This window comes from Chelonus insularis, unplaced genomic scaffold (genome assembly GCF_013357705.1).
Source record: "Chelonus insularis isolate UGA/USDA-ARS -01 unplaced genomic scaffold, ASM1335770v1 contig_23_pilon, whole genome shotgun sequence".
Taxonomy (NCBI): Eukaryota; Metazoa; Arthropoda; class Insecta; order Hymenoptera; family Braconidae; genus Chelonus; species Chelonus insularis.
Window position 1 is genome coordinate 440,989 of NW_023276443.1, and position 121,896 is coordinate 562,884.

General features: G+C 33.7%; 7 protein-coding genes and 1 pseudogene across 7 annotated transcripts; 3 read left to right on the plus strand and 5 right to left on the minus strand.

Moving 5' to 3' along the window:
• Positions 1 to 38,889: 38,889 nt before the first annotated feature.
• LOC118064559 (uncharacterized) lies at positions 38,890 to 41,454 on the minus strand. Its single transcript, XM_035079242.1, has one exon. The coding sequence runs from the start codon at positions 41,452 to 41,454 to the stop codon at positions 38,890 to 38,892; it is 2,565 nt and encodes an 854-aa protein (XP_034935133.1).
• Positions 41,455 to 70,738: 29,284 nt separating this feature from the next.
• On the plus strand, positions 70,739 to 75,577 carry LOC118064560 (mRNA-capping enzyme-like; annotated as a pseudogene).
• Positions 75,578 to 78,546: 2,969 nt separating this feature from the next.
• On the plus strand, positions 78,547 to 80,161 carry LOC118064535 (uncharacterized). Its single transcript, XM_035079214.1, has 4 exons — positions 78,547 to 78,683; positions 78,917 to 79,191; positions 79,271 to 79,410; positions 79,558 to 80,161. The coding sequence occupies exons 3-4, from the start codon at positions 79,294 to 79,296 to the stop codon at positions 80,023 to 80,025; spliced, it is 585 nt and encodes a 194-aa protein (XP_034935105.1). The 5' UTR covers positions 78,547 to 78,683; positions 78,917 to 79,191; positions 79,271 to 79,293; the 3' UTR covers positions 80,026 to 80,161.
• Positions 80,162 to 80,593: 432 nt separating this feature from the next.
• Positions 80,594 to 82,510, minus strand: LOC118064599 (putative nuclease HARBI1). The gene is made up of 5 exons (XM_035079299.1): positions 82,375 to 82,510; positions 82,005 to 82,211; positions 81,633 to 81,919; positions 80,978 to 81,521; positions 80,594 to 80,784 (listed from the first exon to the last, which is right to left on the minus strand). Exons 2-5 carry the CDS (start codon positions 82,205 to 82,207, stop codon positions 80,775 to 80,777), a joined length of 1,044 nt encoding a protein of 347 aa, XP_034935190.1. The 5' UTR covers positions 82,208 to 82,211; positions 82,375 to 82,510; the 3' UTR covers positions 80,594 to 80,774.
• A 2,689-nt stretch (positions 82,511 to 85,199) lies between these two features.
• LOC118064534 (uncharacterized) lies at positions 85,200 to 87,569 on the minus strand. The gene is made up of 2 exons (XM_035079213.1): positions 85,770 to 87,569; positions 85,200 to 85,693 (listed from the first exon to the last, which is right to left on the minus strand). The coding sequence occupies exons 1-2, from the start codon at positions 86,871 to 86,873 to the stop codon at positions 85,409 to 85,411; spliced, it is 1,389 nt and encodes a 462-aa protein (XP_034935104.1). The 5' UTR covers positions 86,874 to 87,569; the 3' UTR covers positions 85,200 to 85,408.
• Positions 87,570 to 92,865: 5,296 nt separating this feature from the next.
• LOC118064561 (kinase D-interacting substrate of 220 kDa-like) lies at positions 92,866 to 94,927 on the plus strand. The gene is made up of 6 exons (XM_035079244.1): positions 92,866 to 93,029; positions 93,105 to 93,270; positions 93,350 to 93,822; positions 93,886 to 94,116; positions 94,196 to 94,320; positions 94,666 to 94,927. The coding sequence occupies exons 1-6, from the start codon at positions 92,873 to 92,875 to the stop codon at positions 94,678 to 94,680; spliced, it is 1,167 nt and encodes a 388-aa protein (XP_034935135.1). The 5' UTR covers positions 92,866 to 92,872; the 3' UTR covers positions 94,681 to 94,927.
• Positions 94,928 to 99,963: 5,036 nt separating this feature from the next.
• LOC118064562 (kinase D-interacting substrate of 220 kDa-like) lies at positions 99,964 to 102,025 on the minus strand. The gene is made up of 6 exons (XM_035079245.1): positions 101,862 to 102,025; positions 101,621 to 101,786; positions 101,069 to 101,541; positions 100,775 to 101,005; positions 100,571 to 100,695; positions 99,964 to 100,225 (listed from the first exon to the last, which is right to left on the minus strand). The coding sequence occupies exons 1-6, from the start codon at positions 102,016 to 102,018 to the stop codon at positions 100,211 to 100,213; spliced, it is 1,167 nt and encodes a 388-aa protein (XP_034935136.1). The 5' UTR covers positions 102,019 to 102,025; the 3' UTR covers positions 99,964 to 100,210.
• Positions 102,026 to 108,410: 6,385 nt separating this feature from the next.
• Positions 108,411 to 109,217, minus strand: LOC118064584 (uncharacterized). The gene is made up of 2 exons (XM_035079270.1): positions 109,120 to 109,217; positions 108,411 to 109,034 (listed from the first exon to the last, which is right to left on the minus strand). The coding sequence occupies exons 1-2, from the start codon at positions 109,194 to 109,196 to the stop codon at positions 108,692 to 108,694; spliced, it is 420 nt and encodes a 139-aa protein (XP_034935161.1). The 5' UTR covers positions 109,197 to 109,217; the 3' UTR covers positions 108,411 to 108,691.
• Positions 109,218 to 121,896: the final 12,679 nt, after the last annotated feature.

Consider the following 121,896-nt stretch of genomic DNA (forward strand, 5'->3'; position numbering starts at 1 on the left):
CAGTTTGAACATAATCTTTTAAATTTTTTGGCATCGATGGACAGTTTATTTTGCGCCATTGACGCATTTTTGATGGAACAGTTTTATATAGTAATGAAATGCCACCACAAGGATACCTAAAATAAATGTAAAATGTTACATGCATATAATGTTGATGAAAATGATGTATGTAATAACAGATATATTATATACATATGATATGTACATAATAATTGAATAATATTCTAAGTGTATAATGTTCATGACAAACATGATGACACGTAAGCTCAAATCTCCTTCAACAGCTTCTTTCAACGCTTTCAGAAATTCTCGTTTTATGAGGCAATTCCCATCTCTATCATGGTTGTGCTCATGTGTTATTTTATAGTTGTTATTCATAACAATTGCACGCCCTGGACATTTTTTTCCGATTTTCTTCACATATTAGATACCTGTAAAAAGACCGATCATTATAGAAGTTTTTATCTTGTAAAATTATATATAAAATTATGCACATAAAATTTTTCTGGCTTCAAATACATCTGAGTGATGTATATTTGTTATAAATTTCAAATTATCTTACATTTTGGCACCTTGTATTCTTTGACACCAATAATAATATCCTTTATAAAATCTTTTCATCGAAATGCGGTTGGATTTTGTTTTTCGTTCCAACATTTTGTGATTCTTTTTCTTTTTCGTTCCAACAAAAGTGATTCTTTTTTATTTTTAGCTATTTGCGTTGTAAGGAGCGTAAGAATAAGCAATGTCAGGCTACTGCAAAATTAGATAGAAATGGAAATTGCACACTAATTCGTAATCATAATCATCGAAGGAATAATCGTATAGGAGGCTTGAATATTTTCAAACGATCACTATATGAATCCACGATTCGACAATTACGACCATTGAAAGACATTTATGATGATATGAAAATTATGTGAGCATTTAAAAATCAAAACTTTTGATTAAGATAATTTTCATTTGCAGACATCCGGAAGCAGCTTCTATATTTTCATTGAAAAAAATTAAACGATCGATGTTGCGATGGAGAGAAAAAGTCGATTTTCCATTTGTCCAATGTTATGAAGATATGGCTCGAGTTCTATATTCAGAAGAATGGGAATTTTTGAGAAATTATGGAAAAAGGTTGTCTGAATCTCGCTCTTTAGAAGTACAGTGCCTCTGTAGTGATCTGATTGCCTTTGATGATCCTGATTTCATAAATTGTCTGGACCTAGAAGCCCTATACATAAGTACATCGACACAAGTCTTGCCGAAAATTAATCAAACAAAATACTTGACTTTTGTAATTGGAAAACATCGCAATTATGTAAGTAACAAGAAGTTTCAATGAATAAATTGAATTTAAGCTATGCAATACGTTGCTGGACAATTGTTAAACAATAATGTTGAATAACTTGAATTTTTGTTTCTAAGAGAGTATGTAATTATTACTGCTATTTTCATTCTAGGCTTTTCCAATAATATGGTTTCTTTCAAAAACTCGTAAATTTTCTATATGTCAAGAAATCATTAAACATATTTCAAGTCGCATAATTCGTAGAGAAGACCTCACAAACATTTATTGTGATTCTGAATACAATATTATCAGTCAATTGAAACAACAGTTTACAAATTGTAACATATATGGCTCACTGGAAAATCATTGTCATGTAAGTAGTATAATTGACATTGAAAAAACTTTGTTTTCAAAGAATTAATTTTCGTATTGTAATTCTTAACAAATAATGATAATTCGATAATATGGAATTAACTTGTGCAATATCTTTCAGATTTTATTAAACGCAGCTCCAGATTATGAAGTAAATATTGATGAAATTGAATCCCAGAATGTTTTGAGAAAAATTATTTCATTCATAATGTTACCTCATGACCATATCGAGTCTGTTCTGGAGAAGTTGATAGATAGATTGTTTGACATTATGCAAATTAAATTTTTTTCTCTTTTCAATCATTATAGAACAAGGTGGATTGCTCGAATCAAACCGATCGATTACAGAATGTTTAATAATATAGATATAGCTAATATTGTACAGACTTTGCATCGTCGAAGAATTTTGAATAGAATGGGCAATAAACCCGATGCTATTTCATTTATGCGTAAGTATATTGTATATTGTAGGTAAAAAATTAAAAAACTAATTGTGATAAGTCTATCTTTTGTAACAAATTTTGATATTTCCTCAGTTATTCTGCTCCTTTTAGATTCTTGAAGAACAGAACTCATTATATTATATGGTTCTTAACCGTATATCCGACATTTATCGTATTTTTCTGTTACTTTTCTTTTTTTTAAAGATTTCAAAATTATTTTGGAAGTTTGATCACTGTCACCAAACTTCCATAATCGTTGTAGGGAAGTTTGGTGACAGTCACCAAAATTCCAATTCGTCACCAAACTTCCACTTTGGTCGCACAAAATGTTACCAAACGTCCGCTTGCATGTATATATATATATATATATATATACCCACTTTTTTAAATTCTTTCAACAGTTCCATATATTATAGTTCGTACATAAGAACATTTGAAACTGAATTGGGCAGACTTTAAAGACAAAATTGGGCCAAGTTCCATAGTTTTTTGGTTTTGAAGATTTTTTTTTTTTGTACTTCAAAATTAACTGAAATTTTATAAGTCAATAGTACATTGCTAGTTCGAAAAAATTATGAAAAAAGACGCAGCTAACTTGGCGTTTTACTTGATTTCACATGTTTTTTTGATCTTACCTTTTTTCCATTTATACTAATTTTACTTGAATGTGGACTTGGCGCCAGTTTTTACAGGCATTCCTAGATGCCTGTTTTGTGCGGTACAACACGCGAGAAACATTTTTCATTATTCAGAACATAGATGTCTCTTGGTTAGGCAAGAGAGAAGGAAATATTACGAGGTTAACGTGAAAGAGAGTGATAACAATACGTAACGCAAGAAAGAGGGCACTGTAGGGAGCCCAATGTGAAAGAAAGTGACACAAGACACATTCAGTAAGAGAGAACACATGATAGAGCGCTCGATTAAGTGAAGTGAAACAGCGAGCGAAAAAATCTTGAATAGCAGAAATATCGCTGTTAGGGGCGTGGCTTATTTATAACTCCGTTAATAATTAATAAAAAATTCTCGTTTAACGTTTAATTGGAAGCTCATGATATAAGATAACTACCTATTAAATATGAAATCATAATATGTAGCAATTATAAAGATATTTGCATATAAAGATGCGTTGATGACGTCACACAAAATTTTTCGTGTATAGAGTAGTCGGTAGCCTCGGCGCTCATGGGGGAAAGAGCGCGCTAGTGAGAAAGAGAGAGAGAGAGAGGGAAAAGGTAAATGTGCACTTGGCGCCGAGTATCTACCGCTACTCTAGATAATTTAACATATGGTCATTCTTTTTTTTGAAAAAATTATATTCATTCATATAACTTTATTATAGGTCAATTATTTCTTATTATGGCGGATTCATACGAAGACTTTAAAAACTCAATGATAATGTGCGGATTACTGTAACACCTATGATTAATAACTTAATTAATAAGGATCTTTTCAATTGGTTATGGAATTTATGGAACACAGAAGAAATCGAAGATCTTCAATTGTTAAAAAGATTAGTAGCCATAGCAGACGAGTTTTTAAATCATTTGTTTTTTGAAAAACACATACTTCCACGAGAGTGCATTTACGACTTACACATGCATATGCTTGTAGACGAAGATAATAATGGTTAATTCTACATAAAAATTTTTGTAATCATCTTACATCATTTTAATTTTTTAATATTTTACGATTGGTGATTTTTAACAAGCTCTACCAGCTGTGATGTGGATGGATGTGATGTGGATAGAGCTCCATATCTCGAATATGATCATGATAACTTACATCAATATTTAAATGAACACATACATAAAATTATAATATACATATTTACATAAAATAAATATACAATTAATAAATCTTATTTACTATACTTTGAAATAGTTAATCTTAAGTTTGCAGCAATATTTGGTCTTTTTTTAGGTTTAGCAATAGAAACATCCATGGAACGGGCTCTTCAAAACGAAATGATTAATTCTCATGGTAAACTTTAATAATTACAATTTCAAGTCCATTTTCTGATTGGTAATGACTGAATTTTACATTTTTATTACTTCGAGGAAATGACGTTTACGATTACAAATGTCAAAAAAATTATATTTCTCATATTTTTGAACCGTGCAACCATGCACTGTTTTGTAAAACATGTGCTAATACGTATAGAACAGATAATTCTGGACAAAATTGTCCGGTTTGTGAAAAAATTGTGCTTAGTATGAATCACATCTTTTTGCCAAGAGATTACTCAGAAGGTACGTATAAAAGAAACAAACGTGCATGTACAGATATTTTTTAACCTTAAGTAACAATAGATCTAACTTGAATTCTATTGGATGAGACAGATGCACGATTTTATGATTTAAATTGTCAAGTATGCGGCTCGTTACCAGTTTCAACTATCTGGAAACCATGTTATCATGCTCAAACGTGTGGAAGATGTGCTGCGGGTGTGATAGCTGCAGCGGCAGAGGAAACGAATGTAAAATGTCCAATTTGTAACGAAGGAGAAGCACGCATGGAAAGTTTTTTCTTACCAAAAAAACAAGTTAACTCTCAAGTTTAAGAAAGAATTAACAAGAAAATACTATACTATTTATTATTTATTAAGTATTTAAAAAAATTTTTTAAACTGATGTCGATTCATGATTACTTTTCATAAATCATTTTAATACTTACAAATAAACAAAAATAATTTACTATTATTTTATGCTTCTGATTTTTCGGTTTTTTAGTGGAAAAATAAGATACAAAAGCACTTACTTGAGAAAATTTGGTGTGATTATGCAGAAAAATTGTTAACTCCTTTGCAATTTTTAGAATGTGCTAGCCAAACAATTCACGTGTTAGATAATGACACTTGCGATGTTTAATGCTTCTGGTTTTCTTTCAATCTGTAACGAACTTACTGTACATTTTTTCAACTGGAAAAAATAAAACTAGATTTCTGAACTATTTGAGTTTTTTTATTCTAATAATTAATATAAAAATAAAGATAATCTACGATAATAAATGTACTGAAGGATTCGTGCATACAATTTCATCAAAATGCGTACATACTTAGATTTGAATTAAAAAAAACTTTTTATTGCTGTAGTTAATCTAATAAATTTCTTTATTACCGACCGCTGCACATAAATTTATTTTTCGGATTAGTGACCAAAAAGGGTTTTGACTATTCAGAATAATGTCCAATCGGCTTAATGTCGTTTCTATAATTTGACCATTCGGGTTTACATTTTTTTCGGAATTTAGCGTTTCGGTCAAATGACTCATTCGCTAGATGCGCCGTAAGACAAACTCCTGTAACCCCTCGATGTACACGGTACAAGAGACGCATGTGAACTCACGAGAACTGGTATTTTCAGCATGATATGGTCGTTGTCAATAATATTGAAAAAAATTCCCTTCATAAACGACTAGAATATATTTAATTTCTATCTTAGTCGGGTCAAATAAGAGAAATGGAATAATTTTGAACTGCGAAGGCAAAACTATTGATTTATACATTACTGGTTCAAAAATTTCGATATTTTATATTGTATAAATTATTAGGAAGATATGAAAAAGTTTCAAATAAAAAGCTGCTCAAAACTGAAAACCGGGCTGATCTATGTGTCCAGTTTCTTATGATGAATGACATTTAATGTGTCGCTATTGGAAAACAATGTCTTTTACTGTCCTATAATCTAAAGACGGCAATTTTGATTTTTTATATGTAAAAATTATTTTCTAATCTTATTAAAAGAGACCGCTTGATCATATATGTGAACTTCTCACTTTTTGCACTTACATTTAGTGAAAAATTTTTTCTGTGTATGAGTACATACGGCTTAGCAATTTTGATAATTGAATGATGCATACTTGTGGTTTCTAAAATTTTGCAGTAAAAAAGTTGTACGATATGAAATGTTGCAATAACAAGGGGAAGGCACGGTGTAGAAAATTTACATCGGGATGAGACTCCGTGTGGTAGTAGTTTCCCATAAGGGTATGTAAATCCTGAAGGATTATTCCACAATGGCCAATAGTTTTGAAGATTTTTTGTTAAAATTATTTTTGGTTTTTTTTAAATTAACTATTTCAATAATTTAATGAATTCAATCGACAAAAACGTTGTTAAGTATTATATCAATTTTAATTTACATTAACTATTATACTTTCTAAATTGTAAAACAGCTAATAATTATGGTAGGATCTTATAAATAATCAACACAACAAGTAAAAGGTTTCAATTGTATTTTCTTTATTATTACAAAATATTTTTTTTTCTACAAACAAGAACCCGAATGATAGTTATCGTAAAAACATACAAAACAATATTTTCTTTACATCTCGCACAGTTCATGAACGAAGAATTATTACAAGAACAACGTTTTTTAAATAGTTCCTTTAGAAAGCGGACATTATTCACATTAAAAAATATTTCTCCTTCTTCAGAAAGTTTTGCAGCATACTAAGCATATTTTATCATTTTATAAAAAATTGGCAATGATAATTGATGATGTACGATAGATTGAATTTTTATACAGTCTTCCCGTGAGTTGATTTCTCTATTATTTTCTACCAGATATACCACGTTTTGTAAATTTTAATGAGATTTTCAACCTGTCTATAAAAATAAACATTGCAAGGTTGAACAGTAGGTGTACATTTCGGAGGAATAATTTTAACCGTACAAATAGGCAATTTATTATCATCTTGAAAAATTTCATCATAAATTTCAGGTTTTATTTGATCTTTCGAAGAGTCTATGAGAAGAAAAAAATTTTCTCTTCCTACGTAAGATTTTAAACAATTTTGAAAAAGTCAATACATGATCCCGTTGTTACTTTACCGGATTTTTAACATGTTACTAGCACATTTTCACATTTTTCTGTGTATTCATCAACCATTTTTTGAACTCTAGGACCAAATTCACTAGTTGGTTCTTAGAGACATAGAAATACTTAAGGCAATAATTCCCCAGATAACGTCAGAGCATATTATGCTGTCTATGAATGTGTTACTTTATTCATATCTTGTCGCTTTACAAATACTGTTTTGCTTCCTTTTTTTGAAAGAGTTCTAAAAGTGGATTGGTACTGGCATCTTGGAAAAAATATCATCAGTTATATGATTCAAATAAGTAAACAGTAATAATTAAATACAATCTGAAAACTTGCTTTATGGACCTACCTGTTTGATTAGTGTTAATGGTGAACTTTTTGTCAAATTTAGATATTAATTGTAATGTCTGTATCCGAAATGTTTCCGCAAAGTTTAAAATTTTTTCTAAAGTTGCTGTTGCCTTTCGTAACACGTATTTGGTTATATTTCTTTGTCGAATTCCATAGATAGGGAATCAACTGTTTCAAGCACTACTTCTTCACATACTTCATTATGATGTATAAGGTCTTCTTCAGTTACCACTTTTGTCATCCAACATGCAGATAGTAAATTTATAGATATCCTTACCCATTAACATAGCTTCACAGGAAATAGAACTCGAAAATTGTGACGTTGTTAAATTTCCTTTTTGAAGCGAGAATTTGTTATAAACAATGATTAATTGTGTTCTGACTTCGAGTCGGCCGGACGAGCAAACAGAAAAAACTAGTGGACTGTAAGAATTAAGAGCAGAATAAGAACAAAGGTTGGATGCTAGAAGGTTCCAAAAAAATAGTTTATTAACACCGAACTGCTTGGGTTTTATAGATTTTATTCAACAATAACACTTAACATACTCAATAGAACTTAATAATCACTACATATAATTGAGTTGACTGTACCGTAATTGTTTGTACACGTATGAGTTGTCTAATGGTTATTTTTTCACCAAAAAAAACATAGTCTCAAAAAACAGTGAATAGCAACATTCACAGTATACACCAGAGTTGTTCGGGGGTGCGATGTATAGGTGAATGTCCGTGAGGCACTATGGCGTCGACACCAGTTCAGCTTCGCGCCCAAAGACACTACAACTGAATATACTGGACCACTGGCACTGATGAGAGTAATTTGATGATTCACGTATGTTCGTGAGAGTTGTCTGAGTCTATTTGACCGTACTTTTTTGTACAAAGAGTGAGCTGACTGCAAAAATCTGCGATTTGACTGCGAACGATTGTTCAGAGATGACCGCGTGATTTGCCTGGAGCTAACTGACGCCACAAGTGCTCGACCGCGTGCTTGTTGGCGTCACTAGGGCCGTAGAGTTGTCTTCTGGGCCATGAGGGAAATACTTCCCGATGATTGGTCCAGTGAGTTGACTGACGCGCTGGTGGACAAGTCCGGCATTAACAATTTTTGAATATTTCTGACTAACTGACTTGGGCCCCTCCAAGTCAGAACAAATTGTCTGAAGTGATATGAAGTTATTAACAACCACATTATATTGACCTTAGTCGTAAATTGATGTTAATTATCCAATAAGTAGAATCTATTTCAACTTATTTTACCTCTTTTTTTTATAAAGAAAAAAAACAGCCTCAACGATTTTGTTCAAATTCTTTTAAATTTTCAGAACGTAATGTTTTTGCACTACTTCCCGATATTTCAGGTGCGATCGACAATGTTTGGTGGCCTTTAGTCCTTGAGGGTCTAAAGTCACGAAACTGCCCCCAAAATATTTTAAAAATAATGAAAGATTACGTTACAAACCGGACAGTTTACTTATCATGGGGAACTGACTCGGTTACAAAAATAGCCACTCTTGGATGCTCTTAAGGATCCGTGATTGGCCGACTTTGCTTAAATATTATGTTTAATGACCAACTATAATTTAAAAAATAATAATATAATAAAATAATTTTCATGAATAACGAGTGACGTTTTGTTGACGACCTAATGTCGAAACGGAGTATCAAGTCTCGCCTGAGGTAAAACATTAGGCTTCTTGACGAAACTTTGATGCTCTTGCAAAACATCAAAGTTCTCTACCAAAGTTTAGTGATCCAGCTGACAAAGCTGTAGTTTTGATTATTCGGGACCTAGATACCACTCGCGAGTCGCGAAATATTAACGAATATTTCACAATTTAATTTTTGCAACTCGAGGTGCAAACGATGCACCATCGTTTTGATTTTCTAAGACACCCTGACAACGTGGATCAAGTTCGGGCTTTATTTAAGGAAATATGAGCTCTGATCGAGGCTTTTTGTCAACGACCGTAGACTCGTCAAGACGGCCCGCATACTAAGCGTCGAGTGAATATTTAACTAATCAGTCTTAAACCTGATATAGTTGCGTTAAAACGTATTTTTTTCCTTTAATCCATAAATTAGTAAGATCGATCAAGTATTGTGTAAGTTAGAATTAATTTGGATAATAATTAGGAGTTAAATACTAGGATAACGTTAAACTGTCAAGTCATACTATTATACTAAAATCAACAAACTATCGAATTATCTCTATAATAAGCGCAAATTTTATAAAGAACAAGCTATTAACTCAAAGTTCCTTGTGAGTTGAATTTTTCGAATTTAATAAACAATTTAATGAAAATATCTACGTCTTTCTCTTTGGTGTGTGTGTAAACCGATTAACCCCTAATCAGTAATTGACAGGAAGTCACAATAGTTAAATCGAGAGGAGAGGAATAAAAATTCCGGAGATTTACTACTGTAATTATCCAGATTAAAGTGATTGATCATTTAGGATAACGTCATCTGAACCAGGTCAGATAAATAAATTCTATAACCTTCAAAATTGAGAAGTCTAATGCAGGCTAAGGGTTAAAAGGACAGAGCCCTTTTAAACGTTCCCAAAAACAAATAAAATCCAAGTAAAGGACATAAGTTCTTTACAAAAATTAGCTCATGTCCGCACCTTCGAGACCACTACTAAATTATGTAAATTAAAATTAAATAAATAAATATAACATAAACGCGGAGATAACACAATGAATTTTTGGCAATGAATTATTAATTCGTTTATTGATCACTAGGTTGCTTAAATTATTAGAGTCACCGGCGCATGCAGACGACAAGAACTGTGCGATATTGCAATTGAGAATATTGTAGATAAAGGTGATATGATCTTGGTGAATGTACTAGTCATCAAGAACGACAAGCCGATATCGTTTGTTGTGCAAGAATCTTTCTATGATATTTATCAAGAATATGTTAACTTCCGTCTATTAAATGTAAAAACGTCAAGATTTTTTCTAAATTATCGAAAAGGCACATCCCAAGTAATTGGTATAAATACATTCCGAAGTATGGCAAAAACAGTCGCAAGTTATTCAAAATTAAAAAATCCAGAGCTATATACCGGACATACGTTCCGTAGAACGTCTGTAACAATTTTAGCAGAGTCAGGAGCTGACATAACTACATTGAAGTGACATGGAGGATAGAAATCCAACTCTATAGCAGGAAGTTCCATAAAAGATTCGATTTAAAACAAAAAAACAATCAACCAACAGATAATGAGTTCCATAATGAATCAACCAGAATCATCAACATCTACCGCGACAACCACACAGGAGTTAGATAAACCGGGTCTGTCAACTTCAACCTGTCATTTTACAACAACAAATAAAGCAGAAGAAATTTGCGATATTGAGGGCCAAGAGAGAATAAATTTAAATGATCTCATGAATCCAAAAAATATACAAATTATACAATAAATATTTATGTTAGGGATAAAGCATAAAGATGAAAATAAAATGATTAATATTTAATTAAACTAAATTTGGATGTTTTTTTGTTTCAGCCCCCCCCCCTTTCTTGCTTCTGCTTCTCTGCCGCATTTGTGGCAAAAAATAGTATGTGTCACTCGGGCGGTAGCTGATTACACACTTAGGCGGCTGAACGCACTCGCTTCGCCCGTGCATCCATATGCCGCTTTCGCGTGTACACCATGTTTTCCTGTCCTGAGAAGGACATTTTGTTTGAGTACCTCACCTTATAGGGCATAACTCTGGAGATGACTCTACTTCTAGTGACGGCGTTACTTGGGACGTGATATTCTTGCGCCTTTATAAAGGCACGAGAATACACGCATCTAGCCCAAGGGATTACAACATACCACTACGAGTCCAACCTCAATTGACCGAAAACACCCGGCTGTCTGCATATCGTTTTTCGACTTTGACAGAAAATGTTAAAAATAGAAACCGAGAAATCAAGTAATTATTCAATTGAAAGAAGCGAAATTTTGAGGGAAAAAACACGTCTTAACCACATTTTAGATGAGAAGGCTAAGGAAGCTATATGAGACATAACAGACCTATATCAGGATGTATACGACCTACCAGGGGATTTCTTACCAGACACTGATTTAGGGGACCACCCTCTCGAAACGATAGACGAAATTCCGGTCTTTTTGAAACAATATCGATATCCACCGGGTCAACTGGAAGAAATTCTGAGACAAGTAAAAGAAATGAAAGAAAAAGGTTTAATTGAGGATTCAGACTCTCCATACAATTCACCACTGTGGATCGTTCCAAAAAAAGTGATGCATCGGGAAAACAGAAGTGGCGGGTTATAGTAGACTATCAAAAATTAAACGACAAAACTCGTGCAGATGCTTATTCTATACCAAATATAGAAGAAATTCTGGATCAACCGGGCAATGCTCGCTACTTTTCAGCCTTCGATTTATCCAGCGGGTTTCACCAATTCCCAATGAAGAAGGAACATCGACATAAGACGGCCTTTAGCACTCTTCAAGGCCATTATCACTTCGTCAGAATGCCTTTTGGGTTGAAAAACAGTCCCACAACCTTTCAGAGAATTATGGACGAGGCCCTGAGAGGATTAATCAGGAAAATATACTTTGTTTATCTGGACGATGTCATCATATATGGATCAACATTAGAGGAACACAATAATAAATTGCGTATTTTTCTACAGAGAATGAGGAAGGTTAACCTCAAACTACACTCTGATAAGGGTCAATATTTGAAACCTGAATTACAGTTCCTGGGTCATGTTATTACGAAAGATGGTGTGAAGCCCAACCCTGAAAAATGTAAAAGTATCCGAGAATTCCTTCGTCCAAAAAATACAAAAAATGTCGAACAATTTTTGGGACTCTCGGGCTCTTACAGGAAGTTTATTGAAGACTACAGTAGAAAAGCAAAACCATTAACACAACTATTGAAGAAAGGTGTACCCTGGGTATGGGGAGCTGACCAAGAAAAGGCATTCACGATTCTCAAGGAAGAATTAAGCAGTAGTCCAATCCTGGCATACCCAGATTTTGCAAAAGAGTTTACCCTAACGACTGATGCATCTAGTGTTGCAATAGGTGGAATACTGTCACAAGAAAAAGGTGGAAAAGAACATCCAATATCCTATACCAGTCGAGTATTGAATGCAGCTGAACAACGCTATTCAACGATTGAAAAGGAATTACTAGCAGTAGTATGGTGTGTAAAACATTTTCGCCCATATTTGTATGGTCGCAAGTTCAAGATAATAACCAATCACAGGCCACTAGTTTGGTTAATAAATCTAAAAGATCCCCATTCACGCTTAGCTCGATGGAGAATCATGCTAGAAGATTATGACTACGAAATTGTCTACAAGAAAGGCATTCTAAACACGAATGCAGATGCACTATCGAGGAACCCAGTACTAGCATACCGAAAGAAAAAGAATACAAATTTAGCCAACAAAAAAAGAGAAGAAATAGAAAGAGAAGAATCATAGAATCAAGTTAAGAAACGAAAGAAGCTGAGTGAACCTCAAGCAGTAAATGAAGGGAGGAAAGTAGAAGATAAAAAATAAGAAAAGAATACAGAAAATGTTCTACAACCGGAATTAGCCTCGCGAGCGAAGCTAGGAAAACATATTATCTTGACGAATGATCCAATACCTGAGGGTAGTGTTGATGTATTATTCATTCGAAGAGAAAATTCCTAACCCACAGAAGTCTACTCTGAAGAGGACAACCAAGAATATCACATTATTATTAGAATTAATGCAGGAGGAAATGTTGAAGAATTGAAAAAAAAAATTCAAGAAATAAAACCAATAACAATGAACGAGGAACTTAAAGAAATCCACGTTGATCACGATAGATACGTTCAGTTAAGTGGTTTTCCAAGCAAAATATTGGAGAAAATCTGGATAAAATAATTCCGAAAAAGTAAAACTACAATTTATCTCCATGATAAACATAGAATGATCCCAACAGAAGAAGAGATACCGAAAATACTGGAAGAAAACCATGATAGCCTCACGGGAGGACATAGGGGAATCAAGAAAACCTATTATAGAATCGCAGAGAATTATTTTTGGGAATCGTTGAGGAAGGAAGTCGAAAATTACGTGAAAAATTGTATAACCTGTCAATGAAACAAAATCAATCGAAACCCAACCAAAATGCCAATGGTGATCACTGATACACCAAATAAATTCAATACCGAAATCGCAATGGATATTTGCGGACCTTTACCTTTGACAACGAAAGAAAATAGATTCGTACTAACTATACAAGATCAATTAACAAAATATTTCGTCGCAATACTTCGAAAAAATTTTACAGCCGCTACAGTTATCAACGAATTCTTAAAACATTGAGTCAGTTATTTTGAAGTACCACAAAATATCTTGACAGATAAAAGAACAAACTTTACCAGTGAACTTATGAAGAATTACGAAAAACTCTTGGGGATAGAATAGATAACTACAACTAGTTTTCACCCTTAAAGTAACAGAGTCATCAAGTATTAAAAGATTTTCTACGACATTTTTGTGATGAAAATGCCAAAAATTGGGATAAAGTCATCCATTGTGCAACATTGTACTATAACACATCGAAACATGAAGGAACTAAGTTTACACCCTGTGAATTAGTATTTGGCCAAAACGCAACAGATGTATCATCAGTTAAGAAGCGTCATAATATACCATAGACCGAGTATCTCAATGAATAAAAATGCAAGTTATCAAAGAACCTTGATGAGTGTAAGAAAATGATATCTGAAAGTAAACAACGAGCCAAAGATAGGTATGATAGAATGAATAATCCTCAAGAATTTAAACCTAGCGATTTGATCTGGTTACGGAAAGAAAGTGTAGCTAATAATAAATCGCATGCACTCAACCTACCATGTAGATGTTAACTATGAAATAATAAAAGATAATAAGAAAATTATTGTTCATGCAAACAGATTAAAATATGCTAGTATAAGTTTGTTTCAGAATTTTCCTGATTAAATTTTCCGATGGTAGCAAAGAAATTTACAGGGAAACAGATTTTCCCGTATTGCCAAACATGTACATGGAGTACTTGGAAGATGTGAGATTCTTTCACGAGACCATAACGTAGCATCATATTTCAACCTAGATGAATTAACGTTCCAAGAATCAGAAAAGGACTCAACATGATCAACACATTTTGTAACAATAACTGTATCGAGGCGAATTTGATTAAAAGAATACGTAATCAATTTGAAACGCTTAGACAAGATAAGTATAAATTATTTTCTGCCATAGAAGTTCCAAACTTAATTAGAGAAAAAAGGGGTATATCTAATTTTGTCGGACAAATTTCTAAAATTTTATTCGGGACTATGAGTTCAGGTAATGCAACTTATTACAATACTGAGATAGATGCTGCTCATAGAGATAATAAAAGGATAAGTGAATTATTCCGAAATCAAACATACATATTACAATTAACGATCCATAAAACTGAAAGTCTTTTCAGAGAATACAGCGAAAAATTTGATAAAATAAACGTAAATTTTTAAAATATTGACCAAACCTTTCAGAAAATTTTAGAAACAGAAAATGTTATCCAAAAGGATACTATTATAATTGACCTCCGTCTAGAAGCTGAGTTAGCCTTAATAGAATTCAATAGAAATGTTAACATGATAGTTCAATCCATTAGTTTTGCAAAAATTGGTCAAATAAATTTTCAATTATTAACACCAGATTTACTTATGAGTTCAGTAAAATTAATAAGAGATGAGAGAGGAGCTAATGAAATGCCAATCGCTATACATGAAGGTAACTTTTTTGAATACTTAGAGATAAGTGACGTAGCAATAAGTGTAATAGGATATAGATTTGTTTATGTAATCAAAATACCAATCTTAGAAATACGAAATTTTAAGGCATACAAAGGCATACTATTTCTGCTCCTAAATTAATAAGAAATTATTTATTAGCGTATATATCAAATCCTAACGACTACATAATTACTAATAACGAAAATTATTATACACACCTAGTGATAAATACTTCTTAGAAACTTGTTAGGTACACAACTCACTTTATTTCTGTAAAACAATACATTCAAAATATTTTATTCAGAATCAAGACACCTGTATGAGCAAAATTGTTAATGAACTGATTAATATAAGCGAAAATGATTGCGAAATCAAAGTAATTAATGTAAAAAACTCTATTTAGATACAATTCAAGAGTAACGACAAATGGTTATATTCAGCGCCAAAACCTGAGACTATCGAAATTATTTGCGATAACACAATAATAGATAAAATTGTCAATGGGGCAAAAATATTGTGGATTACACCTGGATGTAGTGTTGTCTCTTATAATGTTATATTAAACTCTTATGAAAGTGTAAATTTCAATAATAATCAAACCTTTATTCCATTAGTTTACTAAAGCTTTAACGAACATTTTCAAACGATCAACAATTCAACTATGAACCCAAGTCTACTTAAAATCCATTCAATAGAAACACCAGATGTAAAAATTGAAGATTTAACCAAATATGGAAATAAATTGGACGAAATTAAAAGAGAAGCAATTGAAATAGGAAATCATGAACGAACAAAAACTACTTACGAAAAAAGAATTTTTTGGTTTACTTATACTATGTCTTCCTTAGGCGTGCTAGTTCTACTATATGTAGCTTACAAATTAAGAATTTTTCGATTATTTAAGTGCATAGTAAATAAGTTCTTTTCATCATACAATCGTTTAATCGATTATTGTGCTTTACATTCTACTTCTCAAATTGATAATGACGAAAATTTTCCCCATGAAATTCTAATGAAAACAATATGCTATGCAAATTCCATTTCCTCGGACCTAAATAGTGTTTCAGAAAATTATAAGCCAAATCACCATTCTAATCAAAGAAGTAAATTGAATAAATCAAAACTACGGTTATCAAAATTCGAAGACTTATTCTAATATTGTTAGAAAAATCTCCCTTTTCGGAGATTTTTTAATCTAAGGGTGGGGGTGTTACGCTGCGATGACCTCACATCATCCTTGTATTGGAATTATGCTGACGGTGATGTCCTTACGCCTGTGTGTCGAGACTCAGAGCAGCTATTTCAATTCTTTTTCTCAAACGCAGTAACACCTTCACGATGCATTACTTTTATATTTGATAATTCTTTCATATTTTTTTTAATCAGTAGAAAGGAAGCCTTGATCGAAGTAGAAACAAAAAATATTAGAATCAGTAGAAGGATGAGAAATAAAATATAATCAATAAGATAATAGTATTCAATTATAAATAGAAATAATTGTTCACCTATAATATTAGTGTAAACCACTTAAGTGTAATTAAGTTTAAGTGAATTAATAAATTTGTGATCTCTTAAAATAAAATCTATGTTTACAAATTCATTAAAATCCTGAAAAAGTTAGCTCTTTGAAGTATTTTTAAGCCAAACAATAACAATTTCATTTAAAAATTTAGTCAATATTGACAAAATATTGTAAAATAAGACCAAATAACAACTTCGGAAAATTAATAAATAAAGAAAAATGTTTATTAAAGATTGACAGCAATTAATTAAATCGAAAGAATACGTGCGGTCTACTCAAGTCTCAGTCAAAAACTGGAGATAAATAAACTCTCCTCTCGTCGCTATAAACAATCTAATCGTCGAGCAATTGTCGTTGACTAATAAACTGTCGTTAGTCTAATAGTCATTAGATGGCAAATATTTTACAATATACATTGTAACCATTAGTGATAAAATATATTGTAAATTTTAGTAATAAATAATATTGTAACCATTAGAAATCTAAGTGGATAAACTTAAGCAAACTAAAAAGTGTTGTGTGAGTTTTGGGGTTATTAAAGGCTTCCTAACTCCCTGGATCTCCTCCTGAAGGGCGTTTGACTCGCCGTCGAAGCTCACTACTCAACGAATGTGCACTGGTCTCAAAATTGACCATCTTGATATCGACAAGGAGAAAGGTAAGTTCATTATATTCAATCAACCTTATACTCTAACTGGGAATCATCAGTAGCAAAAGGAGAGAAGAGCGCAAGCCCTTCTAACGTCCCCTAAAAATTGAATTTACGTTTCAAGGAGGGAAAGAAGTCTTTTCTCTCCCTCTTAGAAAAACTACCTATTCCTGTCCGACACCTCCAAACCTTCATGCGCTACCCGTTCTCCTTTACACCAATATATGAACACCTTCATTTTATTGGAAAGAAATAAAACTAATTTATCGAGTCGGACATAACAAAATAGTTACTTCTTTTTTTATAGGGTTAAAGTATGGTCAATGTTCTGAGATTTGTGGAATAAATCATAGATTTATACCAATTGTTTTAGAAATAGTTAATTTAGATTATTTTTTAAAATGATTAATGTTAAATTAAATTTATTAGTTATCTTAATAAAAGATTTAATTTTTTAAGTTAAATATAATATTTTTAATATATTACTAATAATAATTTTTCAATTATATAATATTTCAATTAGTTGATTTATAATATTAAAATGTCATTTTAAAGTAATTTTAATTTAGAGTATTTTTTTTTTAATAAAAGATAAATTAAATTTTATATTTATAAATTTATTTAGTGTTTTTGATCCTGTAACATTTATTTTTTCTTTTATCTATATTTTCATTTTTCCTCAACTATATTGATTTAAAATAGGTCGTCCAATTTATTTAATTAATTATATTAATATTATATTATTAAATGAATTTAAATTAATTTTATATAATTATTTTAATATAAAAAATTTAATTTTTTTAATAACTTTATTTTTTTATATTGTTTTAAATAATTTTATAGGTTTATTTCCATATATTTTTACTGCTTCAAGACATATATTAGATTAGATTTATTGCTAGAAAAGTACAATATTTTGAACGAATATCTTTGTACAATGACTTTTCACCTTCGTGAAATAACAGACTGCACGTTTTTCGTTTCCTACACATATACATACCCCCAAACTCATCCATACATATCAGAATATTGCTAACTGTCAATTCTAATGTCCACTACTCTTTTCTCTGACTGCTTTTTCGAAGCTTTTGTACAGTACACAAATGGCTTCAATTGGTGAACCTCTGAGTGCCTGCACTAATAGCCAGTACAGCTCTATCTAGCCACTTGTCAATTTTACTGTTAAACTTTTTGTCAATTAACTCTCTTGCCTCCCTACATGCAAGAATATGCTCAATTTTCTCATAGTTATTTCCGCACATTCTGCATAGCCAAGATTCATACCCACTCTTTTCATAAATGCTGCAACAATTGCACCGAAGTCGTGACCATGTCTCCTTAACCCATGAGCTCATATCTTTGTCCATCCAGTATTCTCCAGGTAAATGAGCATTTACAACCAATTTGTAGATCCTGCTAAACCTCGAGTTGACAATCTTGTCTTTGTCTCCTTTCAATTCACCTGCTCTTAACCATTTAATTTCCGCTTTGAAACGTTTTCTTATTTCCGATGTTTGAACTCCATTCTAGATCATCTCCAAGATTTTTTCACACTTCATTTTCTTAAGTGTGTCCATTATTTCGATACTGCATTCCAGCAGCGCACTGTTAAGTGTCTGTCTGATTTCTGTTCTCAAACACACTTTAGGCCATCTGTCGTCTTCCATATCGAGTATATTTCCTTATTGACCTGACGTATGAGCTCTTCACTCCAGCTTCCGTTCTCCAAATATATTCGGATGTGTTGATGCTCACACCTATTGCCATCTTGCAGCATTTTCCAAACGAGGTCCTTATTTTTGTTCTCTATTTCCATCCCCAGATCTCCACTCCGTACAGCCCTCCTGCCTTAACCAAAGAGTCATATAGGTATAACCTTTTTCTCAGCGTGATTCTTTATGCTCTTGTGATAAGACCCCACGTAGTATTCATAGCACAAGCCATCCTGCCACTAACCCACTCGACATGTCTCTGTAAGCTGTTTCTTTTTGTGAACCAAAAGCCCAAGTACTTAAATTCATTCACTTCTTCTATCTTGTCACTATTATTCTTCTACACCATTCTTTTTTTGCACCTTCTGCTCCCAAACACCATAATTTTTGTTTTTCTTGTATTAATCACAATTTCATTCCTACATGTATATCTCTCAAGTTCGCTTAGTATATTTTTCAATGATATTGGATCATCAGCAACTATCGCAGCGTCATCTGCATATTTTAACACATAAATTCTGCTTTTTTCCACATACCACACCACCAATGTTGTTCTCTACTCATCCATCTTCCATATCATTGATGTATAAATTAAATAACAGGGAGCTCAAAGCACAACCTTGTCTCACTCTGGTATTGCGACTAAAAAACCTGGTGGTCTTTTCTCCGTACTTTACTTTAACTGTTGTATCTTTATGAATTCTTTTTATTATGTCGAACGTTGTACCTTTTATTCTTATGCCATCTAACTTATTAAGGAGGAGTTGTCTGTTCATCTTGTCGAAAGCTGCTCTGAAGTCCACAAAGGCTGCATACAATTTCTTCCCCTTCTTTCTCTTAATATCATTGATAAGCACATTTAGTATAAAAAGGTGATCTCTAGTGCCTTGGTTGCATCTATAGCCTGCCTGGCTTTTTCTGAACACTTTATTTTTCTCGAGCTACAAACTTAATCTGTTCGCCATCATATAAGTTAGTATTTTATAACCGGAATTTAGTAAAAATATACCTCTATAGTTATCTACCACGCTCTTATCTCCATCTTTATATATGGGCACTACTGTAATCTTACTAAATCAGCTTGATCCATTAAACTTGACAACTAAAGCTAATGTGATGCATTGACCTGCAGGTGCATTATCTTAAGTTGCTATGAAATCGAGAGAAATGCCCCGTGGGAAACATCGATTGAAAAAAATATCTTGCCCGTGGAAAGCATCGGTTAAAAAACAAAAAATTCTTACTAGGGAATTAACGGAAACTGAAAAAATAAGCTTCACCTTAGCGGTACATAGGCATACAGCTACATGCCCTCAATTCAACATTAAGCAAGTTTCTTTGATAATTTATTAGAGAAAGGCATGCAGCTACATTTCCTCAATTCAACATTAAGCAAGTCTCTTTGATAATTTATTAGGAAATAGATTTTAAAAAAATATTTTCAAATTATTTAAACCATGTGTTATTTATATTTTTAAGTAAGCGAGGAATGATGGGAAAGGAAGAGAAAAATCATTATATAGAAATTGTATAAAAACATGAAAACCAAAGTCAAGAATCTATCATTCACGTTTCGATCGTGAGTGAAATACAATTATTGTAAACTAGTTGTTAAATTTATCTATCGTCATTTATCTAACATGGCTTCTTTACCGTAAAAGAAGTGTCATATTTGTTGATCAGGGGATTGTTATGTATATATAGCGGAAAAATTGAACATAATGTGGACTTAAGACCATCTGGATATTCATGAAAATTCCTTAAAGAAAAAGGATTGTATGTTGGGCTCATTCGGTCCGACTGTGGAAGCCGTACTGCAATTGGTATAAGTAAATCAACTAGTGAGTTTGATGTAGAAGAAAAAGTACATGAATCTCTGGCATATGCTTCAAAAAAAATTGTAATACAATTGAAAAATTTAAATATTGAAGAAAACTTAAAAAATTTACGTCTTCAGGAAAATTTTAAGATACTTGAAGATCAAAAAATAGATTCTCTACTCAAAGGAGGCTACGGTACGTTGAGAGCCTACATTGATACACATCCTGAAATGCTCCCTGATAAAGATATAACATCTCGATTCAATAAGGATGGAATAAAATCATGGATTGTCGACTTGTGCTATGGATGTGAGCTGAAAGAATGCTTCATAACACAATCATGGGCATTATGTACCGAACATCGATGCGGATACAATTTTACATGGGACTCAAAAATACAGTGCAACCTCGATATAACAAATCGGAGGGGAACAAGAAAATATTCGTAATATCAAGTAATTCGTTGAACTGAGGTTTGTTATGTTGAGGTTAGACTGGTCAAAAATTGTTATATAGAGGTAAAAGAATAGTTTTATTCACCCTAATATTACGTACTTATCTTGTTATAGCGAACAACTTCTACTAATAAATGATAACACATTTTTATCAAATTACTCTATGTATTTGCTATGTATTTAAAAACAATTAGGTAGATAATAAATTTTTTTTCTTACATTAATAATCAAAAACAATTAACAATGTGGTTATATAGTAGCTTTATCTCAATGTTGTTCATTGATTAGAAAAAAAGTCATTGATAGTTGTCTGTTTACCACCGGTATGAGTTAAGACATCCAAAGCGCAATCTAATTTCGTGATGGATTTCACTACATCGTCACTCAAACCTCCCTTTTTGAGAAACACAGATTTTATTATATTCAAAGCATTATAAGCATCTTTTATTGTGAAGTTATGCTCGTCAACTTCATCCCCTTCTTCCTCGTCTTCATCCGCTTCTGCATTAGTAACTGGCAACACAGATGTGACGATGTCAGCATCAGTTAGTTCTCCACAGATGGCTAAATCATTATCAAAGGTAACGAAGTCTTCGAAGTCAGTCTCTTGAAGGTGTAATTATTCTTGAACTCTTTGCCAGGTCCTAGCAAGTTCTGCGATTGGTAAATCGTCCTCCTCATCTTCGCATGTTACTTTAAACCCACTTTACTTGAAGCAGTTTGCAATGGTCTTTTCAGTGACTAAATTCCAAGCTTTGGCGATCATCCACATGGCTTGTAAAACGTCAATTGTAGTTGGTGTTTGACGTTCAACATCAGCAAGAAATCGTCTGACAACTTCCTTCCTATACTGCATTCTGAAGCTTTGGATGATGCCCTGATCCAGTGGTTGTAGTTTTGAAGTGGTATTTGGAGGTAAGTACTTTATTTTTATATATTTCAGGTTAGGAATTTCTCCGTGTGCCGTACAATTATCGATGAACATTAGAATTTTCTTGTTTTTTTTCTTCATCTCTTTATCCAGACTTTTAAGCCAATTGCAAAAAGCATCACTGGTCATCCAAGCCTTATGGTTGGACGTGTAATCTGTTGGCAGATTATTGACATTCTTAAAACATCGCGGTTTTTGATATTTTCCGATGATGAGTGGCTTTAGTTTGTAAGTCCCAGTACAATTTGTTCCCAGCAGTACTGTTAAGCAAAGTTTACTGTTTTTCATTAACACTACCACTTTCACCGCATATTTTTCGAAAAACAACCTCGTTTCGTTTTTGGAAATTTTGAAGTTACCCGTTGCTAGCACGGAACCCTTCATGTCCCAATTCTACTGCAAACCGCTGAGCCTTTTCCTGAAGAATAGGGCCTTCGATTGGGATTTTTTTGACTCGGCACTTTTTTAACCACTTTAACACACATTCCTTTACGTCCTTGAACTCGCATGATTTTAATCTTTTACTGTTTACATTCACACCACTTTCTTCTGAAAACTTATCTTTAAATTTTAAAATTGTAGCCAATGTACTTGCAGGAATCCCGAACTTATTAGCTATGTCTAATTTTTTCGTCATGGAATTATGGTCAACATAATTAATGATGTTTCGCTTTTCTGCGACCGATAAGGAACACCTTTTACGTTTCTGAGCCATTTTAACTTAAATCTTCCACAATAGTGACGAGCAGAGGTGTTTACATTACTTTCCATCAAAACAACAATGATTACTTTACAAACAAAAGCGTGTCGAAACATGCCGAGACATGAATCACATTATAAGATTAAGAGTTATATTATTGGTGGAAACTTTATATAAAGGTTTTGGGTTGGCAAAATTTGTTAATTAGAGGTATGAATACTTTTTCTTGATAGTTGAAAATTCGTTATTAAGAGATTGTACGCAAAGAATGTTCGCAATGTAAAGGTATATTTTATATTGACTCTTATGGACAATTCAAGGGGATTACGAAGAATTTGTTAAATCGAGGTAGTCGTTATATTGAGGTACGTTATATTAAGGTTGCACTGTATATGGATTTCAATAATATGAAAATCGATATTGGAGCTCTAGGAATAAGTATATACAGGAAAGATGATATGCTCACAATGAAAAATTCGGAGAAATTTTTATGTAGCGCTCATGAAGCTACAGCATACGCTGCAAAAAAAAAATTGATCCAGAAGCAGCTAAAACTATGCCTAACATTCTTCAAGATGATAAAATCAAACGCTTAAATCAAGATAATAGGCTCAATGAGCACATCGATGAGCATCCTGAAGTTCTTCTAGGTAAGGATATGAGACGCATCTAGGAAACTAACGGTGTGAAACCTCATTGGTTTGCTGTAATAATGTAAATTGAAGAAGAAAAAAATGTAATCACTAATAAATTTATATATATTCAATGTTTTCTCTAATAAACAACAAGTCTCACAATTTGTGAGTTATTTAATTTATTTTTTTAAATAAATAAATTCCTTTGAAATTTTTTCTCGTTTTTAAAAGTAAAAGGGGAGAGGGGGATCTATAACTATCTATCAACAATCGAATGTCTATCGTCATAGTCCTTACTTCATCTTAAGAATGATGTATCAGTTTTTCTAAAACTCTCATCCGAGTAAGATCATTCTTTCATCTACAAAAATGAATGCTGTTGTGGTAAACGTACGAGGTTGTACCTTTATGGATAGTGAGTTTGTTGTTAAAGAATTTTCCGTCATCTCTTTGAATAATTTCCAAAATAAATCGTTAGAACGTACTGTGGTGTTTCAACCTCCAAAAAGTTTTGCATCTTTAGAGTGCGATTATCAAAATCAAATTTCATGGGATACTTATGCTATTCACGGAATTGATTGAGGATGTGGTGAAGTTCCATATGATCATCTAAAAAAAATCATAACGAATGCATTACAAAGTGCAACATATATTTATGTTGCCGATGGTTTACAACAAGATTTTTTCCTGAAATTTCCAACATCAAATCAAGTAATAATTGATATTTCAATTTTTGGATATGGAACATCGAGTATAACATCGGCGCACAAACTTGAATGTTGTACATATGATACGAAACATCGAGAAAATATCTCCAATAAACAAAATATGTATCGTTTGTTCCAAGTCAACTATAAATATAGTCAAAAACATCTGCACTTTAAAGAATACACGTTTTCACATGATTGTGCCAGACTCGCGGTACAGATGCAATGGTTCTATATAGATGAATTCATAAACTTAACATCAAGACAAAATTTTCTACCCCTACTGTATTTAAACTTGGGAAGCATAGCTCAGATGGAAACCGAGGACATTTTCGAACTTGGCTTCCAAACAGTGGTGACCAATGCCTACAAGAAAATCGATTATTTCTGGGAAAAGCTACCGTTTACATGGAAACACCACCTGCTGATAATCGGATCCAAGAGATGCTTCGAACATTTTCATAAAGATTCAACAAAAGTTTTTGAAAAAAACTGAAAAAAGATCGTTTAATATGTAATAATGCTAAAAACTAGTTTGTATAAGAAAATACTATTAAATAAATATTACATGAAAATAAAAATTATCTTTTTCTCATCTCCTAATTCTTATTATACATAGATATATAAAAGGACATAAATGAGGTTCTTTTTTCTAAAAATGATAAAACATAAATATGGTTACATAGACTTTTTGAATCTTTTACAAATTTTAAAGTAAATTATAAAATATACAATACTTATTACTCACATGAAACTATACTTGTATGAAATTATCTGATACTGATTAATGAATGAAATAGTTGGAGACGTCTTTCTCTGAGGTTAACTGCAACAAAAAATTTAAAAAAACATAAGTTAGTTTAAAAATAAATTTTTTAATAGCAGATAAAATAAATTTTAAATACTTACAAATGATCATAAGACGGGAACATATTTATAAAAGAATTCAAATAAGTTACATCCAGTCCCATAATATTCCATGGATAAATTATTATCCGTGCATGCCTTTTGGAAATAGAGCCATTTTTTATTATCATCTGCCGCCAATACTTTGACAATTCTCTTTAGAAGGAAAACTCTAAACTCGTGGTCCAGAGTTGCCACAGCAGCATCACTGTACTTGGTTGCAATCAAATTTAATTCGGTCACTTTATATCTTTTGGATAATTCCAGATCCTTTATTTTCTTTGTTTCGAAGATTTTTTTGGCTGAGTTGTTGATTTCTGATAGATCCATTGCAATTCACAAAGAAAAAAGATATTCTTCAGCTTACAAAGATTATAAAATATCAAACAACTTTTCGTTGGAGAGTGATTTTCTAACCAAAACGTCTTAGCATTTATAGCACTTTTCGTCTCAATTTTATCTCTTCTATTTTCAAAATTTTGCCTCTCTTTGCTAACTAAAGTTCTCGACTTTTCCTCCCCCCATGCATTTAGAGAGGCGTTGATGTACTTTCAATGATTTTCCATCTGAAGTTATCAACTGTTATTCCTTCTACTTTTAAAATTTACAGCTCTTTCACCAACAGTTTTTTATTTTTACTCACCCCATGCATTTTGGGAGAAAGCGTTGATACGATTTTCAATGATGCCCCATCCAATGCATCTGCTTTTTCCTTTTCCTCCACGCTTGAGGGAGGAGGAGGGCGTTCACATCTTAGAGGTCAATGGCGTTCTGCTCTTATAGAAAATGTTTGTGGGATGCACCTTTTAAACATTTTATATATTTTCCAATAAATATTTAATGTTTAATTTGTCGAATAAATTTTTTTATATCTAAACGGGTAGGTAAACAAAGATCAAAATACGTATATAATCATCATGCGATACAATTTTCACTCAGTCGGAATGAGTGAGTATACGATGTACTTCAAGCGGATTAATAATCTTTACGATCGCTTACTCTTACAATTAGAGTTAGTTTGTCGTTATTTTGAGCAACAAAAGCAGTGCGATGGAGATAGTTAGACGTTGGCTAGATTTAGCAACTAAATTCTTAATATTGGTGGGGGATAATTTAAAATATCCATCATTACCATTATCTCAAAAGTTCAAACTTTCAAACATTATTGTAAGAGTTAAACTCGCATCTGAAGAACTTGGAGATTTAATACCTAAAATCCATGAAGATTATAATTCTTTTCAAAGTGTTTACGAGAAACTTGATAAACTAGTGAGTGGTGGTATGATAAATAATACATCAGCTACAACAATGACAACATCCTGAAGATCAACTCCACCTGCTACGACAACGACAGAGTCCTCAAGTGCAACATCATCGACTTCAGTAGCATCATCATCGTCACCTTTATCATCGGTGGCAGTACCATCAACATCATTATCATCAGCAGCGACATCATCATCGTCACCAGCAGCAGTATCTACCGATCTCAAATGGATTGATCTGGACAGCGCTTTCGAAAATTGCCTAAGTACTCATGTAATAAGAAATCCTAAATTTAAATATTTAAATTTACGAAATTTTCTCGAAGAATGTGAAAAATTAATAACTGATACAATTGGATATTATTAATCATTAAAAACCAATTTGCTCGTAAATGTCGAATTAGCTTGCACATTTGAAAACATAAAACAAGATTCGATAGTGTATGAAAAAAAGCATTTTCAAACAAAAAACATACAAGTACTTATTTCAACGGAGTTTTCAGATCATTTTTTAAATTATACTATACCGCGTTTATTGAAAGGTACAGAAGAGTTTCAAGAACGTGACTCTGGGTGGTCAATGGTTAGAATCGATAGCTAACAGATGAATATTAATAGGTATACACCTTTGAAAGGATCGGGATATAGGAACAAAAGTAAAAAAAAAAAATACGTACATATTGTGATCATTCTAGTAAAAAAAAAAACAAAAAGCTGTTTTAAACATAAAAAATGAGAATAATGAATACTGTTTTCTCTGGTCAGTTCTCACTTTGTTACATTCAGCCTCAGATGCGCGAACAAGTAATCGTATATCAAATTATAACGAAAATTTTGATACTTTAAAAATGACAGAAATATCATTTCCAACTCCAGTAAGTGATATTTGTGAATTCAAGAAATTAAATGGTTTAATTATTAATGTTTACGGTTTAGATATTGATAATGACATTGCACCGGTTCATCAAAGTGAATATTATGATATCAATAGAAATCGTATTCATCTTTTGATTTCTAAGATAAGAGTAGATGAAAATAAAAAACCAGTTCACCATTACTCGCTTATTAAATCTCTTTCTCGTTTAGTATCAAGTCAACTATCTAATCATAATGGGAGTACAGATCTTCTTGACCGTTTTTTCAATCACTTTCACACGAAAGAATACTATGATAAACATATTCAAGATTGTATTAATTTCAATGATCGTGAAATTTCATTCTCCGAAGAAGAAAATTTAAAAATGAAATTTAAAAATTTGATGCATAAAGGAAAAGTACTTTTTGTAATTTATGCTGATTTAGAGTGCATCATTGAACCACCTGTTGAAGAAAGATCTAAACATATATCATGTAGTATAGCTTTTTATAAACATTGCTCTTATGATAATTCACAATCGAGATTTGCTCTTAAACGTAGGGAAGATTGCATAAAATGGTTTATGGCAGAGTTATATGAATTTTCTAAAAAATATAAAGAAATAATTGACAATTTCAAGTCAATGGATCCATTAAGTGATGAGCAGCAGTCTTATTTTTATACAGAAAAAAATTGTCATATATGAGAAACGCATTGAACCCAATCAACCGAGAGTTCACGATCATTGTCATTTAACCGGAAAATTTTGTGGTCCTGCTCATAATGAGTGTAATTTAAATTACCAAAGAGAAGCCATAATTCCAATTGTTTTCTATAACTTATCGGGATACGATTCACATGTTCTTATGAGATCATTATCATCATCAGATTTTCCCGGTACTATAACTATTATTCCTATTAATAAAGAAAAATATATATCATTCTCCAAAGTAGTTAAAATCGATAAAAATAGAAATTTAAAAAGATCAAATAATGATAATGATGAAAAAAAGAAAAAAAATTCAAACATACAGCTTCGTTTTATAGATTCATTCCGTTTTATGAGCTCTAGTATCAATAAATTATCTTAATTTTTGTCTAATGATGATAAAATAATGATGCGTAAGAAGTTCCCCGATAAGGAATCATCCAAATTAGCAATATGCAAAGGTGTATTTCCATATGAATATTGTAATAATTGGAGAAAACTTAAAGAAAAGCAATTATCTGATAGAAAAAAATTTTTTCCTTCACTAAATGATTCAAATGTAACTGATGAAGATTATGAGCATGCACTCAAAGTATGGTCTCACTTTAATACTAAAACATTATGTGATTATTATAATTTATATTTGACTACAGATGTGTGTCTTCTAACTGATATATTTGAAAATTTTAGAATAAATTGTATGAGAACTTATAATTCAGATCCTTTACATTACTACACAGCACTTGGATTAGCATTTGATGCTATTCTTAAATGCACAGGTATTGAATTAGATATTTTATGTGATCCTAAAATGGTATTATTTTCAGAAAAAGGAATTAGAGGTGGAGTATCACAATGTTGTAATAGATATGCTGAGGCGAAAAATGAATGTATGGGTGACGATTATCAGCCACATAAAAAAGTATCATATTTAATGTATTATGATGTAAATCATTTGTATGGAACAGCCATGAGCTTTTTTTTACAATACGGTTCTTTCGAATGGTCTACGACAAAAATTGATATTATGACAATAAGCGATAATGATCTTACTGGTTATATACTTGAAATTGATTTGGAATACCTTCAAAGTTTATTTGAAAGACATAAAGATCTGCCCCTTTGCCCTGAGCATTCCCGAGCACCTGATTCAAAGCATTCCAAATTAATGACAACTTTATATGATAAAAAAAATTATTTTATTCAATTCAGAAATTTAAAACAATGTATCGAATTAGAACTAAATGTAAGATATACATAGAGTTTTGAAATTCAAACAATCTCGATGGCTAAAGCCATATAGAGATTTAAATACAGATAAAAAAAAAGTGAAAAAATTATAAAAAGTGAGGGATAAAGTCAAAGCTAAAGGAGTTTTCTATGTTGTATTGCTGCATGAGTGTTTGAAATTCTTTATTATGAAATTCTTTGCCTCTATCCAGATGTAATTTTTAAGGTACTCGTTTCTGTATTAACACTAATTTCATGGCATCGGTAACATCTTTTCCATTTTTTGTTTTCACCGGTACAGCCCAGGCATATTTCGAGAAAATATCGATAATTGTTAAAATGTATTTCTACTGTTGATGGACGAGTAAGCAGTCAAATCAACCAAGTCCGCTTGCCATGCTTCATCAAGACCTTGTATATGAACTTTTCGATGTTTGAAATTTTTTCTTGCAGGTCTATGCAACTCATCGGCAATTAATTTTTTTAATTTTTTCCATCTAATTCATTATTTGAGGTTAGACCACTAAGCAAGAAATTCAATGATTGTGATGATTTCAAGAGTGCTTCTTGTTCTCTTGATTTTTCGAAAAAGTCTATTATAGCTTGTTGACATACATTAAATTGTGATTTCAGTAAATCAGTGATAGCATCAAATTTCAAAAATTTAGAATCAGTATAAATTCTCTCTGCGATTAATTTTTGTTCAAAATAATCCAACTTCTTCTCTAAAGTGGATATAGTTCCATTTAATGATGATAATGATATTTCACCAGATACTGAGTCTTCTATGTCGTTTATCTGTTTTCTCAAAGTAGATATAGATTTTTTCAATAATGATGTTTCATCATGCGATAAATCTATTGCTTCATTCAAATTTGCCAATTTCAGGAGGTCCTCTCACTAGACCGGGAGTAGATTTCCAACGCTCTCCAAGACGATGCATGCTCATTTTTTCAGAAAATGATGTGAACACCACAAATGTTAACACAAGAATGATTAGTTTCTGACTGTACTTCAGATTATATATCTTTTTTAAGTATCATCTCTAATTCATCCAACTTGGTTTGAAGTTCTGTTAACTTTAAATTTATTGTATTGATCGAATTGGCTGTAGAAGATGTATGCGTTTCCAGTATATTTTTTACTGATGCTGCTACATCATTTTTAACTTTAACTGCTATATCCGTTGTTTTCATATCAAGTCCTTTCACTCTATTATTAAGTAATTGAATTTGCTTTTTCAATTCTTCAGAAGTATTATTTAAAGTTTTCAATGACACAGCATCGCTTAAATCTATAACATCACCTATATAACACAATTTTTCACCGTCAATATCATAATGATTATTCTTAGTTAATTTGAAACCATTTCCCGGAGGGCCCTGAAGTTGATTGTAACTAGGAGTCCAATATTGACCATGACGATTGATAGTCATTTTTTTTATTGTAGTGTATAAACTGCGTAGTAGCCACTACACAAATGAGAGATACTCAATTTTTGACTTATATATCATAGAAATTTTCAGTAAACTTTGAGTAAATTTTGGGTAAAATTTTTACTTTATAACATTTGCTTTCCTAAGCTCTATAATGATCGAAATTATCTCATATGAACAAGCATTATTTCCTGCATTGTAGGAAGCTATAAGTAGCCGCAATCGATCATCGAGCTTATTAGGATCATTCCAGTAGGTGATATTTGTTGATTGATTTTTCATTGAGATTTTATATTAAGGTAAAAATTTCTTCATTTTGGTTGGTAATCCACGACCAATATACTTTCCAACATACATATTGCATTTTTTACTATGATCAGTTCTCAGCTCTTCATTGGATTATAATTCTTTCGGGCCAAGTTTGTATATTTAACAATTTCGCCATAAATTCCTCCATCTCTTTTATCAACAGCAAGTTTATTAGGTAGTTTTTAAAATAATAATTCAAGTAGCCCAGGTGTTCTCCTATAAACTCGATCAGCAATGAGAATTTTATCATCCTAAAAAACAATTTCTGAATCTCCAATATAAAGCACATTTCCATAGTTTCTCTGTCTTTTCCTTTTGCTGCTTTTTCTTCTTCTTTACCTTATACTTTTGTATTTTTCATCATTCCACGCTTCAAATTATTTATAGGGATTGGTCTTTTCATAGCTTTTGATACTGCTGCAACTTCTTTGCTTTGATTGATTTCTTCACTTTTCTCTTTTTTCATGTTATCGTTATAAATAAAGAAAATATCCAGCTTTTGACGATTGAATTTTCTTTTACTCGAGGTGGCATAATGTCTTTCATTCATTGATATATTTACATTATCATCGTTCAATAATGGTATTTTAGGTAAGATGTTTTTTTCATTTATAAGTTGATGTAATGGTGTTACTACGGGCTTAAAAAATTCATTTAATGAATATTTACTATCATTTTTCCCATGCTCAATCATTTCATGTTTTCGACGTATAACATCACTGACTTTCGTCAATTTTCCCAAGACATTGACTGCCTCCTCCAGTTGCCCACTCAATTCACTCATATTGATGATGTTTACTTAACAAACAATTATTTATAAATGTATATTTTCAGAAAAAAGCATTCAATTTATACATATGAAACAATCAAAACCTCTTCTATATCGTCCATTGTTGATTTCACTATCTTTGTCGATGACAAGAAAACTATAATTATTTTTATTCCATCATGAAGTACACAAATCTTTAAATTGTTGAAATTTCATATCTATATTAACATGATCATTATATATTTATGCCGTAAATTCATTTCATCTTGTCGAAAGAGAAAATTTACATTATCCCGTATTAGATGTGTTGGGGTTTTCGCATAAGTTTGACAAAGATAAAAACTATCAACATCTTTGTGACGACTCATACAAAAATATGCTCGAATATTATATTGCTTCTCACAAGCCATATCATCAAATATCATAATGGAATTAGGTTGAACATCATCTGTCTTTACAACTTGTTCATTATCATTGAATGGAAAAAAACCAACGTCATCAATAGGCTCGAGTAGTTTTTCCAAGTATTTATATTTAGGCTGATTTAATGATTTAGAATACAAATGAATATTTTCAAATCTTAATCTATTTGAATAAGTGATTAGAGCCAACAATGCATTTGTTTTTCCGCAATTAGAACACAAAAAACTGAGCGTATAGTATTAGGTAATAATTCACCATGACGTTTAGTCTTTGTATTTTTTTCCATTGGTATGATTTTATCAAAATTTTTTACAGATAATTTCAAATCTTGTGGTTTAAACTCCATCCCGATAGTAACTAAGCGTAAAGATTTAAATATCGACACTTTTATAGTTTTTATTAAGTTGAATAATGACTGAGAAAAATATCTAAAAAAAAGGAGCGGGGATACTAAATAAAATCATCAATAATTTACCCGTTGAATTATATATCCCAGGCTATTAATTTTGTGGACCGGGTACAAAATTACAACGATTGGCTCGAGGTGATCAAGGAATCAATTCATTAGATACTGCTTGTCGAGCACATGATATAGCATATTCTCAAAATAGAGAAAATCTATCAGAGAGACATTTAGCAGATAAAATACTTGCTGAAAAAGCGTGGCAACGCGTACTAGTTAGAGACGCTGGCTTAGGTGAAAAAATAGCAGCGTGGAGTGTTGTGAATGCTATGAAACTCAAGACAAAATTCGAAATGGGATTAAAGAACAAGAAAGTTAACTCACGATAGAAGAGAGTAAAAGGAGGACAAATTAAAAAAAAGAAAACTTCACAACGTAAAAGTCGTCTACCTTTAACGAATATATCTGGTGGCTTGTTACCACTGCTTCCACTGTTACCAGGTTTAAGCGCCACAGGTTGCAAACAAACAGTTGAATGAACTTAAACGTCATAATGAAAAAATGGAAGCTATAGCTATGGGTAAAGGCGCTTATGTGAATCGATAAAAAACTGGAAAGGGAGCATATTCGAATCGATATAAATCGGGAGAGGGATTGAAAAAAAAATATTCGATTAAATTACCAAAGCGAGCACTAACTAATTTTGATTTGTTAAAGTATACAGAAAAATTGAAAATACCATATTTTCGAAATTTTGTCCATGAGAAATGATTTACCATCATCACGACCTTGGAAAAATGAATCAACAATCATCAATTTAGATAATAAAGACCGATCTGGAACTCATTGGGTGGCATATAAAAAAAGAGGTGAAAAAGTTGTATACTTCAATAGTTTTGGTGATTTGAAACCACCCAGAGAACTTGTGAATTATTTTGATGTTAACCGTATATTATATAATTATAAAAAATATCAAGATTATAATACAACTAACTGTGGACATTTATGTTTAAAACTTTTAAATGATCAGCTGTAAATATGATGTAGAAAAAATTATATTTCATTTACTTTTTAAGTATTATACAATAAACATTGTGGTTTCTGATTCTTTGATATTAACACTTACTAGACATTCATCATTATTGGAGGTTTCATATTTTCCTTCAATTGAATTATCAGCTACAAAAAATTCTGTTCTTGGACTTGTTGATTTTCTTACATTTAATTCAATTCCAAACATATATGAAGGCAACAATAAATTTCGATGTCAAATAAAAGACGGATGGCGTACAATTACAATTCCAAATGGTACTTATGATCTTAAAGATATTTACATATTTCTAATTGTGACAGATCCTCAATGAAATCTTTCATTAGGAGTTGAAAAAAGTACACTCCTCACCGAATTATATAGCGAAAAATCAGCTATTGACTTTACATCTGAAGATTTTATCGGTGAATTTTTAGCTTTCGAACGAAAAATTTATAAAGCAGGAGAAGTATATAAATTAGAAAAACCAACATCAATATTAAGTGTTAATGCAATATGTGTAGAGTGTAATATTACAAGTGGTGCATACATAAATAATCAATTTGCTCATACAATTCATGCATTTTTTCCATTAGTCCCACCAGGATATAAAATTATTGAATCACCTACAAAAGTCATTTATCTTCCAGTCACAGTGAGGGAAATACATAATTTTCAGATACGAGTTGTGGATCAAGACGGGAAATTAATTAATGATCGATATGAATCAGTCACTGTAAGGTTACATTTAAAGAGTATATAAGGGTAATAGTTTATGGTGGTCATTTGGAAGAACAAAGTTATAATAACCATCAACCATGCATAAATGTACACAGTTTAAGAAAGACAATCAAACGAACAACATCTCAACAAAAGAAGATGAAAAAAACGAGGGAAACAGTGAAACAACTGACTCCTCAGAACACTCAATTCCTAGAAAGTCTTGGTTTAGACTTAATTTCAAAAATTGTTAAATTTAAATTCAGTTTGTTATACTTAATACTATGGAGGCGACGGCATCAAAAATTAATAAAAGAATTGTTCAAGATGAATCTATATCTCATTATAAGATTCACGCCCATCAGCCATATGGTTCATTATTAAATAAAAACAATGATGAGATACGTATAGCTGTACAACATCAAGATTTATGTTTTTTACCATGTGGAAGTTCAATTCATATCACTGGTAAATTTCCAAAAGACAATGGGAGGGCTACATCAAACAGATCTTTACTTGCAACAATGTTTGCTTGTTTCTTAGATGAAGAAATGAGATATGAATTAAATGGAATTGAAATTTATCGTAGTAAAAATGTGGGCATTACAACATTCATGAAGGGATTTCTATCATTTACACCAGAGCAAGAATATTCTTTTGAAAACAGTGGAATGGTACTTGATAATAAAAAACTATGTGATTCTAACGGAAATTTTGACGTCATCATACCATTAAAATTATTATTTGGATTTGCTGAGGATTATAAACAAGTCATTTTTAACTGTAAACATGAGCTAATACTCATAAGAGCCAACACTGAATTGAATGCAATACATCAAATCAAAATAGCTAATGCGGCAACAACAGCAGCAGAAAATTTAAAAATTACTCTTGATAAAATTGAATGGTGTGTGCCATATGTTACAATGTCTGATTCAAAAAAGTTGATATGTTGGATTACATCAGTACAGATCGACCGATATCGATACCCTTCGGATCATAGGAGCTATATGAATATTCATCTTTACCTATAACAACGAAACACATCTGGTCTGCGAAGACAACAAATCAACTAGAGAAGCCAAGATATATTATATTTTCATCACAAACTGAACGTAAAAATCAATTATCGAAACGCTCTGATATATTGAATCATTGTAAATTTAAAGATTTTGCGGTTTATTTAAATTCACAGCGATATCCATATGCTAACATGAATATTGATATTTTAAATAGTAAATATGCCCTTTTGTATGAAATGTATACGAATTTTTATTTATCCTATTATAGTAAAAACATTAAAAGACTATACTTAAATAAAGGAAATTTTATGGGAAGAGGACTATTCATTGTAATAGATTGTTCAAGACAAAATGAATACATTAAAGCAGGGCCAGTCGGTGTTTGTCTTGAATATGAAGCTACTGAAATGTTTCCCCTAGGTACAACTGCATACTGTTTAATTTTACATGATAGAATAGTTGAATTCAACCATTAAGTAGACAAATTCGAAAATTAATTTGGAAAATATATAATTATATGTTTACAATCTAGCTTCGGTGATTGCGGTTCAGCAACTGATCGGCTATCAAGCTTTATCGAGAAAATTCGTGAAGCCTGGAAGTCGATCGGGGACGGGCCCTAATAGGTCCGAGTGATGAGTGTTTTTATTGGTTGCCGGCAAGGTGACCAGATTTAAATTCTTTAATTGAGTGAAGTTAGCTATTCAGTAATTAATTACTGAACATATTTATTTAAAACAATCTTATAAATATTTTAGGATTAGAGGTTTTTTTTTATTATAGAAATAAGTCAGAAGCATACATATCATAAATCTTACAGTTTATTTAAAGAAGCAAAAAAATTATATACAATATTTGATACATTTTTTCAATACATATTTATAAAAACATAAGTTCAATAGTTCAAATCAACTATTCGAACTTTATGGGATACCATAGACACTGAGTGCCTAACTTAACTTCATTTTGGCCATTAATGAAAAAAAGGTTAACAACACCAACGCTCCAACCGTGTATATCCTATAGTAACTCCACGAGAACGCTCCAGGATAGACATTGTGAATTTAACTCAACAATCAAATGATCAATGAAAGCCGACGTTCTCAGACTGGAAGTTACATAAACCCTGAATTCAACAGAAATAAGGAATCCAGTAAGAGTCAACAATCAATCATCAACATCATAAGGAGCGAGTCTATACATATGAACCACTTTTAAACGACCATTCGGAATTTTCTGAATTCTAAAAACAACATTATTTAATTCGTTTTTAATAATATATAGACCTTCTTAATCTGATTAAAGTTTAGGACATTTCCCTTTAACTCTTTTAGGAAAATAAAACCAAACTTGTTGACCTATGTCAAAAGACAACATATTAGATTTTAAATCATAATTAAATTTAAGTTTTCCTGATGTTCTGACTTCGAGTCGGCCGGACGAGCAAACAAAAAACTAGTGGACTGTAATAATTAAGAGCAGAATAACGAAACAGGTTGGATGCTAGAAGGTTCCTTAAAAATAGTTCTTTAACACCAAATTGTATGGGTTTTATAGATTTTATTAACCAATAACACTTAACTTAAACAATAGAAATTAATAATCACTGAGTTTATGTGAGTTGACTGTACATTACTTGTTCATACACTTTTGAATTATCTGATGGTTGTTTTTTCACCAAAAAACGTCTCAAAACAGCCAATAGCAACATTCACGGTATACACCAGAGTTGTTCGGGTGTGCGATGTATATGTGAATGTCCGTGAGGCACTATGGCGTCGACGCCAGTTCAGCTTCGCGCCCAAAGACACTACAACTGACTATACTGGACCACTGGCACTGATGAGAGTAATGATGATGATTCACTTTTGTTCGTGAGAGTTGTCTGAGTCTACTTGACTGTATTCGGTACTACCAAAGGTGAGCTGACTGCACAAAACCGCGATTTGACTGCGAACAATTATACAGAGATGACCGCGTGATTTGCCTGGAGCTAACTGACGCCACAAGTGCTCGACCGCGTGCTTGTTGGCGTCACTAGGACTGTAGAGTCGCATTCTGGGCCATGAGGGAAATACTTCCCGATGATTGGTCCAGTGAGTTGACTGACGCGCCGGTGGACAAGTCCGGCATTAACAATTTTCGAATCTTTCCCGACTCACTGACTTGGGCCCCTCCAAGTCAGAACATTGTCCCACCATCAGCAACGCCTTTGCTGATCTACTGCTGGTGGAGTGTATGGTAAGATGACTAGCTTTGTGAGTGGTCTGACGAGTTCTGCTGTGGCTGCCCTGAGTTTGACTGTTCTGATGAGTCCGTCTGATCCTAGGAACACCTCAATCACTCTGGCGAGAGGCCACTTCGTTGGTGGGAACCTCTCGTCAGTGAGTAGTACAATTGAGCCGACTGTGATGTTGTGAAAGGGGTGTTTCCACTTGGAAATGGCGAGTTGCTGCTGAAGGTATTGTTTCGACCACGTGGACCAAAACGATTGCAGTCGCTGCTGAATAAATTGCCACCTGGACAAGCGTGGCATTGGCACATCTTCTAGTGACGGCTCTGGCAATGTGACGAGCGGTTCACCAACCAAGAAGTATGCTGGAGTCAACGCTGAGATGTCTGTAGAGTCGGCTGAGAGAGGTTCGAGTGGTCTGGAATTGAGGACTGCTTCTATCTGGACAAGCAGTGTGGAAAGCTCTTCATATGTAAAGAGTGAGTCGCCTATAGTTCTGTTAAGATGAAACTTTACAGATTTGACTGCAGCTTCCCATTTTCTTCCCATATATGGTGCAGCTGGTGGATTAAACCTCCACTCAGTTCCATCCTTTGCAAATACAGCTGCGAGTTGACTGGCCTGTTGAGTCCCCTGCTTGAAGAGTTGTCTGATGAGCGTGTCTGCGCCTTGGAATGTGGTGCCACAATCACTGTGGAGAGTTCTGCAGACACCTCGACGTCCAGTGAACCGTCTGAACGCTGCAATAAATGAGTCTGCTGAATAATCTGTTACAATCTCTAAATGTAGTGCAGATGTAACGAAGCACACAAAAATGCACATCCAACCCTTAGATGTTTTGGCGCCTCTGCCTTTCCAAGTCTTTAGCGTGATGGGACCAGCGTAATCCACACCACAGACGGCAAATGGTCGGGCTGGAGTGATTCTTGATAACGGCAATTGACCCATTAACTGCTTCGCTCGTTCACCACGTAAACGAGCACATTTCATACAATGATAAATATGGGATTGTACGGGGAGTCGTCCGCCTATGATCCAGTACGATGATCGTATGAGGTTCAGAGTTGCCTGCGTCCCACCGTGCAATGTTCTTTCATGAGCATCTGCAATGATTAGTCTGGAAAGATGAGTTTTCTGTGGTAAGATTGCGGGATGCTTTGCTTCTTGGTCCAAGCTAGCATTTGCTAACCTCCCTCCAACACGTATGACTCCTTGAGTGTCAATAAATGCTGTCAATCGTGCGAGGGGGTGTGAGACGGGCAGTGAATTTGAGTTGATCAGCTTGATTTCCTGTGAGAAGTACGATTCTTGAGTTGCCTTTATCCAAAAGATCCTTGCTCTCTCTAAATCTCGTGGCGTGAGAGGAAAGGTAAGAGATGACTGAGGTACTCGTCTAAGGAGTTAGCTGAACCTGAAGCAAATTGCAGTCACTCTGAGCAATTTGATTAGACGAGAATGTCTGTATATCATATCCCAATGATAATCGTGGTGAATTGTCTGAGTATTTAGCGTGATCACTGGTCGCTCTTCTTGTTGAGCTTTTGAATCGTACACTGATGATTGAGTTGGCCATGATGATTCGTCTGCTGTTAACCACTGTGGACCTGTCCACCACAGGGGGTGCTTCCGAAGCTGGGATATGCTGATACCTCGAGAAGCACGATCCGCTGGATTTTGTTTGCCAGGTACAAACCTCCAAACGCTGATTGGAGTGAGCTCTTGAATTGCTGACACTCTGTTTCTTACAAACTCCTTCCAACGGGATGAGTGAGACTGAATCCAGGTCAATGTAACTGAGGAGTCTGTCCAACATACCATTTGAGTTGGCTGAATGCCTAATTTGTTCCTTACATCAGTGATTAGTCTGGCAAGCAGCAATGCTGCGGTGAGTTCTAGTCTAGGAATAGACATCTTCTTCAATGGAGCAACCTTAGACTTTGAGCAGACTATAGTTGAACAAGTTCCATGATCTGGATGAATAGCCCGTATATAAACAACTGCTGCCATAGCTAGTTGTGAGGCGTCTGAAAAGCCATGACGTTCCACGGTAGATTTCTGAGTAATCTTTAACCATCGTGGAATTGAGAGGTCTGAAACGTGTGAGAGTTCTGATCTGAAGCTGGTCCACTTGGTGAGAATGTGATCTGAGGCTTGGTCATCCCATGACAGTTTATCTAGCCAGATTTCTTGTAGCAACATCTTTGCTCTGACAATGAACGGTGCTAGAAATCCAAGTGGATTGTAGAGTTGTGCTGTTTCTGATAAAATTGTTCTCTTTGTGAGCTTGGACTTCTCACGAGGAGGTTTTGAGTTGAACTTAAATGAGTCGTTCGCTGGAATCCACGAGAGCCCAAGTAATTTTGTTTTGCAGCTCTCAAATGATTGGATCTGCTCTTCTGATGAGTTGTCTGTGATTGACTGAAGGAATCCGATTGAGTTGCTGTGCCATTTCGCCAACGGGAAGCCACCTGCCATGCAGAGTTGTCTGACTTGAGTTGAGATGTCTATCAGTTGACTCACTGTGTCAGCACCTCCAAAAATATCGTCCACATATCTTCCTTTTAGTAGTGGATCAACAGCTAGAGGGAACTTATGACCTTCATCCTTTACTAGCTGGATCATTGTACGAACAGCCAGAAATGGGGCTGACCTGGTACCATACGTGACCGTTGTGAGTTGATATGGGATTATCTTGGAGTGCTCGTCCACCCACAGGATTCTCTGGAGATCCCAGTCATCTTGATGTACCTTGATTTGTCTGTACATCTTTGTGATGTCTGATGTGAACACAAATTTATGCTGTCTGATCCAAATGAGTACGTCTGCAATGTCTTTCTGGACTTTGGCACCAGTATGTTGAATATCGTTCACTGATAGACCACTAGAAGATGGACTAGAGCCATTAAATACTACCCGAAGCTTTGTAGTAACACTGTCTTCTCTTAAGACACCATGATGAGGCAAATAATACACTGGAGAGTTGACTGGACTTGCCTTGGCTCGTTTCATGTGGTTCAGTGACTCATATTCTTGCATAAAGTTGTGATAGAGTTGTGCATATGAGTCATTTTTCGTGAGTCGTCTGATCATGTGTCGTAAACACTGATGAGCTCTCGCTGATGAGTTGCCTAGAAGAGATGGTGATGCTTTTAGCGGTATTCTCACAACATATTTCCCATCTTGATCTCTTGAATGAGTCGTAACATAATGATCTTCACAAGATTGATCATCTGGGCTGAGTTGGCTGGCTGAAGTATCTGGAACTTCTTCTTGAACCCAGAATTTTGTCAAGAGATCAGACACTTGCTGGTATGAGCTGACCTGTGCTGCGTGATGAGTTCTCACAGTTGAGCATTTTGTCTGTTGTGGCATTCCAATGAGCATCCACCCAAAGATGGACTCTTGGGCTATTAGAGATGACTGCGGACATTGTTTGATGCCCGCTTTCACAATCAGACCATAACAATCTGCTCCTATTAAGATATCAATGGGTCTTGGAGTTGAGTAGTCTGGATCAGCAAGTTGCAGAGAGTTGAGAGCTGACCAGTTGATTTTCTTGAGTTGTCTGGTTGGTAAAATACCAGTGACACATTTAAGGATATGAGCATTAATTGTAACTTGCTCCTGTGTGTGAGTTGATCTAAGTGTCACTGTTGTCACTCCTCTAGTTTGTACAGCTGGTTCGTTGCCAATTCCCAGCACTGATATCACTGATGGACGACGTTGGAGATGACAAGTCTTTACCACACTTGATGAGATGAACGTCAGCTCAGACCCTGAGTCTATCAGGAATCTTATTGGAAGCTGAGAGTAATACTGCATTGGCTGTGGCGAGTAAGACTGCTGAGCTGTCGGATTGATCTGAAGACTCATTTGTCCATGTCTCTTCTGCTGCTCTAAGTGCTGAAGAGAATCGTCCATGAATCTCTGAGTTGTCTGTCTTGTTCTTGGTGATTGTTGAATCATGTGAGACGTCTGAGAGTTGACTAGTGTGAGTTTGACTCTTTTCTTCAGCTGTAGGAGATCGTACGAGACATTCTGACTCTTCTTCCAGGACCCTCAACCCTCCTGAGGCCGAAATCTCATGTGCTAAGGTCATCCTTTCCGTCGAGTCATCAGAGAAGCATTCTTTACTCCTATTAGCGCATGTAGATTGACATGATTCATCACCATTGATTGTTGAGTTGTCTGCATGTTGAGTGATCACACCACCACTTGATGAGTTGACTGAAGCAAAATCAGAGTTGACTGCAGAGAGTTGACTGTGATGATGAGTTACCTGGTGAGAAGTCTGCGTAGATGAATGCGTGTGATCTGGAGTTGGCTGCGGAAATGGCACGTCATCACCTCACTGCTGGGAGGTTGATGGCTGTTAACCTGGTTGAGTTGGCTGCGGCCTGGGCCATACCCTCTATTGAGTCGTTGTCGTCAGCTACATCTACGTAGTCCGACTTGGCAGGAGAAATTACACGTTTATCTGCCATGATTTACTTAAATGAGTTGTCTAATGTCACTATAATTACTCTTATCTAATGGTGGGCTTTTAATAAAGTCTCAACACCAAAAGAATTACACAAATTAATTAACTGAGTCTACGAGCTCTTAATAATTTGAGGTGACTACACTCACACTAAGGATCCTACACTAACTAAATACTATGTTTATTTACACGTGAGTTGACGGCGTCAAGGCTATCTTGACTCTGAACAAAATGCGCGCCAAGCGTCTAAAAAGAAGTCCAAATTGGCCAGACTGAGCACCACTGCACATCAATAATAAGAATGAGTGTCACTGGGCACTGGAATGCGTAAACACCTTTTGTCTGTAAGGTTGTTTACACACTAACACTGGAAGTTATTTGAGTCTATCTGAATTCCAAGCAATTTATACAGAACATTTCACAAAATATTCACAAAATTATTAAGCACTAGAACCTTCTAGGGTTGTTCAATATGCATCCAAGCCGTTCTCATCCGGCTCGAAAGACCAAATGTTCTGACTTCGAGTCGGCCGGACGAGCAAACAAGAAACTAGTGGACTGTAGAGTCGCCTTCTGGGCCATGAGGGAAATACTTCCCGATGATTGGTGCAGTGAGTTGACTGACGCGCCGGTGGACAAGTCCGGCATTAACAATTTTTGAATCTTTTCCGACTCACTGACTTGGGCCCCTCCAAGTCAGAACACCTAATAATTTCTAAATTACGTCGCACATAATCATGAGTGGCTTGTAATTTTTCACGGAGATCAAAAACATATTCACCTATAGAATTGTCGTTAGAAATATTTTCAGAAGGAGAAATTCCACGAAGAAAATCCAAAGGTAACCTTAATTCACGACCTAAAATTAATAATGCTGGAGAAAATTCTGTAGTCTCATGTCTAGAAGAACGATAATCTAACAAAAATAGAGAAATCCAACGATCCCAATCTTTTTGATTTTTATCAATAAATTTTGATAAATATTGAAAAATAGTCCTATTCAACCTTTCAACTGAATCATTAGATTGAGGATAAAGAGGTGTAGTACTAGTCTTTCTAATTCCAAAATGATTCATTACCTCTTTGAAGATTTTTGATTCAAACTCTCTACCTTGATCTGAATGAATTTCTAAAGGGAGACCATATCTACAAAATATTTGAGAAACTAAAGCTTCAGCAATAGTAGAAGCCTGATGATAAGGAGGAGGAATTGCTTCAGGCCATCTAGTAAAATAATCAATAACAACTAAAAGGAATTCATTTCCAGAAGAAGTTTTTGGAAAAGGACCAAGAATATCAATCGCAACTCTTTCAAAAGGAGAGCCAACATTATAAATTTGAAGAGAACCACATGATCTCTTATGAGGACCCTTTTTAGCAAAACAAACTTTACATTTTTTACACCAAATATCACCATCTTGTTTAAGAGTAGACCAGAAGAATCTCTGACGAATTTTAGGAATTGTTTTATTTATACCAAAATGTCCACCAGAAGGAGAATTATGAGCCTCAGAAATTATTTCATTAACTTTGGCTCGAGGAACAAAAACCTGAAAAATAATATAAAAAAGATTAGAAGCTTTCCATCGTTTAACTGAAACTCTATTTTTTAATCTTAAAGAATTCCAATAAAGTAAATAAAGTTTAAAAGTTGAATCTAAATGAGAAACATCACTAAATTCAGGGATTTTATTTTCCTTTTTGAATTTAATTATTAAATTCAGAATACTATCATTATTCTGAAATTTAATCCAATCGAAATTATCATTAATTTCATAGATAGTATGAAACATATTTTTATTAAAAGAATATTTTTCATAAGCATCCATTTTTAATCACTTCTTACAATCACATGGACGCCGAGATAAAGCATCAGCATTACCATGATTTTGACCAGGTCTATGGTGAACTTCAAAACCATATTGAAACAAAATTTCTAACAAACGAGCAACTTGATCCTTAGGATTTTTGAAAGCAAGTAACCAGCTAAGAAAAGCATGATCAGTTCTAATTGTAAATTGTTTACCAAGAAGGCAATGACGAGAATGTTCAATCGCAATAACAACAGCTAACAATTCTTTGCTAGTACCACAATAATTTTGTTCACGACTATTTGAAGTCTTACTAAAATACGCAATAACCTTTTCTTGATAAATAATTTCACCATTTTTCTTAATTGGAATTTTCTGAAATAGAACCGCTCCAATACCAACATTAGAAGCATTAGTGTCAAGAATAAATAAAAAATTAGGATCAGGATAATCTAAAATAGGTATAGTAGTTAATATTTGTTTCAATTTTTGAAAAGTTCGAAGAGCTATATCATCCCAAATAAAATCTCTTTTCTTTTCACTAATTAAATAAAGAGGTTTTGCTAAAGTAGCGAAATCTTTGATAAATTTCCTATAATGCGAGCTATGTCCGAGAAAACTCTTAAGTTCACTTTTATTTTCTGGAATAGGCTAATTAATAATGGCAGAAATCTTTTCAGCACAACTCTTTAAACCTTCACCAGAAACAATATGACCTAAAAAGACAACCTCTTTTTGGAAAAATATACATTTCTTAGCATTAATTTTAAGTCCTGATTGTAAAAGTCTTTCAAAAACATTTCGAAGATGAATAAAATGTTTATCAAGACTCTTACTGAAGATAATCATATCATCTAAATAAACTAAACAAATTTTGCCGAGGAGACCTTGTAAAACTATATTCATAAGTTTCACAAAAGTGGCAGGAGCATCACAAAAACCAAAAGAAAGAACTTTAAATTGTCAAAGTTCACTTCCAATGCAAAAAGCTGTTTTCTCACGATCTTCAGGAGCAACTTCAACTTGCCAATATCCACTTCTTAAATCAATAGTCGAAAACCATTGGGCACCGAGAACCATATTCAAAATATCTTCTTGATGAGGAATTGGAGTAGAATTCTTAACTGTGACATCATTCAACTTCCGATAATCAACACAAATCTGATATCACTACCTTTTTTAGGAACAAGAACAACAGGAGAAGCCCAAGGACCATGAAAAGGTTCAATTGCATCCTGTTCCTTCGTTTCCATCATAACAGTATCAACTTTTTCCCTATAATGTAAAGGAATACGACGAGGAACTTGTTTAATAGGAAGAGCATTTCTAACATTAATAGAATGTTGTAAAATTTTACACTTCCCAATATCGAAAGAATTTTTCGAACAAATATTTAAATTTTTCAATAATAATTGTTTAAAACGTGAAACATTTTTCTCATCCAATAATTTCGAAGATCTATGAAACAAATCTCGAAGAAATTCAGGAAGATTATTTAAATCAAGAGAAATTTTATTAATTGAAACAACTTTACCATTAGTAAGACATTTTTTATGGAGAAATTCCATAAATTCACCAAACAAACCTGATTTAACTAAGAAATCTATTCCCAAAATACATTCTTCATAAATTTAAGCAAAAACAACCTCTAAACTAATTTTGATATTTGAAATCTTAATTTTTACAGTCTCAAGAAAATCAAAATCAAATTTATCACCAGAAACTGTAAAAATAGAAAGAAACGGATTATTTACTCTAGTAAACATCATATTGAAAAAGAAAAATTAACAACCGTAATATCAGCAGCAGTATCAACTAACATATTACATTTTTTACCATTAATTTCACCTTTAAGTATAAATAGAGGTTTAAATGAAGGATCCGAATCTTGAAGAATCTTCGAAGAACTAACTAAATTATGATTTAATTCTGACGAAATTTTTTTTGGAAGAATTTTCACTTGAAGAATTACCAATATTTTTAGAATTATTTCCCAAACTAGCTCGAACAGCTTGAAGAACTTGACAATTATTTCTCAAATGGCCTCTCTGTCCACAAACCCAACATTGAAAACCTTGAGAAGAATTTTCATCATCGAATTACCTGAAATTCTTTTTAGAAAAATTATAATTCTTATTATTTCGGAAATTTCTGAAATTATTATTATTATAATTTTTATTATTAAATTGTTTATTTAAATTTAAATTTTTATTATCGTTATGATCATTATTATTATTATGATCATCTTTAATATCTTTGGTTCCGAAACATAATTCATCAATCGACTCTAATTTAACAGCCCGTTGAGTTGCCGATTACAGAACTTTTAACTTTTCTGTCCGCAAAGAGTATTGTAATTTTGGATCATTTCATCCTGCAATAAACTGTAATCCAGCCATTCGTTTTCTTTGATCACCTGAAATTCTCGGATATGCATATTTCACTAATTTATCCAAATCGTTGAAAAAAGCAATTGAACTTCCATTTTTATTTTGTTTCCTAGCTTGAAAACGACTGAAATAAGCTCAGAAAATTGAGCTTCACCGAAACGACGATCTAAAGATTTCGATAACACACTAAAATTTCTTAAATCATCTATGCTCAAGTTTTCTAAAATTTCTTGAGCTTTATCCTTCAAACAGGGCACTAAAGTTAAAGCTTTAACTTCATTCGACGAATTATGCAATCGAGCGATGGTCTCAAATTGACGTGAATAACATTCCCACGTCTGAGTACCATCATATTTTGCTGGTTTCGCGGAAGATAACGAATTCCCGACGAAAGATGATGAGACCGATTCAATTAAATTTGGATTTAAATTTAATGAATTATTAGGATTAACAGTTCCTGAAGAATTATTTGGAATTGTTTCAACATTTATCGAATTATTATTATTATTATTATCTCCTTTCGGTTCGTCAAAAGTGTCTGGCCAGGAATTCCAGGGCTCCGACCCACCTGGGGCCCGACCGGACGGGATTATCCTGCAGGCACCCGACTCCCTCAGGTTTGAGGGTAAGCCGGGGCTGCAGCTGTTCTCAGCCTGACTACGGCAGACCGGTATTGTTCGAAGCTCTGTCAGAAAGCGGTCCCTCATCCCTCCGAGGGCGCCAATCACCAGGACTATCACGTGCGCTGTGTATTCGTGATAGACATTTCTCATGACCTCCATGAGCTCTCTGTAGCGTTCCTGTTTACTCTCTTCTTTTGCACGTATTTTTGTCTCAGCCGGGGCTGAGAACTCAATGTAATATACGTGCTTGGTGGTATGGTCGAAAAGAGTAATATCCGGCTTATTGTGTTCAATACGTTGGGGCGTAGAGAGTGGGTAATTCCAAAGAATTTTTGCTCTCCCGTTCTCAACGACTGACTCAATTTCACCGGGCACATAGGGCAGCACTGGTGTCTCGTTTATTCCATAAGAGTGCCGAAGGTGGTAATACAGCACTCTTAGGGCGGCGTTATGCCGGTGAATGTAGGCTGAGCGCGCTAATATCGGACAAGCCGATAATACATGAAATAGCGTCTCATCTACATCATCGTGGCAAACTCGGCATCTTGTGTCCTCGAGTTGCTCGTGCATAACATTACGCCGATAGGCGAGGGTGGAAAATACACCATCTTGGCAGGCCATAATGAATCCTTCGGTCTCAGAGAACAAGCCAGCTGACTTAAGGTATTGGAAAGTCAGCTGGTGTAACAAGTCCTGTGTTTCGAGATAACGGTGAAACACACCATGTAAAGACTTTGCCACATGTTCGTCGAGCAGTTGTAACTGCTCGGTTGTTTTTATATCGACCTTTCGCTGCCCTCTGCTCAATTGCAAAAGCCTTAGACCGTCTGGGCTGCTAGGGTCGAAAACTGAGCCGAGGTTCTGCGCTGCCTGATATGCTGCTCTATGTAGGAACGCATCCCTTCCCAATAGTTCAATGCTGTTCACGAACTTGAGAAGAGGATCAGAGCTCTCATAGATGTCATAAGCCAGGTCTATCACTAACCTGTCATGTAGACCCTCCAAACTTAGTAGTCCACGCCCTCCCAGATCACGGGGAAAGTATAGGCGTTGGACAGAAGATCGCGGGTGATGACTTCGATATAATGTCATCACTTTCCTCGTGATAATGTCCAGATCTTGAGTATAGCAAGACTGGGACAGCGAGCATATTCATGGCTTTGACTTTGTTAGGGCCTGATAATTCAGAGCCCCATATTCTCTTAAGTCGCCACTTGTACTCACTGCGGAGAGTATCTTTGATGACAGACACGTCCTGTAAAGGAGATTGTGCCTGTCCAAGATATCGGTATGACTCTCCAGCATCCAGATGTTTTATGATGCTCCCGTCTATAAGCTCGACATTATCACTCCAGTTCGGCGATCTTCCTTTTACTAAGTGGGCAACTGCGCACTTGTCCAACCCAAACTCCATGCCGATTGCACTGGTATACTTGGACACAACCTCTAAGGCTGCTCGGAGTCTCTCAAGACTTGCCGCGTACACTTTTAAGTCATCCATATAAAATATATGTGTGACTTTGTGTACGCGGTTGGAGACTCGTCCGGCTTTATAATCAGGCGTTCGGCGTAGAGTGACAGATAATGGCAGCAGTGAGATGCAAAATAGAAGAGGACTCAGGGTATCTCCCTGAGTAAAACGTGTCCTCCAGAGCGGCATCAGATGTTCGATGCATCTCACTATTTGTGGGGGTACTGAAAGGCATTCGAGCAAGTAGAGGAGAAGCTCGTGTGATGTTCTATCAAATGCCTTTCTGTAATCCACCCAGGCCATTGACAAGTTGCGCTTGTAGTAGTATACGTCCATTGGGACGCATCGGTCTACTAGCAAGTTCTCCTTGCAACCTGTCAAGCTACGCTTGCTGCCACGTTGTTCGTTTATCTGTCTCCATACAGGTTCTATTGCAGTCAAAATCCTCTCGTTCAAAATCTTCGTAAACAATTTGTAAAGAGTATTTAGACACGCAATAAGCCTGTAGTTTTTGGGGTTGGACAGATCACCACTTCTGGGGATCAGCACAGTACGCCCTTCAACGAGCCATCCAGGAATAGGTGTATCTCCTCCTAGATATTCTGAGAAGATACGCGCCAGATGCTGGTGGGATGACGTCAGTTTCTTCCACCAGAAGGTGGGGATTGCATCTGGCCCAGGGGCAGCTCAGTTCTTTGCGCCCCTTAGAGCATTCCTGATCTCATCGATGCTGACTCGTTAAAACTCTTCGGGAATTCGTGATAGATGTTCGTCAAAGAATTCTCTGAAAAGTTGAAGGGCTGGAGTGTCTACATCTAGCGCACTAGCGCGACCATATATTTCGGTCCAGTAGGTTTCGACTCTTTCTGCACTCGGAGGCTCATAAGTGACAGGGGCATGCGGCTTAAGAAAGCGCGAAGGGTCAGATTGGAACAATCTGTTGTCTCTTCGTCGCTTGTACCGCTTTGCTAATGACTTTTTAACGGCCATTAGCGATCTTATTTCGCCTGTGTACCTCTCCTTTAGGATCAGTAACACGGCCGTATTCAAAGTGTGATGTTCACGTCTGATACTCGCCACGATACGCCAAATTCTTGGCTTATAAGGCCTGTGAGTATTTAAGTGATCCATCATACTCTGAATACGAGATGCACCCTGTCGAGCCTTCTTGATCTTACTTGCAACCTGTTCGATGCGTCTTTTCAGGCTTAACTCAGGATTGACAGGTGTTCGTCTGCCCTGAGTAAACCCTCGAGCCACATCATAGACTGCATTGTTGAGTGCAAAAAGGTCTACACTATCTGGTACCCGAAGTCCTGTTGATTGGTGCCTTCAGGGGGAGGAGATGGGGGTTCTGCAGTGAGAGAAGGGTGAAACGGGAGTATGCTCCACCTCGGTGCGGCTGTCTCGGGTGTCAGTGAGACTTCGTCCTCAGTCTCTGAAGCGTTTGATATTGAAGAGTCAGAGTCTGACTCCTCTTCTATCCGCCGTCGAGACTGAGTATACCGCACCTGCGATGCGAGCGCCGCCTGCGTTAGATGTTGTAACTCTGGGTGCATTTTGCACCATAGAGTATGCAGGCGCCTGGCATAGCCTGAAGTCTGTGGCTTGCATCTCTCCCAACACTGCATCAAATCCCGTCTCAGCTCCTCTGTCCACCTGAGACGCTGTAGGGGTGGTCCGTGGTCTACATCCATATTGGAACGTGTCATAAGGCTCCTCCCAACTGTTCCATGGCCCTCATCCGAAGAGGGCCGGTGCAGGTCTATCACCAGTGAGGAGAAAAAACTGGCTGTACGGACTTATTCCATTACCGTAGCGAGAGGAGCACCCCTCGACCAGACAAAATATCACAACACACAAATAAAATATCTCGACACGTGAGACGAATCACTTCTGACACCAAATGTAAAATAATGATGAATAAAAACAACTATTATCAAAAGTTAGTTTATTAAAAATGACAGATTCAAACTCAGAATCAAAGATAAGACGTCTAATGTTAGCCACTCTCAGTCCCATACTGAAGATAAACAAACTCTCTCTTCGTTGGTATAAACAATCTAATCGTCAAGCACTCGTCGTTAATATGAAGCGAATCCACCGGCAATGATTGCTGGTTTCAGTTTTTTTAATTCTAAAAACACTTCTGGCACAGTTTGTTCAATTTTTTCACATAAAGATTGATTTAACGCAAGTCTGTTTTGAATGTATAACTTGTAAAACTGATCACTTATCATTAGCCTTTTTATATTTATACTACAATTTTACAAGACTTATGTCTGAAGCAAGATTTCATAGCAACTTACAGCGATTCATAATACTATTTTAAGCAATAGTAAAGCGTATTGGCAGATGATCGGACTCTATTCTGGGTACCACTTTTAGACAGCCTGTGCTTTGCCAACTCTGAGATCCTGCACACATTAGCAGGTCGAGTACTAAACCACATGCTTCATCATCTCCTCCTACAAAAGTAATACAGCCCGATTCATCCCCTTTTTATCTCCCGTTCGCGAGTATAATACCCTTCGTATAGCAAAATTTCAACAGTTCATTTCACTCCGAGTTGAGTACATTCTCTGGGGTTCTAGACGCAACATTACAATTGTCATGCTCATTATAAAAACCCTGTTCACACCCAACACGCGCATTACAATCTCCAACCAACCATACATCATAACCTTATCTCATTAATGAGTCCAGTGCCTTCTTAATCTCTCTCTCAATTACATACCACCCTACATTATTATAAATTGTAATTATTTCAATATCATCACTCGATTTCAAACATAACCCATACTGTCATGTATTAACATGCCAACACTGTTTATACGCATTTTTTACACCAACTACTTGACCACCAGCAGCTCTTTCTTTTTTTATGCACTTACTATATTTACATTACCATAAATGTGTCATTTCCACAGGAATGCACATAAGCTACCCGCCCTAGTAACTTTATGTTTTTCAGAACCAATACGTATCTCTATACTACAACACATATCACAGGGACTGCCGCCCTTAAGGTATTAAGCAAATATGAAATCAAGCGTAATTAAGAAAATATCTGCAAGTAAAACCGGTCTCACTCGGAGTTTGCGGTGGGGCCATTACTTACACGTGAAGCCAGAAAGGCTGCAAGAGTCAACTGGAATCCACACCAACAACCAGGATGGATCAAGAAGACGACCCTGGAACTTGGACACCTCAGCACCTGCAGAGGTCCGAAACGTTCGACAGGGTGTCCGGTTGCTTGCTCAGTCAAAAGAGTGCCTTGTGCTCCGAAATCGACTGGATGCTCGAGTAAGCCCCATAGGCTGGATACTCCGAATCCGGAACTGCTTGGTAAGCCTCACCCATAGCCATGCTTCTCTCCGTCCGAAGGACGGTAATGAGTACCTCGCCCCTTTGGGCATAACTCTGGGAAGTTATACTACACTACCATCTTAGCGATGGCATTTCCCGGGACGCATATACCTGCACCTAGAACAGGCACAGGGATACACGTAACAAGCCCGAGGCCTTACGACATACCACTACGAGTCCGACCTCAATTGGCCAGTTGTACCTGGTCCTACATGTCATATTTTGACTTTGCAGCCCCAGGCACAGGGCTTGGAATTTGGCCTCCCGTAGTACCAACTTTCTCCGCTTCGGTCGGCGGTCGCTAACGCGTCTCGCGCTCGGCGTGTTCGACGTACCCCCATTCAGACTGCCATATAGGGCAGTACGAAAGTGGGGTACGACGGATTATAGTCTAATCTGCCCCCGTTGTTGCGCGACATATCTTAAGAGCAGAGACATCTATGCAACCCCGGGGGCCCGGTAAGCCTCACCCAACCAGAAATGCGCAGCCCTCCCCCCTCTCCCGGCCCCGCATTCTTAGCATAGAAAGAGTATCTCTTGAACTCTCGCAATGGAGGGCTGCTGTCAGGGCTCGACAACGGGTTTCCGCAGAGGCAACTGATGCCATTAATAATAATAATAATAATCATATTCGTAATAACAATAATAACAATTGCGATGCTGCCAATGTTCACGGTCATGATTATAATAGTAATAATAACAATAATAATAATAAACGTAACATCACGGCATGCAAACCCCGAGACAACCAAGACGGTGTCAGCTCCGTCCCGACCCCAAGTGGTCAGGCAGCACCCAGAGGCACAACAAGGAATGCCGTCACCAGAAAAACGGGCGAGCTCCGTCTTCTACAGCTAAATCTACATCTGAACATTAAATTCACGAAAGAAGAGTTTGCACTTGTGGAAGAAGAGCAACTGGATTTACTGTGATTACAGGAGCCCTACTCCGTCAATACCGATTCACACGGCTACGCAGTTAGAGGATTTGGCCAAGTCCTCGTCGCTGCAAAAACCGTTAAATGGGAAAACCCCAAATCGGCTATTGTCGTAGTCAACCCTCTCCTCAAGATGCTCTATATAGACGAACTGAGTACTGCACACTATACGTGTGCCCTCATTGAAGGGCTTGGGTACTCGTTTTACGCTATTTCCTATTATTTTCAGCATAAGGACCCAATCGAAGTTCATATCGGTCATTTAAGAAAGATCCTAACGACCCTTACAGGCAAGCAAGTTCTTATCTGTATGGATGCGAACGCCCAATATCCTCTGTGGTCACCAGACTTCGACACCAAAGGGGGAAAGCTTGCAAACTTCTTCATCGAATTCGGTCTGGAAGTTCTCAATAGAATTTAAGAAGGCCATACTTACAGCTCCCCAAGAGGAGAATCGTACATTGACGTGACCGTAGCTACTTAGGGGCTGTCACAGTACCGTAGTAAATGGTCAGACGAAAAGAGAGGGTTCAGGAATCAGACCATATGGCCATCGGAATCCAGCTTAGTCGAAGCGGAGTGCAGGGTGAAACTTACACCGAGGCAACCCGACAGTTCAATGTCAAAGCAGCCGATTGGAAAGCCTTTGGTAAGCTGATACCCGAGCTAGAGAGCGCACTTTCTGCAGGACCATTGCTGGACTCTCCGTTGAACATTGACAGATTCGCTAACACTCTCGCAAATAGGTTAACAGACATTTGCGAAAAGTTCACGCCGCGACGTAAAGCGCCAAGGAAAGCGAATTCTTGGTGAAATAACCATCTGTCCCACCTGAAGCGCAGTGTTTATAGACTGCGCCATAGATTCCAACGTACCAAGGAGCTTAGTGCAGATACCCACCGAATCACGACGGCGAGACTCCGATACCGCCAGCAGGTAAGAATGTACTCCCAAGCAATAAAAAGAGCGGAAACAAAGAGCTAGAAAGACTTTGTCACAATACACGAAAACGAGGAGAAATGGGGTATGGTATACAAGCTTGCACTAAAGAGGGTAGTGGAACCCTGGATTTTAAGGAAACAGCCGACCGATTGCTGGCAGTACATGTGGTCGATGACGACTTAAAAAAGGATACAGATAAACAGAGCAGGATGAAGATAAACGCTCTTAACCTACCCAACACAGATGATGCAGAACCGTTCAACAAAGAAGAACTTAAACAAGACATCCGAACGCTTAAGAATGGAAAAGCTCGAGGACTAGACCTGCTGGAAGTGGAGGTCGTTAAACGTGCAATCGCGTACCTCTCAGAAAGATTTCTGGCACTATCCAACGAAAGCTTGTCTCAAGGTGTCTTTCCTCGGGCTTGGAAGAAGGGTACAATTCGTATGCTCCTAAAGAGCCCCGACAAAGATGTAGCGGACCCTAAATCATACCGCCCTATATGCCTATTATCAGTACTAGGCAAAATCTTCGAAAGACTTATAAAAATTCGTCTTTCAGCTAGCGTCCTAAAACAAGGAAACATTTCAGATCACCAATATGGATTGATGGAAGGGCGATCAATGGTGGATGCGATCCTGACGGTGCGAAGAGCGGTGCAAGAGTCCACGGAACGTAACGTGGTTGCATTGCTCTTCGATATCTCGGGCACATTCGACAATGTATGGTGGCCCTTAGTACTCGAGGGACTAAAGTCACGAAACTGCCCCAAAAATATCTACAAGGTAATGCAAAATTACTTCACAGATTGTACAGTTAGCCTATCATGGCTAATGGAACATCATGTTTGATGATCTCCTGAAAACACTCGATCAGTCTGAACATGGAAAACTATACGCAGCGTACGCGGATGATCTAATCATCATCATTGATGTCAATTCAAGGGAGACACTTGAAGCCAAAGGACAGGCAGTCGTTGACACAATACTCACTTGGTGCAAGAATGCCAAGCTCGAGTTATCAAAAACCAAGACGGAGGCAATCTCCATGAAGAGAGAAATAAAACTTGGAGGCAAGAGAAATTACAGGGACAAAAACGATCCCAATTACAGAGAATATAAACCACATCTCAGAAAAAAGAAAGACGAGCATGAATGTAAACCGCCTAAGATTACTAGAGAGAGTAATAGGATAGAATACCCAGAAGCGGTTAGGTACCTGAGAGTCTGGTTCGGCATAGACCTTAACATCTTCACGCATATTCAGAAACGACGGGCGCAAGTCGAAAAGTTATTCCATAGAATAAGACGCTTTTTGCGAATGCGTTGGGGACTTATTTATCACACCTGTCTAACCCTATATAGGGAGTGCTTCCTGCCGGTGATTGCTTATGCGTCCCCGGCATGGAGCGATTTGTGTAATGCTAAAGATTGGTTGACGCTGGCGGCCGCACAAAGGAGCGTCTTGGAAGTTGTTGCGCATGCTCGCGCATCCACCCCGAGGGACGGCCTCTGCGTGGTGGTGGGCATTCCGCCTATACGCATAGCGATCGGTGATCTCAATGCGCGATATACACTTCGTACCGACGAAGTAGTAACGTACAACAACCTTAGAATCTCCCTAAACGACAACACGTCAGAAGAATCGTCGACGCCGATAATGAACCTCAAGTTGCAAACGATAAAAATATGGCAGGCAGAATGGGATGCATCTGAGATGGGCCGCGAAACATATCACTTTTTCCCCACCATAACAGACAGGCTCGATAACTAGTGGATACGCCTCAACAACATAATGACACCACAATACGCCACCAAAGCAGATCCAACCTGTCCTAATTGCAATAAGGGAGATAAGGACACAGTGAAGCACTTCCTGCTGCACGGTCCCGCATATAGAGACAGAAACAGATGGGACAGATTCAGAAACAAATGTTGATCTCAGATCGACATGGTCTGAAATAGCGCCAAAATTTGTCCAAACGAAGGACACATGTAGGGCCCTCGAATAACATGCGGGGAACAGGAATTTTTCGAGGAAGTTAGAAGAATCCGCAAGACGGTAAGAGAGAAAAGATGGGTAGCACGAACTGGAGCGGCAATGTCCAGCACACAGAGCACACAGAACCCTCCACCCCGCAGAAGTAGCAGGTCATTACCATTACCAGGGCCGTCAGAAAACATAGCTCGTGAACTTCATTGATTCACACCTGGGTGTTGTCGGAGCACCTAGGCACAGGTTGCAGGCCTGTAATCTTCGTAGAACACCTAAAACCTGTGGATTAAACGGATAGGGATTCTCACTTAATAAATAATAATAAACTTTAAACTTTTCAGGAATGTATTTCAGGAAACATCCGAATTAACCATTTTATTCTTTCAGCTGTCGATAATATATCAGTGCTCCCCTCACACCATAAACAACTGGGGCCGCGAACCAAAGCGGATAAAACTGGTACTACGGCAGACTGAAATCCAAGCCTGCATCCGGAGCTGCAAAGTCGAAAAACGATATGCAGACAGCCGGGTGTTTTCGGTCAATTGAGGTTGGACTCGTAGTGGTATGTTGTAAGGCCTTGGGCTAGATGCGTATATCCTCGTGCCTTTATAAAGGCGCAAGAATATCACGTCCCAAGTAACGCCGTCACTAGAAGTAGAGTCATCCTTCGGGTTACGCCCTATAAGGCGAGGTACTCGAACAAAATGTCCTTCTCAGGACAGGAAAACATGGTGTGCACCGGTATGACTATTAGTAGGGGAGAGTAAAGAGATCGGGGATTCGGCTCAGAAGCGAAATGACATGCTGACATTCTTGTGGGGTGGATTATCTGCCCCATCCTTCTCAGTGTCTGTAGCTTCGTCGTCCGAGAAAGTGAACTCCTCGGGCTCCTGAATGTCAACTTCCTGAAAAGAGTCAGAAGGGTTAATGAGCAGACAGGTGGCGCAGTTGTCCTGGACGGCGACTACAGCTTCACCCAGCAACAGGCCCGTACCCAAGTTTACTCAGGGCAGATAACCCTCTGTAAGTTTGCTTTCCCGTAAGGGTACCGAAACAATCATGCGAGATTGAGGGGGAATTATATATTGATTTTGAGGTTCACATGTTCGAGAGAAGTAAATGAGTTTGGCCAGGATGGATTCGAGAACCACGGTCTGGTCCGCGTAAGAAATTCCGGCCTTCTCTTTGCAGAACACGTCGTTACCGATGATTTAAACTCCCTCAACTGAGATTTCCATGTCAATGACGTGGAAGGTAATGTCTACCCCAAACATTCGGCGGCAGACGACTCCTATGGTATCCACATGGCCCTCGCCAATTCCCCAAAGACGTAGCAGTTGCGTGTAGTCAATGGGAACGCCCGGACGGAGAGCAAAGAGACTAATTAGACTCACATTAGCCCCAGTGTCCAGGAGAAACGCTTGTTCGTTGCCATGAAGGTGAGGGCTCTGGAAAAATACCCGGGGTCCGGGTGACGTAGTGTGAGCACGTCGCACCCATACCTCTCGGATCTTAAAGGGGATTGGCCGAACCCCGCGGCTCTTTAGTACCATAGTAATGGACCAGTACGAGAGCGTAGCTTGGTTTCTGGCCAGGAACGAGTCACCTAAGATGACTTAATAGGGGTCGAGAGGGCTTGTGGTAATAAAGAATTTGATGGGGGTTTGTCATAGTGTGAGGGTTACGTCACCGCAGATATCAATGCCGTTGGTAAGGCCGCAAACCTGGTCAGCGACTGGAAGGGCCTTAACGCTGTCTTGAAAGTACTTGATGTGGATAAAACTGCAATTGGAGCCAAAGTCAAAAAGGATCTGAAGGGGCTTGAAGAAATATTCATGATGAAAGATGGTTACTACCGGACTTACTCCTCCGTCTCTGTTTTATCCAATCTCTCGAGACGTTTGAGAGCCGATTCCAGAGCTTGATTGGGATTTGAAGGAGGGTTCGAAGGGGGAGTAGGAGCGCAGTTAGGGAAGAATGGATAAGAAAAGGGAGCAAGAGCGGAGGGTTGTTTGAGAGTAGCAGTAAGAGTTTGTATTAGGGTTTAGTTGCAGGAAACGCTCCGCGACTGCCTGAATAAGTGGTCTTCCGCGAACAAAATCTTGCGGGTGTTGTCTCCTTCTGAACGTTTCGAGTCCGGTTTAGGTTCGGGTTTGGATTTTGACTCAGATTCGGACCCAGAGGATTTGCTTGTAGGTCCGGGAGTAGAAGATCGCGAGGAGGGCCGGTGACGAGGAGGGAGCGGGGAGAACGTGAAAGATTTCTTTTCCTCCCGTCACCGGTCGTATGGTTCGTGGTTACGCCGGGTGTGATATTCATACCTTGAATGGTGATGCTCCTGGGAATTTTCTTCGGAATAACCATCTCTGGAGCGGTCCCAGGAGTCGTTGCAGCGTGTAGCATGAGGATAATAATCCGCTGCGAGAGGGCTTTGTGTGTAAGACTCTCGACGCACTCGTTTATAGAGGTTGTCGAGTGTCAGCTCATGGAGCTTTACACATTGGTTAATGGAAATCCGGAGAGCTTCAGGCAGGTTCTAAAATAGGACTTTAACAGCGTCGTTAGAGAGTCGGCGAAACAGAGCTCGATTATCTTGATTGTTACCCATGACTGACTGAAAAGATGTAAGAATGTCTTTAATTTGATAGTAGAAGTCCTCAACGGACTCCTCCCTTTCTCTCTAAAGACGATGTATCTTATTCATGAGGAAACCGATCTGGTCCCTGGGGCGATACTCTTTTCGCAGTGTGTCCAAGATTTGCTGGACTGAGATCAAGTTCTAAGCTTGTAGGTATCAGCGCGCGAGCCCATGGATACGGTTCAGAACATGAGCAACGTAACTTCCTTATTTCTGACCGGGAAGCATATACAGTTGTCGGGTAAGCGCTTTGTCAAACTCTTCGTACGTAGGTGGCCGACCATCTCCGTAGAACTCTCGTAGAGAGGAGAAATCTTTCGCAGGAAAGTATGACCTCTCGATAGAGCTCGTGTTGTTGAGAGTGGTCTCGTGCCATTGATCCTGCGTGCCATATTATAATGTATATTTTATTTGCAAAACGTCAACTTATTGTAAAGTTTCGCGTTGGCAGAAGAAAAAGAAAATGACATAAATAACAAAGGAACTTATTGTTGAGAAAATTTTTCCATTAACAATTCTGTCAAAAAAATTAAGCAATAATGTTCAGTAAATTGACGATCGCAATAATCCGCGATTAATTTGTTACGGGTTGTTATAATTATAAGACTATAGTACGTTTATATTATCAAAGCTAACATATGATTATCACTATTAATTAATGATTATTATTAGTAATCAATCTGGGATTAATTAATTGTTTTACACAAAAAAACTGGATCTATGGTTGCAAATTAATTAGTAAATATGCGAGAATACGGATGATAAAAGGATTTTTTTTTCCTTTTGTGATTGAATCAATTCTGTATCAGTAGAACTTTTGTTAATTGGGCTGACTTTAATTTAATTTTAATCCTTATTTGTTTATTGTCGTCATCATTATCATGAAAGCATAACGAATATCTAACTTTTTCGATTATAAATTTTTTTTTTCGATTATTTAGAGAATGTAAGTCGCAGGATGAGAACCACTTGATGTTCCGAGAAGAGCAAACACGTATGTATGCGTCTGTGCACCTCGGAATATTTTTATAAAATGAACTCTAACAAATCAAATTTTTGTCCCGGAGAGAAGGTAGAAAAGAGATTTGTCGATGAATCAATAATTGAGAGAGCGGTGAGTAAAACGATGTTTTTTTTTCTTTTTCCCGATGTCGATAACTTAGGGATCTAGGACTGGGAAATGAGGATTTCTACTCTCCCAATTTATTAACGCGCTAGAAACGATAGTGTATAGAAAAATAGAGACGACAAAAATATCGGTGACGTTAATTGACTAATGAGGCTGAAATAAAGAAAATGAGCAGGAAATTTTCTATCATAATCTATTATTTAGGTGATAGCATACCAGACGAACTATCTACAATTGAATTCAAGAGAGGTTGAATCGTGTATGATTAAAAATACTGGAATAATATCCGAATATTACGTAGTGTTTACATATCAGTAGATAAACGAGTCGGTTAGGTTTATTTGTCCCTAAATGAATGAAAAAGAAAGTGTTAAAGTTGAGGGAGGCGGGGCTAGTTGGTGCCCGATGCACGGACGTATGTATATCGCCGCTTAACTGGATGAAAGTGGGCGTGGCCTTGCCTTTAAGCCCCTAATTCTTCCAAAAATTGACTAAAATAACAAGATTTGGTGACCCTTTCAAGCGAAAAGTTTAAATGAATGACTTATTTAGGCTTTTGAATTTTCAACAAAATATGAGAGATTGTTTTGTATGATATTTTAAGGTGAGAAACTTAAAGTGAATTTCTCGAGAGGAGGGCGTTGACTTTGCCCAGCAAGAATCCGGGTTAGAGCTTTAACCCTTCAGAACTCTAGCATAAAAACTTACCAAGAATCTTTTCGCGATACGAAAAAGTCTCACGCTTTCTACGCATGCGTACGAGTCTGCACGCATGCGCCATAGTGAGCATGAAATTTAAATTTTCATGAGTTCATAAAAAATTCCAAAATAAATTTAAATAAAAATAAATCATTAAAAATTTCTTTTACAAACAAATTTTTTATTAGAAAATTGAAGAATGTACATTCATTAAGAATTTCTTAGAATTTACTTATATGAACAAGAAACAGATTTATTCACGACTTAAAAACTATAACAAGTTTTGAAAATCTACTATCACATAAGTAATGAGTTTTCTTTAGAGTATTATTAAATTAGTATCAGTAGTAGTAGTAATGAATACTGTAATGTCTAATTTGACTTTATTTGAAGTATTATTCAAGTTGAAACTAAATTGAAATAAAGCTTTTTATCTCAGGTCTTTAAATCACGAATACAATCGTAAAAACTTACTATAGAATTACTCATTATTATTTTTATCTAGTTGTCTTTGACAATCGATACAATATGAAATGGAATGCTTTAGACAAATAGGATCGGAGCAAATTGAACAAATTCTTTTGGTTCTTGAGTTTTTTCGTCTTGGACGAAAAATGCAAAAACCGTTATTTTCGCCTAAGTCTTTTTTTTCAACTGGATCTACTTTTCGGATGATATTGCGAAGTTCTGTAGACAACGATGGTTTCATCTTTACACCAGTACTTTTATTAATTTCGGGTGAGTCGTGCATAGTAGAAACTAATAACACGTTTTTTTTTCTTTGGAACATAAGAAACTGAAGTAATGTTGTCATAAAAAGCAGATTTACTACTAAAAATTTCTATGTTTTGAATTTTTTATTAAATTGAGCAGGTAATTTTTCGTTTGCTTGTATAGTTTCCACAACTGTGGTTCGATGATTTTTATATAAATCCTTTACTAAAGAAATTGAAGTGAAGTAATTGTCAAATGTAATATTTCTTCCAGTACCGATATATGTTGTTGAAAGTCTTTTAACAATATCAGCTGCAGAATTTGATAAGTTATATGGTCCAGGTGGTTGTTTACCAGCATAGATCTCTATGTTTAAAGCGTAAAATGATTGCGTGTCAACTATTGAAAATATCTCGATTCCGTATTCGGAAGGTTTATTCGGTATATGTCTAAAAGAGCATCGTCCACGATAATTTCGTAGCATTTCATCAATAGTGAGTTTTAAACCAGGAACATAACTTTTTTTGGCATTTGTCATTAAAGCTTTCGAATATCTCTCTCACTGGTGCCAGTTTATCAACTTTTTTGCGATTACTTCGATCATTCACATCGTCGAATCGCAGACAAAATAATCAGGTGCAGATCCATCTGTCATTCAAAACTCTATCAAATTTATATAAGAACCTTTTTTTATTCCAATTAAATAAAGTAGTCCAATTACAGCTTTAATTTCTTCTAAATTTGTTTCCCGAATTTCTGATAAATATTTACATGTACTTTTTATCAATTCTAACTTTATATTAGTATATTTCACAATATTTCCAATCATGTTGTCACTAAAAAACAACTCCCAACACTGAAGAACACACATAGCATTTTTAGCCTTACTTTCAACCCATGGCAACTTTAAGACAATATTTTGTTGTAGTTTTTTTTTATTTATACGTGGCATCAGAAACCACAAAGTCGAGTCTTTTCCAGTACAATATTTAGCACACATATCGCTGATACTTTCATCATCGACATTTTCTTCATGATTTGACTGCTCAGTCTCTGTATTATGCTTACTATGTTTAGATGATGCATCTGATTGATCACTATTCTCAACATCAAATTGTTCATCCTCAAAATCTTGAGGGTCTTCACCCAGTCAAATCATTTTTTTCTCTTTAATACGTTGAACAATCTGTAAAAATTAATTGTAAATTGAATTTTAAACCTGTTAACTGATAATTGCATTCAAATATTTAAAAAACTGTTGAAGTATAATAGAAAACTATTGAACAACTCATTTTTCTTATTGAAATGTGTATTTTTTTATGATTTTAAATGCTATCAGTTATTTTATAATAGTAATAATTAAGAAAAACTCACCTGTATTTTTAATAGTGACTCTAGATTTACAATAACATAATATGGTGGACCAACGGTTACGAATACGCGAAGACAAGCGGAGTAACCCGAATTTAACCGAATCTGATATTTTTCCTCACTTACTATAATCTCGCGATAAGAAAAAATCTCACACTGTTTAAAAAGGATTTTTTTTAAAAATAATTTTTGACTCAAAAAAAAAATTAAAATCAGCACATGAAAGAAAATTATCTGTAAAGAAGATATAAAAATTTTGAACGAGTCATTCCACTTAAAAATATTAGTGATCTGCAGTGGTCTGGGTGATTATTGACAATGATTATTGACTATTATAGCGTCTTTAATGCTGTTTCCTCAATCCTGACACGAGTTTAAAATTCTTTCATTGCTGATATCGTTTTTTAAATTTTTTTTTTTCGATGAAATATTGTCATCATATATCCATACAAGTATTCCAATCATTTAATATTCATATTTCTGCAATGATCTTGAAATTTTGTCTAAACAATGGTATAATTTATAAATTGCAAAATTCAGGTAATTTCCTTTTTTGCTAGTTTTTTGATTCTGCCAAAAAATGGCTCTACCGATTTTCCTTAAAACTTTTTTAGTTCTAAGTTACGTAATTACGTGTCGAATGCAATTGGTCCCACATCGATATCATTTTTTGTTCTCGAGATAATCGAGGTGAAAAATAATTCCGAACGTACGTACGCACATATGCACATACGCACATACGTACATACACACACACACAGACGTCTACTGGAAAACGGTCGTATTGGATTCGCGGGACCTTAAAACGTGGAGATATGTCTAAATTAGCGATTCGCAAAATCGGACCCATTACTATAACTTCCCACTGGGAAGTTAACAAGTTATTAGAGTTAAAAGAGAGGTGTGAGATTTTTTCTTATAGCGAGGGTTCTAAGGGGTGAATAAGGATTTTAAAATTTTCAAAAATGCAAGAGATAACTTGTTGAGGGTCCTGTGAAACTAATTGAACCGAATAGGACCCTATTTGAATTTAATTTCGGTAAAATCAAGTAAAACAAAAAAATGAGTCGTGGCGGAGCCCCATAACTGACAGGCTTAGCGCGTCACATCAACTTTAAAACAGCAATCAGTCAGAATTAGCAAAATGTCACTGCTGTTTAAATAAAACAGAATGCGATTTTAAATTTGAAATTTGATAATTATGATTTTTAATTATCGCGGGGCGAAAAATATGCGAGGAAAAGTTTTTTTTCACAGGGGAATAAATGTTTGCAAGAGTGGAAAAGGTCAGGGATTTACAACTCATCCTACCGCTGCCACCAGAAAACTAGCTGTTATGTCTGACTAGATTAATTAATTTCATTTCTTCCAAATAAAATTCAAGGTGCTTATATAGTGGTGTAAAGAGGAACGGGTAGCGCATGAAGGATTGGAGGAGTCGGACAGGGAGAGGTAGTTTTTCTAAGAGAACGAGAAAGGACTTCTTTCTCTTTCTGAATGTAAATTTATTTTTAAGGAAACGTTAGAAGGGCCTACGCTCTTCTCTCGTCTTGCGAATGACGATTCCCAGTTCAGAGTAGAAGGTTGATCGAATATAATGAACTTACAAGAAAATCAATTATGAGACTGGTTCGGGCTCGTTGAGTGATGAGCTTCGACGGCGAGTATGAAAACACCCTTCAGGAGGAGGTCCAGGAGGTTAGAAATTCTCCAATACCACCAAAACTCGCACAACACTTTTCAGTTTTGATTAAATTCATTTAATTCGTCCTCATCACTCAAATCATTAATAGTTACAAGATTATTATATGAAATTGGGTCTTTAGCATAAAAGTTCATAACGATATCTAAATAAATGTAGTGAATAAATGTAATTAATAAATGTACTCGAATATGAAGTATAAATGGTACTGATTCTTCCGAAGACTAAGGTTAGAATCTTTTTATGCTTCAACGCGATGCTAGATACGCGGGCCTTCTTGACGAGGCTGTAGTCTTTGACAGAAAGCCAAATGCCAAGTAATGTAATGTAAGCTCTTATGTAATTTGGCACAGAAGACTTGGACATATAAATAGCAGAGATATGAATGACATGAGTGAGGGTGCTGTTGACGGCTTAGAATTTGACAAGAAACCTGAGATCAGCTAGTTCAATTGCACAGTGTGTTGTGAAGCCAAACAAACCAGATTGCCATTTCCACATAGCAGTAATAGAAGTACGCATGTCCTCGATTTGATTCATGCAGATGTGTGTCGGCCGATGGAAACCAAATCAATCGGCTCATCCAGATATTTCTTGCTATTTGTGGATGACTATAGTAGAATGTCATTTGTCTATTTTTTGCAGAATAAAAGTGAAGTCTACTTCTGTTTTAAAGAATTCAAGATCATGGTTGAAAAACAGATGAATTGCAGTATAAAAGGTCTAAGGACAGACAATGGCACAGAATTTTGCTCAAATAAAATGAAGAACTATTCAAAACAACATGGCATAATACATCAGCGCACCAACCCATATACCCCAGAACAAAATGGGATGTGTGAAAGATTTAACCGCACTATTGTGGAGAGAGCCAGATGCTTACTTTATGATGCAAAGTTTGAGAAGAAGTTTTGGGCAGAAGCAGTTCACACAGCTGTGTACTTAAAAAATAGAACAGTTGCTTCTGGGTTGAACCAAAAAACTCCCTATGAACTTTGGACTGGCTGCAAGCCAAATGTCAGTCATCTAAGGTTGTTTGGAAACACAGTTATGGCTCACATCCCTAAACAAAAAAGGCTGAAATGGGATAAAAAGGCATAAAAGCATTACTTAGTTGGGTATGCTGATAATATAAAGGGGTACAGGCTGTACAATCCCAGTACCAATAAAGTGATAACATGCAGGGATGTCACTGTCATGGAGCAGGATAATTCAGAAATAGTGCAAGCAACAATAAATGAAAACAATGTGTCCTCATCTGACAGTCTTGGTCAGAATAAAGATTCTGATGGCTCGTACTCTGAAGTGTCAACTGGTACAGTAAAAAGTAACAATAATGACAGTACTTACATAGAAGAATCAAACTCACACGGTAGTTCAGATGAATTTTTTGCCAGTATACCAGCAAAGGAGTTGAAAGACTTAATTGAGTGTGAAAAACCAGATAAAGCTGTTAGAGAAAGGAAAAAACCTGACAGATATGGTTATAGTAATATGTGTGTTGAAACAGACTTAAATTTATGTGCAGACCAGCTGATAACATATGAAGAGGCTGTAAATGTACCAGAATCAGAGGAATGGTGTGAAGCTGTGCAGGAGGAACTAAAATCATTCAAAGAAAATGAAGCTTGGGATGTGGTGAACAGGCCAGAGCAAGCTACAGTGGTTGAGTGTAAGTCGGTGTTTAATAAAAAAGTGGACTGTGATAATAATGTGAGATATCGTGCTCGTCTAGTCGCCAAAGGATTCTCCCAAAAGGCAGGAATAGACTATACAGAAACATTCTCCCCAGTTGTCCATCATTCAACATTACGATTGTTGTTTGCATTGAGTGTCAAATATAACTTAGATATTACTCACTTAGATGTAACCACAGCATTTTTAAATGAATATTTAAATGAAAATGTGTATATGAGCTTACCTCAGAACTTTGAATGTAGTAATAAAGAAAACAAAGTGTTAAAGTTGAAACGTGCTATCTACGGGCTAAAACAGTCTGCTAGGGCATGGTATAAACGCGTAGATGATTGTCTACATGATTTAGGTTATAAAAAATCAGAATATGAACCCTGTTTATTCATGAAACTTAATAATAATGCTAGATTATCCTACGTGTCTCGCACTTCGAGATTACAAAGGTAGTGTCACTACTTTCATGTCTTGGACCACAAGTTTAAAGCCAGAAGTGAACGACTGGGGCGCCTCTTAACCATCGTGGTGCTGCCCCGTTACTATTTGATCATTCGTTATTTTTGTGTCAGACGAGCCGCATGGTTGATGCGAAAGTGAACAGTATTATAATTTATACAATTGAATATCATTCATTCATCGTATAGAAATTAATCATCATGTTATCAAGTAAGAAGTTTGAGATAGGTTAGAATAAAAAGTCAAGAAGTCGTGATCGTTCAGAGGAGAGAACATCGAAAAGGCATTGGAAAAAAGGAAACCCGATAACTTTTTGTTTGGTGAAAAGTTAACCGAGAAGATTAAAGAAATTAAGGCGATGGGGAAAGTAGGTGAAGAAATGAAACCAACCCCACCAAAGAAACCATATGGTACTTCTAGTTCTTTAAACTCCAAGAGCTCGTCGAGTCGGAAGAAGCGCCTCAGACGAGCGGGAAGTATTCATCGATGAGGATACCACTGACTTCCAAGTTCCCGACAAAACAATCATCATATCCCAAGTCCAGTCATTATCGCCGGCACCAACGGTCTCAGAACCATTAATCACAGATAATGTTGTAAGTAGGTTCGCAGGTCGTCTAAAATAATTTTTAAATGCCTGGAAAACAATCACTAAGGACAAATTTATCCTTCAGTGCATTAAAGGTTATAAAATACCCTTTGAATCAACTCCTATACAAACTTGTCCACCACCTGAAAAGGTTTGGTCGGACCAAGAGCTGACAAATATCCAATCAGAGATTAGTAAATAGTTAATGAAAGGTGCAATTAAGGAAGTGGAAGAGGTTCCAGGACAGTTTTTGTCTCCTTTCTTTTTAGTCCCTGAAACAGATGGTCAACAGAGGTTCATTCTTAATTTAAAGGATTTAAATAAGTTTATCAATGTGGAACACTTCAAACTCGAGGACCTTAGATCGGCTTGTAATCTTTTGGATCGAGATATCTTCATGGGGACTATTGATCTTAAAGACGCGTATTTTTTGATTCCAGTATGGAAATTGCATCGAAAATTTTTAAGATTTGTTGTTCAAGGAAAACTTTATGAGTTTGTTTGCCTACCCTTTGACCTATGTACATGCCCATTGACATTTACCAAACTGTTGAAGCCAGTATTAAACTATCTTCGTCTAGAAGGGTTCTTGTCAGTAATATATTTGGATGACTTTTTATGCTTAGGTCACTCAGTTGAGGAGTGTATGGAGAATTTACATCAAACGATTAATCTACTCGAGAAGTTAGGTTTTATAGTCAATTTTAAAAAGTCCAAATTGAACCCTGAAAGAAGATGTAAGTATTTGGGATTCATATTAGACTCTTCCTTGAGCAGATTAAAGCTTCCGGAAGAGAAAAAAATTTGCAGTATAAAAACAGATCAAAGACCTTAAAAAGAAGAGTACAATAAAGATTCGCGAATTTGCTAAAGTTATAGGTTTAGTGGTAGTGTCCAGCGGTGGAGTACGGTTTGCTACATTGCAGATCGTTTGAGAAAGCGAAGATCCGAGCGTTAGAGAAAAATAGAGGTTATTTTGATGCAGTGATGACAATTCCTAAATCTGCTCTCACTGAATGGGATTGGTGGTTAAAAACTTTACCAAATGCTAGTAGGAAAGTAAGAAATAATCATTATGAGAGAACGGTTTACTCGGATGCATCTTTATCTGGATGGGGGGCTTTTTGTGAAGGTGAAAGCGCCAATGGGCTATGGAGCTTGGAGGAAAGAAATCTTCATATAAACCACCTTGAACTCAAAGCGGCTTTATAAGCCTTGAAATGCTTTGCTGCGGATCTAAGGGATACTGACATTCTAATGATGGACAATACAATGTAACGACAATAGCATACATAAATAAAATGGGAGGTGTTCGATATTCTGGTCTTCATAGGTTAGCTTGCGATCTATGGAATTGGTGTGAAGTTCGAAAATTATGGGTTTATGCTTCGTACATCTCATCAGAAAAAAATGTCGAAGCTGATCGATCATCAAGAATCGACAATTCATATGCAGAGTGGGAATTAGCAGACTATGCGTTTGAAAAAATAGTTAAAAGATTTGGAAAGTTAGAAATCGACTTATTCCCTTTTCGAATAAATACCAAATGTGAGACCTATTGTTCATGGAAAAGAGATCCAGAAGCTTATGCATTTGATGCCTTTACAATTAGCTGGTCTAACTGGATACTTTATGCTTTCCCTCCATTTGCCATAATTACTAAAGTAATAAAGAAAATTAAGGATGATAAAGCTGAGGGTATTTTAGTTGTACCTCACTGGCCTACCCAGGTTTGGTTTCCAGTTTTCAAAAAATTATCATTAGGGGACTGGATTTGGTTTGAAGCAGATCCTAATCTTTTAAATTCCCTTGTAGGTTACGGCATCATCCTCTGGCTGCAAGACTTACCCTGGTTGCTGCGAGACTATCAGCCAAGCATTGTTAAGCAAGGGCATGCCCAGGGAAGCAGTAGAGACCTCGCTAGCTTTACTGACAGACTCAACCTTGAAAAATTATAATGGTACATTGAAGCTGTGGTGGAAATGGAATGAAGGCAACGGAAGCCCATATGAAGTATCGGTGGAGAAAATATTAAAATTTTTGGCGGAGAGATTTAGTGATGGAGTTGGTCACAGTGCAATAAATTCGGCTAGGGCAGCGTTGTCCTCGATATCGGATGAGGACGTCCCTAATAACCCGTTAATAAGTCGCTTTGTTAAGGGTGCATCAAAAATAAGACCTGGAAGGCCTAAATATGAATCTACGTGGGACGTAGATTCAGTGTTAGCCAAATTAGAAACTTGGGCCCCTATAACGGAATTGTCCTTGAAGAAATTGACGGAGAAGTTAGTTGTCCTTCTTGCTTTAGGTACAGCGCATCGCTGCCAGACATTGGCATTGATAAAAATTTCAAATATCAACATTGAGGAGTCGGAAATTGAAATTAGAAATTCTGACAAGATAAAAACCTCTCGACCAGGAGCTCCGCAACCAGTGTTAAGACTTCCGTTCTTCTTGAACAAACCGGAATTGTGTATAGCTCGGACCTTGAATCAGTACATATCTGTAACGAAGGACCTTCGAGAGGGTACAGACTCCTTATTCATCGCACTTAATAAGCCACATAAGGCAGTCAAAAGCGAGATAATTGCTCGGTAGATAAGGACGGCGTTAGAATCATCAATCACAGTCTACTATTTATCAAGGTAAACAATCAGAATCAATATTTTAATAATTAATACGATAAAAAAATTGATTACTTGGAATTATCATGCTATTTTAGTTCAACAATCTCAACATTGCGTGAATTTGCCAACAAATGTGAATATTCAGCCTGTTATACAAAATCTTTGTATTCAGTCGCCTTCTACTGTACATATTTCACCTGTAATACAGAACAATCCGAATGAAGCAGCAAGGGAAAATTCAGTGGATCAAAGACCTCTAAGAGAAATAAATCACCACAGGTAATATATGACCAATCACATCTTTTTTATTAAAATCAATTGCTGAACAAGATAGACTCATTTTAATTATGCGATAAATTGTTATGTAGTAATAAGTCCAATATGCAGAGTCCTGAATCGAGGCATTCTACTGATCCTTCTCCGGAATTTCCATTGGAAAACGAAGAAGAATTCGACAGATTTCAAGAAAAAATTTTAAAAAATGACCCAAAACATGTGATAATATACTGTAAATCATTTTACTGAATCAAATAGTGTTACAGAATGCTGATTAGTTTTTTGTTAATTATACTTGCTTTTTGATTCCTCCAGTTACGATACTGTAAATTCATTGGAGATGGCATGAATATTCGTCAATGTATTGACAATATTATCCACGCTACTTCAACACCTGAATTGGCAAAAACATTTACTTACACTGGAAGATAAAATACTCGCCCTTTGCACAAAACAAAATGGATACAACTTTTAATAAGTACGTCAAAATACAAATAAACAGTACAGCGTTGTTTTGCGGTTGATGCTAATGATATTTTTATTTCAGAGGCTACAGTGTACCATCATGCTAATTTGACTTTGCCTAAATTTAAACAAGAATTTTGTAAAGCTCTAAGATCATATGAGCAGCAAGGCAGTCGTCAAACCAATCAAGGCGTACGTCGTGCCATGGATGCTAATATAAACCATTTATTTAATAAATCAAATTAAGAATAACAGAGTTTTTCATAGAAGTATCATAGTATATCATATTATTTTTTATTTTCCTAAATTGATATTTTGTGTGTGTTTGATTTCAAAATCTAAAGTTTAAGTAAACTATAATAATAGTTTGAAAAACTATACGTGATGAAAAAATGCAATTAAATTATGTATGAGCGCAAAAATATTCTATAGTCGATTATAATTTATGTATCTGACTGTTTTGTAAACGAATGCAATATTACGAATAAGAGTATTCCAAAGTAAACTTGGAATATTTTATACGACATATGTTGCCTATTTATAATAAAAAAATTATATTATGTATTTCGTCTTTTTAATTCACACTTTTTTTAAGTTATGTTTTCATGAAAAGTTCATTCAATAGGTTAAAATAATTATAGAGAAAAAACTTATAGAGCGAGGTATACTGAAAATAGTTATTTCACTACTTATAAATAGTCCATTAATAATAAATAACTAACTGATTCATTGAAAAAATAAAAAAACATGTTAATGGTGAAACACGGAAAATAGTTTACGATTAAACGGTACATTTAACATTAATATAATTTATGGTACACCAAAGAATCAACGTAGCGTAGTGCAGTTGGTTAAGTGACATAGCGCAACAATGACAGTGCGAGAGTCCCAGGTTCGAGTACCAGTTGAGTCGATGGTAATGAGGTAAGTTAAAAATAATAACATCAGTGCTCTGCAGTGGTCTGGGTATGACCCGAAAGGTCCACACGACCAACTTCCTAGTGGAAAAAATGAAAAAACAATTCGAATAGAACCCGTTTCCATTCGTTATAACAAATGGAATTATTATAAACGAAATGAGTCTGTTTTTATTCATTTATTATGGTTAGTTACTTCATTTCAGTAAAAGAAAAAATTATGCGTTAGAAGAATTCGAATATACCTCATCGATCCTTTTTTCCATTATTTACAACAAATTTCATTGTTATACACGGAAAAAATATGTTTTCATTTATTTGATACGGTTGGTAATATTTTTTCAGTAAAATAAAAAATCATGCGTTAAAAGTACTCATATATGTAGAGAGGGCCCCTATTTTTATTGTTTATAACAATCTAAAACTTATTACTTAAATATTACTATGATCAATAATCGCTTGTCAGTAACAATGTTCAATTGTTATGAACACAATTCCATATTATTAACTTCCCAGTGGGAAGTTATAGTAATGGGTCCAATTTTGCGAATCGCTAATTTCGACATATCTCCACGTTTTAAGGTCCCGCGAATTCAATACGACCGTTTTCCAGTGGACGTCTGTGTGTGTATGTACGTATGTGCGTATGTGCATATGTGCGTACGTACGTTCGGAATTATTTTTCGCCTCGATTATCTCGAGAACAAAAAATGATATCGATGTGGGACCAATTGCATTCGACACGTAATTACGTAAATTAGAACTGAAAAAGTTTTAAGGAAAATCGGTAGAGCCATTTTTTGGCAGAATCAAAAAACTAGCAAAAAAAGAAATTACCTGAATTTTGCAATTTATAAATTATACCATTGTTTAGACAAAATTTCAAGATCATTGCAGAAATATGAATATTAAATGATTGGAATACTTGTATGAAAATATGATGACAATATTTCATCGAAAAAAGAAATTTAAAAAACAATATCAGCAATGAAAACATTTTAAACTCGTGTCAGGATTGAGGAAACAGCATTAAAGACGCTATAATAGTCAATAATCATTGTCAATAATCACCCAGACCACTGCAGAACACTGATATTTGACAATTATTATTGACTATTATAGCGTCTTTAATGCTGTTTCCTCAATCCTGACACGAGTTTAAAATGTTTTCATTGCTGATATTGTTTTTTAAATTTCTTTTTTCGATGAAATATTGTCATCATATTTTCATACAAGTATTCTAATCATTTAATATTCATATTTTTTAAAAGATTTTGAAATTTTGTCTAAAAAATCGTATAATTTATAGATTGAGAAATTCAGGTCATTTTCCATTTTTGCTAGTTTTTTGGTTCTGTAAAAAAAATGGATGGACCGATTTTGAAAACCAAATCAGTTCTAAGTTGCGCAATTATGTGTCGAATGCAGTTGGTTCCTCGTCGATATCATTTTTTGTTCTCGAGATAATTGAGGCAAAAAATAATTCTGAACGCATATACGTACATACACACACACGCACATGAAATGGATGATGTCGATTTGATGTAAATTTGTGGACCAAATGATTATTTCTGTTCAACTGGGTGTTATGTAATTCTGCTCTTTAAAGGTGTTAATATGTAAACCATATGCTTAACCTTAGAGTCTTTAAGTTCCTTTTTTTAGTCCTACCCTTTCGACCAATAGACAGGGATGAGGGGATCTTCGATAGAGAAAGTATAAATGTGTGATTTATATAAAAACAATAACAAAATTGATTGAATGAAAATTATTGAAAAATTATAACAACAATTTAAAAGTTACCGACAGATGATTTCTCTTTACTTTGGTCGAGATGAATTACAATTAATTGGTCATAATTATAAGTATCAAAAGTATTGACATAATTAAAAGTTCCTTGCTTCAGGCGTGCACAAGTCTCTTTACATGGTCTTTTCCTTTTTTGGAGACCTAACGCTTTTCTTACGTCACGTACTCTTCTTTAAAAATTTTATTGCTTTTTACCTCGTGGGTTTTCCAAAAGCAATAAAATATCTTAAAAAATGATTTCCTCAACTATTCTTCGAAATCCTTTCTATTTTAACGAAATCTTAGGAAAACTCAAAAAATAAATTGGGTAATAATCGTTAACCTCAATCCTTAAGTTTTATTGCTATTCATTTTTAGGTTCTCTTAGAATATATTTTAAATAATTATGTAGAATAATTAAAATACATTGAGACATTACATGGGTATTCAATATTAAATCCTGAAACTAATTCAGATTCTCCTTCAGATAAATCAAAAGGTGTACGATTAATTTCAGCAATAATTCTGTTTAAAATTAATATTATTAAAAGTAAACTTATTATTAGAATAAAAATATTTTTATTAAAATTAAGTAATTTCCTCAAATTTAAAGTATTAATTAAAATTATAATTAATATTAAAGATAAAGAAAATGTAATTTCATAAGAAATTGATTGAGCAATTAAACAAATTGCCCTAATTATAGGATATATAGAATTTGATGATCAACCACTAATAATTAATCCATAAATTCCCAATCTAATTAATGAAATTAATAATATTAAATTAATATTATTATTTATTAAATTAAAAAAGAAAGGATAAAATATTCAGATTAAAAATCTTAAAATTATTATTAATATTGGACTTATTATATATAAATATAGAAATGTTTCATGATTTGAAAATAATTCTTTTGAAAATAATTTTATAGCATCATTAATTGGTTGAGAAATTCCAATTAAAAATATTTTATTTGGGGCTTTTCGATTATGAAAATGTCCTATAATTTTTCGTTCAAATAATGTAAAAAAAGCTACTCTTAATATAATTAAAATTATTAAAATGAATAGAATAATTAATGAATTGATTAAATAAAAAAAATAATTTTTTATAATTATATTTTTATATTATAAAAAAAAGTACAATATTATTATTTGTAATAAAATTATTACATAGTATAAATTCTAAATTTATAATATTTTTCTGGCGCCCAGTAACTAGCTATCTAGTCAATTAGAAGGGTTTTTCAACCACATGAGATTTGATTCTCAACCTGTACACATCACGTAATTTTTGCTGTGATATTTTTGTGAAAATACAAGTGCAATTGTGTTTTCATACATCAACTGCATAAGTAAAACATAAAAACGAACATTTAAGAGTAATGTGAGTGTTTGTGATTGGAAATAATTGATTTATACAGTTGAGGTGAAGTGATAAAACAATGTCAAACCGAAATTCCGAAGGAAATAAAGCGAGGCTCCCTTTACAGCATGCTGTTTGCATCATTAAAGCGTCAAAGATCGAAAATGGGATTATTTTAGATTTGACCAATACCCCCAGGTTGTATGATAAAGCTGATGTTGAATGTCATGAGTGTCGTTATTACAAGCTCCAATGTCGTGGTCATGGAGAAACTCCCTCCGTAGAACAAACAAAAGTTTTCATCGAAATTTGCAGAAATTTTATTGCTCGTAGTCTATCTGAGATTATTGGAGTTCATTGCACCCACGGTTTCAATAGAACTGGGTTTCTTTTAATAAGTTACTTGGTTGAAAGTAACATATTCAACTTGGATGCTGCTGTAAGTCAATTTTTAACTGCTAGACCTCCTGAAATTTATAAGGAAGACTACATTAAAGAGTTATACAGACGATATGATGATGAGAATGATGCACTTCCTGTACCACCACTACTAACTTGGTGTTGAGGATACGATAATTTCAAAAAGGATGGAAAACAACATAATCAATGTGGAAGTCGTGAATATACTCAAAGAGGTGCGGAGAGTGGTGTTAAAGATCAAGTTTTCATGGCTGGAGTTCCTGGAGTAGAACCAGTACGAGATTTAGAGAAATCAAGTTAAGAGAATTCAACGAAGAGTTCAAGAAATCTGCAAATGGAATAGAAATGGTTTTCCCGGTTCCCAACCTGTCTCTATAGATCAGAATAACATTATTCAATTTAATATCAGACCATACCAAGTATCATGGAAAGCTGATGGTACTAGATATATGATGTTAATTCAAGCAAACAATAAAGTTTTTTTTATTGATAGAAATAATAGTGTCTTTGAGGTATACGGATTGGCTTTTCCACACTGTGAAGATGTTTCAAGAACTCTGAAAGATACTTTATTAGATGAATAAATGGTTATTGATGAAGTAAATGGTACCAAATAACCTAGGTACTTAGTTTTTGACATTATCATGTGTGATGGTAAAGATGTATCGACAGACTTATTCTTTGTTGAGCGATATACTATAATCGAGAAAGAAGTGATGGGAGGCCGAATTAGAGCATTAAAAGAAGGCCGAATACGACGAGATCGAGAACCCTTTTCTATTCGTCAAAAGCAATTTTGGGATGTTACACATGTGAACAGTTTGCTAAGTGAAAAATTTGCGAAACAACTGGATCATGAACTAGATGGCCTGATCGTCCAGCTTTCGTAGGAGCCCTACATCCCTGGACCTGCAGCAACTGTCTTGAAGTGGAAGCCGCTATCGTTGAATTCAATGGATTTCAAGTTGAAAATAGTCGTCGAATCAGGTATGAGTATTTTATCACGAAAAATTTGTCTTTTATATGTTAGGGGTTCAAGCGAACTATATAGTTTTATTCCGTTTACTAGAGAAATAGAACAGCTCGACAAGAAAAAAATTGAATGTAGTATCAAAAACGGTCAAGAATTTTTAATAAATTATATTAATAAATTTAAATTTAACGAGAATTGGGATGATTCTTCTAACTTTTTCTTGATCTTATATTTTTCAGCCTAGGTGGACAAACTTTAGCCTTTGACAACTATAATTGCCTCGCCAACTTCGAAGAATGCGATAAAATCTATGATAGAATGAAGACAGAAATTTAGGGTAATAATGTACTTGAACTCTTTTAAATAAGGATTGAAATGGGAAAATCCTTTGAAAATTTTCACAATCACGTAGAGATACTCTTAAATAGACAAAACTAGTTTTCTTTGGAACGAAGATGTACAATTCTAATTATAAATTACCAAAACTTTGACTATTTTATATTACTTTTATGTTTTAAACGATTTCCTCATTTTGATTCTTATATACAACTGTTCAGGTACATTTTTACCCTAAATTTCTGCCTTCATTCTATCATAGATTTTATTGTGTTTCTAAATATTTAAAAGATTTATAAAAGAAATAATCCATTTCTATATTTATAGAAAAGATTCCCTTTTATCTTAAAAAACCCCGCTTCCTGAAACTTACCGATATTTTAGCGAGAATTTACTATTTTACCATCAGATGTTTCAATAAGTATACAATACGTTATACCTACAGCAAAGAATACTAAGGTACCTTAGTACCGTAGTGTACCTTAGTGTTCCTTTGTATTCTTTGCAACTGTTATGCCGCACTACAAGTGGTGGTGATATGTGGAGAAAAAGAGATCACACCAAAAACGGCCCTAACGGACTTCACAAAAATACGCGCCAAGTATGGATAACGTAGACGATAATCATCGTTCATCAAGTGCGATCTCTATAAAACTTCTTTATGTGTGGCTATCAATTATGTGAATCATCTAATCAATTATCGTTTCATCTACAGCTGTAAGAGCCACGCCAAGTTAATTGTGTTTAAATAAATGTTTATAAAAAAAGAGAAATTTTTTTTTTAATTCAATTTTTTGTTTCTATTTTTAAAATTCTAAAACGTAATAAGGCTGTCAACTTTCTTCATGTATTGAATTTTTTTTTTATCTCATTATAAAGATTTTGTCTTTGATTTATGTAGAAAATTACATAATAATTTAACGAAAACTAAAAAACATTTTTATTTTATTTTATTAAATATAATGAATCTTTATGTTTAAATACTTGGCTGCAATGATTTTACGCATTTTTGTAGTTGTTCACATAGAGAAGTTTTATAGAGATCGCACTTGATGAACGATGATTATCGTCTTCGTTATTCATACTTGGCGCGTATTTTTGTGAAGTCCGTTAGGGCTGTTTTTGGTGTGATTTCACGATTTTTTGTACAACAAACAGAATATGTATCATTCGACTCCGTTACGACGACATGGAATTTTAGAACAGACATTACTATCTGTATATAGATAGTATAGTACCGGACATAAATGCTGTTCAATTTTTTAAGGGTTATACAGGCGATTTCCCTATACCGTCCTATAGAAAATCTTGGGTCGGCGAATGTTTGCCGAAAATCAGTCGTACCAATTTTTGACTGTGTAGTTGGCAGCCTGCGGGCATTAATTAAAAAAAAGCGAAAGGCAACTCAGTGTGATAAAATGACGGAGGGCGCTGCAATCGTTTATTATTGAGTTATGATAATGTAGAAAACATAATTATTTGGAAAATAATATTTTCTTAACTGTAAGATGGCGCCTCAGGATAAAAATTTTAATAGTACAGAAATTGTCAAAAGTCTCTTTAAGGCTGGGCTGAAGTCAGAAAGTTTCCCGGAGTTGACTTTACGCCCTCGTGTTGTGCGGCAAAAGGCCGAAGCTTGACATCAACTGAAATTGAGTAGGTAACAGGGAAATCGTTCGAAAAATGATAATTTTCAGGGATGCACTACAAAAAGAGAGCCTTAGGGCACTAAGAAATTTACAAATTTCAGAATAATCTGTTCCTAGCAAGACAGAGCACAGAATACATCTATCTATCTCCGTCTTATTTTTCAGAGAAGACTGCGAGTTCGAACAGTTGACGAGCAAGCACATCCCCCACCCTCTGTTACCAAGCCTGAAGCTTATAATATCTAAACGTAAACAAAGCAAATGAAAATATGCTGGCTCTATAGTCAGAAGGTTCGACAGTTATTTTACCGAACGGTGTTCGATTCAAATTGCGGCAAAATTGTTTTTTTATTTAAATTGCATGTAATTGCAATTTTATCATGCCAAAAATGAGTTTTGAATTTCAATTTTTATGTAAAACTATTTTTTAATTAATCGATGACAAATGAGAAAATATTTGAACAGGGCCATTAACCTTTTTTTTGTACAAATACATTGATAATAGCCTTTTTTAACAACTTATTAACAATAAAAAATAGTTTAAACAATCCGCGGCGAGTTCCGGCACTTTCCCGGCAAGTTCTATCCCCACTCTCTGTGCCCAAGCCTGCAGCTTATAATTTTCAAGCATCTTTAACATTATTGGAACCATAATAGCTCAGTGGTTAGAGCACCAAACTTTTATTTTGCTGGGCAGGGTTCGATCCCAGTCATAGGCAATTGTTTTTTCTTTTTTTTGCTTAAGTGACTTTATATACTTATAAATTAATTCATATATTTGATTAAATTATTCTTTCAATTAATTACGGAAAACAACTTGTTTTTCTGAAAATAAGCTGAGGGTGAGGAACGAGTTACTATGAATTCTCTTTTTCGAAAGTGTTGTCTTTAAAAGACAATAGGAATTGATTTTGAACTTATATAAACAACCAATTTTTGTATTTATATAAAATTTTAATGAAAAAAAAAAAGGAAAAAAAAAAATTGGCTATGACTGGGATCGAACCCTAATCGGTAAAATGAAAGCTTGGTGTTCTACTCACAGAGCTAACACATCATCTCTGACATTACGTTTATGTTTATAAATTGTATAATGCAGGCTTGAGTACGAAGGGTAGGGATAGAGTTTGCCGGCGAAGTGCCGGAAATCCCCGTGGATTATTTCAACTACTTCTAAATATTTCTAAGGGCGAGTTTCACCACATAGCAGACTGCTATTGTGTACCAACTTAAAATTTTAAAAATGAAAGAAATTACCATTTGTGCCATCTGGCGAGTTCTGGTGAAGTAACTTATGTTCTTGGAAAGAAATTTCAATATGGTTGACCGGCAAAAGTGATTGTAAACAAGAATAAGACTGAATAGGTAAATTTTACTCCTTATAACTTTTCTTTCACTTATTTACAATAAATATTAGTAAGTATTATTACTGAATCATGTATTAGCTAGAAAATCGTTTATTGAACAAATGTAAACAAATAGTAGCAATTGTTATTAGCATAGAAATTGAAAGAAGTAAGGTTAAAGGCTCATTTATGTTCATACATTTGAATCAATGGAAATGAATGATTCATTTTAATAATGTAATTTCATTCTAGATTATTATTGAAATGTCACAAAAACATTATTCCGTTGATGACAAACTAATACTAATTGATTTGGTAAAGCAACATTCAAAAGTGGTGGAGAATAAGAGAACTGATTGCAGTCGGAAATCTCGAAAAAGATGAAGCATGGAGTGTCATAACGGAGACATTCAACAAGAAAGTTGTATTCAAACGAAATACTGCATCCTTGCGAAACTGCTGGCAGCATATAAAACAATGTGCTCGAAAAAATGCAGCACAATCTAAGCAACGAACACGTGCTACAGGTAACCTAATAATAAATAAAATCAATAATAATTCGAATCCAGACTTACTATCAATTATCATTAATACTAATTTTTACAGGTGGAGGTGTTAATACAGGTCAAATGAGTATAATTGATATGGCAGCATTGGAAATAATTCATCCATTCTCTGTAGAAGGCCTACAGAATATATTCGATAGTGATGCTGAAAATGAATGTCCTAACAAAGTAGTGTTTGATGTAAGTTGAATTATTTCATTTTATTCTAGAATTTTTAGATCTTAATACATGCATTAATTTTTATTGAGTTTTCATAGATTTTTAGTTATTAATTGTGACACAAAATGATAATTTAAATAAGAAACATTTAGTTATTATTTTTTATAGCATTTACTTCAAACAAAAAAAATAGAAAAATGGAACAAATGGGACCCGAAGAAGTTAAAAGCATCATTGAGTGCTCCTTTACGTAATGCCGTCAGTAATGTTTCACAGCAAATTCCTAGTACATCCACGGGCATTACTAATGCATCAAGACAAAAGTGGTCTGCAACCGAATTAACGTCTCTTAAAGTAGAAGCTTTTCAATTACTTAAAAAAAGTTTAACTGAAAACCAAGCATTAGAAAAAGAATATCTAAAAACAAAGTTAGCGCAAGAAAATCTCGAACTGGAAATTCTAAAAGCTAAATGTTTTGGTTTGAATAAAATGAAAAAGAACAATTCTAGTAATGATAACATAAAGAAAAATATAGCTAGCCATGCTAAAGTACAAAAACCTGATTATAATGATGAGAATCAACAGACTGCTTCTCAGAATGATGATTCGATTTTGCTTAGTTCCGAATCCGATTAGAGGACATAGATATATGATATATTTAAAAACGAAAGTACAATTTTAACAATATAGTCTAATAACCAAATATTATCGTTCAAGTATTAATTATAGTTCGTTAATTCGTTTTTAAATCTTAATATTTACATGTGAGATTGAGCATATGTTTCTTCTTAAACTTGAATGAAAGAATTATTTCATAAAATTTTATGAATAACGTTTAGTATTCTTCAAAAAAGAATGATCTATGTGCAAAAGTATTGTTATTAGTAGATCAGCATTTAATATGTTAAAAAACAAATTAGTATAAGAAAATGTTATTTAGTTTTATGAAAAAAAATATATTTTTTATGCACGTGATGAAAGTATTACTATGCAATATGATTGTGATTCTAAGTCGATAAGTATTGCAAGTTCTATCATTAATAAATGTTAAATCATATTTAATTATTAATAACATTAGTACAAAACATGAAAAAATTATTAATTCGTAGTTTAGTAACTCGACATTTTGTATTTTTTTGAGTTAAAAAGATCTTAATATTACTTTTGTGAAAATGGCAACATGTATGATTAAAAAAGTTTAATATACACTGTATAACTTTATTATCACAGTTAAAAATAAATAAACATCTATAAACCTTTGTAAACGACATTCTTATTATTGCATTATCATGTTATTATTTTATTAAATCTTTTTACAGATAATAATCTAAATAGATGTATAGTAGATGTAATGTACACAATCAAAGCATATCAATGATACCCATTCAAAGTAAACTGAAACAGAGTAGACTCAATAAATTACAACCCTGGTGGAAATATATCTACAACTTTCTACGTGACTCTACAACAAATTACAATTTTTGACAACATTTTGCATGGTTGTGTAAAATTGTAGTTTGTTGTAGATATATTTCCACCATGGAATATAATATAATAATCATAATATATATTAATTTTCAATACTTACTTATGAAAATAATTATTTATTATATGTCTCTGCTGATTTTGTATAAGTTGCTGATGAGTTTCAGGAATTTGATCATAAGCTCTTTGATTTATTAGCGATTGAGGAATTGCTCTTCTTGTCACATTATATAACACAGCGGATGCAATTATTGCATGCATACTCAACTCTGATTTAAAAAACCTGGAACCTATAGTTAAAACGGCGAACATTCGTCCCCAAACACCAAAACATCTCTCAACCATCGTTCGTGTTCGAATTTGTGACTCATTATAAAGGACTTCAGCTGGAGTCATAGGATTGTGCAATGGTGTCATAATAAATGGCACTTGAGAATATGCAGAATCACCTACAAGCAATGAGTTATAGAATTCACCGTTTTCGAATCGTCTTTTTATTCTAGAATTGTCAAATATGGTAGCATCGTGTGCCGATCCAGGCCAACGTGACACAATATCTATAATCTCCAATCTCGAATTGACAATGACTTGAGTGTTGATTGAAAAAAACGATTTCCTATTCCGGAATAACTCTGCATACTCTCCACCTGTAATATTGATACCTTAAATTGTAATAGTTTACATAATTGATTGAAATTATATACATGTATGTATATATCGCATTATAACAAGATGAGTTATTGTATATGTATACATACCATACGAACAAACCCGAACATGGACGCAATCGATAGCACCCAGGACACGAGGAAAGGCGGCTTGACTAAAATTTTGACTATGAATAGCTCTAATTTCTTGATGAGAAGGCGGTATATAGATGTAACGTTCCCTCAATCCAGCAATTGCTTCTGATACTCTATGCACGATTCGCCAAACGCTAGTTTTGCTAATACCAGTAAAATCTCCTATTGTGATGTAAAATGATCCAGTAGCTAGAAATCTCATAGCTACAAGCATCTGGATCATTGGTGGAATCGCATTATTGCTGAAAATTGAAATGAATGTACATGAAATTGAAATGCCTAGAAATAATCTATTGATATGCGCTTAATATTAAATTTATTACATACAGTGGTGAGTCAGGAGTTATTCTTGCCTCTATTTGCTCAAAAACTACCCTTGTCATTGCTTTGGTTAGGCGAAATCTTTGTACAAAATCTTCGTCATCAAAAGTATCGAACCAATTCATTCGAGGACGAATTATCCGAGACCTTCTGACAATATCATCATCATCATCGTCGTCAAAAAGAATCAGTAGCAAAAGATTATTCATTCTCCTGAACAAAATAAATCATAGCATACAGATAATATTTATGAGAAAAATTAATATAAATTGCAGTTACCTGCACTATATTAAGATAATTAAGAAGTTTATTTATCAATAAGTGATGATTAATGAGTGAATTAAGTGAAAGAAAAGTTATAAGGAGTAAAATTTACCTATTCAGTCTTATTCTTGTTTACAATCACTTTTGCCGGTCAACCATATTGAAATTTCTTTCCAAGAACATAAGTTACTTCACCAGAACTCGCCAGATGGCACAAATGGTAATTTCTTTCATTTTTAAAATTTTAAGTTGGTACACAATAGCAGTCTGCTATGTGGTGAAACTCGCCCTAAATTGCTTAAAAAAAAGCTACGTTCATGTAGCTATAGTAAAAAAAGTGTTTATAACCCTGTTCATATGTTTTCCGACTCGGCGTCGATAAATTACATAAATAATTGAGAAAAAAAAAATCAAATCGTTGTAAACAATTACTTTTGGCATGTTAATAATATAATTACATGCAAATCTAACAAATAAAAGAGAAAAAAAAACTTTATCATGACTGGAATCGAACCCTGCCTAGTAGTCCAATGAAGGGATGGCCGAAACTACCATTTTGGGGAAAAAGAATGAAACCAACGCGAAAATGTTCGTAAAAGTCGTAGGAATATTATTGTAAAAAGTCAGCATCCTAAACGTAAAGGAACCCTTGCAAAAAAATTGCGAAAGCGTGCAAAAATGACTTTTTCGGTAATATCTCGAGAACGGCTGGAGATATGAAGAAAAGTTTTAAGTAAAAGTTGTAGAGAATTAAATTCTCTACAAAAAAGTATTTATACATTTTTTACGTATCTCTTACCGTTTATTAATTATACGCCATCAAAGGTACCGTGGAACGTCGAATTTTTCAAAAAATTATTGTAGATGTAAAAAATTTTTTTTTTAAAAAAGACCAAATCAGAGGGCTTCTTCATTACTCTGACAATATTTTTAAAGGTTAATGAGCTTTTCATTAATTAATATTAATTTGAAAATTTCAAATTAATTTTTTTTACACTTAATCGAATTGAATTTTTTTTTCTATACCATTCGATTCAGCGTAAAATTTACGTTAAAGTATGCTCTCGTACTTGGATTTCCATTTTAATCCACGTGAGATTGATTAAAAAAATGAATTGGGGGACTTTCATTTCTTACGGTACTGCCGCTGAGAGAGAACGACATATCTCTCCTTCTCATTCGCACTCATTATATTTTTCTGCACATGCGCGGCGCATAGAAAAGTGTAAGTGCGAGAGAGAACGGCAGTATCTTCCGTTTCACTTGCACTCACTACATTCTTCTGCACATGCGCGGCGCATAAAGAAGTGTAAGTACAAGAGAGAACGGCAGTTTCTTCCGTTTCTCTCACACTCACTACACTTTTATACACATGCGCGGCGCATAAAGAAGTATAAGTGCAAGAGAGAACGGCAGTTTCTTTCCGTTTCACTCACACTCACTGTACTTTTAAACACGTGCGGAGTATACGACAAAATATAAGTGCGAGTGAGATCGCATACTCCGCTAGTGGAAGCGCAACAGATAGAAAAGGGCCCATTGAATCCTACTGTAAACATATTAAATTTTATTACTGCTATTATTCTAGATGAATAGTCAGCAGCTATGGACATTCTTGATGTTGAGTCGAAAATGCTTTTTCACTCAAGTTGAAAATCTTTAAAAATTTTTCTAAGTTTTTAAAATAATTTCAAACTATGGAAAATTGGGTTAAAAAAAGTAATCATTTTTATATATACACATCGATAGAGAATTTAATTCTCTATCGAATGAGATCAACTTTTTTTTTATTATTTATATGTTGCAAAATACAAAAATTTATCAAATTTTGCAACATTTTTCAACGATAATGTAATTATAACATTGTTTCATACATGTGTGCAAATTTTTAAATATTTTTAAAAAATTTAAAAAATTCTTTTTGAAGAATTAAAGAAAAATTCTTTATAAGGAAAGAAAAATTCTTTTTCAACAATTAAAAATTATTATCATAAATAAAATTACTACCATCAAGCTGTAAATTTACACACATATTCACAACATTTATACAAACATGTATGCAAATTTTTGAACTTCCCCAACAACCGGAAGTTGCCAATCAAATTTATTAAAAAAAAAATATGTAAGAAAAGTATCTTCTTCTTGAAGAATTAAAAAATATTATCATCAATCAAATTGTTTTAATACAACTGAAAATTTGCACCCATCTTCTCAAGATGTATACAAACATGACTATAAAATTTATTAAAAAAATATAAATGTATAAAAAAAAATTTCTTTTTTCGAGAAACAGGAAAATTATGTTTTATTCTTTATAATTTCTCTTGGCTCCAAAAATGTGAGAACATCTGACTATTTTATGAGTCTCACTTACGCACATGCGCGGATCCCTTAAAGCATGATGGTCTGTGGCAAAGTAGGGATGCAGGTATGGAAGTGTCAGACCCATGCCTTCGTTCATGGACCCCTCCGTCCAACAACGACGATGGCTATAGATTTTGCACTTCGGATTACACACGCAGCATATTTCTAATGTTGCGCACGCACTGTTCTTTTTGCTCTATCTAATTCAATAGGTACGACTGAAATAGATGAAACATAGTCCATTTGCCTTCGCTTCGGCGTCATACTGACTTTACTTTACCCTCAACATTCTGTGAGTTTGGTACGATTTTTTACGTTAACAGAATATTAGTAATTCCTTATTCAATTATTTCAACATTCTTTCTTAACAATTATAAAAAAAAATTTCTTTTTAAAGAATTATAGAAAAAAATCTTTAGAAGGAAAGAAAAATTCTTTTTAAATAATTAGAAAATATCACTATAAATAAAATTACTACAATCAAGCTTAAAATTTGCACACATATTCTCATCGCTTCAACAAACATGCGTTCAAATTTTTAATTCCCCCCGATAACCGGAAGTTGACAATCAAATTTAAAAAAAAAAAATGTAAGAGAAATATCTTCTTCTTGCAGAATTACAAAATATTATCATCAATAAAGTTATTTTAATACAACTGAAAATTTGCACACCTTCCATGATCATTTTACTAAATATTTGTTTGTGGACAGTTGTTGTGGATATAAATAAATACAACGAATTAAAAGTGAGCTTAGATTTGTATTTTTATTTAATAATAAATTAATAATTGTCGAAATCGATTTCCATCGGTTCAGCAGTGTTAGTGTGATCTAACTCTTCTTCGATTTGCTCCTCCGTTTCCGACTCTTCCTCCAAATATTCTTCTGCCTCAAGTTCATCATTATTTTCTTCTTCTTCACAAATTTCTGCAGTTTGTTCTGCCGGTTGTATCGCCTTGTTTTCGCAAGCATTCCCTTCACAGTTCTTACAAAGCTGAGTACAGCGAATACCACTCTTTTTACACGTGCAACGGCTACTCGAACAGTCCGTGCATGAACAACGAACCTGGAATATAATTTTATTATTTTCAGTACCTTTGTAATTACTCATAGACTTTAAATTACTTTCGTTCCTTAATTACCTGTTCAAGTAGTACATCTGGTGCGGGCGGTGCTGTTGTCATCACTGGATACATGATGATTTGGAATATTCTCTTCCATCCCCATTCTTCAGCGTCCATGTTTCTTCCAAGCCATTCTTGTACTTGTAAATAGACTCTTTTTGTATGCTCTAGAAGTGCTGCTTGAGTTGGAGGTAAAGTAGCTAATGACGATTCTTTATTATTATGGAATATCGTTTGATTAAATAAGTAGTATCTTAGTTCAGCAATTGTTGTAGGTTGCTCTTTTGTATTATTACTAAGATAAAGCTGGAAAATTATTTTTTCTGCAACTTCATACAAAATTCGTTTTTCACTGTTACTACTGTAAAAAGGTTTTATCATATCTGTTAATTGTGCATCTTCGAGAAACAGCTTTACTAATCTCTTTTTGCCTTTATTAAATAGGGCACTTGTTGAATCACAGCCAGAAAATGCATGGACGAATAGAATGAAATCTTTGAATAGCTGATTGGAATGTGTGTCATAAACTCTGCTCTCAGTTTTACCTGATCCCATTTTATAGAAATATATGATTGTGCCAGGTGAAGTCAGACCGACTAATAAAACAATGAGATCGACATCATTACCTACAACTACTACCGATTTTGATACACGATTCTTCAATTCGATTGCAGTAGTTACAATCAATGTGTCAGCATCTCCATTTGCCACTTCAACATGAATGTTTGATTGCCTCAAGGATTCTGTTAGTAAATTTATGAATTTATGTTTATTAGCAATATTTGCTAAAAACTTTTCACGTGTTAATAATACCATCAAATCCATATTGATATTAACATCTGGAGCAAAATTTTTTTCATTACGACGAAATCGTTCATATGTTTTTACAGCAACATTTTCATTACTGTATCCATCAAAAACTATGTATGCTTCCGGGAAATGTCGATGAATATATGAAACATAAAGATCACAAATATCTCGGAATGTTTTACTATGCGGCCATTGTACTTGGTGTAATAGCCATCCTCCATCGATGACACAAACGGATTCTTTCAAAATTTTACTACTAGCGTTTATTGTTTCAAAAACATCATATAAATCTGATTTCGTTCCTTTCCTCATATATCCATTTTCATCGAATAATGATAACGGAAATGGAGATAATTCATACTCCAATGCTGTACGTATTAAATCGGTGTTGTTGGTCAAAAGCTTGGTAATTCTTTAATTGTACTTCCTTCATATGAAATATGATCAGCTGGAGTATACGCAGCAATGCCACCTAAACAGTGAAAGGTTTCACGACCATCTGAAGTACTGGCATTGTGGTCAGTATTATCAAAAACATATTGGACAAATGCATTTTCGATTTTAGTTGTTTGTGGATGAATAATCGTTGAAGCTTCGTGGAGTTGAATATTATGGTACGACGAACATATTCCTAATCTGTTTAATAAATTTATAGCTAATTTTGATCCCGTCTTACGATAAATGTACGTTTCTATAGATAATTGAAGACATGAGATAAATGATTTTGGGCGAAGTGCTGATATAATAGAGTGGGCAAGATTTTCAATTTTGATGTAAAGTGAAGATTCATGAGACTGCTCCTTTCCATCTGTTATTATTAATCTGTGTAAAAAACTATTAAGAAGTGGAGGTATGTCTGATGTAACAGTATCGAGAAATGCCTGAGGTGTAGGATAAGTTGTTGTGTTGTATCGAAATTTCTTAATTTCATCTTGTAAAATCTCGGCACATACTTGAAGTATAGTTCGTTTGGCGGATTCACTGACAGACTCACTACCACCATACCAATCGCTACAAATTTGTGCCATATTATGATATTTGTAATATTATTGGTTCTTTGCCTTTATGTTGAAATATAAAAATGTCATCTCCATATTTTTTTTTTAAATGTCGAAATAAAGTTCGAGTGGAAATTTCATAATTATCATCATCGTCCATTAGTGCTTTTAAAGTCGAGTAACGAAATTTAAATTCACCACTAGATTCGATATGTTCATATATTCTTTGAAAGGTAACATCTGTTTCTTTACTATTGGTAGATGAGGGTTTTTTGTAGAGTGGTAATATTAATTTTATATTACATGTTGTATGATATCGTGCCTTCGCTGCAACAATAGATTCGATGCTTTGTAGACGTGCGATAATAGGAGCTCCAAAAGAATCATCATGTTCTCTAGCAGCAGCAATGAAACGATCTTTCATTCTATTTTCGCTGACGATCGATCCTGGTTTCCTTTTATCCCATACATTACCACATATGAAGCATAGCTTGTCGAATTGAAAATCATTTTGAAATTCAGAGAATGATGTAGATGATCCAGAGGCGGAGGGAGAAGAGGGTATTACGTCTGCTGCTGATTGCAGATTAGAAACTATTTCAGAAGATTGTCGCAACGACATTGTGTTAGGTTCTCTTAACGATACAGCGTATCGTTTCCGACAGTTAATATGAAAAGTATAATTTTGTTTACCAATCCATTGCTTCCATTTATCGTCACCTTTTTCTTGGCTTCTTTTAATCAACGTTTGTAGTCCTTTTTCATAAACCACAGTAGTCGAGTCGGCAGCTAGTTCTTGCAAACAAATGGAGCACAAAAGTGAAGAATCCATTATATTTCAAAAATCTGCAATAAAATGGGAATGTTGACGTTAAAAAAATGAATTTTCAAAAAAAATGAATACCAAAAAAATTTGAAGCTGTGACATATAGTTATGTGGGACTTTATGTTATAAAATTGAGTAGTAGAAAAGGTCTGTCAGAGTCAAGCTGTTAGTTAAGTTACCTGAGGAGCGCTTCAAAGTCAAAAGTACCCAATATACCTGACTCAAAAGGTAATGGGCATCAGTTCGAATCTGTTGAATGCGTCATAACGAAAAAGTGAAACTAACGGTATACACAAACAACAAAAGTACGTTATAGTTTAATGTATGAAACTATAATATATGACATACATGTAATGTAATATATATAGCATCGTATTGGAAAGGAAAAAAAAATTATTTTCCAATAATGATATTGACATACATTAATATTGCAATAACTAGCATAACGAGCGTATAAGTTGTTTATGGAAAGAACTGTATGAGAAATTACCCTGGCAAAAAATAATTAATAGATAATAAGTAACATCGTATGAATGCATGGCAATAAATATAATGACATAAAATAATTATTATGGGGGATATGTACCTTACACTCAATGCAATATATTCGTTGCGCTGAACACGTGGTGACGCTCCAAAAAAATTCCAGAAGCTCTGATGTTTGTAATATCTGCAATGTTCACGTACACTCACAAAGTACAATACGCACAAACACAATTTATAATTGTTAAGAAAGAATGTTGAAATAATTGAATAAGGAATTACTAATATTCTGTTAACGTAAAAAATCGTACCAAACTCACAGAATGTTGAGGGTAAAGTAAAGTCAGTATGACGCCGAAGCGAAGGCAAATGGACTATGTTTCATCTATTTCAGTCGTACCTATTGAATTAGATAGAGCAAAAAGAACAGTGCGTGCGCAACATTAGAAATATGCTGCGTGTGTAATCCGAAGTGCAAAATCTATAGCCATCGTCGTTGTTGGACGGAGGGGTCCATGAACGAAGGCATGGGTCTGACACTTCCATACCTGCATCCCTACTTTGCCACAGACCATCATGCTTTAAGGGATCCGCGCATGTGCGTAAGTGAGACTCATAAAATAGTCAGATGTTCTCACATTTTTGGAGCCAAGAGAAATTATAAAGAATAAAACATAATTTTCCTGTTTCTCGAAAAAAGAAATTTTTTTTTATACATTTATATTTTTTTAATAAATTTTATAGTCATGTTTGTATACATCTTGAGAAGATGGGTGCAAATTTTCAGTTGTATTAAAACAATTTGATTGATGATAATATTTTTTAATTCTTCAAGAAGAAGATACTTTTCTTACATATTTTTTTTTTAATAAATTTGATTGGCAACTTCCGGTTGTTGGGGAAGTTCAAAAATTTGCATACATGTTTGTATAAATGTTGTGAATATGTGTGTAAATTTACAGCTTGATGGTAGTAATTTTATTTATGATAATAATTTTTAATTGTTGAAAAAGAATTTTTCTTTCCTTATAAAGAATTTTTCTTTAATTCTTCAAAAAGAATTTTTTAAATTTTTTAAAAATATTTAAAAATTTGCACACATGTATGAAACAATGTTATAATTACATTATCGTTGAAAAATGTTGCAAAATTTGATAAATTTTTGTATTTTGCAACATATAAATAATAAAAAAAAAGTTGATCTCATTCGATAGAGAATTAAATTCTCTATCGATGTGTATATATAAAAATGATTACTTTTTTTAACCCAATTTTCCATAGCTTTGAAATTATTTTAAAAACTTAGAAAAATTTTTAAAGATTTTCAACTTGAGTGAAAAAGCATTTTCGACTCAACATCAAGAATGTCCATAGCTGCTGACTATTCATCTAGAATAATAGCAGTAATAAAATTTAATATGTTTACAGTAGGATTCAATGGGCCCTTTTCTATCTGTTGCGCTTCCACTAGCGGAGTATGCGATCTCACTCGCACTTATATTTTGTCGTATACTCCGCACGTGTTTAAAAGTACAGTGAGTGTGAGTGAAACGGAAGAAACTGCCGTTCTCTCTTGCACTTATACTTCTTTATGCGCCGCGCATGTGTATAAAAGTGTAGTGAGTGTGAGAGAAACGGAAGAAACTGCCGTTCTCTCTTGTACTTACACTTCTTTATGCGCCGCGCATGTGCAGAAGAATGTAGTGAGTGCAAGTGAAACGGAAGATACTGCCGTTCTCTCTCGCACTTACACTTTTCTATGCGCCGCGCATGTGCAGAAAAATATAATGAGTGCGAATGAGAAGGAGAGATATGTCGTTCTCTCTCAGCGGCAGTACCGTAAGAAATGAAAGTCCCCCCAATTCATTTTTTTAATCAATCTCACGTGGATTAAAATGGAAATCCAAGTACGAGAGCATACTTTAACGTAAATTTTACGCTGAATCGAATGGTATAGAAAAAAAAAAAATTCAATTCGATTAAGTGTAAAAAAAATTAATTTGAAATTTTCAAATTAATATTAATTAATGAAAAGCTCATTACCTTTAAAAATATTGTCAGAGTAATGAAGAAGCCCTCTGATTTGGTCTTTTTTAAAAAAAAAATTTTTTACATCTACAATAATTTTTTGAAAAATTCGACGTTCCACGGTACCTTTGATGGCGTATAATTAATAAACGGTAAGAGATACGTAAAAAATGTATAAATACTTTTTTGTAGAGAATTTAATTCTCTACAACTTTTACTTAAAACTTTTCTTCATATCTCCAGCCGTTCTCGAGATATTACCGAAAAAGTCATTTTTGCACGCTTTCGCAATTTTTTTGCAAGGGTTCCTTTACGTTTAGGATGCTGACTTTTTACAATAATATTCCTACGACTTTTACGAACATTTTCGCGTTGGTTTCATTCTTTTTCCCCAAAATGGTAGTTTCGGCCATCCCTTCATTGGACTATAGCAAAATAAAAGACCGATGCTGTAACCACTGAGCTATTATGGTTTCAATACGCTTATATATGCTTAAAAATTATAATCTGCAGGCTTGGGCACAGAGAGTGGGGGTAGAGCTTGCCGGGAAAGTGCCGAAACTCGCCACAGATTGTTTAAACTACTTTTCAATGTTAATAATAATATGATTAACTTGTTAATAACATAACATTGTTAATACATGTAAAGATGTATAAGTTGTTAAACACAGGCTATTATCAATGTATTTATACAAAAAAAAAGTTTATGGCTCTGTTCAAATATTTTCCGACTTAATGTCAATAAATTCAATGAGTAAAGAGAAAAAAAAATCAAATCATTATCATGGATTAATTATGGCATGTCAATATTATAATTACATGCTAATCTAACGAATAAAGTAGAAAAAAAAGTGATTATGACTGGGATCGAACCCTGCCCGGCAAAATAGAACTCTGACGCTCTAACCACATGGCCAGCATAATCTCGATATTGAGTTTATGTGTATTTGTTTTTATACTTCATGCTTGGATACGCCGACTTGGAATTGAGCTTCCTTATTAACATTTATACCTAATAAAAATGATAATAATGGATAAATATATGTATTTAAAGTTATTTGCAGGTATTATATTAATTAATGTTAAATGAGTATCATCATTTTCATTTATTCTAACTGCAATAGTCATCAAAGTATAAGGCATTGTAAAGCGATACACTATGTTTACATCACATACATATATCACCCGTACACACTCATACACAAATTACTCACCAAAATGCAGGGCACCATCAGTTCTGGATACGGATTGAGCATTTTTTCAATATGAATGACTGAAGTCATCTGCGAGCATAATGCTGTCACCTATCAGGATTTTTTCAAACTAATTTTCCGGAGAATATCATCTGGAATACAATATTTCTAATTATTTCTAAATTATTCAATTTTATACTATGAATTGATTTTTTTGACATTCAGACAGGTGGCAAAGACTGACGCAAACACGAATTTTGGGCGAAAAACGTTTAAAAAAGAATAATTAGTGATTTTTCATCTGAATGATGTGGCCGCCATCTTGAAATTTAAGCGCGGCAAGTCAATTCATAATTTTTTCATTATTTTTTCTAATTTTTTTAATAAAAATATTCACTATATACAAAAAATTGTTGTTTACGTCAGTCCGGCATTAATTCCTCTGTAATTTGGTACCTAATTTTATAGAAATAATCGTAAATTGGCGAAGAAATTAGAAATATCCCGATCCCGTGTATTTGGATAGGGGGAATCAGTCGCCTTTCTGACTTCAGCCCAGCCTTAAAAACAAACATTTGACAGATTATAATGTTAAAAGAAGAAATTCTTGAAGATCACTTACATGGTCACTGGAAAAGAATGCAAACCCATTTATATACATATTCAGAGTTAGCATAGATTGGTGTACCAGCAATGAATATTGGAAACGAAGCTCATATTCTTACGTGGAGTGTCAAGCAAATGCAATAGACAAATTAATTAGTCAGGTGAGGTAGCCGAAAGATGCGATTGAATAAATCTATTGCCAGCAGCATTGGTAGTAATTTAAATCGCTTTGGAGGTGCTCAAGATTTAAATAAAATGCTACTGACTGATGATTATTTCAGTGATGTTAATCCACGCAGTATGCGACGTTTAATGAATGTTTTTTATGTTATGGGTAATTTTTGTTTCACATTTATTTTTCATATTTTAAAATAATTGAAATATATTGTGATAAATTTTTTATTTGCAGGAAGACTATTAAAAGCATTCCAGATTGACTTTAATTGGTATCATTTAGCTAGTTGGATCAATATTACTGTGCAGTGGCCTTTTAAACCTTCTTGGATGATTCTTCACTATGAAATGTATGAAGACACTTTTGAAGATTCAATGTCTTTGAAGACATTGTATGATAAGTAAGTATTGATTCAATTGTCTGAAGACAAATGTTTAGAACAAACAAATTGAATTTGAACTTTTTTTTTGTTATTTTAGAATTCGTTCACAAATTCCAGTACTTAAAAACGTTCAACTTCTCTTAGAAATGGATAGAGATGAGCGTAAACTCGATGTTTTTCTAATATTTCATCGCTCCAGTCTTCTAATTAGTGATATGAGAATATTCTTGCCATTTACTATTAATCTTGATCTTTATATAAAAAATAAAATAAAAGAAGAGCAACAAAGTATTGAAGAAGATGTTCATTTAGGAATATATAAAAATCAATGGCAAAAGACAAATGAGTCATGGATTCCAAATAGAACTAATTTGACAAATCGTCATGCTAAATTAGTTAAAACTCCAAGTTTATCGGGACCACCATTCCCACCATTAGGACCTTGGGCTATTCCTCCAGTCTATGATTGGCATCATCCTTGGGTCCAAATACCACCAACTGAACCTCCAGTTAAGCCTCTTCCAGTGACTACTACTTTACCATCGGAAATTCTTGAAATAAAATTATCAAGTTTATCTGTCAATAATATTTGTAATCTTCTATCAAAAATTGATGAATTAAACCCTAATAAAGTAAAGAGTTATAAGAGTATCGTTAGAGAAAATAATATTACTAGAAAAGTCTTGTTCCACTGTGATTTATCAGAATTAAAACAAGTACTTAATATAAGTTTTGGTGACTGGGAGATTTTCCGAATAGTTATTGTATCACTTCGAGAACAGGAACGATCAGTATTTTCAGTTTGTAAAGAAGGTTCACGTAGTGTACGATTTACTGTACGACCTGAACCAAATGACCGCAAAGGTATTACAATTTTAAATTAATATTTAATTCAGTATTCAAGCAATACTTTTTTTCATACATTTGCAATTTTTTTTTGTAGAAACAAGAGAGTCTCAAAGTAGTTTTCAAATATATTCCACTCATGGAGATAAAGAAAAGCCCACAAGTCGAACAGATGGATCATCAAGACGTGATCCAACAAAATATTCAATAATGGAAAAGCAGGTAAGAATGTATAAAAACAAAATACTTTAAAATAATATCAAATGATCAGATACTTAGTTATTTACTTTTATCATGTACACAAAATTTCATGACGTACGGAATTAGTTCTAAGTAAGAAACACAATCATTTTAGTGTTTGCAAAAGTCACGATTAAATCAGCTTGTAATATTTTTTATATTTGATTATTATTTAAATTGTTTTGATAGACACTACAATCTGATTTTTTAAATGACTCTTTTGTTAGTAATAATCATTGAACAATAAAAATTTTATTATGTTTGTGTGAAATTTTATTTCAAGTTATTTATAATAAGATAATAATCATAAAACGTATGTTAAATAAGTGTTTCAGGTATTAGGTGACTCTAGAAGAACAGATGATCTGTGGAGCTCTTCAAACATCGAACGAAGAAGCATGTGAAGATGTTTTAGATGTACCCTCACCTACTGTAGTACCTCCAGACTCACTTCCAGATGAGTCTTCCTCCCTACCGCTTACACTGCCTGTGGTTATTGTTGAAAAACCACCAAAGTCTGATGACCAAAGCCCTGACAACAACGAATATGGCACTCATTTCTAGTCTGATTAATATCAAAATGATACATTTGTGAAGATATTAGATTAGTTTGTTTTTACTTTGAACAGTTTTATTTTCCATTTATTGCTGACTATTTAATATCAAATAAAAAAACTAACTGTGTAAACAAAACATTAATTAATCCAGTTATCTAAATTATTTTTAATATTTCATCAAAGTTACCAGCGAAATGAGTAATAATTTGCCTGTAAATTCCATAAGTGAAAGGAGAGATTACAACAGTCATAAGTTTCCTAAAGATTTAATGAAGTCTGTATGTTTTCCATTATTTAATAAGTTAAAAATTTATTATTAGTTGAGTACAAATGAAATGATTGTAAATAGTGTAAATAGATGTACTATTTTATGTTTTTTACTTCACCTTGATAAGTTATTACGAAATATATTCCGAAATTTTTTTAGATAAGATAATGAGGTTCTATTTTTTTTTAAGACCTTGATAATTGCAAGGATAAAAGCACATGGATTTCAATTGGTCAAATTTTTTTTTTTCTTTTTTTCATATTTATTATTTATTGTTTTTTTACATAGTGTTTCATTTAAAGGCTACAAAAGAACTCTTAGTTACATAATTTTTTTATGTTCACTAGTAGATTTAATTAAGACAGGTCCTTATAAGTTATCGCGGATATTATCTTCATTATATTTCCGTTGAACATACTTATAATACCAATGGATGTACTTATACACATGATAATAATTATTTCTCCTTTCATCCCTTGGTAGTGATCGTAGATACTGGAATGAATAATCAGTATCAATATTTTTATTATTATTGTACTTTATCTATAAAATTATAATTCTGATATTTACGTTATATCTTTCAACCATCCGAACAAAGCGTTGATAGCATTGTTCAGCTGTGAATTGTCTGGTCAACCTGCTATCTCTTGTCATTTCGCTGAAAGAAATCATGTTATTGCATTAAATTTTATAGCGATACAAACTTTATCATCGTCTCAATACTGTAAAAAGTTTTTCATACTTACTTCCAATAATTTTCATCCACCAAGTTGAAGACGTCATTCCAGTTGCGTGTATTGAATTCTTTATGAAAATCATTAGTTCTCATAATAGCTAAAATAATGTCATTGTGTTGACCCCCTAAAAAGAATTGTAACTATTACAATAATGTTCGCGAGGAAAAATGAATATATGTAATTAATTTATATACTTAACATGCATGAATATGCTAATAATTGTACAAAGATTGCAAGAAATATCTCTTACAAATGCAACTCTTTGTTTGCGAACGACATCATCTAATGATTTCAGCAGTTTCAATCTATCATATTTTTAATATTTAATACTCATTTGGAAAGAATTTATTTACTTACAGAATACTTCAGCACCGTTTGTATCCATATTTAGATTTTCCTTTTTATTAGACGGGTTTAATCGTACAATTAACCACGCTTTGCTGCGACAGAATCCTGTTCTTTGTTTTTTTAATGATTCTTTTACTTTATTCTATACGACGCATATTAAGTCACTCATACAATTTTTTAAAATTAGAACTAAGCGCCATCGGCACTTTGCGGTGTTTCCGGACAAAAACGAATGCGAAATAAAATTGCTGTAAAATACTGAAAAACACGTAACGAAAAATGTTGTATTGCATTGAAAATTAGTTTAGTAATTTAATGAAACGTTCTGTAATATTTGTGGAAAAATAAAAAATGAAAATAAATCCAAAAATTCAATCAAAAGGAAAACCACATAGTGGTGAATGGATAATAAATGGATATTCATATCATATAGACAAAAAACACGTAAACAAAAAAGGTATTATGACAACGTAAGTAAATGAATGTTATGTAGAATTGTTATTGAAAATAATTTAAAAAATAATAATTGTTAAAAGCCTTGAAACTATTTAACCGTTAAGAGTATGTTGTCACTATTTTCTTAACTTTTTTTTTCGTTTTGTATCATGTCAAGATATTTAAAATGCATAAAAAAAAATTGTAACGGACGAGGCCTCATACACAACAATAATTTTCAAGAAAACCATGATCATAATCATTTACACGACCCGCTGCTAACAGAAAAACAAGAATTTCAAAGCAGTTTGAAACAATGCAGTTGCGTATGTTTTACTACTCCTCGTCAGATATACGCAACTGTACAAATGCAGTAAGTTATTACTTGTTGCACATAAAAATATTTTATTTATTTTATGACAAAAATGTATGTATGAAAATTTTTTAGTTTTCCTGAAGCAGCCGCTGAGAAACCTTTATCTATAGTTCGTCGATCAATTCAGAATTATTGTCAGCAATTGCAACCAGAAAGGATCAGTTTAAAACATTTGAACGACAGTTTAGATAGCTTTATCCAATGTTTACAGTTACCAGAAAATTATAATCAACTACAATATGGACTGGGAAAAGAGTACCAATTAAAAATTAAAATTCAGAAATTCACAGTTATAATAGAAAAAATCAACATTCCTGCAATAAACATACTTTTTTTTGATGAACAATTCATTACAAATATGAGCTCGAAAATCAAGACGATTATGATTGATGCCACTTATCGATGCGTACCTAAATTACAACAGAAAAATATGCAGTTGCTGACAATTATGACAAGAGTTGGTAATGAAGCGGATAGAAAAGGAGCAGTAAGTGATCTATCATAATACTTAATAGTTGTCTCTGAAGTTCTTGAAAAATTTTTGTTACATTGAAGGAAATCTGTCTGTAGAATAAATATTGACTTACTATAATAGTTATATTATTCTTGTGAGGTAATACTATTTTTTAATTCATTTCAGGCTATTCCATTTATGTGGATAATGATGACCCGGAAAGCCGAAAAATGTTATGTTAACATATTCCAATTCATGAGGACGAAATTTCCAATGATACATCCAGAAGTGTACATTTCAGATTTTGAATCAGCCATTCATAACTCAATAAAACAGGTGTACCCAAACATTGTCGGCAGACATTGCTATTATCATTATTCTCAAGTGAGTACGAAATACTATAAAATTATTAAAATCTGTGTTTTTATTTTTTAATACTTGACACAAAATAAAGAACAATTTTTTGTAGGCTTTAATCAAAAAGGCGAAATCGCTCCATGTCATTGGTAAAAATATCTATCCAGCAACAGACCCTGACATTTACATTATTATTAAAGAATTAATAGCCCTAGCATTAATACCATTGAAACAAATTGCAGCAACATTCTGCACCATTAAGTCAAAATGCACAGAAGAATTTGGTACATATTTTGACAGGTTTTTACAATATTACGAAAATTATTGGATAAAAAGAATTACCCCATCTGGCTTTTCTGTATACGGCAATCATTACGATAGAACAAATAATTGTATCGAATCATACCATAGAGGGTTGAATAATTTATTACCAAAAAATCCTCATCCAAATTTTTTTTTATGTAAGTTGACATGTATACTGCTCTTTCTCATTTTATTTATGTAACTTGTAATATTAATTGGGTTAATTTTAGTCGTTATCAAATACAAACAAATTGATGGACGAACAACGTGGAATCAATTAGAAAGAAAAACTTTTTGTCCGAGAGAACAGAAGACAGTAACAAGTGAAACAGACCAAGAATTGGCAGAATTTTCCGATATCTACAAAAGTTCAATAGAAAATAAAATAGAACCGGAGAACCAGAATAGCCTTCATCACATAAATAACTTGAAAGCAATTCAAAAACTAATAGAAAAAGAAAATAATATAGTATCTAATCAGCTAGACAATATACCCACTGAATTTATTGAAATAGATGAAGAAGAGAAACTAAGTACATCACCGCCACTGAATATATACATACGAAAAGATAGTACGAGAGATGAAATATTGGAGTTATTTAAATTTATACGAAGACGATATTTGCAAAAAAATAACCATCAAATATTAATTATATTGAATGAAAATGACATAACAGTTCCGACTTATGAATAAGTACGGAGATATATCAACTTTGTTATCAGTATAATTTTATAAATAAAGTATAATTATAATAAAAATATTGACAGTTATTATTTATTTCAGTATCTACCATCACTATCATTAGGACTTTCAGGATCATCATGAACTGGTACCCAATGATAAATAGGTGATAGTTGAAGCAATACGTAGTCAGTGTCTGGAGCAGTTGTAATGCTGACAGATCATGCTCGACCATTTAGAACATAATTGTTTTATTATTCAACATTCTTTAATTTAAGACTAATTACTAAAAGATTTAGGTACTTTAAGATAATGAAATTCATTTAACGACCTGGCCTGACATCTAGAAATATACACACATGCATGAAATTTTAGTTTGCTACAGACTTTTTTGTAAACAAATAAAATCGTACAACAATTATTTTTTAAATGTAACTGTTTATTGCCATTATTAAGGTTTAACGATATCCAATAATGTTGGTTTTAATTATGAATTATTTAAATGAGTTATTCTAAATAAACGGAGATCTTTAAAAAATAATATTAACAACAATAGCTGTACATCTTATGACAGTTTCACATCAAGCTATTATTTTTGTTAAATTGATCTCTCAATTCCACATGCGTAATGGACAAATAAATGTTCAATACGATTTTATCGACGTGATTGCTAATTAAGCACACAAAACTTTACATTACTCTAAAAATAATTTCAATGAAAAGTTCATAATTACACATCAATAGATCGTATTTTATAAAATGTCTTTAAACTTTTATCATTTTTAATCTTTTTTATTACAATCATTTCATTTGTACTCAACTAATAATAAATTTTTAACTTATTAAATAATGGAAAACATACAGACTTCATTAAATCTTTAGGAAACTTATGACTGTTGTAATCTCTCCTTTCACTTATGGAATTTACAGGCAAATTATTACTCATTTCGCTGGTAACTTTGATGAAATATTAAAAATAATTTAGATAACTGGATTAATTAATGTTTTGTTTACACAGTTAGTTTTTTTATTTGATATTAAATAGTCAGCAATAAATGGAAAATAAAACTGTTCAAAGTAAAAACAAACTAATCTAATATCTTCACAAATGTATCATTTTGATATTAATCAGACTAGAAATGAGTGCCATATTCGTTGTTGTCAGGGCTTTGGTCATCAGACTTTGGTGGTTTTTCAACAATAACCACAGGCAGTGTAAGCGGTAGGGAGGAAGACTCATCTGGAAGTGAGTCTGGAGGTACTACAGTAGGTGAGGGTACATCTAAAACATCTTCACATGCTTCTTCGTTCGATGTTTGAAGAGCTCCACAGATCATCTGTTCTTCTAGAGTCACCTAATACCTGAAACACTTATTTAACATACGTTTTATGATTATTATCTTATTATAAATAACTTGAAATAAAATTTCACACAAACATAATAAAATTTTTATTGTTCAATGATTATTACTAACAAAAGAGTCATTTAAAAAATCAGATTGTAGTGTCTATCAAAACAATTTAAATAATAATCAAATATAAAAAATATTACAAGCTGATTTAATCGTGACTTTTGCAAACACTAAAATGATTGTGTTTCTTACTTAGAACTAATTCCGTACGTCATGAAATTTTGTGTACATGATAAAAGTAAATAACTAAGTATCTGATCATTTGATATTATTTTAAAGTATTTTGTTTTTATACATTCTTACCTGCTTTTCCATTATTGAATATTTTGTTGGATCACGTCTTGATGATCCATCTGTTCGACTTGTGGGCTTTTCTTTATCTCCATGAGTGGAATATATTTGAAAACTACTTTGAGACTCTCTTGTTTCTACAAAAAAAAATTGCAAATGTATGAAAAAAAGTATTGCTTGAATACTGAATTAAATATTAATTTAAAATTGTAATACCTTTGCGGTCATTTGGTTCAGGTCGTACAGTAAATCGTACACTACGTGAACCTTCTTTACAAACTGAAAATACTGATCGTTCCTGTTCTCGAAGTGATACAATAACTATTCGGAAAATCTCCCAGTCACCAAAACTTATATTAAGTACTTGTTTTAATTCTGATAAATCACAGTGGAACAAGACTTTTCTAGTAATATTATTTTCTCTAACGATACTCTTATAACTCTTTACTTTATTAGGGTTTAATTCATCAATTTTTGATAGAAGATTACAAATATTATTGACAGATAAACTTGATAATTTTATTTCAAGAATTTCCGATGGTAAAGTAGTAGTCACTGGAAGAGGCTTAACTGGAGGTTCAGTTGGTGGTATTTGGACCCAAGGATGATGCCAATCATAGACTGGAGGAATAGCCCAAGGTCCTAATGGTGGGAATGGTGGTCCCGATAAACTTGGAGTTTTAACTAATTTAGCATGACGATTTGTCAAATTAGTTCTATTTGGAATCCATGACTCATTTGTCTTTTGCCATTGATTTTTATATATTCCTAAATGAACATCTTCTTCAATACTTTGTTGCTCTTCTTTTATTTTATTTTTTATATAAAGATCAAGATTAATAGTAAATGGCAAGAATATTCTCATATCACTAATTAGAAGACTGGAGCGATGAAATATTAGAAAAACATCGAGTTTACGCTCATCTCTATCCATTTCTAAGAGAAGTTGAACGTTTTTAAGTACTGGAATTTGTGAACGAATTCTAAAATAACAAAAAAAAAGTTCAAATTCAATTTGTTTGTTCTAAACATTTGTCTTCAGACAATTGAATCAATACTTACTTATCATACAATGTCTTCAAAGACATTGAATCTTCAAAAGTGTCTTCATACATTTCATAGTGAAGAATCATCCAAGAAGGTTTAAAAGGCCACTGCACAGTAATATTGATCCAACTAGCTAAATGATACCAATTAAAGTCAATCTGGAATGCTTTTAATAGTCTTCCTGCAAATAAAAAATTTATCACAATATATTTCAATTATTTTAAAATATGAAAAATAAATGTGAAACAAAAATTACCCATAACATAAAAAACATTCATTAAACGTCGCATACTGCGTGGATTAACATCACTGAAATAATCATCAGTCAGTAGCATTTTATTTAAATCTTGAGCACCTCCAAAGCGATTTAAATTACTACCAATGCTGCTGGCAATAGATTTATTCAATCGCATCTTTCGGCTACCTCACCTGACTAATTAATTTGTCTATTGCATTTGCTTGACACTCCACGTAAGAATATGAGCTTCGTTTCCAATATTCATTGCTGGTACACCAATCTATGCTAACTCTGAATATGTATATAAATGGGTTTGCATTCTTTTCCAGTGACCATGTAAGTGATCTTCAAGAATTTCTTCTTTTAACATTATAATCTGTCAAATGTTTGTTTTTAAAGAGACTTTTGACAATTTCTGTACTATTAAAATTTTTATCCTGAGGCGCCATCTTACAGTTAAGAAAATATTATTTTCCAAATAATTATGTTTTCTACATTATCATAACTCAATAATAAACGATTGCAGCGCCCTCCGTCATTTTATCACACTGAGTTGCCTTTCGCTTTTTTTTAATTAATGCCCGCAGGCTGCCAACTACACAGTCAAAAATTGGTACGACTGATTTTCGGCAAACATTCGCCGACCCAAAATCTTACAGCATTCATGTCCGGTACTGTATAATAGTCTTTAGTCTGGTAGTATTTAATTATCAACTCAATAAAACAAATATCAGTGCTCTGCAGTGGTCTGGGTGCGACCCGAAAGGTCCACACGACCAACTTCCCAGTGAAAAAAATAAAAAAAAAATTACGCGTTAGAAGAATCCAAATATATTGCATGGATCTATATTTTCATTGTTTATAACAGATTTAATTGTTATAAACAAAAAAAATAAGTTTCCATTCATGTCGTACGGTTGGTAACTTTTTTTTAGCGAAAGAAAAAATTACGCGTTAAAAGAATTCAAATATATTGCATAGATCTCTATTTTTATTGTTTATAACAATTAAAAAATTTTTATTCAAATATTATTATGATCGATAATCATTTGTTATTAACAATGTTCAATCGTTATGAACACAATTTCTTATTATTAACAATAATCATTGACTATTTTATTATCCTCAACGTTTTTTTTTCCATCCCAACACAAGTTCAAAATTTCTTTATTGCTGATTTCGTTTTTTAAAAATTTTTTTTTTATGAAATACTGTCATCATATTTCTGTACAATTATTTCAATCATTTAATATTCATATTTTTCAAAAGATCTCGAAATTCCGTCTAAAAAATGGTATAATTTATAAATTGCAGAATTTAGGTAGTTCACTATTTTTTCAGTTTTTTGATTCTGCATAAAAAATGGCTCTACCGATTTTCCTTAAAACTTTTTCAGTTCTAAGTTACGTAATTACGCGTCGAATGCAATTGGTCCCACATCGATATTATTTTTTGTTCTCGAGATAATCAAGGCGAAAAATAATTCCGAACGCACGTACGAACATACGAACATACGCACATACGAACATACGCACATACGAACATACGCACATACGAACATACGCACATACGTACATAGACACACACAGACGTCCACGTAAAAACTATCGTATTCAACTCTGGGGACCTTAAAACGTGGAGATATGTCAAAATTAGCGATTCGCAAAATCGGACCCATTACTATAACTTCCCACTGGGAAGTTAAAAATTGATATCTCTTACCGATCTTGAGATATAAACAAAATTATTGATTGAAGGACATGAATTAGTTTTCAAAAAACGTAAAACCATCGGTAATACATTCTATGTATTACCTATCAACTTAAAATGTACATAAATATTTGTCGTTTTCGATACCGAAAAACTCGGTCGGCATAATACCGACACGGCATAATGACAGCGTGGAATGTATGATCGATCGTCGCGCATAACATCCACGCAGGTTCAGAATTAGAAGCCGCACCTTAAATTTTCCGGCATGTTAGATTTTTGCGCCTTTTCTGATTTTAACTTATAAAATCTAAAAAGTAATAAGTGAGGAGATGTAAGTAAAATAATTAGTGCAATAATTCATATGAACACATAAATTTTAGTTCTATTCTTTAAATTTTTCCTCCTCTCTTTTCCTTCAATTTAGTAGGATACAATTTCTCTTCTATTGCATTTCCACCATCAACTTTTTTCATGAGAATTTCCTACAAATAAAAGAAAAGGAATACTTATTATGTTCAATTTTTAATTAATGTGATTAAATGTAAAAAATAGATAAGCTACCTTACTTATCATTCATGAGTCACTTAATTTTTCGTTAAACATTATAAAATAAATAACAATCTCTAGACTTTGTACACTTTGGTTTTCTTTAGGGGGAAATTGACCGTTCAGAATGAAGTCGTAAGTAGACAGAAGATTCATGCTGCATTCACATGAAAGTGAATCAAAAGTCAACAAAATAACTATTTAAATTCTTCTGTAAATCTATATTGAGAATTTTCCCAAAAACTCAATTCAAATAAAAAGTAATTTTGAACAAAATTATTAATAATTTTAACATAATTTTAACTGTTGCGTCTTTAATGCCTTATACTATTGTACTGGAGCGACATTTATACCAGAACTATACTGTCCTGAACATTTTGGTCATATAACATTTGTGTCCCTTTCGAAATGTGCTAGCAATAAATTTACAATGTTCGTAGAGTAGGAACAGTTTTAACCGTTTATTGTGTTTATTTATTCAATCATCCTCTAGTACATGTATTTATTAGATATAAAGTATATTCATTATGATTAGTAGAATATCCATTGATTATTTTTTTTTATATTTTTTTATTCATTTACTAAAAAAGTATATATTTTGAATTATCTGTACCTCAAAATTATGAAAAATTCAAAAAAACATGAAAACATGATTTTAAATCTATTTAATTTCCTCCTAATATTTTTAATAATTTGTCGAACCTTTTTCTTTTCTTTTCCAACTCCTCTTCTTCTTCTTTTTTTCTTTTTGATGTGTAATATCTGGAACAAGACATTGAACTATAAAATGACAATGTTCATTTGGTTGTACTTTACTTCATTGTTATTGCAATAAAATAACTCTTACATTTTGTTTCGCAGCTTGAGATTTTTAGTCCAGTCAAATGAGGGAAATAGGATAATTTTGGTTTGCTGCGGCCAAATTGATGATTTATAGATAACTGAATCGGACATTTTGCGAAAAACACAATGGTGTAGGTTAAAATTGTTTGGCACGCATAGGGAGGGGGGGGGAGTAAATTGCGAAAAACCACCCCCCATCGCGAATTTCTCGATTTTTATGATAGATATGAAGAAATGTTTTAAATAAAACTTGTTCAGAATGTAATTTTAATAAAAAAAGTACTGAACACTTTTTTTCATATCTATGATAGATAAAAAGTTATTTGCGACTGAAGCTTCACTATTGACAAAAGCTTCAGTCGCGTCTAAGAAAATTAATAAAATACTTAATGTTAGAAATATTACTTTTTGGCGATTTATTTCAAAAAGTAAGATATTAAATTACATTTTTAGAGAAATTTTTTTTTTCTTTATCAATTTTTCTCCCATTCTTTTATTTTAAATATTTATAAATGACTTCCGCTCATTAGGAACGTGCGACAATCGGCATACATGTTCTCGAATATATCAAAAACATGCATGCACATTTTTAGATCGATTAAAGTAATTATGTGGGAGATATAAATTCAAAAGAATGGGAGAAAAATTAATTATTTGGGAGAAAGAAAATTTTTATCTCCCACATAATTACCTTAATAAATCGGAAAATGTGCATTCATATTCTTGACATTACAAACGTGTAATGTTCGATCTATATATATGATTATTGGGCCTAAAATTTAGAAAAATTTCCTAACATTTAAAGCGCGTAAAACTTAGAAGAATTCTTGCGCTAATACATTCCGAGCTCGGAAAGACTTTTGAAGTACCCGAGTCGAAAAATTTTTTTGATTTTAACATCGGTTACATTGCTATAATATTTATTTTATATTGGATACTGTTCTGACTTGGAGGGCCCCAAGTCAGCAAGTCTCAGAATATTTGAAAATGGTTAATGCCGGACTTGTCCACCGGCGCGTCAGTCAACTCAATGGACCAATCATCGGGAAGTAATTCCCTCATGGCCCAGAAGGCAACTCTACGGCCCTAGTGACGCCAACAAGCACGCGGTCGAGCACTTGTGGCGTCAGTTAGCTCCAGGCAAATCACGCGGTCATCTCTGAACAATCGTTCGCAGTCAAATCGCAGATTTTTGCAGTCAGCTCACTCTTTGTACAAAAAAGTACGGTCAAATAGACTCAGACAACTCTCACGAACATACGTGAATCATCAAATTACTCTCATCAGTGCCAGTGGTCCAGTATATTCAGTTGTAGTGTCTTTGGGCGCGAAGCTGAACTGGCGTCGACGCCATAGTGCCTCACGGACATTCACATATACATCGCACCCTCGAACAACTCTGGTGTATACTGTGAATGTTGCTATTCACTGTTGTTTTGAGACTATTTTTTTGGTGAAAAAATAACCATCAGACAATTCAGAAGTGTATGAACAATTACTGTACAGTCAACTCAATTATATGTAGTGGTTATTAAGTTCTATTGATTATGTTAAGTGTTATTGTTGAATAAAATCTATAAAACCCAAGCAGTTCGGTGTTAATAAACTATTTCTTGGAACCTTCTAGCATCCAACCTTTTGTTCTTATTCTGCTCTTAAATCTTACAGTCCACTAGTTTTCAGTTTGCTCGTCCAGCCGACTCGAAGTCAGAACAGATACATTGCTGAAAAATTTTATTTTACATTGGTAAGCTTATAGTTACATTGAAAATAATATATGCAATGTCAAATTAATATATAGCAATACTATCAATGTAAAAATAAGGTTATTAAAAAATTCATTTATAGTCTTGAGTTTATATTGGTTACATTGCTTATCATCTGCAGCAATGTAACTAATATCAAAAAAATATATGGCAATATTACCAATGTAAAAGTAAGATTAATAAAAATTTCAAATGTGAATCTTGAGTTTGTATTGGTTACATTGCTAATGATCTGTGGCAATATAACCAATATTAAAAAAATATAAAGCAATGTTAGCAATGTATGTACAGGATTTCCTAAAGATTTGAAGACAAATCGTTAATTCACATTAGCTGCATTGCAGATTGTTCCCAGCAATATAAGCAATGTTGAAAAAGAACGTGGCAATGTTTCCAATGTAACCATATGATTTATAAAATTCGATTGACGAATCTTAAATTGACATTGGTTACATTTTTTACGATTTTAAAGAACAGAAACAATTGCAAATTAACATGTTAATTTGGAACGCTGTTACTGCAGTAACAACGTTTTTAATGTAAATGTATGGTATTTCAATAAAAGAACTAGGGTAAGGGTAATAAGAAATCAATTGCAATTACAAATATTTGAAGTTACATATGATTTATTCTATTTCTTTACAATTTATTGGACTAATGCAATATTGATGATGTTCATCAATACTTATAAATACACATGGTGTAATAAGATTTTTAATTTCAACTACAATGATATTTTCCGTTGGGTCACATTGATTATAATAACCTGAACTATCGTATCGATATTTGTCATCATCAGCTGTATAAACATTAACATTACTGACTAGTTGGATGACAGCAAAATATTCGAACTTGCAGTAACAATCGTCTCGCATACACAGACATTGTAAAACTTTAACGAAACAATCGATAATACCAATTTTTCTATTTTTACCATCATAATAATGAACTGCAGAAGTGTCAGTCTGCATACGACGTTGGTATTTTTTTGCTATATAAAATTTATTCATTTTGAGTAATCTATGAAACTCCCACATAGTAATATTATTGATTGTTTTTCCAATGTTTCGAAAAGCATTTCAAATATTTTCAGGTATTGTTTCTAAATGTTTATATATTCCCACTGAATATGTATTATTATCTATTTCTGTATTTATTTGAGATTGATTTCTTTTATTAGTGCAGAATTGTAAGACCTTATAATTTTGTATACTATCTATCATACTACTTATTTTAATTAAGTAGTTATGTCCATTCGCTACTTGTGAATCAATACATTTTGTACCATGAATAAAATTCAATAATTCTCCATTTATGTTTTCATACTCATAACATGTATGAGCCCATAGAGGTCCTAATTTTTTTGCACTATTGGCTAGATGTAATAGTGTATGAATATTGATCGAGGAAAATCGTTTATTGTACAGTGTATCAAATTCTCTTACAAAACGATTCAAAAAATCATCAGCAATATCTATTGTATTTTCGTGAATTTCGTCTTTACTTAGTAAATAAATTCCCATTAGTAGCAATCAGTAATGATTGAAATATTGAGGACTCATTATAGTTTCAAATACTGCCAATGAATAATAAAACATGAAATTTTTGAATTCAGAGGTTTTCCAGTGCGTTAACTCATTCACTCCTCTCAGCATACGGTGAATAAATTTGAGAGGTTTTATTATGTTTAAACGCTTATTAATTTCATCAAGTTTATTATGTAATGAGAAGGGCTTATCTTTATATGACGAATCACACCACAGAGTCAACCATTTTTTCATTACTCCGCCATCTACAGCATGCATTCTGTCGATGGCCATTCCTCTCACAAAATTAGGCATCAACTTAGAAAAAGCCGCATGTCTTTTGACACCATGATTTGGATCATCATCTGTTGCGTCGGCAGCATATTGAATACATTGATTTGAAGTTCTTAATTCTATTGTTTCAGTATACGGGAATATTTGGACTGAAGATTTTTCACCCATTTTTAACCTTCCGCCGTTCACTTGATGAACGATGTAGTTGTCCAAATTCGATCATTCCTTCAACACATGTTTTCGGTAAATTATATTTTAAAGCCATACTTAAAATGGCTAGCATACTTTCACGTAAAGTGATTTCTGCTCTATCATAAAGTGGATCATCAGCCAAATCACTGATATCATCGATATCTTCGTCATGATCTGTAGTAATATTCGGCTGATCTTCTGCACCAAAATCCAACTCAAATTCATCATTTTCTCCATTTCTTTGATCGTAGTTGTGGTACATGAGTAGTGGATCATCAATTTCTTCGTACTCCAATATTTCACCAACCAATCTAAATAAGTTATCATTTATTGACTAAAAAAGTTTATACAACTGTTATTTAGTTACTAATTTTGGTATAAAAACTGTAGCCTTACACATGATTTTCGTGCTCATTTCCTGTATTTCCTGTGAGCATGTTGTAAACATCATTAATGTCCCCAGTATAATCCATGTTAGCTTTCCCCGAACGTTCTATTTCATCTTGATTGCTAAAATATATTGCCATATTTAATTTAAATTTTTTGTGGTTCTTACGCCATAATGTAAAGAATAAAAGAATACATTGTACTAACCTTAAAGAGTCTGAGTTTTTGTTTTGAATATCATTCAATCTGTTAATAAGAGGAGTCAACCGAGCTCGATATTGTTTTTTTCCAAGATCTTCTAATGGCTTGCGGGACATTTTTAAAAACTGGAGATGAAAATTTCTCACGATATTTTTTTCAAATAAAAAGTAAACCGTGCAGTTAATAATTTTTAACAAGAAGTACCTAATAACTGCTCTGAATGAACTAGCATCATTTAAAGCCAAGTTTGGCGCATTGCAGCCATATTTCACCATAAATTTAAAATTTCCCCTTAGCGTAATGCAGTCAGTTATAGTTCGGCATCTTTGCTTAGCGCTATCATCCTCACATTTGCCGGTTAACGTGATTCACGCATCGGAAATCTATAGCTGGTGGTGACACTGCAGCATAGTGACGCACCCAACCTAACTTGACTAACCTAACTTAAACGTGTTTCGTTTGTGCGCCTTCGTGATTAAATCAAACGTCATTTGTAGAAGTTCAGTGAGAGTTAATTTTTATTTTTATTACTACAAATATGGTGGAAGATATAAGAAAATTCGCTCAAATTTGGTGGTATAAAACTAACAGTTTTTTAATTTTCCCCTTATTATTTGTTCCGAAGAAATTCCGTCATGAAAATTCAGTTTGCAGCGTGCACGGCGAAGATATAAAAGTTGTTAAAATAAGCGGTAAGTTATAAACATAATTGAAATTATTTGTTAATTTTAATTATATTTTTATAATATATTATTATTTAAATTAATTTCGAGTGTATGTGATATTACATAAGAATAATTCATGTATTTATAGTCATTGTGTACTGACAAAAACTATAAAAATTTATTTTAATTCTGTTTTTGGTAATAGAAAATAGAGAGGCTAATAAAATATCTTCGTCTGACAATTTATGATTAATTTACCTCTTTATCAGTCATGTTTAATAAAGAACTGACTATCAATTTTTCTGTTTCATAAACTTGAAAGCCAACACTTATAATATGTAAATTAATAATGTTTACACAATAAGATTTGCTAAACAGATAACACCAAAGCATGTAATGCAGCTATAAACTGTACAAGTATATTCGAAAAAAAATATTTGAAGGAGGTAATGTTAATTCAAGATCAACATTGAGCTACTATCAACTACCGTACTTACTTGATTTATGTGTAGGTACGTTTGACAGAAAGGAGCCTTCAACACGCTCACCAGCGCTAAAAGAACATTTATTGAAAGATGATTGTTTTATTCAAGTAATAGGTACACGGTATATCCCCCCCTATTGATACACTCCCCAAAACTTTATTACTTTTTATTAATTTTTTATACCAAAAAAAATTAACATTCATAATTTGGCGCCTCAGTAATTCTTTCGTTTTTTACCAACATAATATTTTCCATAGTCATGTAGCAACTTTATAGTAGTACCAACTTTATAAAAAAAAGTCGTACTTTTAAGGAAAAAGATTCTTTTTACTTAAAATGCGGTCCAAGGGGCGTGGCCAATTTTTATTTTTGCAAATGAATGATTTTCAGGACACAATAGCAATTGGAATTTATTGTCGTAGCTAATTAATAGGGTTTTCAAAGATTTTTTAATAAAGTTTATGTCATTATTGCTGAGAAATTAGAAATTTTAAGGGGCATAACCTCAAAAGTGCTAATCTGAGCGGAATAGAGACACAGTAGTGCCTTCGTCACCGCTATTCATACTTGGCGCTCGAGACACTACTAAAATAAACGTGTCTCTTGATAGAAATTGAAAGTACCAGAGAAAAGAGACTACCATAAGAAGCTCAACCCTGGGTTAAAAATCTGAACAAAGATGCTAACGGCTAACACGGATGCGTTTACCCATATAGAAGTTTGGCTAACACGTGTAAAACGTCTGATTGTAAGCGTTCATTTACGTTGAGCCTCTATATTCGTCTATCCTCTCTAGAAAGTACCGTTTCTAGCTTTGTTTCACACGCATGCGCATTAAACTACTTAATATAGCAGGAAATTCAAATTAAAACACATGCACAATAAATAGCATAAGAAGAGATTTCGATTATAACTTTTTTTATTTTTGTAATAAAATTTAATCGTGAAAACACATTTATTTTTTGAAAAAATATAGAAGATTACAGAACAATTCGAACATTACGTTTATTTAATTCCACTTTTTGTATTTATATAAATAACAATTATTTCGCTTTATTTTGGAATACTTGCTGGGAAGTAAACTCGACTAATGTTTGAATTCTTATCAATAATACCTTTTATTTAATAGAAAATTTTGACAGTATTAAAAGAATATTAAATAATGTTCAATCCTATTACAAAGTTAAACGGATTTCTACATATCGAATAGGAATCCGTTACATCTAAAAATCCTATTAAATTACATTCAGTCTTATCGATTTCATAGGAAATTCTGAGGTAACAATAATCCTATTATACTGTATCAAATCCTATTGAAGCATCGACAGGAATCATTTTTTTTCAATGGGGAAAATGCCATCTCAGAAATTCTATCAAATTCACTATAGTCCCATTGAAGAATCGGATAAGATTCTGGATTATCCTATAGGAAATTCCAAGATAACAATATTCCTATTAGATAGTGTTGATGTTTGAGTTTTCGTACTCCAAATAACTGTCGAATTCAAATGTAAGGTATTTAGGAGAGGGGCGAGCCTCATCAATATTGTGTATTAATGTATAAGAGATAAGGTTGTCCTTAGTGTAAACAAGTAAGCTGTTGGTCAGCTATCTTTCTATTCCATAACTGTTTTTTTTTATTTTTCTTCATTCAATATTCAATATATTCTACTTCTTAATGTTAAGCGTGTCCTCTAAAATTTATTGAACGCCTAGGTACACTATTCCTTCGCCTTCTACGATAACTGTAACAGATAGTATTGAATCCTATCGAGAAATTTAATAAGATTCAAGAGTTTTCTATAGGAAAAAAAAACCTTTCATAGAATTTCATAGGAAATTTCTGACGCAATTTTCCTATTGAACTTTCTCCTACTTATAGGATCGTTTAAGCAGGGGTATAGTGCTTGTGTATGGATATATGTAAAAATACGAAACAGCAGATTGAAATTAAAAAAGAATATCAATCAATTTGAGATGAGCTATGTCTACAAATGATTAGTCGCCAGTGAATTATTGATTGACGAAAAGATTTCTATTTGGAAATCGGGAACAATTGTGGAAAATGTACTTGTTAGGCTGTTTTCTATCAAGAATAACAGCTTGCTACTCACCCAATGTCACTCTGCACTTTTTGTCTTCTCCTTTTTGTCTCTCTGTTTGTCATGTCGTACAACAAGCAAACACTCTTATACACAAAATATCGTTTTTTTCTTTCCTCCGCAATCTTATTTTTTTAATTAACTTGGAAATTATGCAAGCTAGAAACGAATTATGCTATCATCATCTTTATAAATCGTCTATGAACTTTCGTTTGTAGCACCGATGATAATTTTTAATGCGTTCATTAAAAAGATATCTGTCTTTGAAGATTGAAAGCTAGAAGTTTTCTGAAAAATATTTAGCCTGTTTTATTTTTTTTTATGGGTAAAAGTTGCAAATTTCGCGTTCTCTCAAGTAGGCACTTACTGACTGCAATATGTAATTAACACTTATATTATATCTAGCCTTGGATATTCATAAAACTGTTAAAATTTTAATAAACATTGACTAGTATGAAATTTATTAAAAAACTTTTCTTCAAGTATTCGGAATATATAAAAAAATCATGGCTCAGCTATCAAATAAGCTCGTATCGGACAGTTAGGTAATAAATGTGATTATCGTTAACAAGAAGTACTTTTTAGACTGTGTGATGTTGAAGAAGTCAATCCTGTAAAATAATGTGGAATCTTATTGAGGTTTGATAGATAACTGAAAGAAATTTCTAAGTCGTATTATTCTATTCACTCACTTAGTCTCCTTTTCAAGTATATTCTTCCATTTCCCATAGAAACTTTTCGTTTCCTATAGAATTGTTAACTACCTTATAAAATCATCATAATCCTATTCAGTTGTGTGATTGTTTTACAATCTCTCTTTCTTTACCTATTCAGATTTGTGTAATCCTATTAGACATTTTGCGGAGCGCGAAAATTTCTCAACATTTCCTATTCAAATATGATATTTCCTATTTAATTTTTGAAGAGGATTTAGCCTTTTTCAATGGGTATGTTTAAGCAGGAATGCTGTCGTTCAACCCAAACTCTTACTTCACTTCTAAAGATAGATAATTTGTCACTAGCTGAATGTTTTTCTATTTGATAATTTAAAACAACATAAGCATCAGCTTGATGCACGATGGGTCACGGGTTCGAGTCCTGGCCGTGACGAAGTCGTTTCATATAATTTTCCTTGGGCCACCGTAAGCGGGAGGCCTCTTCGGAGAGGCTGGTTATATCGAGACAGATTTTCTGCAATTTTGCTGTGTCCTCGTGCAAATGCGATATCATTTATTCATCTATTTATCCAGTTAGATGTTACGAATTAATACTTATCTAACGTTATTCATTATAACAACATATAAAAGCATTTTTATACATGAATAAAAAATTGTAAGCGCTTCGTTAGTAATTGACAAAAAATTTTCTGTTCACGTTTATATCGAAGTTTATGATTTTGAATTACTATCTACTGAATAGAGAAATATGATATGCAGTTATTACAGAAATACTAGGAATTCCGATTGTCATAGAAAAAACTGTCAGCTAATTTTTCTATGCACATAATCGATCATGAAAAATGTAGAAAAACAATTTATAGTATTGGCGCAAGCAGTGATTAGATATCGCTCGCTGTCAGTAGAAAAAACATTCGTGTATAACGGCGATTTGTAGAAGTCCTATTATTTTATTGAAAAATCATTGTGTCACAATTACCTGTATGTGTGTCAAACAACTTTTCTGATTGGAATGCGTCAGTATGAATTGTAAAATGATTTCATGTTGGTGTTTTGTGTTGCTGTTGCCTTTTTTGCTTTTTCAACTGAAGGATGTAAATAGTAAATTAATATCGTTAACGCAACAAAGTCCAGATTTATATGATGACGTGTTGGTAAGGATAGTTCTATTCCTGTAAAAGGACCTCAATGATTATGATAGCACAAGCAGTATTCTCCTACCTTGTGTATTTTTATAAATTTTATTTCATCTTATAGCTTTTTTTTCTGTAATTTTGAGACCACGATATTTCTCGATTGTCATTTTTCACTCCGAAACATCATTATTTTCAACAATGCCTGTGTTTCAACAGCCACCAATGTTGTGTTTAATCTACAAGAACTAACTGACATTAAATTAAAATCATTAATGGAACCTGATTATCTATATCTTTTAAGTCGAATTGATCCCATTGAAATCGAAGGACTTATTGTATTTATCAATAATGGAAACGAATGGCCGTTAATAAAAGAAAATAATTAATTTTCAGGAATCAGAGGAACCATAATCACACTTAATTATTATACGGTAAATACGACTATAACCGGTCATTTCCATTATCGAAACTAACGCTAGATAATTCAGCGGCATTCTCGAATATTTCCGAAATAATTTAGCAAAGAAGTGTGATTCCTTATAGTTATATATCATTTTTTTCAATTCCATCATTTTTTTGCATAAACGATCTGAATTAAGAAACAATTACATGATTATATATCACTATAACCGTGCACGTTTATGAGTAAGACATTTTACGATTTTTCCATCTTATTGCAGCTAAAACATGTGATGAGTTCATCTCCAATCGAACGATCTTATCAAAACATAATCGTGTTATGATAGCAGTAACACGAGAGATAACAGTTGGAAATGAATTAATCTATACGTACGCTGGTGATCCTCGCAATTTAGACTAAATCCGAGCGATTGACAATATTATCTACGTCGGAAGAATATTGAACATGAGTTTCACTTATTACGTACAGTTTTACGGAATCAGATCGAATAGTAATCAACGAAGACATATCATAATAACAACCACTCCAGTTAATGTAATACTTGATGATATCCTCCATGCTAGCAGAAAACCTTTTTTCGTAGTGTCGTATCCAACATATAATGATTTTTACGTCATTTTATCTAAGGACCGAGGTCCTGCAACGTCTTTGGAGAAAATTGCTTATTTTTATGGAGTTCCGACGCTTATTTCACTTATAGCTATTTTAATATTATCTTTTATCGTAATATGGTTCAAAACTAGTGGCCGAACTGCATCTGCTTTTTTTGATATCCTTCGATTGTTGATTAATTCTGGTATTGTGACACCTATGAACACTTTACCACAAAAAAAATTTTTTACGATGATTTTTCTATATTTTATTGTTATTCAATTAACATTCAGTGGACAACTGTCTAAATTTTTGACAATTCCTAAACATTTAAAAAACATAGATTCACTCGAAGATTTGACCGATTCGAAAGTAGAAGTTGTAAACAGCTTTTTTTCATATTGGATGATGAAACAGATAGTACCGAAATCATTGCTCGAAAATACGTTCTTCACGGAAGCCAAACTACGTGTTAGGAAGCAATAAAAAATAAAACAAATGATGTTTGCAAATGAACGATCATTAATCAAAATCTGACGGGTTACTATTCAGGTAAACAAAAACTAGCTCCTGTGCAGGCGTACATTACATATCGGCAACGATTTCCATTGATTGAAAAGTTCAATTGGGCTTTGATAGCTCTTTTAGAAACCCGTATATATCACAAAACGATAAAACTTCTGGCCGATATCTATAAATGATTTAAAGTTTGCTTTTATTTTGTTGATTATAGGAAATACTATTTCTCTCCTACTTTTCCTGTGTGAGTTATCTACTGTTCAATATCGGGAAACTCGTGGAATAAAAAAAGATGTATGGCCAATTTCTAGGCTGAGGAAAAAACCTACCAATGTAAAAATTCGACGAATTCAGGTGCAGCCACAATTGGATGGTGAGTAGTGGAAGATAATAGACTGAGAAACAGTATAATATAGTATCGATGAAATCCGTTATGGATAATCTATTGGCTCATAATAAAATTTACATTGGTCAAAACTATAAAAATGTTCGATAGCAAATTCAAAATTGTTTATGCCTGAATTTTTGATTCTCTTAAGATCTGATTTGATAATATCTGCAATAATGTATTAAATCGGCACTGTTAAAGTATCTCACGTATCAAAATCATATGGATATTGCAATTCACATTCATCAATATTTGTTCCATTTTTCCACTGTAGAAAATAAATGATTGAAACGAATTATAAGGATACTTTCATGGAAGCATTATTATAGTAATAATAATAGAAATGATAATAACAATAATCCCTGCAGAACCCCCATCTCCTCTCCCTGAGGGCGTCAATCAACAGGACTTCACCATCAGAGAGGGTAACTTTCTCCGGAAAATTACGCTCTCTGCAGAACATCTAGATAGTGCGAACGATGATCTCGACCATCGAGTACCAGATGGTGTAGACTTCTTTGCACTAAATAATGCAGTCTATGATGTGGCTCGAGGGTTTACTCAGGGCAGACGAACACCTGTCAATCCTGAGTTAAGCCTGAAAAGACGCATCGAACAGGGTGCATCTCGTATTCAAAGTGTGATGGATCACTTGAATACTCACATACCTCATACGCAGTGAATCAGGCGTATCGTAGCGAGTATTACACTTAAATATCACACTTTGAATACGGCCGTGTTACTGATCCTAAAGAAGAGGTACACAGGCAAAATAAGATCGCTAATGGCCATTAAAAAGTCATTAGCGAAGCGGTACAAGCGGCGGAGGGACAACAGGTTGTTCCAATCTGACCCTTCGCGCTTTCTTAAGCCGCAAGCCCTTGTCACTTATAAGCCTCCAAATTGAATTATTTTATTAATAAAAAATTTATAGTAAATAATTGTTTTTTACAAATTAAGATTAAATGGAAACATTTGGCAACACTGTCTAGCTTACTACCTGGCTATGTAAATGACAGAAGAAGCTATAACTTACAATTTGGTTGTGTAAATGACAGAAGTGGATTTGACATACTATTTGGATATGTAAATAGGAAAAATAGCTATAACTTACTATCTGGCTATATAAATGAGAGGAGTAGCTATGATTTACTTTTTGGCTATATAAATAGGAAAAGCAGCTATGACTTACTATTTGGTCGTGTGAATGGCAGGAATAGCTATGACTTACTCTTCGGCAATATAAATAGGCAGAGTAGCTATGACGTACTATTCAGCTACGTAAATGGCAGAAGTAGCTACGACTTACTATTTGGTTACATAAATAAGCGGCGTAGCTATAACTCAATATTTGACTATTTCAATAGCAGAAAGAGCTATGACGTACTGTCTGGCTATGTAAATGGCAGAAGTCGCTATGACTTACGATTTGGTTGTGTGAATCGCAGGAATAGCTATGATTTACTATTTGGTCATGTCAATAGCAGAAATACCTATGACTTACTATTTGGTTGTGTAAATGGCAGGAATAGGTATGACTTACAACTCCGCTGTATGAATAGGAGAAGTAGCTATGACTTACTATTTGGCTATATCAATGGGAGGAGTAGTTATGATTCACCATTTGGCTACATAAATGGGAGGAGTAGTTATGATTCACTATTTTGCTATGTGAATGGCACAAGTAGCTATGACTTACTATTTCGTTATGTAAATGGCAAAAGTAGCTATGATTGACGATTTGGTTTCATTAATGCGAGGAGTAGCTATGACTCACTACTTGGCTACATAAATAGAAGGAGTAGCTGTGATTCACTATTCGGTTATATAAATTGGTGGAGTAGCTATGATTTACTATTCGGTTATGTATATGATAGGAAGAGCCGACATCGAAGGATCGTATCGCGACGTTGCTATAAACGCTTGGCTGCCACAAGCCAGTTATTTCTGTGGTAACTCTTCTGACACCTCTTGCTGAAAGCTGAGCTGGCCTTAGGACATCTGTGTTATTATTTGGTAGATCCACCGCCCCAGTTAGACTCCCCGCCCGGCTGTGTTCTCGAAACGGATTACACGAGAGTATAAAATGAAATATCAACCGTTTTACGGATCAAATTGATGATGGCAAGTCAAACTTGGCGCCATTTTATGATTTCAAACATTTTTTGCATGTAAAACAATTTGATAATATCGGAATTTTAAACAACAGTGACGTGACACTGTTTTTTCACAGATATCGAACGATGGTATCATGACGTACCACCGATTCCAATTAATATCTTTGTGAATTTTTTATAATAATTCATGAAAACGATTTCAATATTTTCTTTTATAATTCAGTACAAGGCAAAAATGAGCAAATCTAAACTTAGAATATAAAGAATTAAACTTACATGAAAATAAATTGAATAAAAAATATTCTGCAGTATATAATTGTACCCGTACGAAAAATTTTGTCATTGTGGAATACTCTTGAATCTTTTGATTGAAATACTTTAGTAATTTTACTTCAAACGAAAGATCAATCGATAACAAAATATGTTTTCTAAAAATTTTTTTTTTTGTCAGTAACTTTAGCTTAATTGAAGCTCGTTTTCATGGTAAAACAACTCAAATTTTTCGTGATAATCTCGAGTTCGATTATTTATAATAAATTCTATTAGTTTTAAATATTGACGTTTTTTCAAATTTTTTTTTTTTATCGATGATTACAGCAAGCCAAGTTGATTTAGGATAAGTTGAACGAAGCCGAAGTGATACGAATCTTTCTACACTGCAAATTCAAGTCTGTGATGCTTGTAGACACTTTTAGCACGCTAAGCCTCTCCAGTGTTGAATGCCGTTAACAAACTACAGATTCTTCACACACTATGAAATGTATAAAACAGTGTATAAACAGTAGTGAATTGAAATAATTGATGGACGGAAATTAGAAACCATTCATTTTTTCAGCCAATTAATAGAATCTTTTATTCATTGTAAATAATTGATGTGGCATGATTGCGTCACATAAGAATCGATTAATTGAGTAAAGTTTTAAATGAGAATTTCGACGTTTAAATGTCCCAATTCTAGATACATAATACTTTGTGACAACATAAAAAAAAGTAATAAATTTGTGTGTATGAATGGAAACAGTAAAAATCCGAATTTCAATGTAAGATTTGACATCTGCTCATTTAGAGCGATGAAAATCGTGATCAATAACATGTTCGATCACATTTATTTAACACGAGTAATAACCCAGTAAACACCGAACCTTGCTGTTATATAATATACGCATATCATGTTGTGTTAATGTTAGTTATGTGTATGTATATATTTTTTTCAAAAATATTTTCTTATTAAATAGTTGCATGTTGATAAATAGTAGTTGATGGATATGTCATGGTCACATTCTATTTAACAAGTTGATAGCCGAGCGAGTAAAGGCACCGGTTAAAATTGCGAAAAGTAGTGGTCATAGGTTCAAATCCCCCTCGGTGCAATATCTAATTTTTTTAATTTTCTGCGGAAATTTGATTTATTATAACTATATTATTTTTCACATAATAATCCCTGTACCATTACGATAGCATAACAGTTATATTGTCGTAACATAACAATGTTATGTTGTTGAACGGGAAGTAGTAAGGTGTATGTTAGAGCTATGTTGTATTGCTGCAACATAACAAATATCACAAAATTATATAACAGCAATATAACATTATTATAACAGTGTTTACTGGAAACTTTTTATCAGTCAACAAAAGAAAAAAATCCCGTTGAAAGATTTCGAATTAATTGCGTAGATTTCGTTTTTTAATTATTTATAGCAAAGTCAGTCGTTATAAACAAATAGAGTCCATTTCCATCCATGTAACATAGTAACTATTTTTCAGTACAAGAGAAAAAATCATGTTGGAAGATTTCGAATTGATTGCGTAGATTCTGTGTTTGATTATTCATAACAAATTCGGTTGTCATACGCTTTATCTTTTGAAGTTAGTAATAAATAAATATAAATATCCATACCTAAAAATTAAATAGATTTTCGTTTTACACCATTTATATTTTAAGATAATCTATAAATAAATAATATGTTAAATTTAGAATCTATCCGCCAAATTCGTCACGTCACACGATTATTCTCATTAGTATATTTGATCGATATACTCTATTTATTTTGATACATTTACTATAATTCGACCGGAACTATTGATTTTCATTCGATTGTGTGATATCCGTGGAGACATGTGGTCACGTTTATTTTTTGTATTTTTGTATAAAGTAATCCTTTTATTTTCAATCAATCATTATGAATAAATTAATTGTTGATTTATAATTAATCACTACTCAATCACCTGCTTTCCTGCGAAAGCATCTTAACAGGTTATGGGCCCAAGGAATAATTGAAATAAATAATTCTTATATCTAATTTGAAGTTACACTAACACGTGCCGTCAAATTATGAGAAAAAAAAATGAGTGTAATTAAGATTAGTGAATTAAAAAAGGACAATTACGACTCTTGGAAGATTCATGCTCAAGCTGTGCTGATTAAGAATGGTGTTTGGAGTTATGTTGATGGTACAAACACACTTCCTCCGTGCATTAGTGGAGAAAATGCAGCAGCTAGAGAAATTGAGCGAAGAAACTGGATCGAGAAGGATCAAATGGCCAAGGCTGATTTAATTTTGTCTATTGGGTTTGATGAGCTTCATCACATCAGTGAATGTGAGACGTTCAGGGAGGTCCGGCTTAAGTTATCAAGCGTTTTTGCTCCTCAAGGACCATTGAAAAAGGTATAACTATTAAAAACATTATTATTCACCAAACTTCAAGAAGGTAGTGATGTAAATGAGCACATTCGTCGATTTTTTGGTGCTCTAGATAAGTTAGCAACGATGAAAATACACTTCCATCCTGATGTAATATCTATTGCATTACTACATAGTCTACCTTCTAGTTTTGAACAATTTAGATTGTCCATTGAAGCTCGAGATGAACTACCATCCGCAGATATTCTAAAGGCAAAAATACTGGAACATGCTGAAACTCAAAGTAATGATGAGATGGTCCAAGCAGCTGGTGCAATGGCGATTAGAAGTGAGTCTAAGACGTAATACCAGAAGCAGTATCGAAATGGAAACAAATCAGAAAATGGTAAACCTGATAGACCAAACAGAATACGTGGTTATAATTGTGGTGCGTATGGTCATAAATCTCTTGAATGTAAGAAACCAAATAAATACAGTATTTCGGGTAACAGGAATTCCAAGAAGCAAACTGCAAATGCCGCAGTTGAATCGTTTGGAGCTTGTGTTAAAGCTATTCCAAGAAGTATTACAGGGCATCATGTATCCTCAGATGAACCTTGGATCCTCGATAGTGGATGTACTAGTCACTTATGCAATGATAAAGACAGTTTTAATAATTTGAGAGAGTCAATGTGTGGTACTCTGAATCTTGCTATTAATTCCTCCACTGATGTTCAAGGCTCAGGTAATATCATGATCTCAGTAAAACATAGAAGTTATGAGAAAATGGTTGAATTGAAGGACACATTATATGTTCCTGATCTTCGAGCTAATCTGGTATCAGTCGCAAAAATCACTGATAA

Bases quoted from the DNA above. Each gene is read 5' to 3' on its own strand.
- LOC118064559 (XM_035079242.1), bottom strand. From the start codon at position 41,454: ATGATTCAACAATCACCAAGAACAAGACAGACAACTCAGAGATTCATG.
- LOC118064535 (XM_035079214.1), top strand. From the start codon at position 79,294: ATGAGTATAATTGATATGGCAGCATTGGAAATAATTCATCCATTCTCT. The intron at 79,411-79,557 runs GTAAGTTGAATT...TATTTTTTATAG, and splicing joins CTAACAAAGTAGTGTTTGAT to CATTTACTTCAAACAAAAAA.
- LOC118064599 (XM_035079299.1), bottom strand. From the start codon at position 82,207: ATGAATAATCTTTTGCTACTGATTCTTTTTGACGACGATGATGATGAT. The intron at 81,920-82,004 runs GTATGTAATAAA...TTCAATTTTCAG, and splicing joins ATAACTCCTGACTCACCACT to CAATAATGCGATTCCACCAA. The intron at 81,522-81,632 runs GTATGTATACAT...TCAATATTACAG, and splicing joins TGTTCGGGTTTGTTCGTATG to GTGGAGAGTATGCAGAGTTA.
- LOC118064534 (XM_035079213.1), bottom strand. From the start codon at position 86,873: ATGAGGAAAGGAACGAAATCAGATTTATATGATGTTTTTGAAACAATA. The intron at 85,694-85,769 runs GTAATTAAGGAA...ATTATATTCCAG, and splicing joins CAGATGTACTACTTGAACAG to GTTCGTTGTTCATGCACGGA.
- LOC118064561 (XM_035079244.1), top strand. From the start codon at position 92,873: ATGCGATTGAATAAATCTATTGCCAGCAGCATTGGTAGTAATTTAAAT. The intron at 93,823-93,885 runs GTTTATCTGTCA...ACCCTAATAAAG, and splicing joins TCTTGAAATAAAATTATCAA to TAAAGAGTTATAAGAGTATC. The intron at 94,117-94,195 runs GTATTACAATTT...TTTTTTTTGTAG, and splicing joins TGAACCAAATGACCGCAAAG to AAACAAGAGAGTCTCAAAGT.
- LOC118064562 (XM_035079245.1), bottom strand. From the start codon at position 102,018: ATGCGATTGAATAAATCTATTGCCAGCAGCATTGGTAGTAATTTAAAT. The intron at 101,542-101,620 runs GTAAGTATTGAT...TTGTTATTTTAG, and splicing joins TTGAAGACATTGTATGATAA to AATTCGTTCACAAATTCCAG. The intron at 100,696-100,774 runs GTATTACAATTT...TTTTTTTTGTAG, and splicing joins TGAACCAAATGACCGCAAAG to AAACAAGAGAGTCTCAAAGT.
- LOC118064584 (XM_035079270.1), bottom strand. From the start codon at position 109,196: ATGGATTATACTGGGGACATTAATGATGTTTACAACATGCTCACAGGA. The intron at 109,035-109,119 runs GTAAGGCTACAG...TAACTTATTTAG, and splicing joins AATGAGCACGAAAATCATGT to ATTGGTTGGTGAAATATTGG.